This window comes from Girardinichthys multiradiatus, chromosome 20 (genome assembly GCF_021462225.1).
Source record: "Girardinichthys multiradiatus isolate DD_20200921_A chromosome 20, DD_fGirMul_XY1, whole genome shotgun sequence".
NCBI lineage: Eukaryota > Metazoa > Chordata > Actinopteri > Cyprinodontiformes > Goodeidae > Girardinichthys > Girardinichthys multiradiatus.
The window spans coordinates 19,351,807-19,495,985 of record NC_061812.1 but is presented as its reverse complement, the minus strand read 5'-3'; the positions used below and the strand labels follow the sequence as shown (position 1 = coordinate 19,495,985).

The following is a 144,179-nucleotide window of genomic DNA, read 5'->3' as shown; positions in this document are numbered from 1 at the left end:
TTTAAATTAACAACAAAATATTTTAATGTGAACTATTTTCTTTTCATCTGCTCAGAAATATGTTAAACATGTAATATTTCAGTAACAAAGTTAAAGAAGAACAACTTATTTTAAGTTCTAAAATGGGGTTAGATGTTTGCCATGATAAAAGAAAGGTGCGCAGTTTCCTAACTTTTTGGGTTCAAGGTTTCATTTTTATTTTGTTGGTCTAGAAAATGTTTTTAGTCTTTTTCGAGCAACTAAAACAAGAACTTTCTTCAGAAATCCTTACTTTATTCACCTTGGTTTATTGAATAGTTGTGCCAAAAGTCTGTTTTTGAGCAAAAAGCTTCTGGATGTTTGTGACCCTAAATACCATGATAAGGCAAAAAGCCTAATACTTTGTGTTGTATCCAACATTTCCTATTTAAGAATAGATAAATTTGTCCTTCAAATTCCAAGCCTAAACAAAATCGTAAAAATGCCCACCTGCAACATCATTTGCTTCGCTAGAGGGACAACTTTGTACCATTCTTGAACTGCTGTCATGGGGGCCACACAAAATTAATCCAAGGGCTCTGAATGGCCCCCAGCCCACACTTTAGAAACCCCTGTAATAGAGGATTGAAATGCCAAGACCTGTCAAAGAGATTCCCAAGGCATGGACTGCAGGTGGGAGTCAGCGCTTCATTACCCGATACAACTGAGGTCCCCCTTTGGTTGCAGATGTTCATGCACAAGGAGCCCCGACCAAGTAATGAGTGCAGATACTGTATATGGACACAGTTCCCCATTGGCAAAAACTCCTGTTCTGAAAATCCTTTTTGAATTAGTTCTAATTGATATTGAAATATTCTGAGAAACATGAATTTCTGTTTTCATTAGCTGTAAGCATAATCATCAAAATTAGCAGGAATATATTCTTGAGATCTATCACTCTGTGTTTGATGAATCAACAACATACCTGAGATTCTTCAGAAATAAATTATTGAAATAAATTATGTTGTTGATGCTTTTTTTTTATTCATTGAGAGTAACCAGTATACCACAGCTAGTGATTTCAGGCTCTTGAGCTGCTGTTTGTAGCTTAGAAGCTGAAAAGCTTGAGATGCATCAATCTATGATGTCCTGAGCTGATAGTAATTTTTGGGTGCCCACAGCAGCCGCTGCACACATATGTCAGTTCTATAACCGATGCTAGTGTCCCAGCAATACTCTGGAGAAAGAACCCTGCTAGGCTTGTGAAGCCAAAAGTACCTGTTTAAATGACTCTCATCGTGCCACAAGGCCTCTACGTTGTGCTTCTTATCCTCCATGATGCTCTTGTAGCAGGCCTCTGTCAGGGCCTTCACGCTTTTCCAGGAGCCTCCGAAGACAGCAGCGTGGTAGTAAAAATCCCCAGTTTTCATGAACGCCTTGGATTTTGGGTTGCGATCGTAAGTGAACAGCATCTCTGGGAGGTGATAGTAGTGGGCGTGAAGCAGAGCTACAGTATCTCCCAGAGCTTCAGGGCCAAATCTTCCAGTGAACACCTGATCAACATCAAAGCAGAAGACGTGCGTGGAGTGGAGTCGGATGTCTGACTCTATAAGGTCTGATATTGCCTTCATCCTCATCATAGAGATGTCCTGCCACCGTGTGTGTCTTTCCACTTTCATTACTGTCAGGCGCCGATCCGGGGCGAGCTTGATGTTTGGCACTTTCTCAGGAGTGTCCGTAAACACGTAGTATGACACGGGCAAACTGACCATGAAGTGGTTCTCTGATGAATTCAGGAAAGCCTCGAGGTAGGCATCCAGGTACCTTTAGAAGGGTTAGAGATTAGAATGCTGTCAGTATTTATTTTCCTGTATGAATCTAGCAAACAATGGTGGCAGGGAAACAGAGAGGTGTCCTAACATTCATGTGGAAACCAACCTGCCAATGGCAAACACAGTTAAGGCGACAGAAGAGCCTTCGTCTCTGTGTATCTGGTCATAATGACGGGGGTTAAACATTCCTTCCCAGATGATAGGAGCGTTCCAGGATGTGCAGGTCTGTACGTCACTTCGAGACCTGAAACCATGGAAGACCTTTTTGATTACTCGTATTTTAGGTTATACAAAGAAGTTTAGTACATGTTGTACATTTAATTTAAACTCCTTCAGTTACATTTCTCCTTACTTTATATATCATCTCTCTCTTTATCAGCCCGTTGCTCTGCACTATGTTTCCACAGAAGCACAGAGTCAGGCAAAAATAGACATGATATTACTCTTATCAGGAAATCAGACATTACATTGTGATGATTTTTTTGTTATAAGATTTTCCACAACTTTTGAATAAGTCCTGAATTTTTTTCCCCTATATCAAACAATATCACCTAAAGGTCTGGTGCAGATAAAATCAAACATTGAGGGATATTAAGTTTCCTTTGTTCTGTATCTAATTTGTGCAGTTTTCAACACTGTCAGGTCAGATTTTTTTCAATTACAATTCCCCCAAATATTCAATTTGATACTGTTTTCTGCACCTATGGTCTGCAGCATATGTTTTACATTGACCTTTTGATCTTTTGGAAATTGGATGAAAGAGCAAGAAAAATATGATGTCTCGTACACAAAACATGTTCCAATAAACTGTTTTTTCTAAACTTCCAACATCATGGATGTTTGGGTCATGTCGAAACATCCCACAGCACATGCATTATAGCAATTACAAGCATTCACTAAACCACTTCCTCAATTCTGACCTACTTTAAGCCACACACAACCACCTAAAACTGCACATGTATCCACTAGTATTTTGAACTCAGTTGCTGAACATGAGTGAATCTCTTTGTGGTAGGAAACTATAGGGTGCAGGTTAACAAATCACTTCAGAGATAAATGCATGCATGCAGAGCGTGAGATTTTGTTGTCTTACCAAAGATTGAGGCCTGCATCTGCGCTGTTACCAGGAGTCAGCATTTCTACACTTTCCAAAGAACACTTGTCCATCGGCAGGAGTCCTATTAAAAGCCTGACATGAAAAAAAATAAAGTCGTATAAATATTGGCTTTACTGTTTTAAATGGCTATTGGTAATTTTGGAGTAATACTACCGTTCTTATAATACTTATAGTGTTCCTGTTTCTCTTTATTACAATACCCTATTATTATTATATCAGACATTTTTGGCACCTAACTACTTCTACATACAGCTATTCAAGTATCAAAATATTCAGCTCATTCAGGACATAACAGCTATGTCTTGCGTTTTTTTACTTCAAAGGGTTTTCTCACTCACTGTTGACATTTTTATGATACTAGATATTGCTTTAAATGAGAGATGCTTGTTTGAGATGATGCATCCCATTTGATTTGATGGAGAAGGAGATCAACAATTTTCAACTGCCTCTTAACTGTCACAGTGGAGCTGCAGGGTTGAAGCCAGGGAATAGAGAATGTCTCTCTCTGTCTGTCTTCTCTGTCTCTGTCTCTCCTTCCTCTGTATGTGTATATATGTATGAATGTGCATATGTATGTGTGTATATGTATGATGTACATGTTTGCATTGATGTATGTGTGAATAAAAAAGTGGCAACATTTATTTCCATCGTCCTCTCTTACTGTAAATAAAGTAGAGCTATGAAAATCTCCATGATCGGGGACAAGGGACAGCTGTCAACCACGATTCAAACCATGAACGGTTTTCGTACAGCACCCATTTGTTCTGACCCCTTTTGGAACTCTAAGGTATGCAGAGTCAGTGGGATACATTCCAGTGTAGCTGTTTACACAGTGAACACACACGCAGACTCACGCACTTGCTGCCAGTGGAGGAGCCCATCGCTATTGCAACAGAACACTGCCTCAGCTGTGGTAGGAGAAGGCCGAAGCTGGGCCCTTCCAGGTCAAAGTGACAGATACTGTACTGAATAACACATTCATAAGGTTTTAGGCCACAATGCAGCAAAAGGAGGATTCACATTGATCCTAAATTCCTAAAGAGGTCAAACCAGCAGTGGAAATGAGGATTTATGACTCATTCTTTCAATCTAAGTGTACCAGGTGCCATTTAAAATCAGAACCATGGTTATATACTTGTAAGATATAAAAAATATAAGGTGTTTCTAGTGGGTCTGCAAGAAAACACCACAGTTTCAGTTAGTAATGTAATGTAATGTATGCATGTTTCCTTCACATGTTTCGAACACATCTTTTTTTTTTTATCCAAACAACCAGTAACTGCCTTGCTCTTCTTCATGTGCTGTACTCGGCACACTTTGCACAAAAAGTGACTATCTTATACACTGTGTCCTACATTACAAGTAGTACTTTCAAAATAAAGTTTAGAGATATTCTAAAAAAATTAAGTTACTAAGACTTACACAGAACAATACAGAGAAAGTAAGATCTATATAACTAATTGAACTAAAGCAGTCCTTAAAAGACAATTATGCTGGATTTACAAAAAAACAAAAACCTAGACGTACAAAATAAAAGCTTTCATGTCACACAACAGATCATTGCAGCACTGGGCTTTACACTACTGCTGGAACACACCCATTGTTGGAAATGGGACTAGTTTTGCCTTTAGAAAAAAAGGCTTACTGAAACTTTCAAGATAAAAGCTTACATTTTCCATAGTTACTATCTACATTTAAAGCTGATAAAATAATTATTGGGAATTTATCACAAGAAGCACGTTCTGTTGAACTAATGGAACTAATCCAGACCTGAAAGGACTACTATACTGGGCCAAACAAAGCCAATCATACTCTACAAAATAAAAGCCTTCATATTTCACACATATCATTGCAGCAATGGTCAGCACAATACTGCTGGGACTCAATGATGAAATGGGTCTACCTTATCCTTTCAAAATAAAGCTCACTGATATTTTCAAAATATAAGCCTCAACATTCTTTAGTTACTATTTGCATTTTAAGCCTATAATGGAATATAATGCATAGTTCTTACACTTAGCTCGCAATCTTACACTTTGTGTAAGATTACACAAAGTGTTCAGAAAATGTTGTCTAAATGTTGCTGATTATTTCCTAAGTTGGTTCCAAGACTAACTTAACTTAATTTCCAGATTCTTCAAGATAATCCTCGGTTCTCAAACATAAACATTGCATGGTAATGTTGCATCACTCTTTCGGTCATGATTTTCAATCATCTTTTTAATCAACTTGTTTATATTGTTCATAGCCCATTAGTCTTCCCTATTCTTTAATTCTGCTTAGTAGTTTAGTTGGATTGTTTTAGCATAGTAAAGAGTTTGTTGATTGAAATGTTTGACTTTGAGTTGACAAATTTTTTTTAATAAATTCTTGTATTTTAAGAAATTGTGTGAATTCATTTCATGTGTGTGCAGAGTTTTGCTGTTCAGTAATGTCAGAGCTAGTCTCACCCTTTTGATTTTGTTCTAATACCATCGCCTTACTGTCTGGTATTCACAGGACAACCCTTAACAGACTGAAATATTATTTGATAAAATATTAAAGTATTAATATTAAATATTAAATGATATATTCAGATTCATAGCCACAATACATTTCAACAACTGTTTGAGCAACAAGAAGTTTTTGGTAACCTAAGCCTATTAAGCTGTTTTTACATGCCAGTCTTTCTCTTTAAGCAGATCATGAATTCTGCCAATTCATTGCATTTCAGCAAATTTTCTGCACTGTACTTCTCTCTCAGGTTTCACCTGAAGAACTCAGACTGCAGCATTCATGTAGCATTTCTCAGGAAATGCAACAAGTCTAATAGGGTATACATTTCATCTATTTTAAACTCTAAAAGGGTTTATCAAATTACAAACTGTTAGTTGGTGTGTGCATAGACAGAAAATGGTGGGAGTTCTTAGTTTTAATGCATTGAATGGCTAGGGGAAAAACGATCTTAAAATTAATCCATTCTCAGCCGCTTGACTGTTGCATTTCTTGTCTTTGTGATGCAATACAATGTATATGAAAAGTGCAAAATGATGGCAAGAAAACCTATCTTCACCTTCCATAGAATAATGTCATCATGACTGTATTATCATTAGACTCCATTTAAATGCAATTTCTGACATATTAGTAAGGTGTCTTCTGACTATTTTAAGTGCAGACCTATTATTAGTACAAACCTATTATTACTTACCGCACAGATGGAGCTGTGAAGAACACGATGCACAATGCAATTGCAAAGTAAAGCAGAACTTTAAAAATGCTCTTTGTTCTCTGAATGCTCCTGCAGTGAGAAAAATAGTTCTAAATATTAACACCAAAAGTTAACAAGATAAAACAGGAAACACAAGAAATGTACAGTGGATATAGTAGCCTATAAGCCTGTGCTGAAATGCCAGGTTTTTGTGATGTCAAAAAATGAGACACTAAAAAATCACTCAGAAACTTTTTTCGCCTTTTTATGTGACAGCTCCAGTAAAATCTATATTTTTAAGAGAAAATGCAAGAAATAAAAGAGCTGCAAGAACCGGATTGCTTAAATGTGCACACTTTTAGACTAAGACATTGTGGAAAAATCTTTTGATTCAACTTTAGGATTCAGTCTTCTTTAGTAGGAGTCTATCAGCATGCCACATGTTATTTTAGGCACTAGTGGCCTTTTCTCATATTTTTGAAAGCTAGCTGACTGGAAATGACCCCCGCGTCGAGGACAAAGGGGTTCGTACATGGGTCACGCACTTTACACCTGCGCCACCGTCGTGCCCCCTCCATGCCACATAATGATTTGACAGCATTTTCACACTGCCTTGAAAAACGTCTACAAATGTATCGGACTGATGACATTTCTTGCCTACATTCTACTGGACTCGACAGCTTTTCTGTTTGATTTTGTTGTATTGTCTGGCTAGGCATTTCCAAAACTTCAGCTCCTTTCTATTGAAGTCATTCATTTGCTTATTTTGATGTGCTCTGACTCACTGTGATCCTGAAAAATAAAATCCCTCTTCAGCTCCAGCTTTCTATCAGACACCTGAAGATTTAGGGTCAGAAAGGATCAATATTAATAGCCAGTCATGATTTCATCCACCTCAACAAAAACTCTGGTTTGCTCTGAAGAAAAATAGCCCCATGCTAAAGCACCCACTGGGGTTATAGCATTCTAAAAGGTTCAAGGTGTTAAGTCAGGGTGTCAAGGTTCAGACCATGACACATTCTCCCACACGATTCAGTGAGATTTAATCCACATCTGGATTTTTTTTTTTTTTTTTTTTTGAGGAATAAGAAGATGCTTCAACCTTTCTCCTTAGTGAAGAGAATAGAGGAGACTGTTGTTACATGTAAAACACAACAAATACCAACCAGATATCCCTCCATCATCTTCAGTGTTGCTGTTGGCCTCTTGGCAGCCTTCATGAACACTTTCCATCTTGACTTTTTTATCAGTGATGAATAAACCTCTAGCTTTAATGTCTCAGTTGATCTCCTGCTATTGATAACTGTCTTTTATTGACAACATTTTGGTACTCTCCTCCTCTCTGTCACATTTGTACAATAGAATCCTGTCATGATTTGAGGGTGTTTGGGTTTTTGTTTGGGTTCTAGTTATTCTTATTTCTAGTTTATGTTTTGGACATGGTTTTGTTTATTTTCCTTGCTGTGCTTTAGTATCTTATTGTTTTCTAGTTCATGTTCTGTACGTTATGTTTTGCTGATTAGTTTGTATCCTTGAATTTCTGTTTTGCTCCAGCCACGCTTTGTTCTCTCCTGTGTTGGACCACTTGTTTGCTGAATATTGGACCATTTGCACATTGCTGGACGCTACCAGGCCTTCCAGCGTTTTCGGCCATTTTGTATCCCAGGACAGTCCGTTACTACAAATCCCAGCGGCCACGGCGGCTGATAGGATTTCATTTCTTCTCCTCGTTGGCCAACGAAAAAGAAAAATTCATGAAAGAGGTTTCTGGAATTAGAAGGCCAGAAATTTCACTTTGCCGATCCAAGATGTGAGTTTAACACGTAACAGAAGAAAAACCTCACAGAGGTTTCAAGGAGACGGATTGCCACCTTGTTTTGTTCCAGTCGATTGCTGATGGTCAGATCATATTTTTCTCTTTCGCCAAGCAGGCCAAAGGACAGAGATTGACCGCTTTCTTGGAGTTTAACTGCGGACGCGCAGCAACCCCCCCTCCCTCACTCGCCGCCCCAGACGGAAAACTTCAACAAGTAAAACCCATCCTTTATTTTATTTTTATTTCTTTATTAGGAATAGTGTGGTGGATGCTTCTACCACCACCACAAAGTGTTAGTATTGTTTCATTGATTTACATTTATTAGTTTCAGATGACACTATACATAAGTTTAAGTTATTTTATTTAGACAGATATTTTCTAATGGGTGCACACTTTAGTTAAGATTTGTCTGAATGGTTTACTTATACTTGTTTTTTTTTCTTTGAGGTTCTGCAAATGCAGACCAGCTGGAGGTGGAAGCCAGGAAGATATCATTATTCCAAAAGACTTAGGGGGGGACTTAACTTCTTAACTTGTTAAAGTGGTTAGTTATTTTGTCACTTTAGTATTCACTTATTTGTGTTAAGTTAAAGATTAATTTGTGTCATTTATGTTAGTTAATTAGTTTGTATGTATTTTTCTCATTTGTTCTTATGTTGTGCCTTCCCCATTTGAGTCTAGGTTATTCCACCCCTATTTAAGTAGTCTTTGTTTTTTGGTCTGGAGGTCAGTTTTGTTTGAGTTTTGTTGCTGTTCAGTTGACCTCAGCTGAGTTGGGCCCAAACTCATGTCATTTATTATCTGAATTATTTTTATATTGAAGTTGACCTTTTGTTAACTATTTTTGACAGTATTAAATTGAAGTTTTTCCTATTTTTGAACACCTTTTGTCCTTGCTTAAGTCTGGTCCACCACAAATAGCGTGGGCCAGGTAGAGTAGGGTTTAGTGTGATTAGATTTGCCACTTATTGTCTGATGTGCTCTGAATTGTATATGCATGCCATTGTTTTGAAACTTGCTGTTGGACTCTGAAGCCGCCGCGCTTCTCACGTTGTGTTTTTACCGTGCGAACACCTGCGTGTAGATGCGCTATGAAACTGGACTGCTATAATAACCTTATGGTGAAACTCACCATTTTCTTTGTCTCCAACTTTGTATTATCCTTTGTCCTCTGGGTTTACAACCTTGCTTGGGGGAAGTTTGTAAACTTCACTGTAACTGATAGGTGCTGGAACTAAGTCAAAAGATGTACGGTTGTACGGTGTACACACTTATCCAACTATGTTATTGCAGCTTTTCTTATTTTTTATTTATTTCTCCCTTTAACACATTTATTTGTTTTCTGGTGAATTACACAGAAAGGTGGAAATAATGGTGCAAAAAGCTCTGAAATGAGTTGTCAAATACATTTTTGACTCACAAAAAATGCATTTTAACAGATGTCAGAGACTTTTTATACCCACAGTAACACAGGAAGACATTTACCCACATTGTTTTTGGTTGCTTGTTGTCTTCACTAAAGGAAAACGATTGTGGGCTGAAAGACAACTGAAAAAGAGGAAACGGCTTTATGTGAGCTGTAATTAAGTTAACATTTTTACTTGTAATAAAACAAATGAACATCCTAAATACTAAAATACTATATTTATTTAAATTCCAATGGTAAAAGTATTCAATAAGCATTTAATGCTTTTATTAAAGACCCTTAAACCATCTGCAGCAGCTGTTTCTTAATAAAATGAAAAAAGATGAAACCCCAGTCAAAAAACTGTTATGGTGTTTTCAGGTTGTACCAAGAAAAAGCACAATGGAAGAAATCATAGGTGCAGCAGGTGTGCAAAACGTATATTTGCATCTATATATATAGTTTGGTTGGTTTCAGCTCCGTACTTTGTAAACTTAAAAAGGCAAGAATGGCAACTCGATTCAAAGAAAGACAAAACAGGCAAATATTTTTCAAAGTTCTGAGAAAACCTCTGTGAAAAAATGGAGGAGCTGTGCAGCAACAGAAAATCATAAGGACCTGCTGTGGCAGCTTATTTTCTTCTGGTTCTTTTCAGAACAGCCCACCGTTGGAATACAACACAGTCAATCAAAGCAGATCTATTCAATCATGCATTAACGCTCCAGAAACCGTGTGCAAATAATACACTGCTCAAAAAAATAAATGGAACACTTAAACAACACTCGTGGTAGCATGAGACGGACTCTACAACCCACACAAGTGGCTCAGGTAGTGCAGCTCATCCAGGATGGCACATCAATGCGAGCTGTGACAAGAAGGTTTGCTGTGTCTGTCAGCGTAGTGTCCAGAGCCTGGAGGCGCTACCAGGAGACAGGCCAGTACACCAGGAGACGTGGAGGAGGCCGTAGGAGGGCAACAACCCAGCAGCAGGACTGCTACATCCACCTTTGTGCAAGGAGGAACAGGAGGAGCACTGCCAGAGCCCTGCAAAATGACCTCCAGCAGGCCACAAATGTGCATGTGTCTGCACAAACGGTTAGAAACCGACTCCATGAGGATGGTATGAGGGCCTGACGTCCACAAATGGGGATTGTGGTCACAGACCAACACTGTGCAGGACGCTTGGCATTTGCCAGAGAACACCAGGATTGGCAAATTCACCACTGGCGCCCTGTGGTCTTCACAAATGAAAGCAGGTTCACACTGAGCACATGTGACAGATGTGACAGAGTCTGGAGACACCGTGGAGAGCGATCTGCTGCCTGCAACATCCTTCAGCATGACCGGTTTGGCAGTGGGTCAGTAATGGTGTGGGGTGGCATTTCTTTGGAGGGCCACACAGCCCTCCATGTGCTCGTCAGAGGTAGCCTGACTGCCATTAGGTACCGAGATGAGATCCTCAGACCCCTTGTGAGACCATATGCGGTTGGCCCTGGGTTCCTCCTAATGCAGGACAATCATGTGGAGTGTTTCAGCAGTTCCTGCAAGATGAAGACATTGAAGCTATGGACTGGCCCGCCCGTTCCCCAGACCTGAATCCGATTGAGCACATCTGGGACATCATGTCTCGCTCCATCCACCAACGTCACGTTGCACCACAGATTGTCCAGGAGTTGGCGGATGCTTTAGTCCAGGTCAGGGAGGAGATCCCTCCCAGGTGTTGTAGGGAGGTCATACAGGCACGTGGAGGCCACACACAATACTGAGCCTCATTTTGACTTGTTTTAAGGACATTTCATCAAAGTTGGATTAGCCTGTAGTGTGTTTTTCCCACTTTAATTTTGTGTGTGACGCCAAATCCAGGCCTCCATTGGTTAATAAATTTGATTTCCATTGACGATTTATGTGTGATTTTGTTGTCAGCACATTCAACTTTGTACAGAACAAAGTATTCAATGAGAATATTTCATTCACTCAGATCTAGGATGTGTTATTTGAGTGTTCCCTTTATTTTTTGAGCAGCGTATATCACATATAATGTGATACAAGCAGGTCTTTTTTGGTTTCTCTTTATTTTATAAATGGCATATGCAAGTGCAGATACTGAATTTACATAATTTATGCACGGCTACACAAAGAGGCAGAAAAAAGAAAAGGAAGCCTGCAATAACAAGAAGTTGTTGTTTTATCTATAAATTAGTGTCTTGCAAAAGTATAGATACCGCTTTAACTTTTTTAAAAGTTTGACCTTTGCAGTTGTAACATAACACAGATTGTTGGTGGTAGACCAACAAAAGGTGTTGTATAACTGTGAAGTAAAATGAAAAAGATACAAGCTTTAAAACATTTACTCATAAAAGCCTAAAAAGAGTGGTTTGCATTTATATTGAACTTTGTCAATACTTTGCAGCAATGCTCCAATTACATTTGCGAGTCTTTTAAGGTATATCAACCAGCTTTGCACATCTAGAGACTAAAATCTTTCCCCATTTGGAAAGTAGTTCAAGCTCAGTCAGACTGGATGGAGAGCCTCTGTGAACATCAGTTTTCAACTCTGGCCACAGTTTCTTAATTGGATTTAGGCCTGAATTTCATGTCACACAGCATGATGTTGTCTTTACCATGTTTCACCATAGGGAAACATGGTAAAGGGTGATGTGTTTTGTTAGTTTTCTGTCATACATTTTAAATACATAAGCATGAGACGATTTCAAATTTCTATTTGTAAAAAATGCTTTAAACCAAATACTTTTACACGTATAAACTGCTTTGTGATGATTTACCTCCATAATAAAATCCCAATAAATAACATTTAAGTTTAAAAGCATTTTAAATGAGGAAAAACTAAAGAGGTATGAATACTTTTGCTAGACACTGTGCATACGTTATATTTATTTTTGACAAGTTTTGAGGTGAAACTGAACGACTCTTGTAAACAACCCACACAGAAGATCGTTAAAACAGCTCTGCTATGTCTATTTACTATATGGACTGAATTCCTGATTGACAATGATAAATTTTACATTTCACACACATTTGGAAATTTGAAATAAAATACGTCTTTAGCCTACCTGGAGGAGATTTTCATCCACTCGTCAAAAAAACACTTTAAAGGGCTCGGTGCACCTTTCAGAGTGTGGAGTCGCCCTGCAGGTTCACCGTAAGGTTTCTCTTAGAAAAGGGAGTGGCCTTTACGCAAGAAATCAGCACCAAAAAAGCATGAAGGCGCATTGATTCCCACTGCTACTACTACTACTACTACTAATAATAATAATAATAATAGTAATAATATGTTGCTTGTGCGCACATTTAAACTCAAAGCTGGACTAATTATTTGTACACCTGAGGCAGAAGATATAGACGTCCTAAAGTTTGTGCACAAAACAAACAAAAGGGTGTGCGCACATTATTCTCCCTGCAGCAACGAGTCTGTGGAGAGTTTGTTTTCTGTTTATGTTCTATAACAGACTCTGTGGAGAGTTTAGAACATAAACAGAGCCTAGCAGCAGTAGCGAAATTAGAAAAAAACAAAAAAAAAATAAACCAGATCAGTTTTTACGTCATTTACTTTGTTTTTCCGAGGGAAAGCTACAAAAAATACAAAAGTACAAATTGAAATAAATAAAATAATTTGAGCCTGATGCACTTTTTGTGGACTGTGTTTAAACGTTATTTGCTATTAGGAAAACATATTGTTTATGGGTGCTTCTGCTGTATTTTGAGGCTTGTGTAATACTAGTCCTGCATTTGTCAGTTTAACTTTTTTCCCCACGTTTCTATTGGTGCAAAGGTGCTTGAGGAATGGAGTTAGATGGGCAGATTTCTGCACCATGAGTTAAGTGTGTGTCCCGTTTAGGCAAGTCCACAATGTATTCTGTTAATGGCGATAAAAACACGTATTGTATAAGTACGTGCTTAAATAGCTGTTTAAACAGGCTCAAAGGTTAATCAAAAATTAAATTGTTGGGTGCGTTTGTTTGCGCACCTCCCCGCTAATAATAGTTTTAGATTTTTTTTATTGCTTCATAATAAAACCAACCCACTCATTGTGTATTACGCAAAATAAAAATAATTTGAGGAGATTAGCAAGACTCTTAAGAATGACGATGAATCCCACAACTGTTTGGCTTGTATCCTGAGGACTTTGCATGTTCTTCCTGTGCAAACGTGAGTTCTGTCCGGGTACTCCTGCTTTCTCCCACAGTCTAAAAACATACAGTCTGGTTAACTGGACTCTGAGAGGTGGGAATACTTTTTCAAGGTACTTTATTCATTGAATAGAGAGATGGACTCACAGAGAACAGCATTCAAAGCAGAAAGAGATTATTGTTTAAGTTTTAATAAACTACAAATCATTTATTCATGTATATAGCCCTTAAAGACAGTCAACCAGACACCCAAAATGCTTTACAGGGAAAATCATTAAAAAACAGTTAAATAAAACATAAAAACAAATTCTGAGCAAGAAATTTGGAATAAAATGTCACAGAGCTACTGGGTATTAAAAGCCTTCCTGAATAAAAATTTCTTAAGTTTGGATTTAAAAAGGCCCAATTGTTGGAGGAAGCTGTAGTACCCTTTGAGAACCCATGCATGCACGTCGAGAACATGCAGAATCTATGCAGAAAGACCCAGAAATGAAAACCAAGACTTTCTTGCTGCAAGACAACAGTGCTAACGACAGCGCCACTGTGCAGCCCTACTGAAAAACTGGTTAGTTGAATTAAAATGCCAAAATTCCTGTCATAAACCTCACCAGATTTGTTACAGTCCCACTAAATTCACTGATGTCAACTGTAGCATTCTCACCAAACAAAATGTATTTGGTCTTCTTTTAAAAAAAACAAAAAAACAAAAAAAATAAGAAATCGTGGTTCAACCACTGTTTTACTGCAGAGTCACCATCAGGGAAGGAGTGCTAAATGCATCTGGTGGCTATTCACCAGGTCCCCACTTCCTCTGTTTGTTTATAATCAAGACAAATGAACCCTAACCTTTCTGACCACACACACACACACACACACACACACACACACCTGAATGTTTGTTGAACTATGTGTGACCAAGCACGTATAAATAAAGAGGGAGGAGTGTTAATGCTTTGTAGTTTTGCACTGCAGAGTGTGACCTACCCTTGCCGCAAGTATAACTGACACTATGTCGTTCCTTACATCTGAGTTGACTAAATAATACCTATCAATGTACATAATAAGCGTTATTACCACATAACCATGCCACCCCTTCTATCCAGTATGTGCCATTTTGCATGAAGGTTGTAATCTGAAATGTTGTTTTACAATTTGTACTTGTACCCAAGCTTATTTTCTTCTGGTTCTTTTCAGAACAGCCCACCGTTGGAATACAACACAGTCAATCAAAGCCGATCTATTCAATCATGCATTAATGCTCCAGAAACCGTGTGCAAATAATACACTGCTCAAAAAAATAAATGGAACACTTAAACAACACTCGTGGTAGCATGAGACGGACTCTACAACCCACACAAGTGGCTCAGGTAGTGCAGCTCATCCAGGATGGCACATCAATGCGAGCTGTGGCAAGAAGGTTTGCTGTGTCTGTCAGTATAGTGTCCAGAGCCTGGAAGCGCTACCAGGAGACAGGCCAGTACACCAGGAGACGTGGAGGAGGCCGTAAGAGGGCAACAACCCAGCAGCAGGACTGCTACATCCACCTTTCTGCAAGGAGGAACAGGAGGAGCGCTGCGAGAGCCCTGCAAAATGACCTCGAGCAGGCCACAAATGTGCATGTGTCTGCACAAACGGTTAGAAACCGACTCCATGAGGATGGTATGAGGGCCTGACGTCCACAAACGGGGATTGTGGTCACAGACCAACACTGTGCAGGACGCTTGGCATTTGCCAGAGAACACCAGGATTGGCAAATTCGTCACTGGCGCCCTGTGGTCTTCACAGATGAAAGCAGGTTCACACTGAGCACCCCTTCTATCCAGTATGTGCCATTTTGCATGAAGGTTGTAATCTGAAATGTTGTTTTACAATTTGTACTTGTACCCAAGTAGGTAGAGTTGTTCCCTTTTTTTTTCGTTGTAACACTGGGCCTGCTGCCTTATGTCCTTTAAATAAGCATTGAAAGGGGAGACTTTCTCTCCTTCTGTAATATTGAATGCTTTCCAGAAATCGGGACAGGTATAATTATGAGGGTTGCACGTATAATTTAAACTCTGGTTTGCTGCTGGAAACTGACCTGGTAAAATAAATTGATCGCGACGTGCATATCCTAGTGCTCCAAAGGAGGAGGCGCAATTTGCTTGTGAATCATTCATAGCTTTGACATATATGGTGGGGCCTTGGGAATGCACGGGCATTATGGAACACACATAACAATCAGTTTTATTTAGAGTTTTAGCTGTATCGAACACATAACGGTACCAGTAGTTTTGCAGAAATGGGTGTGTGTCATGTCCTTCCGTCAGTGGTCTGAGATGGGTCCCGTCTGATGTCCATCTCTTCTGGTTTGGTATCACCTCCTGTGGATCCTGCTTTAGACAGAGAAAGAGTCCTGCTACCAGAATTAAGCTCAGGCTTATCAGTCCTGTCCACATGTTACAGAGAGCCATTTTATAATTGGGCGCAGATCAGCTGTTTTCTTCACCGGTTTGAGACGCTGGGCCCTATGGGTCCTCAAACTCCTTTGAACCCGGACTTCCTTCTGCTACCCCGTCGGTTGATCTGGCTCCTGTAACGGCAAAACTGGCTTACAGTGGCTTTTATGGATCCAGGAAGGCCTCTCTGCTATTTTCAGAGCTGTGGGTGTTGTCAGGAGTACTTGAAACGGCCCTTTCCACCGAGGAGTGCTTCAATCTTTCCTGTGGGGTGTCTTAATCAGGACCAGGTCTCCAGGCCTCAGGTCGTTCTGTGGGATAGGAGCAGAGGTTATCGGCAGACCACTGGACATTTGTGTTTCTTTTGTCTGCAACATGTTATTCATCCACTCAGCTAATGAAGTTTCCTGTTGTGCTTTCTCTATTTCATTCATGTCAGAGGGCAGAGAAAACGGTCTGCCATGTACTATTTCTTTGAGAATACAAATTTACATCAGTGACTTGGTGTCACGTGATCTCAGGCTCAGAATATAGTGGGTGGAGTTATTCAATGATGTACAGTAGGTGGCAAATGGAGTAAGACCAGTTTGATTTGGAGTTATTCTCATCCATAATTTAACCAGGGATAGGCTTTTGGGCCATGGCCTCCCTGTTTCTTCCATTGTTTTTCTTAATCTTTAACTGAAACCCTAATGCTTTAGAACTTAGTTCTATTACACTATTTACAAAATGAGTCCCATTATCTGACCTTATAATCTGTGGGATACCATATGTGGGGAAGAAATGTGTCACTAGGTTCATCTATTGCAACTAGGCAATATTTCTTCCCCCGTGTTTGCAACAAATTAGTGTAGCATTAATGCTTTACCAGATGTGACATATTCCCCCCTTGACACGTGGGTCTTCCCAATGTGTCACTGTAGCCACTGTGTTGTATAAAGTTTTTGGGAGGATTGGTTTATCTTCTATCTGATAGATGTCATCTTTTTTCTGTGCTCCTCTCTTTAGCCAGGCCTTTATTTCTGTCTTGGGTGCTGACTGTTGGGCGTCTTTCAGCACGTCTGTGTCTATAAATAGCAGATCTGACATTTTCTCTTTAATAGGTTGAAATGAGTTAGTTCTGTCCCCGATGATGTTTTAAAACCTCTATTTTGCCAAATCTTAGCATGGTGATGTACTGATCCGAAAACGTATTGGCTGTCTGTGTATATAGTAAGTATTTGTCCCTCATGTAATTCGCATGCTCTTACTACAGCATACAGGTCCTTCTCAAAATATTAGCATATTGTGATAAAGTTCATTATTTTCCATAATGTCATGATGAAAATTTAACATTCATATATTTTAGATTCTTTGCACACTAACTGAAATATTTCAGGTCTTTTATTGTCTTAATACGGATGATTTTGGCATACAGCTCATGAAAACCCAAAATTCCTATCTCACAAAATTAGCATATCATTAAAAGAGTCTCTAAACGAGCTATGAACCTAATCATCTGAATCAACGAGTTAACTCTAAACACCTGCAAAAGATTCCTGAGGCCTTTAAAACTCCCAGCCTGGTTCATCACTCAAAACCCCAATCATGGGTAAGACTGCCAACCTGACTGCTGTCCAGAAGGCCACTATTGACACCCTCAAGCAAGAGGGTAAGACACAGAAAGACATTTCTGAACGAATAGGCTGTTCCCAGAGTGCTGTATCAAGGCACCTCAGTGGGAAGTCTGTGGGAAGGAAAAAGTGTGGCAGAAAACGCTGCACAACGAGAAGAGGTGACCGGACCCTGAGGAAGATTGTGGAGAAGGGCCGATTCCAGACCTTGGGGGACCTGCGGAAGCAGTGGACTGAGTCTGGAGTAGAAACATCCAGAGCCACCGTGCACAGGCGTGTGCAGGAAATGGGCTACAGGTGCCGCATTCCCCAGGTCAAGCCACTTTTGAACCAGAAACAGCGGCAGAAGCGCCTGACCTGGGCTACAGAGAAGCAGCACTGGACTGTTGCTCAGTGGTCCAAAGTACTTTTTTCGGATGAAAGCAAATTCTGCATGTCATTCGGAAATCAAGGTGCCAGAGTCTGGAGGAAGACTGGGGAGAAGAAAATGCCAAAATGCCAGAAGTCCAGTGTCAAGTACCCACAGTCAGTGATGATCTGGGGTGCCGTGTCAGCTGCTGGTGTTGGTCCACTGTGTTTTATCAAGGGCAGGGTCAATGCAGCTAGCTATCAGGAGATTTTGGAGCACTTCATGCTTCCATCTGCTGAAAAGCTTTATGGAGATGAAGATTTCATTTTTCAGCACCTGGCACCTGCTCACAGTGCCAAAACCACTGGTAAATGGTTTACTGACCATGGTATCACTGTGCTCAATTGGCCTGCCAACTCTCCTGACCTGAACCCCATAGAGAATCTGTGGGATATTGTGAAGAGAACGTTGAGAGACTCAAGACCCAACACTCTGGATGAGCTAAAGGCCGCTATCGAAGCATCCTGGGCCTCCATAAGACCTCAGCAGTGCCACAGGCTGATTGCCTCCATGCCACGCTGCATTGAAGCAGTCATTTCTGCCAAAGGATTCCCGACCAAGTATTGAGTGCATAACTGTACATGATTATTTGAAGGTTGACGTTTTTTGTATTAAAAACACTTTTCTTTTATTGGTCGGATGAAATATGCTAATTTTGTGAGATAGGAATTTTGGGTTTTCATGAGCTGTATGCCAAAATCATCCGTATTAAGACAATAAAAGACCTGAAATATTTCAGTTAGTGTGCAATGAATCTAAAATATATGAATGTTAAATTTTCATCATGACATTATAGAAAATAATGAACTTTATCACAATATGCTAATATTTTGAGAAGGACCTGTATAATTCTGCTGTTTGGGCTGAGCATGTATTTGGTAGAGATTCAGCTTCTATTGTCCTATCGATGGTTGTTATTGCATAACCAACTCTATTCTTTCCATATTCATCTTTAGATGCTGAGCCATCTACAAACACCGTTTGTGAGTTTGATAATGGTGTTTGGGAAATATCTTGTCTAGGTTTTGTATCTTCTTCTACCTTTGTTTTACAGGAATGTGGTTTTCCATCTTCTGCAGTAGGTATTAGATTACTTGGTTTTAAGGGGCACATCTTTTTAGAGTTATGTTTGGCTGTGATAATAATAGCGATGTCAGTGTGGTACGTCTTGCATGTAGCGTCAGGTGCTTCTCTTAATATTCCTGACTTCAACATATCTTGTATTACTGACTTAATACCTTCTTCAGCTTCTGGCTTTAAGGGGTATTGGTGGACTAATAGCCTTTTTTCAGATATCAGTTTTAACCTTGTATGGTGGGAAATCCTTTTATAAGCCCTACATCAGTTGATGATTGGGACCACAGTTCAGGTGTTGCTCTCTTTGCTCTCAGCTAAGCCTGTATTTGTCCCTCTGCCTCATCTAAATGTGTCCTTGGATGGACTTTGACTGTCCACCCTAGAGTGAGCTTCCAGATTTCTGTATTAGGATCCACTTTCGACAGTGTCAGTGCTGTTCCTGCAGAGGTTTAAAGCCTCTGTTTTTCCAAATTCTTATTATTCTTTTTTATCATATTTTATTTTATTGGGGACTTTATTTTATCTTTTTTTTTTATAAAGTAAGTCCTTATTACATTTAAAAATGAGATCACTATTTTTGGTAGTTGCTATTATTTTAAATGATGCTTGGTTTAGTTCTTATTAAAAATTAAAAATTAAAACTCACTCACTGATGAACACAAAAAATGAAGGGCATATTATATCTTATAATCTTAGTTTATCTTACCCAGTTTTATAGATACAACATACAGTTTCAGTCAGCTTTGTATTTAATTCAAGTAACTAAAGCTTGTTTCAATTAACCCAAGTTTTCTCTATTTCAGTCCAGTCCAGTAATTCTGTTAAGGTTAATTTAATCTTGTGTTAAGTTTGAGTCTAATTCAATCATTTTGAACCTGACTGGAAAAAGTCTAAACATCTGTTAAAATCTTTTTGTTTTACCATAGAGAACTGACCTAATATTATTATGGTAATGTTGAGGACTCTAATTTTTACATAACATGAAACAGACATTTATTTCACAAAAACAGAAAGTCAAACACAGACATTTGGCCACATGAAAGTTTAAATAACCTGTTTGTAAAAGAATTGTGAAAAATTGAAGACGGGTCTATGAACTTTCTTATGGTTATCAGTATTTTTAATACAAGTAGAACCTTTGCTATCTTTATATGATTTTTCGGAAAAGATTCTGGAAACCTTATTAAGATATAAATTTGGCAAAGATCATCAGAACATCAGACCTTTATTAATGCTTTTAAAGTCCCTCAAAGATGCATTACAATGAAATCAGTCATTGCCATTCACACACATTCACACACTACTTACTTATTTATCTGTCAGAGTCATTTTATTTGCAAAAATTTGAACATAATTTGACTTCTATTATTCTTAAAATGTACATCGTTTCCTCATAACCCCTTTTATTTCCACTAGGTCTGTTTTGAACGCTTCAATTCTTTTTTTTTATTCACCAAGAATCAATAAGGTGGTCTTAGTGGGGTCCACCTTAAAGGTGTTATCTGTTGGGTGTCATGTTATCATTGTCAGGTCAGTGAGGTTCATAAGTCAGTCAGAACCTTGGTCATTTGGTCTGTGCACATAATGTTTCATAGATCCAGCCTATGATTAGTCAGCAAAACGTCCACCTATAGGAGAAAAATTTATTGTTAATAAATGAGCTGCATTTCCTAGGAACACTGTCTTCCTCCTGGATGAGCATCACCTGTTGAAAAACTTTCATCATTGTTTGTTTCACATATTCAATCAGATCTTTATATTATACCAGTAGGTGAAGTTGTTAGTATCTCATGTAGACTGACATATACTGTTGCATTTGGAGAGGATCTCAGATTAAATAAACATAGTTAGAGCTTCAATCCAGGTTAATTGTGTGTCTGCAGACTTTAGCCAATTGTTCTGTTTTTTATATACATAAAGAGTAAGATTCAAAACATTTTCAAAAGGCAGATTGTGGCAGAATGTAGACAAAACTGCTTATTGATTGACAAAATAACATTCAAGCACACAATCACCATATTAAAAGGCTCTACTTCTAGAGAATCACTAAACTTCTGGGGTCCGGTTTTGGCCCGCGGACCTTGAGTTTGACACATGCAGGGCAGAGTTACAATCTTCATCTCTCAGCAGAGACAGGCTTCTGCTGTTTGCAGAAGTTTTATCTTTTTTTTTTTCAGGCAGCTGCATCTCTTTGTCAAGGTCGTTTCACAGAGCTGAAATTTAACTTCTCTCAAAGAGGAAAAATCAAGAATGCACACAATCTGAGCCAAATATGGAATTATTTCCCTGTAAAATGAATCTTTTGCATTTTATCATGGTATTGTTGGTAGTATAACACCATAGAATGATTTTTAAAGCATCTGTTTCTCACTAATGCTAAACTGGGATGGGTGGCGGTCCGACCCTCTTATTTGTTTTCAGTTAAGCTGAAAGTTTTTTTTTCCTGTGCTTTTCTTAAGGCCTCAGTATTATGGCTATGTCAGTTAAAGGCTGCTCTTGTTGTTTTGTTTTTTTTAATTCATCTTTTTGTTTTAATCTGTTTATCAACTGTGTGCACTCAGGGACTGAAAGGTCCCCTTTGAAATTATAATCTGGCAAGATTTTTTATTGTCTCTTGAATCTTTTGAATGCATAATCTCCAGTTTAAGATCCCCGTGTAGTTTTAGGGTTTCAGTGATATTTAGTTTACCCAAGAAACCATGTTTTTTATTCCATCTATGACAGATCATACCTGCTCCTTTTACATAGTTCTCCATAAACTTTACATCCCCTTCTAAGTCAATTAGTTTACTTTGTTTCTTCCCCATTATGTTTTATGTTAGTTTAATTGTAGTATGAATGTCCCAGATAAAAGGTCACTGGCATGAGACTTTAAGGAGAGGACATTAACACGGCCTTCTACTGCAACTAATTCGCAGCGGTGTTAATTTTCTGAAATGAAATCCAACCTTAATCTCCAAAGTCACCAGTACTTAGTTTTAATCTGGGCAAACGAAAACACAGGACTAGCAGAATCCTGCTGATTCTGTTAAAATGCTTAGTCCTCCATACACACACACAACAGTCACACAGTTAGTTTCAGGTACCTTGTAATTGTTTCTAAGTTAACTTGGTGTTATTTTATGAGCTCAATTTACTCCGTTCTTTTTACTTTTATAGCGCTTATTCTGTTCCCTCGCAGGGGAATAACCCTTAGTTGTTTTATTTGGCCCCCTTCTTGGCGGGGCCCAACCTTAATTTGTCACTATTCCTTTCACGGTGGAATAAAACCTTCCCAATGCAGCGTCCTTACCGGTGACACACTACCAAACGACTTTTAAGTACTTTTCTTATGAACTGTATTTTAAAACTGTCTCACCTCGGAGTTGACTTCTTGGTGACTCTCTGGACCCTGTGAGAGACACCCCGCGCCGAGGAAGGCGATAACCCACTGGCCAGGTGTGAATTCACACACACCGGGACTTTCAGCCACTCTGGCTAATGGAGGCTGTGCAGCGGTGCTTCGCTCGACATCAGGCTTCCCCCACGGATCCCAGAGTCACTGTTAAAGCAAAGAGAAATAAGGTTATTGAATTAATCCAGCTCGAATGACCAAATAATGTTAGGTATTATTTAGTCAACTCAGAGGCAAGAACGATACAGTCAGAGTTACTTGCAGCAAGGGTAGCCCACTTTGCAGTACAACTACAAAGTTTTGACACCCTATCTCTTTATTTATATACACAATTCAACAGACAGTTCAGACAGGGTGTATGTGTGTGAGACAGAAAGGAGGCTGGTTCACACAGAGATAACAATGATCTCACACACACAGGGAGGAAGGCATAGTGCAGGTGCCTTGCAACACAAAGTTTTTACATGAGTGATAACAAGTCCTCGCACCCATCCAACACTTCCCCATTCTGATGCTCGGTTTGAACTGCATCAGATCGTCTTTACCATGTCTACATGCCTAAATGCATCGAGTTGCTGCCATGTGATTGGATGATTAGAAATTTGCTTTAACGAGCAGTTGGACAGGTGTACCTAATAAAGTGGGTGTTGAGTGTACATCGACAGTGTTGAACAGGAACTCAAAGGAATGCATTTCTTTAAGCTTATATGTATATCTTGAAAATGCTTCCTCCAAGCTTACACAGCTGATGATACTCGATAAAGTATTCTTTCTTATTTAAAGGCGATCTATGTATGAAAGGTTGAACTTTATTTCTTCTCTTGTACAGCTGATCAAACTGTCCTCCTAACTCAGATGCCATATAGAAAACAACACCCTGTTTGGGACCTCAGTGTGAACATGGTCTATGTATTAACAACAACAAAGATGAGCTTCAGCATCTATGTAACTTAGTGACTCAAGGTCTCTCTTGTTCTCATGGGTTAATATTTCATGTAAATTAAAAGTAATTATATTGTGAAATGAACATCAGTACACACTGACAAAGAAAGTGGGGTGAAAGACTACTTTTGTGAGAGCCAAGCTCCAAAAGATCCACAAGAAAGGCATGAAAAAATCACCAATTTAGAAATATGAAAGATCCTGAACTCAAGTAAAAAAAAAAACAACCAATATGACAAAGACAAGTGAGCAGAAAAAAATGTAAAAATCAACAGTAAAAAACCTAGATAATATCTATACATTAAAATCTAAAAATTTGTTTTTTTCTCTCAGCTTTGCCACATTAAATTAATACATAAGGCTAAATGTGTGGAGACTACCCCCTGAACTTTGCAACCCCAGACGTCAGCGTATTTTATTGGGATTTTATGTGCTAGACCAACACAAACTGTGACATTTGAGGAAAGGGATACAGGATTTTCAGAATGTTTTGAAATGAATAATCTGAAAGGTTTTGAACCAGATTCTGCTGCAATTACAGCTGCAAGTCCTTTAAAGTATGTCTCCATCAGCTTTGCTCGTCTAGAGACAGAAATTTACAAAATAGCTCGAGCTCAGTCAGATCGGAGGGAGAATGCCTGCAAACATTAAATGTTTGGACGTTTATTGAGCCATATATATTTTTGGATCTAAACCATTTTTAGCTGTCTGTGTGTTTAGGGTCATTGTCCTGCTGGAAGGTAAACCTTCACCTCAGTCTCTTGTTCCTGCAGCGTCTAACAGGTTTTCTTCCAGGATTATACTGCATGTTGTCCCATCTGTCTTACCAACAACTTGGAGCAACTTCCCTGGCTGCATCCACTCAGGTAGAAAGCAGCGATCCTCAGTTTGTATGTTTGTCTGAATTAGGGAACTTTCAGTTTCCACAAAATGCAAATTAGCTACATGTAAAATGCTTCTTACATTTAAACTGTTCCATATTCAATTTTAAATGATACAGAATGGTACAGAAAAATCAGTCTGTAACAGGGTGTGCCAGACTTACACACGTGGACAAAATTGTTGGTACCCCTCGGTTAATGAAAGAAAAACCCACAATGGTCACAGAAATAACTTGAATCTGACAAAGGTAACAATTAATAAAAATTCTTTGAAAATGAAGGTCAGACATTGCTTTTCAAACATGCTTCAACAGAATTATTTAAAAAAAATAAACCCATGAAACAGGCCTGGACAAAAATGATGGTACCCTTAACTTAATATTTTGTATAAATACTGAGGAAGGGTGAAAAATGGACCAATGAACATAGGGACCTAATCAGAGGGGAATCATGAGCAGCTGGTGGAAGGGTGAGGCTGAAGGCAACTGAGGGAGGGTGGCTAATTAACACAGAAGAGCAGGGAGTCCAGGGAGGTAACAGAAAACATCTAAGTGAACAAAAATAACAATACACAAAAAGTCAAACTCAAAACCCCAAACGTAGGCAGATTATGACAGAGATAAAATGTGATCCCTTTTTAAAATGTATATTCCAAAATACAATCAGTTAGGATGAACATTCTTCTTGTATTTATTTCAAAGTCTACCAATCCATTTACAAAAAAGGCAAATTACAAAGAGGGACAAATTAATATCGCAACATATCTGGTAAAGGAAGAGGTACAAAATTCTGCAGTTGAAGTAGGAGAAAGGTGGACTGGGTCTTCCCAACCTACAGGACTATTACCTTGCAGCTCAGGTTAGGACCTCTTTCAATTAAACTCTACGAAAAAACGGGGGAAACAGCCGGACCAGGATTCTTTGATGTGTTTCTGTCTTTGTTCAAATGAGGTTCATACTGTAAAGTTGACTATGTAATGATATTCTACTGTCAAAACAGGGTAACAGAGACTGCATAAGAAATAGGTGGGGGAAAAAGAAGGAAATCTATTTATTTCAACTGAAAGCTGGGAAAAGATCAACAAATCACAATGGATGACCCCAAGCTCCAACACTTGGTAGGAATTCTGCTGGAAAAACATTGTTTGATTTTTTTTGAACTCCTGCTCAGAAAAAAACAAACAACCAGGCAGTGGAGATACCTGAGACTCTGTGGGACAAATAATGCATGGGGTTGTTTGGTAGTCAAACTATTTTAGGAGCAGTTGTGTGAAAATCTAAATAACATATTCACTGAGAAAATCACTTGTAAGTGTTGTTGTGACTATGAATCTGAATATATTATTTAATATTTAATATTAATACTTTAATATTTTATCAAATAATATTTCGGTCTGTTAAGGGTTGTCCTGTGAATACCAGCCCAGTAAGGCGGTGGTATCAGGACAAAATAGAAAGGTGTGAGACGAGCTCTGACATTATTGAACAGCATAAACTCTGCACATATAGAATAAATTCACACAATTTCTTAAAATACAAGAATTTATTAACAAAAATAAGTCAACTCAAAGTCAAACATATTTCAATCAACAAACTCTTTCCTATGCTAAAACAATCCAACTAAACTACCAATCAGAATTAAAGAATAGGGAAGACTAATGGGCTATGTACAATATAAACAAGTTGATTAAAGATGATTGAAAACCATGATCAAAAGAGTGATGCAACATTACCATGCAATGTTTATGTTTGAGAACCAAGGATTATCTTGAAGTTAGTCTTGGAACTAACTTAGGCAATAATCAACATACCTTAAGACAACCACAATGCAAGATCAGATAAAATATTATTTTAATAAAATAATGTTTTAAAGAATGATCTGCTGAATAAAACCAACCTTCTGGATGACCATTTCTCAACGGTGTCTCATTAGCTGCCTTTATTTATTAAAATAATATTTGAAGAAAATTATTAAGGAAATGGTAAAATATTTAAGGAAATATTTTGGAAAAGAGGCAAATTGTTCTGAAATACTTAGTTATCAAGTTTAGTAAAATAATGTTTAGGGCACTATTATTTACTGGATTGAAAACTAACAACCTTTCTGGGTAAATATTCTTTAGCAGCAAGCACGTGTTCTGAGCTGTTAGCAGTTAAAGCTAACAAAAGAAGCAGATAGCTTAGCACCAAGAATCAAACACACACCATTAAAAATATCGTCAATAAAAGGGTTAAAATGCATAAGCGCGGACGGCGCGTTACGGCCGATCTTCTGTGTTTAAAATCACCCCTTTAAATAAAGTTTGTCTTAACTTTAAAAACACACAAACACAGAGCACAAAACTGAGCACGTGTGCTGCAGATAGCCTGCTAGCACTAAGATAGCTGAGTTCAACACAAACAAAACCAAACTTCATAAAATGAAAAACGTTCAGATCATTTCATCCTAAATCTCTCTGCCCAAACCCCTAACCTCTGAACCATGCTGAGGAAAAGCTGTCCAGGGCGGCGAAGTTTGAAGAAACGTCCACAGTCAACAAACGGTTAGCTACAGCTAACCTCCTTAGCTGTGGGGAGTGGCTCGATCTGTCGGGCCACCAAACTGCACGTTACCATAATTATGGTGATGCGACTCCTGTTGTCCTTTCAGATTGGGAAACTGCTCCACTCTGCGTCGTGCTGGGAACTCTCTGTAAATCTCAGAGAGAAAAGTCAAGCCACGCTTAGACCTTAATTTACCCCTTTTTATGAATGAATACCAGATTCTTTCAACAGTAATCCATTAGTATTGAATTCAGTGCATATGATCGATGATCGTATGACATCCTTGTATCCAGCTGAAGAATTTATGTCTGTTTGCCAGCAAAGAGACATTAGCGCGCTGTCTCTCCGGCCAACTTCGCAGCGGAGTCCGGATGGAAGAGGCAGGATGTAGCAAGAGCGGTGCTTTTATTTGAACAGTGACGTCACAGGAAGTTCGTAGTTACCAGTTTCCTGGCTGTGCCGGAAGTAGGTTAATGCAATTTATTTTGAAAGTTCCAGGAAAGTCTCTACTGGCCTTTCATGTTGTAACCATGGCTGTGGTCCCAACAGTGTGAAGCCTTGTACTTAGGGGGCATTTCATGCGATAACTGGACTCTGAAGGACAAAAACCTGCTGTCAATGCTCCCGGCAGCAAGCAAAAAGGCTATCACTAGAAAGTGGCTAAAGCCCGAAGCTCCAACAGTTGTAGATTGGATTAAAATTGTACAGGACATTTACGTTATGGAGAAACTGTCATTCTCTGTGAGGTGAAAGGAAGCTTTTTTCAAGATCTGTTCAAAATGGATGGAATACGTATTCTCTATGATTTGAATATGTCGGTTATATGAAAACACTGTCATGTTCCTTTCTTCTCTCTCTTTCTTTCTCTTGATGCAAGAAGAGATGGAACAAGCCCCCTCTCCTTACCCACGTGTTATACCTGTTCTGTTTTTCTGTTAAGACCAGGATTGGCAGAAAACAAACAAAACAAACTATCTACGTTACTGCTATAAAAGATGCACAGCAATCCACATTATTTAGACAAACATTGACTGGCAGTTGTGACATTGACTGGCAGATCCAAAAGAGCGAAAGCTATAACCAAGAGAGAGAAAAGACAGATGGAGTTCATCTCTGATTACTCACTTCCTCTTTTTTTTAAAAGGCACAAATCTGTCCTTTTGTTAGTGACTGAAACGTTATCCCCATCTGTGTGTTAAACAATAAGGTGGCGAACATAAGCACCCATGAGCAACCTTTTAGGTAACCCCATGCTATTGTTTGGTTTGAACCTCAAATCTGTATTGTACTGAAAAGGTGTCAAAGAAAGATAGGAACCCAGCTTCTGTTAAAATGTAACTGACAGGTGATGGATAAAAAATTCCACTCAAATAAATAATTGATAAATAAAAATAATAAATTATGGCACTTAACTTCCTTATTTTCCCACCCAGATAAAAGTTTAAAAAGTCTTGCACAAATAGAGATTTCATAATACTTCTCACCAGTTTTCTTGCATCTGAATAAATCATGTTTAAACATAAGCTTTGTAGAGTAGCAAAAAAAATGCAATGATATGTATTTTTAGTGCATAAATTATTTACCATTGTTGCTTTTGTCATATGCTAGTTTGATGGATCAATTGAGTTGAATTATCTTTTACAAACTAAAACTGGTAGACTTACATGTGGCAACAGGAAAGGTACCTTAGGAAACTTTAGGTAGTAAACAGTGCATGACAAATGGTAGGATCTAGTGGCAGGAAATAAAAATGTGGAAATAATGGTGGCAGGAAAAATGCCGAGCAACAAAAGAGGGAGGCTAATGAACAGGGACGAGTGGGAACAGTGAGAAGTCAAGGGAAGTAGCCAAAAGATCAAAATAAATGAATGAATCAAAAACCAAATCTTCCATGAATGAACCAAAATAACAGCAACTAGACAACATAAACAGGGAAATGCAGAGAAACAAAGAACTAAAATCAACTAAAACCGGCAAATCATGAAAGCTTTACATTTTAAATTGAACTTAATAATTTGCGTTCCTTCTACTTTCTGACTACGTTTCTACTTTCTGACTATAGGCACTATATTTATTTACTTATTTTGTGAAATACACTTTCTAGTTTTTAAAAGAATAATAATAAATATTTTCAATATAAGGAAAAAATGTGATTATAGAAAAACAGCCAGAGATGCCCCACAGCAGGATAAGCATATTTTAATTCGAAGGACTTTTCTGAAAGGTTCTGATAGGTAATCAAATAACAAACATGACCCAGAGTTGTGTATTACAACGCATTGTTATTAATGTATTATTTTTTATGATATGCTAACAAAAACGTAGTAAATGAAGGCTTGAATGTCCCACAACTTTGTACACAGACATGGTCACCGACATGGTCACCTGCACACTATGTATTTATTTCTAAGTAGAGAGGCACATCAAGTTTGTTTGTGTAATTTTTAAAAAATTGAATAAGTAAATCTAATAAAGATTGAAAATAAAATGTGTTGCAGATTTCCTTAGAAGATAAATGGAACCCAAAATAAAATAATTACATTATTATTCCCATTCCTGCATCAAAGTAATTGCTCTTAACCTTTTACAGATTTTATACAAATAGTGCACAAAAATACATAAAAAGATACATTTTATGGATATAAGAGCTACAGTTAAAATACACCTGATGTCAGATAAAACAAACAAATACAATCTTTATGACATTAGAAAAAAACATATAGTTTTGGGAAACAGAGAAACCTGAAAGCTGTGTAAAGGTAGTGAGACCAGGGATGATTGTAATACTTTTTGCTTCAGCCTATTTGAGGTTGTAGTGGAAAAAAAAAAATCATATTTACCAAAGAAGGAGATCAATGCTCATCACTCAATCAGTGTTATTAATTTAGCTTATAAGGGAGACAGATTTCCAGCATCAGACGTGCTACTGAGCTGAGCCGAATCTGTTCTTACCAGAAAAAGGGAAAACACCACCTCCAGGAAGAGCAGAGGTGAGAAATTGAATTAATTCCCTCCTAAACAACTCAGCCCCTTTGTGATTAACATTTCCCCTTTAGCTTGTAAATGCAGTGGGGATGACCAGCAAGAGGGAGCAGGAAAGAAGGTGAAGGACAAAAGCATTTTAAATTTTGCTATCACAAGGTACAGTAGTCACACTTTTATACAAAATACCCACATGTATTTACCACAAATGGTACCAATTGAAACCCTGTAAGTGTATCACAGACTTTCTGAGTTAATGTCAAAGACACAGTCCTCCTTTGTTACAGCCTACCTTACTACCGGGGTAAGTTGTAACACATGCTGGGGTGAGTTGTGACAATAAGAAGACAAAAACAGTAAAAACAGAAGCCACATTGTTGAATATAATTTACAAAAAGTGTATTTGAGAAATCGAACAACCCAGAACAATAGTCCTATTTCCTTTGATTGTGGAAAGCCCCAGGCTCTTGAAAAGTTCCAGGTGTTTGAAAGTCCAGGCGCTTTTTGATGCAAATTTACCCAGGGCATTACTTTCATGGGTAAAAGGTCCTGGTCTGAGGTAGGACTTTCCAGATTTCCCTGGGATTGTTAAAAGGACGAGGTTCTGTGCAATGAGTCATGGCACCACCAGCTGCAGTAATGGTGGCAGTGAGTTTCATTTTTATACCATTAATGTTTCACACTAAGTAGTTTTAAGAGGTTTTTAAGTGAGAAAGTAGAACTCAAAATTTGATCTGTGCAGTCAGTTCACCAAGAATGAGCCTACTTTTTAATGTTCCTTCTGAGTTTCCGGAGGAGCAGAGCTCCGCTTATAGGTTGGTCTGGCTGCTAAGCTAAACCAGCCAGGATGTTGGACTAGGAGTTCCCTACCAACTGCTGCCTGATCTCAGCCCGGCAATGTGGGATTTCCCGCTACCTGTTATAGTTACATTGTTGCTGAAAGTGAAGATAAATTGTTTAGTAGGTATGTGATGAATAACTGCGTAGAATATAAAATATTTTTCACTTTCTTTACATCCTGTGATGGTTGGAGCAGGCCTAGTGCTCTAGCCCGTTGGCTTGGGCCGACATCCCTCAGGAGTGGAGTCATCTGGTGGATTAGGAAACCGTCTGCGGTAAGCAGCCACTGTTCGAGCCACCAGCAGCACCTTGGAATGGACTCTGTTTGCGTTTGGACCTTCGATGTCTCTTCCTTGGCTGGTCCAATAACCCTTGCTGCAGTTGGTGTAATCTGACTGCATCCTGCTAATGACAGACAGCTCCACTTTTCTTTCAGTGTTAAACTCAGGAAGGGAGGGGTGCGCATTTCCATGGATGTTAAGGTGTGTTCAAACGTGGTAGGTGGGCGGAGCCAGGCGGAACCAACCTCTTATAGGCTTTCTGTAGGTGTGCTGTGGGCGGTCCCCACGGTTCTGTCCTTCCAACCCATCTTAGTGGACCCTAGACCACAATCTATGGCTCACGGGCTTCAGGCATCCAGGAACCACAGGTTGATGACCACTGCTTTAAACACTGATGCCAGCTTTCTGCAGAGATTAAAGAAAATGGATTAAATACCTTAAATATTTTGGTACCTTTTAAGAGTTTCGGTCACTAGTTCACAGCTCTAAATTAGCCCCACGTCATATTTTCTTTTAACCCAGAGTTCATAAGGAGCTTCAGACATTACAGGTCCTTCTCAAAATATTAGCATATTGTGATAAAGTTCATTATTTTCCATAATGTAATGATGAAAATTTAACATTCATATATTTTAGATTCATTGCACACTAACTGAAATATTTCAGGTCTTTTATTGTCTTAATACGGATGATTTTGGCATACAGCTCATGAAAACCCAAAATTCCTATCTCACAAAATTAGCATATCATTAAAAGGGTCTCTAAACGAGCTATGAACCTAATCATCTGAATCAACGAGTTAACTCTAAACACCTGCAAAAGATTCCTGAGGCCTTTAAAACTCCAAGCCTGGTTCATCACTCAAAACCCCAATCATGGGTAAGACTGCCGACCTGACTGCTGTCCTGAAGGCCACTATTGACACCCTCAAGCAAGAGGGTAAGACACAGAAAGACATTTCTGAACGAATAGGCTGTTCCCAGAGTGCTGTATCAAGGCACCTCAGTGGGAAGTCTGTGGGAAGGAAAAAGTGTGGCAGAAAACGCTGCACAATGAGAAGAGATGACCGGACCCTGAGGAAGATTGTGGAGAAGGGCCGATTCCAGACCTTGGGGGACCTGCGGAAGCAGTGGACTGAGTCTGGAGTAGAAACATCCAGAGCCACCGTGCACAGGCGTGTGCAGGAAATGGGCTACAAGTGCCGCATTCCCCAGGTCAAGCCACTTTTGAAACAGAAACAGCGGCAGAAACGCCTGACCTGGACTAAATAGTCATTGCTGCTTCTGTAACAGACACTGGGAAGATCACTGGATCCCTGTTTCCTCAGAGCCTGCAGTGATTTGCTGTCATGAAGGGTGAGGGTCTTTGTAGGACCAACATGCAAACAGAAGCGGGGGAACCAAAAGGTGAGTTCAATGTTCAATAATAAGAACTGAACTTACAGAACGGAACTCAGGCAGGGTTACAGGTGGGAACACAAAGACATGGAGCAGGGAAGACGACAATATGAACCAATGACGAGAACTAAAAAATAGAGTATAAATATAGAGCTAAGAAGGAGAATGGACCAATGAACCTAGGGAACTAATTAGGAGGAATATGAGACAGCTGGGGACAAGGGAGCCTAAACAATACAGATGTAGAATGACTAATTAACCCCAAAGAGTAGGGAGTACAGGGAGGTAACAGAAAAACATGTCTAACTGAACAGAAAAGGTAAACAATTTAACTAAGCTAGAAGACATAAAAAAGGGGAAACCAGATCTACAAGGAAATAAAACTAAACACATCTAACTCAGGAAGAAACAAAACTAAACAGAGGGAATATAATAACCTGAATGAACAGAGAAGAACCTGGCTGTGCATAAAAAGAAAACAGAACACAAACTCAAAAACCTAACACATGTGGATCGTGACATTTGAAGTATTTCATCAGCAAAACATGGAAAATAAATATGGAGTACCAATCCTGCCATAATTAATAATACATACAGAAATAAATAAATGACTCAATAAAATAATTACTGGGCCAAAAAGTAGCTAGACACATAAATTAGTGCACCATAAAATGCAAACAAATTATAAAAAGATGAGCTTTATAAAAAAATGTATCAATTAGTCAGATATAAATATATGTTTATGTTAATCTTTAAAGTTGAACTAAACCCCAAACTTATTTTTGAAGATAAACTGTATAAATCCTATCTTTATGTCAAAGGGCAATTTCTTGCATTTTCATGTAAACTTGTTTATTTCTGCAATATTTGTCCTAAAACGGTCTTAATCTTGCCCTCTTTGGGTTGAATGGTGGCTACTGCAGTTTAATAATCCTATTGGTTTCAAACGGTACAGCTTCGTACATGTCTACGTCACAGGCCCACATTAGGGTATAAAACTCACTCAGACATACACCCTTGTAGTGAGTCAGGAGTTGGATTTGCTAGCATTGATCATAGCGTTTTATGCTTTATACCTTCGATCATATGCTTTACTTGAGATAGTATAAATCTACATATAAATGTAAACTTTCTGAAAGTTTGTTATTGCTTTCACTTTATCACTGTCCTCCACTGTCTCGGCAGTGGCAACTTCAGGCATTGCTGAGTCAGCGCCTTGAGCCAGTGGCTCAAACTGATAAGCCTCAGGCCTGCTTGGTTCCACAAAGCCTCCTTCAACCTCCAGTGACGAGGGGGCTGAAAAATCCTCCACCTCAAAAGACAAATCCATGGTGAAACTACCTGCTCACTCATCCTCCTGACCACACCCTACTTAACCTCCTCTGCTCATCCCCACACTTGGCCGTGCCCCTCAGTGTCTCTCGGCACTGCCCACTTTGGTGACATTTTTTTTAAAATTTGTCTGGGGCCGGATTTAGGCTTTTACATTAGGTTTAGTTCCACTTTAACTAATGGAGTTTAAACAAAAGTTCAGCGTGGAAAACTCACCATCACCTCCAGCTTTGTCTAATTACTCCTCCATGCGACTCTGCTCCACCAAACAGCGTCAAGTCTGTATTTCTCCCCGGCCAATCATCCTTCAAGGCTCCGCTTTAAAATATCTTCATCCATGGAAGCCTCCGTTTTGCAGCTGAATTTTGACCCTCCTCCACCCCATCTCCACCATTTGGCTTCCAAACTCTTTCCAAATCTCCTCAGGCCTCCACGCCACCACTAGGATTAGATACCAGGGGGGAAGACATCTTTAAATCTAACCCTAAGATGTTCATTCAAGCGCATATCATTCTCAGCATTCAAGTCTTCCACTGTGGTCCGAGCGCCAAAGATATAAACATTAACTAATAAACTTTTCTAATTGCATCCCTGTCTTCTCTTTGTGAGTCTTTCCAGGTTGAATTGTAATTTATCTTTTTGCTGTTACACTTATTTTTTATGTAAACCACCAAATTTCAAATCATACTTCTTTCTTGAGTTCTATATATTTGCTTTGTTTATTTAATACTGGTTAATTATTTGCTGTTTTACTTTTCCTAGCCCTTTTATTTTTTCATATTTATTACCACCCAAATATACTTAAAACATGTTGGGTTTTTTTGCTCGGAAATATAAAATGTTTCCTAAGTATTTCACTGTCCTGTTATTTCTAACTGAGAGAATCCTTCAGTTTGCTAAAGTAGTAAAACTCGCTTTCAAAATAAAAACATGCCTCTGTTACAAACTGCATTCCCAATCTAACCAGAGGAAACATATTTCAAGAACTACAATGTTAAATTTTCATCTTTAAACATTTCTAATGATATTTCTTGAAAGTATTCAGCTATACATTTTTCAGAAATAAAGCCTGGTAAATATGACCAATATTATTCATCATCTTTTTCAAGTGAATTGTCCTTCAAGACTTTTATCCTGCTTAACAAATCAGTTTATCTAAATGTCACTCTATAAGTTTAATCCGGATGAAACTTATGATGTAGTTTTACTTAATAAAGCTACAATTTTCTTTTAACAGCGTTATGATTACACTAAAAGATTAGGAGATATTGCCATATTGGTATTGCTTTAATTTAGAAATCCCACATTAGGTGTGGATAATGTTTCTTTATAAGGAGAGGAATTGGCCTGGGACATCAGACAGATCTATCTATCTATCTATCTATCTATCTATCTATCTATCTATCTATCTATCTATCTATCTATCTATCTATCTATCTATCTATCTATCTATCTATCTATGTATGTATGTATCGGACAGCGTCTGATAAAAGAACTAATAAAACTAGCAACTAATAAAAAACTGACACAATATTTTTATTGTGAAATGCTTTGACGGTTAGTTGTTTATTTACAGTATTTATCATGCTCTGACATAAATGGCAAATGTTAAGTTGATTACAAATGAACTCAAGGGTTTTACACAAAGTTAAGGCCTTAAATATATTAAAATAAAGTGTGCATTTGTAAATCACTGGAAAACTTTCACCTCAGAATGCAGCTGCAAACTGTGATGTCTCATTAACCTTGATAAAGATGGTGACAATGTTTAACTGGTCCATATAATATATGTGCATGGCAAAAGTGCAATGATCATGGATTCTTGTAGATTAGTGATCAACACTCATAATCCAACAGATACACTAATTTGTCAAGAATAATGAAGATCAAATATTTTAGGAAACACATTTTTGATCCATTTATTTAATCCAATACCTGTAATATTCTTTGTCATAATTTAGGTTCAGGAGAGAAGAGGGATTATTTGGCATTTTGGTGTAGCTAAGTTATTAACACTGCAAAACCAGTCGCTGAAAAACAAGTCCGCCGCCTGGAAATTGTAGACCTTTTGACATACTTTAACAAACTAAAACATGACCCTAATGTTAAAGATATTTATGGATACAGCCCATGCACCTAATCATAGCACATAAAACACTCATAATCTAAAACAAAAATAAATGACCAATAATTAAATGTGACTTTGGCAAAAATGACAATTTAATTGTAAATAAGATCATGAAGGATAATAATGAAGATGATCATGAAGGATGCAGTAAAGATTTCCAAAGATGATTCAGGGAAAATTATTCAAACACTGGACTGTTTTGTGAAAAAAAAAAAACTGATCAGAGAATTCCCAAATATCCCTACAGAGTCTACATTAAACCTGGGCAGCTGTTTGCATCTAATCTTCAATCAAAAAAAAAACAAAACACAGAAACCAACACTTTCCATAAGAGGAATGCATAGAAAAAGCCGTTTTATGCTAAATTAGATTAACTTTAATGGTTATTCAGAAGACGCCAAGTGTTATATGCATCTCTGATCACAGCTGCAGGGAAAAACTAAAGCTGAATACAACTAGAATTTTGGGTGCAGTATGAGTTCAGAAAACAAGTCATGGTGTCTGAGAACTTTCTCCTTTAGCATGGCTGATGCCCGGTTACAATAAATATTTGCTCTTCCCTTTTTGTCCACATTTTCCACACAAAACAGTATGTCACAGTTTGTCCAGTAATTGCCCTTTGGGAAACTATTTTTAAATATTAAATAATTTAAATCAGACTGATAAAATCCATTTAAATTGCAAATAGGAGAACAAAAGTCATGTTTCTGAACCTGAGCACAGTGTTAAAATGTGTCACATAGGTATATGCACAGGCCTTTCAGATTTAGGAGTTCAGGACAAGAAAGGTCTTTTGCCAGGAAAACCTCACGACTTGTGATCTGGGATTACCCCAGGTCCCCGTTTTTAACTTCTGCATCAAGAGAGAACAAAGGACTTTAAGAGACCATCAAAGCACAGTTTTGTTAGTGTTTTATTAATTAGATGTTATCATGTGTGCTGCCTTTAACCACTGAACACTACCGCTTCTATTGATCTGATTTGTAAATTGCATTGATGCAAATAAACAGTTTTTATTTCAGATATCAGTAAATGGAGTTTAATCAAACATCTCCATCTGATTTTGAGCTTGGCAACAAGGTGGACATCTCTGGAACCGAAGATACTGACACATTTTTAGTGAATGCATTAGTATACATTTTTAGGTTAACTTACAGACAGACAATTATGTTGACAAACCATCTCAAAGATGTGTAAATAAACCTTAAAATAAATTAACGTTTTTTTGCAGTATAATAATTAACACTGAAAGATTTAGAAAAATCCAGCCTTTAATTTTGGGACATTTATCAATCAGGGAAAAACTCCACTCCATCCATTGTCTTTGCCCGCGTATCCTTGCTGGGTCATAGGGGACGGGGGCTATTTCCAGCGGTCATTGAGTACACCCTGGACAGGTCACCAGTCCATCACAGGGCACACAGGACAAACATCCATGCACACACACACTCATATCATTAGGGAGACCCATTAACCAAACAGTCATGTTTTTGGACTGAGGAAGGAAGCTGGAGTACCCAGAGGGAACCCACGCATGTTCCAGGAGACCATACAATCTCTATGCAAAAAGAGCCCAGGCTGGAATTCGAACTTGGATCTTCTTGCTGCAAGGCAATGGCGCTTACCACTGGGCAGCCCAAGTTAAGAAATGATTGTTTTTAACAAAATCACCAGAGGCACAATCATCCCTGCAGTCAAAAACTTTGTACAACCCTTAGTCCTTTCCAATGAATATTTCACAAGGTTGGAGCATAATCCCTCCGGATCTTCCAGACTCCTGGTTCTTTTCCTATTTACTCTTATCTCTTCAACTAACCTCACAGGTTTTCTGCAGCATTTAGGTCTGAAGGTTTAAAAAGATCATGGAAGAAGGTTGATTTTGTGCCTAGTGAACAATTTCCATATTGTTTTCCCTATGTTCTGGATCATCATTAAATGACGAAAGCTTAGAGGGGAGATTTCTTTTGCTCTTCCCCTAAAATGTGGAATGACTTACCATTGCACACCAGAAAGATACCATCACAGTGTGTTTTTAATTCACTTTGTAAAACTAGTCTCCTTTGCTTTTGACATCATGTGAGATGCTGATTTAAGTTGTTTTAGTTTTTAACCGCATGGCTGATTATATGTGATTTTAAAATATATTTGTATCTCAGTTATTTTACTTGTATTCTATGTTTCAAGTCTGTGTAATGCCATTTGTAATGTTAAAATTGTTTTATGTATTGTTTACAGCTGTAGAGTTCATAAATAAAGGTGGATTGTACAGGATTTATTAGTTTATGGTCTTGTCAGTCCCATGTTGGGCCCTGTGTTCAGGATCATCGTTGAATCACGACCCAATGTTTCATTTTCTGGTAGAAAATTTCCCGGTATTTCAAAATGTCCACGAAACAACACACTCTGATAGTCCCCAGAGCCTTTGAAAGAAATACAAGCCCCAAAAATCATACATCCTCCACCATGCTTAACATGAGGTGAATTTCCAGATAATCATCCTGCGTTTCATGTCAAACCCAACTGGAGTGTTTGTTGGTGAAAGGCTTAATTTCACTCTCCTTTGACAAAAAGTCATAGTTCCAGTTAAAGTTCCAGTTGTGCTAAGCAAACTTCACATTTACTTTTGTGATAGTAGGTCAGATGAGGCTTTTTTTTTTGTCTAAGACCATATTTGTATCCAAAGAGACCAGAAAATCATGGATTACTAATAAACCTTTCTGACCAGTTTTGATCCACTTAAAAAAGTAACTTATAAATTTATAATATGTTTCAGATAAATTAATTTTAAAGATTTTTTTGTCAACAGTGAATATTTTTATTTCATACAATAGAATATTTCATACTATATGATTTTTTTAGTACTCAAATTAATTGTTGGATTTTTCTGTGAGAAATTATGCTGCGTTAATGAAATATGAATTTAATTTAAGGCATTTTACACACCATGGGTGTCAGCGAGGCTGTCTGAATCCGTAGATAATGGAAGACTATTCCTGATGATAATATATGACTTAAGGGGTGTTAATTAAATCAGTGTATAAAAGAAGACAAAGTTATATGTATAACACAAAGCTTATAAAGATTTTCTAAGTAGCTGCCTGGAGCAATACTTGTTTAAGTCCAATAAAAAAAATGAAATCTTGGGCCTTTCAATCTCAGGCCTGAAAGTGCTGAAATCATCTTTGGATGATCCCGTTAATACTTTCTCTTTAGCAAGACAGAGAAGAAGGATACACTGGTCAGATGAGCACCTCTCCCCCAAATGATTTCTGCAATCCATTTCTGAGATAAATGGTCCATCATGGCAGTAAGAGTCCATGATGGGAGGGCAGGAGATGGCTGTGGAGCTCAGATAAGGGAAATCCGAATGGGAATCGTGGGAGAATCTGTCCTGTTCGGTGGGGAATGATGGGACACAACATGTTCCAACATAGCATGTTTCGGCATGTGCTTCATGAGGTACGTCTCCTGGAGAAGATAGAAGGACAACAAATTCACACATTACAGCATCACTTAGATTTAAAAAGGAGACTCTACATTTCATTTCAACTCACTGAGGTGTATGCCCGGCCGCACATGCTGCAGCAGTAGGCCTTGGTGTTCTTGATGGCGTGTGCAGAGAGGTGGATCTGCAGCGAGGCCGAGTCTGAGTAGGCACGGAAACAGTTGGAGCATTTGAAGGGTTTGTCTTTGTTGTGCTGCCTCTGGTGAGACTTTTAAAAAGAAAGCAAATTGATTAGGTGTCAGTTTGTGTGTTAAAGGATACGCTGAAGATAGATCGGTTTTCTGAGTCAGCTGGTTCAACAAACCTACAGCAAGTCAAATAAAATGGAATCCACAACTGTGTTCATGACTTTGACCAGAGGTCAGAAACCTTTACAATCAAGAGAGACATTTTTTGCCCTCGGTCGAGCTAAATAAGTTTTGTCTAAAGCTGCAAAAGCTGCATGACTTTTGAAATTAAGATAGCTTATCAATTTTTTTAATCTATTTTTATAAATACTGACTGTTGTAGAAATGCTAACCAGATATTGCATAAAAGAATGTCAAAACTGCTAAAACTGGACTTTTTAATTACTTTCATACTCAAAACAAGTTCTTTATCATTTTTGGCCCCAGTTTTATTCATTGAGTTACTCTGAAGGGACTAAAGAGTTACATGTGGTGCCAAAGCCGCAGGTTGCAGACCCCTGACTTAAACCCTCTGTTAGCCCAGGCTTTTTATCATTAGCCTATGGGGACACAACAATTTACACAATACCCACAGTTTAACATGGTGGTGGCAGCATCGTGATCTGGGAAGACTTTTTTTCAAATGGAACTAAGGTTTTTGTTCAAAGTAGTCTTGGCAATTCAGGCATATCACCATATAGAGATACTGGCTGTAGAGATGCAATGTAGACCTTTTAAATATAAATATGACTATAAGAAGTGAAATAAAAATGAATTAAGCGTAGCCCCAAATTGACTGCATCATCTGGCGACCTGTTTGCCTGGTAGGCAAATGCAGGGGGGTCCAGCAGGGGGCCTGTGAAGTCCTTTAGATTCTTCAACACCAGATTCTCAAAGGATTTCATGAACACAGAAGTCAGGACAACAGGTCTGTAGTCATTTATCCAAGTTATGGTGCATTTCTAGAGGACTACTATAATGGTGGAGCATTTGAAGAATGACACTTGGGGTTATAATTGCCTGCTTAAGCTGACCACCGAGGCATCTCCAGCTAACTGCACCACCTTAGCCAGCATCTTCCCTCCTATCCCTAGCGCTTAGAAAGTTAACTGTGCAGAACAATATGTATTATTTGTGAACTTGAAAAAACAGGCACTATAGGGTGTGAGTGCATGTGTCAGTTTCATCAATAGAAGATGCCTCAGAACTGACCTTCAGCAAAAGAATGTGTGAGAAACTGATAAGGCGCTGCGCAACAAATGTAAAATGTATATTCCCTGGTATGTGTGTGTTCAATAAAAAAACGTGCAGAGCAGAAGTGTTCCTGACTCTCCCCAGCCGGGTGAATCAGCTTCAACCTCTAGTCCGTGTTTTGCTTTCTTAGACATTTAAGTTTAGTTTTTTCTCAAGCAGAATTAAGATGCTTTAACCAAATAAACGAACATGCAGGAGTTTAGAAGGACAACTCCGACAGAACCCAACATAACTCCAGAGAGTTGTTGAAGATCTGATTTAAAATTGTGGCCAGCGCAGGTTCATAGGCATGAGGGGGAGACATTGTCTGGTCTTGGAGCTTTCATGGTGTTCTAATAATGAAACAACGCATTTACATGTTCCTTTGAGATGTAAAATCCAAGCAGGGGGTCCGAGGAGAGAAGGTTGGTTGGTGCAGGGGCAGCTTTTGGGTCAGAGATAGATGTGGACGACTTGGTGGGAGGTGTGAACGGCTGCTTTTCAAACTTGCAGTAGAAGCTGTTAAGGTAGTCTCCTAGAAGAAGATTCTGCTCAGAGTTTGGTGGTGGTCTCCTGTAGACAGTGATGTTTTTCAGACCATTCCAAACTACTGCTGGATATTTCATTTAATACTAAGTTAAGGTGGAACTAAACCCCATGTAAAAGAATAACTTTCCCCCAGAAAAATTTTGAGGACAAGGGAAAGTGGCAGCTAGCTTAATTTGGTATATTGATACATGGAGAGTGAGCAGAGTGACGCTGGTAGTTTCGCCATGGAAAGATCTTTTTAATTGAAGGATTTTTTCAATCCCCTCATCATTGGAGGTTAACAGGCTTTACTGTGGGTTAAGATAACTGTCAAAAAAACGTATGCGTAGGTGTCTAAAATTGTAAATGTAAGTAAATAAACATGAATAAATTTAGGTTTTGTATTTGTGCCTTGTTGTCAACTTATACATACATACGACATCGGATGTTTGTGAGAATACAAGCTTCGAAGTTACGAATACAAGTAAGGTGCATACAACTTCGCAAGAATACAAGTACAAATCACAAATTTGGAAGTATGAATCTAAAACCTCTGATAAAGCTGTTACACTCCTTACCAGCTGGTGGCGGTTATGCACCTGAAAGTTGTTCGCCAACCCTTATGAAACAAGAAGAAGACGAAGCGGGTCATAGACATGTATATATTATATAGATCTTTATATATGTCTATGGGTCTTGGGCTGTTCCCCTGCAAAGATCTGTCATGTTTTTTTTTTTTTTTTTATGTTGGGTCATGTTCACTTTACACTGACGGATATCAGTAAGCCACCAAACACTGTTTTCCAACACATCGTGTTTAATTATAATCTTTTATTACAGATATAAAAGCATGGAAGCTCACTCCGCTTGAAAGGAAAAATTTGGCTTTCTGAAAAGACAAGTGCAGGCATATTATTCACGTTGTAATGTAAAATATGACTCAATACTGGATTAATGAAATATATTTCTAGGAGCTAATTGTTGATCAGCAATGTCTGTTGTTGTGTTTTTCTAAAATAATCAGCTCTAGCAGATTTATTTACTATTTACTATTATTATTATTTACTTTAAATATTCCTCTATCAAACATACTGTCCCTGTGACGTATGAGAATATATTTCCACTCTTTTAAAAAGAGAAAAAAATATTTTAGGAACATTAAAGGGGAACAAAATATTTCCGCCTGACGCTCACACACTGTAATGTGGACAGGGATTAACCAATCAGTTTATGTTTTGGGTCGTTCATTCCTCACACCATACACAACTATCCTTGTGAATTTGGAGAATTTAGGAGGGGGCAGGAAGACCTTATATTTCATCCATCTGAAATATTCTGTTCCACTCTGTAACTTTGGCAAATAAAGAGCAAATGTCTCCAATTTTATGGCACATATTGTCCGTGATGAGAGGAATAAACAAAGTGAAAAACTTACAACAATTTATTTGTTCCCATGTTATGAGGGCTGAAATATTCTGTTCCCCTCTGTAACTTAAAGAGAGGAATGAACACATTAAAACCCACAAGGACAGATTTATTTATTATTACTTTATTCCCCTTGTGCCAGGAGTGACACTGGACCCGCCTTCTCTTCTTCTTCTTGTTTAATAGAGGTTGGCAAATAACTTTCAGGTGCATATATAATATTTGTATTATATATGTGTATATACCAGCCGCCACAGAAACAGCCTGGGGGAAGAAACAGTGCGCTGTTCACTAAAACCAGCCGCCACACAGACAGTTTCCCCCAGCCTGTTTCTCTGATGAACATTCAATAGAGTACAAAACAACAGCATACAGATGTTGCAAATGCACCATTTTATTATATAGGTGTATATTGTACATTGTAAATATGTATATTCTGTAATACAAAAACAAAACCAAAGAGCAAAGTGTACCGGAGTCAAATTCCTTGTTTGTATGTACGAACTTGGCAATAAAACTATACCGCCACCAGTTGGTAAGGAGTGTAACAGATTCTTCCTTGTAAATTTATGATTTGTACTCGGAAATGAGTGATTCATACTTGTATTGTTGCAAAGTTGTAATTTTGTAACTTTTATTCATAACTTCCATACTTATATTCTCACAGATGATGTGATTTGATGTCACATGTATGTATAAGTTGAAAGAGCACAAATACAAATCTTAAATTTATTCATGTTTATTTACCTACATTTACAAATGTAGACACCTACGCATACATTTTTGGGCAGTTATCTTACCCCATACTTTATGAAGCTCAGTGGGCCTGAGCCTTATCAGTTTGAGCCGCAGGCTCAGTCACTGAGTCGGCGATGCCCGAAGCTGGTGCTGCCACGGCAGTGGAGGTGCAAATTGTCCTCCTGATTCGCTACGGGGGCGTGTCTGAGTGTGATAGTTTTATACCCGAACGTGGGGCTGTGACGTAGCCATACACCAAGCTATACATTTGCAGTTTGAAACAATAGGAAAATTCAACTGTGGGAGCCACCGTTCAACCCAAAACGGCAGCACTAAGATGGTTTTAGGACAAATATTGCCCAATTAAACACGATTAACATGCAATTTAAAAAGTAGCACAGTAAATAAAGATAGCACCCTTAAGGCCAAGTTTATCTGAAAAAAAAGTTGATGTGGGGTTTAGTTCCTCTTTAAGATGAGGGAAGGTGACAAACTCCTAGTAAAGAAGACTATGCTGATATTAGATCAAAAGATGCTTCCACAAAATATTTGTTTATGGGTATGCATACATCTGCAACCAGGCTGCCATAGCATTTTTTATTTAATTATTATTATGAGTAGTATTATGGTTAGCTTTAAGTGAATTTTTAGATACAAGTTACATGTGGGAAAAGTATTAATGGAATTCTAGATTTAGTTTTTTTTTTATTAAGTGGCACTAGTGGCCTTTATTTTGTAAGTTGACCGATGGGAAATGAGGTGAAGAGAGAGAGGGGAAGACATACAGCAAAGGTCAACGAGCTGGGACTCGGACCTGTAATGCTGTGCCGAGGACTGTAGCCTCCGGGCATAGGTTGCGTGCTTTACCCCTGCACCACCGCCACGCCTGATATTCTAGATTTTGAGTTTCACATCAGACGGTGTCCTTGGAAAAATGTTTTGACAGCTACATCACTGTTGTGCAGTTAAACTCTCAGAAGTCAAATCTTACACGAGGAAAGCGAGACTGGTGCAACTATTGTATAGCTGCACTAATATAAAGTAAGCTATTATAGTTACACGGTTGTTGGGAGGAACTTGCTGATGATCCATGCCTGTACACAACAGAGTAAGAATACTATTTCAAATGGGAGCAAAAATCACCAGGCTTATCTAAATGCTTACAGAATTTTTGTATTTCGAATTACAGTTTTGATCACAAGCAGTAATTTGTCACTGTGGTGAATTACAACTAGACTAGGCTCACGACAGCTAGCTTTTAAATACCTCTGTAGGATGCCAGTTTGTTAGGTCTCGTATTACTGCTCAGAGACATTTTGCCTGACTTCCTATTCCTCATTGGATAAAACATAGATACATTTTTACCTTATGAGCTCAAATCTGAGATGAAGACTTTGCAAACACGACTTTCGTATCAGGTGGCTATTCCGTTTTCTAAATGTAATGGTATCACACTTGGGCAACTTTGGGCTGAATTCATGTCTGACTTGCTGCCTTTTCCCCTCACGCATTTTTAAATACGTATTTCTCATTCTCCGCCATGAAATGAATATAAGCATTGGAGCTTCAAGCCCGAACATCATTGAATAAGTAAAGTTGTAATCAGCCAGTTAAAAAATGGTGTCTATTCAGTTATGACACATTTTAGCAAGAAAAACAAAGAACATTTTCTGGAAACAACTCTGCACTGCACAATTCTGTTTGCAAATGAATTTATTTGTTATTCTTAGCTATAACCTGCTCTCTTTTTGCATGTAACACAACAAATGAACCAAAGAGTTGTTTCAAAGTCATTGCTTGAATATGTTGGATCACTTGTTTGCTGAATATTGGACCATTTGCATGTTGCTGGACACTACCAGGCCATCCGGCGTTTTCGGCCATTTTGTTAGGTGAAGATTATTGAATCGGATAGCGGATTGTATCAGGCTGTTGATTTAATAAATGTCACGTAGATAAAGAGAAAGTGTTTGTGTTTATTTTGTGTAAGAGTGATTTGTCAGTCAAAATAAGGTCAAAGTTCCCCACGTTTCAGTAGAAACGGTTGATTAAACAGTGACATCTAGTAATAGTTATCAATTATTACTGAGTATTTAACGGTTGTAATTATGAAGGGCTTTAGGCTACAGTTACAGAACCAGAGGACATCTCTGGTTTCAATTCATAAATAAGGATTTTTGGTTAAGAAATAAATTTTCTCAAATTATGATTTTAAACTATAGTTCTTGATAAATATTAATTAATCATCAATCATAATCCCAACATATATGAATACAAATGAATAAAGTCCAAGTTTATAATTAACTAGAAAACTTTTGAAATTTGACATCTTAAACTCAACCTCCTTGAGGACAGGTTACAAGTTCTGTGTGAGAAATCATAACGATCCTATCAGATAAAACAAGGGCCATTTTTTAAGAAACCTCCAGCTTCATGCTCCCTGTATTTTTCCAGACCATTAACTCTGCTTGTTGGATAAGGCTCAGCTGGTTAGACAGAAGGACAGGTAGAAAACAGCTCATGCTTACCTGCAAATTAGAGAGCTGGGTAAAAGCTTTCTCACATCCTGGGTGGAGGCATTTATAAGGCCGGTCACCTGTGTGGATTCTGAAACACACAAAACACAAAAAACAAGTTGGACAAAAGGCTAAAAACAGCCTCAAATATTAAGTGATAAACAGACCCAGGAAAGGAGTTTCCTATTTTGCTTTTGAAAAATACAAAACTACAAAAAATATTATTTGTTTCCTCTAAAACAACCAAAAACTTAATCGAACCCACTGCAGAATTTAATTGAGATCATTTCTTGGCTCTTGTATGTTGCATCAACACCTGTTTACAATAAATAAGTACACCCCCACTGAAATGCTTCATTGAGACTTATGAGCTCCTTTTCCTAGTTATGATGACCAACAGACTATTTTACTGTGACTTTGTACTTTGCCCCTTGTGATTTATTTTAGAAAACTCAACACTTCACAGAAGAAGTACAATAAATACAAGAGATATATTTTAGAAGATATCAGCACAGTATGGATGATTAATATAACAACCTTAACACACTGAATTACATTACAGTACAATCTTTACAAAGTCAAAAAAGTTAATTGCAGTAAAAGATATGTACAGTTATGCTCATAAGTTTACAGAATTTCAGACTTTTAGGCAACTTATCACTTCCAAAATACATCCCATGTGCAGCTTCCGAGCTGGTGAGTGCAATACTCAATTCAGTACTTTCTGATAATTTGTTGCATGCATCCTGGCTTTAGTTTTGAGCAGCTTGTGGCTCACACATCCCTAGAACATGAGTGAGATCTGTCTTTCACTTATCCGCTCTCCTCTTTTTTAAGCAGATGCTGCAGAACCAATCGATACTGTCAGGCACAAGGACCGGACAGCAAAGTATGAAGAAAACGGCGGGATTTTACAACTTTTGGATTGTGAAATGGAATTTTAAGAAATTTTCTAGTCAGATTATAAAGGAAAACATTACTACACTTATAAAACTAAAGTAGCTTCACAGTAAGGTTGAGTTTGAACACACCTATTTATTCAGACTGCTATAGTCATGTTGCAAATGTAAATATAGTTAGTTTACCTGCGCTATTAATAAAACTAAATCATAAAGTTTTGCCTTACTGACTAAACTTTAGCTCATGCAAACTAAAAATATGATCAAACCAGGGCTGCACAATATCAGGAAAACATGAAATTGTTATACTATTACTGAATATTGCAATAACGATACTGATTAGAATTAACCCACTCTTTGGGGATTCCTCTTTCAGTCATGATACCCTGACCACTCTTTATGAGCTTGGGCATCGAGGGCAGTGGATGACCACCCAAGAGGCCAGATATATGCTATTGCCATCCAGAGCTTGCATGCATTGCACTTGAAATATAACATATTGTGCAGGTCTAGCTCCAGCTGTTGCAGATGAACTGTATCTATGCGAGAGGTCAGACCTGGTGTGCTGCTGCAGGTGGGAGAGCTGTCGGAAGCATCTTTCACAGTAGGAGCAGCGGTACGGCTTGAGGCCCAGATGTATGCGCAGATGCTGGGCCAGGTACGAGGAGTTCGCAAAGGTCTTGGTGCAGTGAGGACACTTGTGGGCTTTCGCCTCTGTGTGTGTTTTGGAGTGAATTTGCATGTCCGACTTGGAGAAGAAGGTCAGAGGACAAACTTTACACCTGGAAAAGGGAAATAGTGGACATGCATCAGGAAAGATGCATACAGAAGTAATTAAATCAATAATAAGGCCCCTTTTAGTTAATATTTTTTATTTAGGAGCGACAACAAACAAGTGGAATGAACGATATTTGAATATTTAGGGTGTGGTGATGAACTTCCAACACTAATCCAGATGGCAACTTATTTTTTTTACTATAAAAATACTTGAAGGTACTAAATTATGTAGAGGAAACTGGTTTTAAAAGTCAATAAAGGAATTAACCTGACAAACACATAGCTGCATCTCAAATCAGACTATGATATTAAAAAAAAAGGAAATAAATTCAGAAAGTGAAACTAATACTATTTAGATGCAAGAAATGCAAAGTGATACTTTTAAAGTGCCTGTGACACACTTTTCCCACAATGCAGAAATTGAAAGAAAACATCTTCATATTGAAGAAATTTGGCAGTAATTGACATTATATTAGGCTTAAAAACACGATAACAGACAATTGTGAAACAAAATAAGCATATTTCGATGATTTTGCAAGTCCAAAATAGTGCCTCCGGTCATTCATTGTGTGAGAGTCAATGATAAACAGTTCAGGTAGAAGCTAAGTTGCGTAAAAAAACAGCGTTAATGTGGTGAAACGGTCCATTGCCGGTGGTGGCAGAAATACTACGACAGCAGCCGTACTATTTTCCTGAAGGGAAGAGGATCAGAGCTGTCAGGATCAGAGCTGGAAAACTGACGAGGAACAGATGGGCTGGTCCCACCAAGCACAGCCAGTGGTGATTGGAGGACTTCTGGGCAAACTCCTTAAAACAAGAAACCTCTGAATTCACAAGAAAAATGATGTCAGAGGTCAGGTATCTCCAGATGAAGGAGAATGATGAAGCAGAGTCTATAGCCACACTGTTCAGAGCATCTGATGGGAAAAGATCGCCAAAGGTTGTTGCTGCTGATCAAGCCTCAGCAGGTAAGAACACTTGTCACAAAAGTACATTTAGATATCTGCAGTTATTGTTAATAATTAAAAATCTGAGATCATTATTTTACTAATAATAATAATATGAAGTTATTATTATTAAAATAAGATAAATAACAAGCGCATAAAATACACTTCAATAAATGTTTCTCCAAAGTTTCTAATATAAAGTTTAAAAAAATGATACACCAGGTACTGTCTTCAGATCTTGAATCATCCCTTGTGTCTGCTGCTGCTACTGCTCCATGCTGCTCACTTCGCCTCCGGTTGTCTCACTCAGCGCCGCATATATACTGTAACCCTAGATTTAGACCCTGTCCAAATACCCACACTATACCCTACGCCCCTCTAAGTGCGTACTGCATGTATGGGTTGGGAGCGGGGGGGGATACATTACAAGACCATTAAATATGATGTTACTCTGCTGGCAGATGAAAATAAATAAAAAAACATGAACAAGTTATTTGTGCATGATATTTTTGTAAATCAGAGCTTAAATTGACTGCATCAGACTGTTTTACACACTTGTCTTGACCTCAGTCTCAAACTTCTCAATAATCCCTCCAGGCTGTATGTATTAGCTTGCTGATGTTAAATAAAACTGCAAAATTAATCTTCATGAAATCTTTATTCAATACATTTTGATTGAAAATGTATTCATTGTATTTTTTCAATCTTTTTAAGTGCATCTGTGAGTTTTGTGGGACAAATATTCTGACAATCCTATTTTTAGTGATACTCTGTTGCCAGTCACTATAATACAACAGCTGCATTCAACTTTACTCTGAGCTCCTAACTATCTGAAAACCCAAAGAATCGAAGCTGCATTGTCAGCATTACATTTTCATTCTTAGTTTGAAACAAAAATGAAAAAAATAAAAGTGTGTTTTCTCACCTGTAAGTTTTTCCTTCTTTTGCAGTAATGGTGACGCAGGACTGATCAGAGGCCAGGATCGGGTATGGCACCACCAAAAGTGACGACCCGTTCTCTGCCTTGATCTTCTTGCGCCCTCGTTCCTGCTTTGGAGGAGGACCGAGGAGTCCAACAAAACCCCCGTTGGTTTTCCCTGGCTCGATCCCGTGGCTGCCAGCTAATCCTGAGATGAGGTGAGGGGTAGGGGCTCCACCTAGTCGACTGTGGCTGCTTGAGGTGGGTGTTGTGGGGGTTATGATCTCTGAAGTGCTGAGGTTCCCGGTTCTGGATGCCAATGCAACACCTGACAGGCACAACAAGGAAGATGACAACATTACTGAAATAAGATCATTATTCAAAGTTGTTATGCTGAAAGATTCTCCCTTTATTAAGGCTTACTTGTCTTAAGGTCTTTATTATTTAAGCCTACACTTTACAGTTACACACAATAACTGGGCAGAAAATTACTAAGCAAGGAGTCCAGAGCCCAAAAGAAACTTCACAAATTTTTACATTTTGTTAACACATTTATTTTATTTTGCAATCAGGTTACACCAACACAAATTTTGGACAAAGAATGAATTATACTATCAAATACTGTGGTTCAAAATTAGAAAGTCTGCAATAAAATCATAGATGTGTTTTGATTTATGAAAAGACCAGACCAGGGTCCTACATGTTTTTTATCTGAAAAGTCCATACTTTTCCAGACTCAGCTTTACAGAGTCCCTGTTCCTTTCTGTTCCAGAAAATACAAAATACTGTAGTTGACTGTAAATTAGGGCGTGCACCAATTGCAGTTTTCTGGCCGATCGCTGATTACTAATCTTTAAAAAGCCTGACCTGCCGATTCCGATTTTGGCTGATACTGATTACTTTTTTATACCTGACACTGTCAGGTGTTATTAGGTATGCCACAATACACCTTCAATGTTCCAATTTTATTTTATTTTTGTCAATCTAGAATTGCGCCGCTCAAGGTGGCAGCAGGTTGGAGTAGCTCTGTTACTTTTGATTCAGATTTATTCTTTTTTGGGAACTATTCCTCTTGTGGTGGATACAGTTGATTTTTTTTGGACGACTGTCCACTCCGGTGTCGGATGCTTGGAGGATTTTTCCTAATACTTTCTATTTTTGGACATTTGTTATGTTACATTGCCATGGCAACGGGGTCGTTTCTTACAACCGGGAGCAGCTGATTAATATCTCAAAAGCTCAAATAATACTTCAACTACAACCCCAAATCCCTGATGAGTTGAAAAGGAGACGCCGTGGATGCAGAGCAGGAGCTAAGAGAAGAGAGAGAAGGAGGAAGTTCAAACCATCTCTTCCGTCGATTATGATGGGCAATGTGAGATCGTTGGGAAACAAGTTGGATGAACTCCAAGCCCTACAAAGGACCCAGCCAGAGTACCGGGCATGCATTATTATGTGTTTTACTGAGACATGGCTGCAGGATCATATCCCTGACTCCAGCGTCTCTCTGCCGGGCTTTTTAACCATACGAGCAGACTGAGATTTAAAGAGGAGCGGCAAATGTAAAGGAGGTGGACTGGCAGTACTTGTGAACAACAGATGGTGTAATCCAGGACATGTAACTGTGAAGTGTCATCTCTGCAGTCCAGATATTAAACTGTTGGCAGTAAGTTTTCGTCCATATTATTTACCCAGAGAGTTTACCAGTGTTATTTTGGCAACAGTTTACATTCCACCTTCCGCTGTTGCCGACACTGCATGTGATGCCATCAGCTCAGTTGTTGCTAAGCTACAGACACAAAACCCCAATGCTTTTGTGGCAATTTCTGGTGATTTTAACCATGCTTCACTCTCTGCTACACTTCCAACATTTCAACAGTTTGTCAGCTGCTCTACCAGAGAAAACAAAACATTGGATTTGTTTTATGCAAATGTCAAGGACTCATACATCTCTACAGCAAGACCTCCTCTAAGCAAATCAGATCACAATCTTGTTTTCCTCAGCTCGAAATATAAGCCCCTTGTTCAGAGGCAACTTGTAATAAAGAGGACTGTGAGAAAATGGTCACAGGAAGCTGAAGAAGCTCTGCAAGGTTGCTTTGAGGCTACAGACTGGGACGCACTGTGTCAGCCACATGGAGAGGACATCAATGCCATGACTGAGTGTGTAACCGACTATATAAACTTCTGTGTAGATAACATCATCCCCACCAGAACCGTGAGATGCTTCCCCAATAACAAACCTTGGATCACCAGTGACCTGAAGGACCTGCTCAACAAGAAAAAAAGAGCCTTCAGAGAGGGAGACAGAGAATTATTGAGGATTATACAGAAGCAACTTAAAGTCAAGATAAGAGACAGCAAGGAGGTGTACAAGAAGAAGCTGGAGAGCAAGCTCCAGCAAAACAATATCAGAGATGTGTGGACAGGGATGAAGAAGATCACAGGCTTCAAGCAGAAGGATGATCAGACCGATGGAGGTCTGGACAGAGCCAATGAACTGAACACATTCTTCAATAGGTTCAGTTCAGAAACAAGCTTCGCATCCTCCTCTCCTGCTCACAGCCAAACAGACATTCCACCCTCCTTTGACCCACAGCACCCACAGCTGTCCAGTAACACCTCACATTTTTTATCTTCCACCTCAGCCCTAGACCCTTCTACATGTTTGCCATCAACCATATCAGAAGATGCTGATGCTTCCTTTGCTTCCCCCTTCCACCTGTGTGTCTCAAGAAGTCAAGTGAAGATGCAACTGGAGAGACTGAATTGGAATAAGGCTGCAGGTCCAGATCATGTCAGCCCTAGAGTCCTGAAGGGCAGAGCAGCTCTGGATTCTGCAGCACCTCTTCAACCTTAGCCTGGCCCAGAAGAAGGTTCCAGGGTTGTGGAAGACCTCCTGTCTTGTTCCGGTACCAAAGAAAACTCACCCATCAGTCCTCAATGACTATAGACCTGTTACCCTGACTTCCCACATCATGAAGGTCCTAGAGAGAGACTCCTGTTGGCCCACCTGAGTAAGCAAACAGTAAACCATCAGGATCCCCTTCAGTTTGCTTATCGCTGTGGAGTTGAAGTTGAAGATGCCATCATACACCTGCTTCAACAAACCCACTGTCATCTGGACAAAGCCAGCAGCACGTTGAGGATCATGTACTTTGATTTCTCCAGTGCATTTAATACAATCCAACCTGATTTGCTTTGTCAGAAACTCCAGAAGACTCAGGTGGAGGCCTCAACAATCCCCTGGATCAAAGACTACCTGACAAACAGACCACAGTTGGTGAGACTGAAGGGTTGTGAGTCTAACCAGGTAGTCAGCAGCACAGGAGCACCACAGGGGACTGTACTCTCACCATTCCTTTTCACTCTGTACACCTCAGACTTCCAGTACAAGACAGACTCCTGTCATCTGCAGAAATACTCGGATGATTCTGCAGTCGTGGGGTGGATCAGAGATGGACAAGAAGCTAAGTACAGGAAGGTGGTGGACCACTTTGTGGCATGGTGTGGAAACAATCACCTCATCTTGAACGTGACTAAAACAAAGGAGATGATTGTAGATTTTAAGAGAAACAGGAATAAGTCAAAAACTATTTCTATCATGGGAGAAGAAGTGGAGGTGGTGGAGGAGTATAAATACCTCGGTGTTCACCTGGACAACAGACTAGAGTGGAGATGCAATTGTGAAGCCATCTACAAGAAGGGACAGACCAGACTGTACTTCTTGAGGAAGCTTAGATCCTTTGGTGTTTGCAGCAAGATGCTGCAGATCTTCTATAAGTCTGTTGTGGAAAGTGTGATCTCTTCTACCATCATCTGCTGGGGAAGCAGCATCAGAGCCAGGGACTTAAAAAAGCTCAACAAGCTGATAAAGAAGGCTGGTTCTGTTCTGGGGACTCCTCTGGAACCTCTGGAGATCATTGTGGAAAGACAGATTCTTCATAAAATGAAGAACATTATGGAGAACCCTGAGCATCCTCTTCATGAGACTGTCCTACAACAACAGAGTGTCTTCAGTCAGAGGCTTCTTCAGATCTGCTGTAAGCCGGAGCGCTACAGGAGATCCTTCCTGCCCACAGCCATCAGCATCTACAACGGCTCTTTGAGGAAACCTTCATAATATGAGCTACAACAACATTTAATTTCCCTTTGGGATTATTAAAGTATTTTTGAATTGAATTGAATTGAATTGAAACAACACAAACCTGTTCTAACTGCACATGAGGCAGTGCTCTCAAATATAAATGAAACAGTTAGAGCATTGCAGTTCGTTTAGTCAGAGTACAGGACAGAAGGATGGGCTTGACAAAGCAAGGAAAGAAGAAAGGATACACACAAGAAGGTAAGAAATGAAGGAAAGACAACAAAGTATATGAGGAAGGATATAAGAAAAAAGCAAGGACACAAGAAGGGAGGACACATGTTTAAGACACAGAGAGCAAAAAAGGCTGGAAAAACAAAAAACTCTTATTTGCTTTTTCCATACTTCTCCAGACCTGGAAAATACTATACATATTATACAAATTCTATACATTTCTACATTTTTCCAGACTGCATAGGAACCCTGTAAGACTTAGATCAGTCAGATTAACCTGAACACGCCTGGTTTAATCTACAGTTAATTAAGAATGGATATTTATGAACGGTTCTTACAAAACAGGGATGTTTACCAAGAGATCACATGTCACCAATACTGTAAATAAAAGCAAGTCAAGAAGAACAAGAAAAATTAAATGTGGAGAGGTTATCTAATGGTAATCAACACACATCCTGTGGAAGTGAGAGACATAAAAAGTTAGTTTTTTTCTGTTTGCACCGCATACTGGGCCTTGTTTGCTCACCTGAGACATGGTTTGTTCTGGAGGGATGGTCTATGAGCTGACGTAGGTGCCAGTCCTCCCAAAGCCCCCGGGTTTTCAGAGCTGCCTTGTCATCCAAATTCAAGTTCACATCTCCCAGAATACGACCTAGTTAAGAACAAAAACATACATCTGACTATCCATACCTAAATGTGTGTGTCGGTGTGTCTTATTCTTATAATTTTGACTCATTTTAACTCCTGTCTGTGGAGGCAGCTGGAGTACCTGTGACAGAGCTCGAGGCAGGGCGGGCATGCAGGGCTATATCAGGCTGAGAGGGGCTTGGACTGTGCAGCCCTGACCCCTGCTGAGCTTTGGACATCCCATGTTGGCTGCCATCGGCCTGGCAGGAGGGAGACAGCAGAGGCTGCTGGGAGGCGGCCGAAGCAGCGGGTAGTTGTGGTGGCCGGATCTTCTCCGCCATGAGCTGCTCCTTGATTTTATTGATCAAGACTAGGTTATCCAGCTGACAGCCAGAAACCAACATTAGTGACAGGAGAACAGCCATCATCAGTTCAGTCAGTGACACTTTATGGGGCAATGGTTCCCTCTATTGGTTAATATCTGACACTGCAGCCACGGCTCGAGATGTTGAAGGAATGCCTGGTTAGTTTTATTCTTTTTGTTTGAGACCTCTTAATACAAAGAAACACCTACTTTTGAATTTGTCCATAAGAGGCACATTTTTATATACTTTTAAAGACTTTTAGAACATAGAAGAGATAAAAGTGTCTTTTATTTTTCTTGAATAAAATGAATCTAGAGAAGATCCCTTGAGGACTGGATTAAGTTTGCAACCAATGACTCTTTGAGAAATACATTTGAACTTTTATCATTCAACTTTTTCAACCAAAGTCAGGTCTGTCATTTGTGAAAGGGGAACTTTTATGTGATTATAGCACGAGCCGAATGAGATCCAATAAATTTGCTGTTTAGGTTGAGCTTCAAAATGGAAAAACAAAAAAAAACAGGATGAGGCCAAACAAATGGATTTGGGAAATTATTTTAATATGCATTCAATTAACAAAAATCAACCAAACAGAAATTTCAGACTTTTAACCTTTAAGAGGTCAGAATCTGTCTAAGGGTAGTCATTATGAACTACTTTGTTCTTACTGATGCTGATTCCAGTGCAATGACCACAAGACAGCATCAGTGAGAGAAGGGCTTAAAAAACAGAAAACATCTTCAAAGGCCACAGATCCTCCCATCCCACAAATGTGTCCTGCTAGACTTTAAAATGTAGAAGAAAGTGTCATTTAAAAAATATTCTAAATGAACCTGATAACCTCCAATGATATATGAAGATCCCACTGGAGATGTTTTCCAAGCACCACAGATCACGATCTAAAGAGCTTTTTCCTTTAGTGGAGCTTCTTGCTGGACTGATATGTCAATGCTAGAAATGCTGTTTAGGTGAGTATCCATCTTGACTGAAGGTCCTCATTTGTGTGCTGCTGACTTTTAACAAGACAACATTGCACTTTACAAAACTCTTCTGAGAAAGGCCTTCTTCCAATAGTTTCCCATCTTTAGGACCATTCTGCATGTTACCCCAATTTTAAATGCCACTAAAAGCCTTTAGGGGTGAATGGGATTGGAGGTTTCAGAAAAAACGAAATTAGTCCCAGATTGTTGATGCCCTTTATGAAGCCATCTCCACCACTTTAAGCAAGATTCACACCAGCCTATTGCAAACAGGCCACTCAAGCATACTACATTTTTGAAGTGATCAACATGAGTGGTGGGGCTACTCACTACTGAGATTTACTTTTGATCAACTGATCCTTTCTGAGTTTAAAGTTCATTTTCCACAATTTGACTACCGGTACTCTGTTTCTTCCTCCTGTTTCTTCTTTGCATTTTGAAGCACAACTTACAACGTAGTTATTATCCCCCAGCGTGGAAGGAAATACCCTTCTCCACTCTAACTTGTAATACCTGTAGCTTTTAATGATTTTAAGATTTTTATTAGAAGTATATCATGCTTTTTAAAGAGTAAAATGCTTACTAATCAATCGAGTTATTTTGTTAATTAATCTTGTGAAATTGTCTTAAGAGGATCTCAAGACCCTAAACTTGTTGATTTGTGACCCCAAATAGTCCCCTGACCAACTTTGGAAACCATGTCTGGAGAAGGCCCTTGTCGCTAGGTACAGACGACCTTTACATCACATAGGCTGAGTGGACAGTGGAGTGAATTAAACCTAAACCAGTCGAAATTGGACAAAACTGTTTGATTTTGCCACAAGCTGCCAATTAGCATAAAGATTATTGAATCCTGTGCTTTTCCAGGTCTCTCAGTTGTTTAACTCAGGGGACTCACTATCAGCTGATCTTACAGAATGATACAGCTACACCCCATGCATTCTGTATTAGTTTAGCTAAGAAATCCAAACAACTGTCTACTGTAAACATGGGGAAGTTGTGTCCTACGGATATGACATTTTCCAGTTTGAGTTGTTTTAAATTTCTAAACTCAGCTAAAACATAGGGGTGACCCATGTGAAAAGCTGTTAGCCTACTCTCACACTGAGGACTTCTTAATTTTTCTACAAACACCTTGAAATAAGAAATCTCCCTTCTACAGGTATGGGAACAACTAAAAATCTCAATGGAAAATATGCAAACTATCTCTCTAAACTAAGGAAGGTCAAATCCTTTATCACATAAAACTATTATTCACCATCATTAGAAGTGTTATCTTTACAGCGCAAGCTAGGAAGATGTGACGTGTTTTGGTCTTTCACAATGGAAAATATAATTTTTTTAACTTTGGGACTCAGAGTCATTTGTTTTAAACTAAAATCAAGCCAAACTAAGATGAGCTAGTTGGTAAAAGCCAGAGAAATGGATAGCAAGCTTCTCAATTGCTATTTGATTATATTTTGGTCAAAATTATCTGTTTATAATAATAAGCATTGCTATATCCCTATAATTATCAGACGTTAGTATCAGAAACTCTATTGTTTCTGATAAAATTTACGGTCATCATAAGTACACACAGAGCTGGACAGCATGTTTACATTTTTTTTTCACTAAACTCTCTAAAAGACTAACAAGTTTTTAACTGTGAAGAGTGAATCTCACCTGGCCAGGCATAGAAGGAGGAGGAGGCCAAAAGTAGGGATTGTTAAAACGTGGTTCAGCCATCCTAAACGAAATACACAGAGGATTATAAAAAGGGCAACATCAGATATAGTCCCTCTGTAAAGTGTTAACCAGGAAACATCATGCAAGTTTTGGAGCCACCGCTGTCAGGCAATGATTTCTAAGTGTTTGGGCTTGCTATGTGTTAAATGGTGTGTGTTTTCCGTTAGGTACGTCTTGTTTGATGACTCCTGCTTATTCGGATGTTCCTTTAACTCAGTGACCTGTATACTTCTGTGTGGCTCTGTTGTTAATGTGGTTAAAAACCGTGTCAGTAGCCCTCCACGCATGCAATAGCTGACTGAAGCAATAATCGGTCTTGTGATAGCATATTTTCAAAGATGTCATGCATAATTGGTCCTGTTTGACCCAACGCTGCATCCTCGAATTTCTTTTAGCCTGACATGTTAAACTGCTAGCAGGGGGGGGGGGTGTTTGTGAGCCAGCAGGGTGAGTTAATTCTGCAGGATTTGTAGCTCTAAATTAAATTTGCAGCTTTTTCTAAGGATTCTCAACCACAAATGTGCAGGATGAGCCTGCAGCCTTCGAGATAGGTCCCATGTGATTTCAACAGTTGGTCGAGGAACAGTTATCAGAAACAAACACAGCAAATAGTGACTTAGATCCTAATCTGTTTCTTTCTGTCTCCTCCTCGACACAAGGGGCCCCGACTGGTTAAGAGTGAGGAGAACACACAGGAAAGATTTGTGGAGGATTTTCTAAGAAGGCAGCGAACCCAACAGAAGTCTCCAGAGTGAGAAGCTGCAGGAACTTGTAAACAAGGAAAATCTTCAGCGAGGAAGAAATTAATACCATGCAACATTTATTTGTACCGTAAGTGAAAACCCTATTGTCTCTCATTTCAAACTGTGATGGAAACAGCGAGAAATACCTATAATTTAACTCTATTTTGATTAAGAAGCACAATGCTTGATAAGGCTTCTGTTAGACTAATCAAGTTTAACCAGACGGCAGAAAGTTTTCTGATTTGAAGGCAGAACGAGACACTTACTGTTAAAGTTGTACTCTGAAGGCCTTTCTTTCCATAACTTCTCTTTTCCGCCCCTCTCGAAGTTCTTTTTAAAACATTTTGCCTTGCACGCTTTGGCACACAGCACCATTCCTAACTCTGTTTGGCTAAGCAGAACCATAACACAGTCCACATCTGCAGGCCAAGAGAAACAAAACCGATACATCTAGAGGTACGAGCGTACAATGCACCTCCCGAAACATTTGCTATAACGACGGAGGCTTTCTGCCTCAGGGGAGCTTTTCTGCTTTTATACATATTTGTGTTGCTTTTTGAACTAGCATGTGATCGCAATGAGGCTTTTAGTAAGAGACAAAAAAGAACCTTTTCTGTTTATTGTATGTAATTATAGGTTACAGGGCTGTCCTCAGTAAATTTTTTGTGTGGCTTTGTTTTGCATCAAGTGTTTTTAATTCTGAAACTGAGCTTCACATGATATACATATTTTTCATGCTTTATGTTCAGTTTATCAGAAATGTAATCTCTTAACCAATGTGTCATACTGTGTAGAAATGTCAAAAGAACAGGATGCAATCCAAGCTATCTAATAATATGATCTTTGCTGCTTTTTGTGTTTAAAGATTACTGATGGTTTTACGTGGTTTTTCATTAAGCTACAACACAGAAGCCTCCACAACCCACATTAATTTGTTGAATGGGTTAATAATCGCAAATAATCTTTTTTTTTCTCAGAAATTGCTAGATTACATTAGCCTATTTACCAATTGACTATCCGAACATAATAGACACTATATTGCACATCTATTAGGTGAAATAATTGTTCTATGGTACTAAAACTCAGCTTTACTACATTAAATATGAGTGTCAACTGTACTTTTTTAGTCTCTATGGGTAAAAATAAATCTGCATCTTATTTTAATGAGCAAAATGTGCAAACATATTAATTATATATAGATAATATCAATTAACCAGAGTTGAATACATATGAGGAACATGCCATATATATAAAAAACCTTCCTAATACAGTAATGTTTGTGTATTGTTATGGAAAAAGCAAAAAGTGTATAGCATGTAGTGGATAGATATCATCTATACAACCCTGTCAAAATGCCACTTTTTGTGATGTAAATACATGAATCCAGGAAAAATAATTTCCCAACCTTTAAAACGACTTACAGTATATCCTGCACAATTTAATTCACAAGCAAACAAGCACATCGGTTGGAGGGAATAACGTAAACAATTTAAAAGCAACAATAACCTGGTTTGCATAAAGTCCCCACTCTTAAACTAATACTTCATTGAAGCACTTTTTGATGTAATTCCAGTGTTCAGACTACCTTGGTTCACACCTGCCTTAAATTATAGAATATGATTAACCACCAATAAAGTTCAGGTGTTCTAGTAGGCTGTCCTTGACATTTGCTCATCTGCATAGTTTACCTGATGCATTTTCAGGGAGGCTACCAAAATGATCTCATTGTACAAAGGTATCAGTCAGGGAAAGGGTACAAGAAAAATCCACCTAATTTGGTCTAAATTATATAACACAGTCATAAAGGCAGTCATGATTAATGGGAGAAAATATGGACCAATAGTCACATTACACAAGCTGGACATTTCTCCATAACCGATAAAAATCACAGAACACTGAAAAAATAGAAAGTGGTCAATGACGCTGCCAAGTAACACTGAAGGCGACCCAGTACTATCTGGTAATGCTAGTTGTGTCCTATGTGACAACAATCTCCTGTACTCTTCATATGTCTGGACTAAGGCATAGGGTTGAAAACAGAAGCATCTTCTTTCAAAAACAAACATCGAGGCCTGGCCAAATTTCCCCAAATCTACAGGGGGAATGTGTTGTGGCCTGCTGAAACCAAACTGAAACCTTTGGCCGCAGTTCATAAAGGTTTGTTTGGCCCAAAAACAAGAACGCCATACCCAAAGTGAAACATGGTGGTGGCAACATCATGCTGTAGGGCTACTTTTACTCAGATGAAATTAAGAGTTTCGGGCAGTTTGGTCACCCAAACCCTGAAGATAAAGATGGATTTTATTTTTCAGCATCATTGTGAGTCTAATCATGTGACAAACATCTCTGAAAGAATGACTTCACCAGAAGAACATTCAAGATTTTTTAATTGGCTTTGCGAATTCAGAGATTAATCTGTCAGCTAAACAGGGTTGTAAGACAACAGTTGCCTTCAACATCAGATTGATCTGAAGAACTTCTGCAAGGCAAAGGGGGCATTTATTACCAGGTCAGGATGTAATTGTAGGTCTACCCGTTTTATTTTATCCATTACTTCTAACGCTTTCTTTTTCAGTTGGACTGGACTATGCTGCAGTAAGGTGGAGAAAGTTACAAATGTACTTATAATAGCCTCTAAAGCCTGGTATGTTAGCAGGAGGGGGTTTAATCCTCTGCAGCTGCTCTACCCTATTGCATCTTCTGCAGATTAAAAAAAAAACTAAAGATTCTTACACCAGCTTTTTAAGGCAAGGTCTACAGTGGAAAAAATGGGGATAAAAATAGTTAAGAGCAACTTAAACCAGTTATTACCTGCTTGAAAAGAAACAGAACCAAGTTGATGCTCAGATTTAGATTTTGTTCTGGTTTAAATCAGCTCTAACTGTGAGTTTTCGGCCCCTACAGAGGAGCAATCCTGCAGCGCCTCGGTTTATCCGCCGCCTCTCCCACATTCTCAGACAGTTTATTAAAAAAATCAGACAAAAGGAAAACAAAAATGGCAGCCCTGTCTTATTTTTATAACCAGCGGACGCCATATTCTGCAGAAAGGACTATTACAAGCAGACGACCCTCTGGGTGTCATTAAAGGCCACCGCGACGCGAATGTATGCGGCAAATTTGCATAAAGCGTAGGGATGATTGTTTACTTTGATTTGCAGGTTTGAATAGCCCGGCTCGGTGAGAAAAAAAAAACAACACACACACTGACACTTCCTACAGCAATCAGCGTGGCTTTTACACAGCGCCGAGCTGAGCCATAAATCCTTTGATTAGGAAAGATTTTATTTGCACGACAGCTTAACACATCGTTTATTAACATTTAAGCAACGCAAATGCTCCTTTTATTATTCCTAAGTTGTGCATGACTTTTAAGAGAAACGGCGATGCAGAGAAGCGGCTTTGAGCGAGAGGAAAACAGCAAAAAGAGGCGGATAATTTGCACGGAGAGCCCAACATACCTGCGCCAGTGAGAGGAGAAGAAACTGAATATTTTATCGGAGCAGGACTCCCCTTTTTCTGCCCGCTTTCAGCCAGACTTCAAACCTTCCGGGTCGCCTGCTGTTCACTTCTGGGTGCTACAGGCGAGAGCAAAGAGGGGGGAAAACCCCGTTAAGACTGATTTTTAACCCATTTTCTGGCTCATGTTTTCACCCGATCTGTCTCCGTGCAGATGCTGCAGATGTGCGCGTTTGCCCCGCGTCGCTAATAAAAACGAGCGCATGAATAAGAGGGAGCTCGTTTTTAACAAGACCGTCCTGTAGGTGACTGCTGTGGAAATAATGGATAGTAACATGAATGTGACTCACATTTTTCTCAGCCCATGTTAAATATAAACCATGTAAATACTCGTTGCAGACATATTATGTAGAGTGGGGAATAAAAAGTGTTGCATCTATCATATTTTTCGGGTGCTTTGTGATAGCTGCGTGTCTTGTTGGAGATAATGTGCATTAAATATGAAGTGTAATCCACTGAGCCGCAGCAGCATGACAGGCTGCTAATATGCTCTGTGCTTAGCTCAGCAGGAGAGGGCACTGCTGCCACACAGAACCACAGCTGGTGGTCCATATGACCCCATCATTGTAGCTGGAAGCATGAAGGATATTCACATATGGGGTTATTGTTTTGGCTTTCAGATTATTTTATTACAGAGCTCTTATTGAGTTTTAGCTGTTGTAGAAAAGTGTTAATTACACTGGAGCTTTGTTTTGGTTTGGGATGATTAATTGTAATATTGTAAATACTGTGAAATACTTTGGTGACTTTTTATAAAGAAATAAGGGGTGCACCGATTGCAGCTTTCTGGTTGATCGCCAATCTTTTAAAAGCTAGACTTGCTGAATCCAATTTTAGTCAATATGATTTTTTTGTAAGTGAAACTGTCAGGTGTTAAAAGGTCACAATGCACTTTCAATGTTCTAGTCTAATTTGATTGAAAAACGCTGAACAATACCCATTAAATAATACAAACTTGTTTTAACTGCACATGAGGTGGTGCTTCCAAACACATGAAAAATTTAGAGCATAGCAGTTCCTTTAGTCTTTCATTTTTCACATTTTAAAAATGTCAAAAACTTGCACAAGAGGTTAGACAAGTAGAAGAGATCGGTGGATAAGATCGGTTTCACGTGTAAGTATCGGCCGATCACTTGAAATTAAGGAAATTGATCGATTGGTGCATAATTTGGAAAACATTAGTAAAAAAAAAAACCTTTAAACCCTTCTAAAAGATATTAAAACCATAACAGCGTTTTTTTTTTTTTTTTTTCTTTTATTGTGTTTTTCCTATAATTTCAGTGTTTTGTGCAATGCCTTTATGTTTTCTATAATATGCCCTTTCAAAAGTGTTCATATCCATCTTTTGCCATTTTGTTTTGTTACAACTACAAAAAAAATCTTCTGTAACAGCCACAAACATCAATATATTGTATTGGGATTTTATGTGATTGAACTACAAAAAAATAGCAATTATATGTAAGCCAAAATTTAATCATACCCTATGGACATTAAAATATATATATATTTATTTAAACAAGACGTTTGTGACAGAAAATGAGACATGGATCTCTTAAAAGATATTAAAACAGTCAGTCATTTTCTACCGCTTATTCCATAGTGGGTCGCGGGGGAGCTGGTGCCTATCTCCAGCAGTCTATGGGCAAGAGGCAGGGTACACCCTGGACAGGTCGCCAGTCCATTGCAGGGCAACACACAAACAACCATGCACACACTCATTCATACACCTAAGGGCAATTTAGAGAGACTAATTAACCTAACAGGCATGTTTTTGGACTGTGGGAGGAAGCCAGAGTACCCGGTGAGAATCCACGCATGCACGGTGAGAACATGCAAACTCCATGCAGAAAGACCCCTGGCTGGGAATTGAACCCAGGACCTTCTTGCTGCAAGGCAACAGTGCTACCAACTGCACCACCGTGCAGCCCAATATTAAAACAATGAGTATCAATTTTGAAAAAAATAATCAGTTTTTTAAACATCTGTATTTCTTTATATTTTATGTAAGAATTACATATTAAATATGATTCACAACCTCTTCAATAATTAATGAAAAAATTTATTGACATTGCAGCAATCAAACTATTCTTATATTTATACTTATTTCTGTCAAATAGTAACTTTACATTAGTTGTTGACTAAAATAAAAAGCGGGGTTCCACAAGGTTCCATCTTTTGGCCCCTCCTATTCAATATCTGCATGCTTCTCCTAGCGCAGATCATAACAAACAACAAGATAAGTTACCATAACTAGCTTCAGTTATTACAGCTAAAAACTACTGATCACACCCGAAATCTGGGTGTGGTGATGGACTCAGACCTGGCACATAAAGACAATCACCGTGTCAGCATTCTTTCACCTGAAGGACATTTCCAGGATTAAAGGACTAATGTCCCAGAAATAACTTGAAAAACTAATCCATGTTTTATAATCAGTCAAACTGATTACTGCATCAGTGTCTTCACAGGTCTGTCTAAACGGTCAATCAGACAGCTGCACCTGATCCAGAACGCTGCTGCCCGTGTCTTCACTAGAACTAAGAAAGTGGAGCACATCACCAGTTCTAAAGTTCCTACACTGGCTCCCAGTATCTCAGAGAATATAGTTTAAAATACTTCTGTTGGTTTATAAGCCACTGAATAGCTTGGCACCAAAGAACATTAAAGATTTATTGTCGTATCAACCTTCCAGACCACTCAGGTCTTCTGGTTTAAGTCTGCTCTGCATCCCCAGAATCAGAACCAAAAATGGAGAAGAAGCATTCAGTTCTTATGATCCACTAATCTGGAACAAACTCCCAGAAAACTGCAAAAATGCCGAATCCCTTTTAAATCAAGGTTAAAATGTTCTATTTAAACTATTAACTGAAACATCATTCCAGCTTTACTTTATTAAGCCACTGCAAAGTATTTTTGTTTCTTTCTTACGTTTCTGCATGTAAAGCACTCTGAATTGTCTCGTTGCTGAAATGTGCTATACAAATAAACTTGGCTTGCCTACTTGCCTTATAATCACTGAGTAGCTCTTTTGCATGTTTCCACTGGCTATTGTAATGGTTCATCTTTGGTGATGAGCTCCAAGTATTTGAGGGTGGAAGGCCTCCTTGGCATGACCCTAATCTTTAGCTCCCGCCACAGATTCACTATCAGATTCGGGTCAGGACTCTGGCTGGGCCTCAAAATATATTACTTTCAGTGGGCAGAAACATTCTGATAAAATCTAAAGATTACTTTAAACCTACATCTGCTAGTGGCATTAATAATTTAACTGTATTTGTAAAATGAAAGGAAATTATGCATGGTCAGCATTTTCTTTAGAAAATAGATCTGAAAAGTGTGAAATGCATTTGTAATCAGCCTGCCTGAGTTAATACTTAAACCACCCTTTGCTGCATTTATAGTCACAGATCTTTAGGTGTATGTCTCTTACCAGATTTATCCAGAGACAAAATGTTTTGCCCACAGCATGATGCAGCCACCACCATGGTCTACTGTGGAGGATGGTAGTAATAGGAGCCCTATTTATTGTGAGATTAAATTATCCACAGGTGAACTCTGTTTACTGATTACGTCACTTTAAAAGGTGCTTTGTTCCACTGCATTTTATTTAGGGGAATCAGAGTAAAAGGGTCTGAATACAAATGTACAGCAAGTGTTTCAGATTTTAATTTGTAAAGACTATTTTAAAACCATGTATGATTCATGTTCCACTTCATAATCACTTTGTTTTGGCCAATCACACAATCTCAAGAAAATACTTTGAGATTTGTGGTTGAAGTGAGATAATATCGAAACGTTGAAAGGCCATGAATAATTTTTTCTTTGTTTTTACGTGTCCTGTCCGGCAGAGTAGCACTCACAATTGTTGTCTGAGTGCCAAGAAGAGGCCGAACAGATTTACTACAGCTAACGCTATAATTGATATTCAGACCCATTCGATAAATTTAAATATTGTTGAAAAGTTCATTTATTTCAATAATTTAGCTCATCAGGTGAAACACATTATATAGATTAACTGCACTCAAACTGATGTTATAAAGCCTTTATTTCTATTAATTATATATATATATATGGATTTTCTGCTTGCAGCCTAACAAAAACACAACATTTAAGTTTCTCCATAAGCCTTAGACAACCAAAGGCATTCCCTTCCTTTATTAAAACAACACTTTCACGCTGCAAATTTGCTATTTATTTGCTTTTCTGTAAATTTATGGAGTGACTAATTGTTGCCGGTGCATTTATTTTTCTTTTCGTTTTTCAACTCAAAAAGAGTCTCAGCTAAAAGAAAAGCTCCATGAAGCTGGGAACATACCAGGTCTGAGGTTTTCAATTCAGCAGCTGAGTTAAAAGACCTTGAATCATCCTGTATGTTTCCTGTGATCAGAGCAGTGGCAATATGGTTCAACAGGTCGACTGATTACATCCTTTTCCGTAGATGGGAAGTCACTAAATGTAATCACGTTAACTGTATTTTTAAATTTCAGCCAGATTTAACATTTTTCTCTAGGGAAATAATCCATATAATTACTTGTTTAAATATAGAAGGTAATGGAGTAATGGGTGTTGCTACACAGCAGTGAGCAAATCAGAAACAAGAGCCTCACAGACATGCTGCTGTGCTCCTTGGTAACACCATTTTCTGACAATCCTTTATTATTTCACTCCTGATGTTACTTCTCCCAACCACATAACCCAAAATGGCAACTTTAATCTCATGTCAGTTTTGCATTTCTATGTAAATTAGGATGTAAATGTACACCTCAATGCATCTGCTGAGCACTGACAGTAACAGATACAACACCTTGAAATATTATAGGTTCCACTGGCATGATTTTAATTAGGATTTTCTCTGTGACAGACCAACACAAAGCCAAAAACAAAACTCAAGCTCAGTCAGATTGGATAATGAGCTTCTGCATGCATAGATATTTACAGGGGTTGGACAATGAAACTGAAACACCTGTCATTTTAGTGTGGGAGGTTTCATGGCTAAATTGGACCAGCCTGGTTGCCAGTCTTCATTGATTGCACATTGCACCAGTAAGAGCAGAGTGTGAAGGTTCAATTAGCAGGGTAAGAGCACAGCTTTGCTCAAAATATTGAAATGCACACAACATTATGGGTGACATACCAGAGTTCAAAAGAGGACAAATTGTTGGTGCACGTCTTGCTGGCGCATCTGTGACCAAGACAGCAAGTCTTTGTGATGTATCAAGAGCCACGGTATCCAGGGTAATGTCAGCATACCACCAAGAAGGACGAACCACATCCAACAGGATTAACTGTGGACGCAAGAGGAAGCTGTCTGAAAGAGATGTTCGGGTGCTGACCCGGTTTGTATCCAAAAAACATAAAACCACGGCTGCCCAAATCACGGCAGAATTAAATGTGCACCTCAACTCTCTTGTTTCCACCAGAACTGTCCAGCAGGAGCTCCACAGGGTCAATATACACGGCCGGGCTGCTATAGCCAAACCTTTGGTCACTCATGCCAATGCCAAACGTCGGTTTCAATGGTGCAAGGAGCGCAAATCTTGGGCTGTGGACAAAGCGAAACATGTATTGTTCTCTGATGAGTCCACCTTTACTGTTTTCCCCACATCCAGGAGAGTTACGGTGTGGAGAAGCCCCAAAGAAGCGTACCACCCGGACTGTTGCATGCCCAGAGTGAAGCATGGGGGTGGATCAGTGATGGTTTGGGCTGCCATATCATGGTATTCCCTTGGCCCAATACTTGTGCTAGATGGGCGCGTCACTGCCAAGGACTACCGAACCATTCTTGAGGACCATGTGCATCCAATGGTTCAAACATTGTATCCTGAAGGCGGTGCCGTGTATCAGGATGACAATGCACCAATACACACAGCAAGACTGGTGAAAGATTGGTTTGATGAACATGAAAGTGAAGTTAAACATCTCCCATGGCCTGCACAGTCACCAAATAAAATATTATTGAGCCACTTTGGGGTGTTTTGGAGGAGCGAGTCAGGAAACGTTTTCCTCCACCAGTATCACGTAGTGACCTGGCCACTATCCTGCAAGAAAAATGGCTTAAAATCCCTCTGACCACTGTGGAGGAGTTGTATATGTCATTCCCAAGACAAATTGACGCCGTATTGGCCGCAAAAGGAGGCCCTACACCATACTAATAAATTATTGTGGTCTAAAACCAGGTGTTTCAGTTTCATTGTCCAACCCCTGTATGTCTTATCACAGGCTGTCAGTCAGTTTTAGGTTTGAACTTTGACTGGGCCATTCTAACACATGAAAATGCTCTGATCTAAACCATTCCACTGAACGCCTGGCTTTATGTTTATGGTCATTGTCATGCTGGAAGGTCTCAACTCTTTTTGCAGAAATGAACGGGTTTTCTTCCATGATTGCCCTGCGTTTAGGTCCACCTATTTTGCCATCAGTTCTGACCAGCTTCCCAGTCCCTGTTGAAGAAAAGCAACCCCACAGCATGACGTGTGACCACCAAGTTTTATGGTTGGCATGGTGTATTTAGAGGTTTAGTTTAACTTTATGCCATATGCCAAAAAGTGTCAGTATTCCACATATTTCCTGTGTTCCCTTCACCTTGCCTGGAAATGTGAACATTGGTAGTATCAAGTCAAGTCACCAGTGGCTGAAAGAGATAGGCCTCTGTGATACTTCTGAAACCCACTGGTTGCACTGGATTTTATTCAGGGGTATCAGAGTAAAGGGGTGAAAACCCATGCCTCCGGAAATACATTGAAATTAGTGATCATAACATACAATATGAAAAGTATTATTAAAAATTTAGCAATCCAGTAAAAATCTGAGAGATACGCTGTGAGATAAAAGGTGTGAACTAAGTCAACAGATTGCATCAAAACCTCTCTAACTAGATCAGATGACGTTGTACAAGCTGTACTGCAATTTATTTTTCACATTAATTAAATATAAAATAAATTCTTGTTTAAAAATTGTTTGCTTATTCATGAATTGAAATTTAAAACAACTTGGGATGGATTGTTCATCTCAAGGAAAAATATTCAGGATTTCAAATAAAAACTCTTTTGTCCTTCAGCTTACTGAGCCTGGACCTCCTCAGGCTGACCTTATGGCACAAGTTATTTAAGTTTAATAGCTGTTCTGGCTCATTTGTGAATTCAAAATAAGATTTCAACTTGTCTTTAAATCTGTAAAATGAATGTTGTATAAACTTTAGTTGATCAAAAAGGGCCCAATCCGCTTGTAACAAACAACCAATACAGGATACCTTTGCCTTACAAAGTAATTTTTAATTCATGCTTAGGAGCAGATTGCAACACAGCATTAAAATGCACCATTTGACCCAGCTTTATATAACCTCCTGAATGGTGTGTATCCAGCTTTTCAATCTGAACAAACTGGGTGAAGCAGAGTTGTTTGTATGCCTTCCATCCAACTTGCCCTTTGTCCACATCAGCGGGTTTCTCTTTAAAAACAGACACATAGACAAACATATTGCATCTGTTTGCAGGATGGTTAGTTAGTTGTTCCAATGGTTCTGTTGACTGCATAAACACAGCCACACCCTCCAGAAACAAACATGCTCTGTCACCTCCACAGGCCAGGTGCAGGAAGGGCTGGGAGGCGTTGGGGGGGGAGGAGGGAAGGCTTGTTATCCCTGTGAGGGTGGAGCAAAAGGGGGAGGTAAGGAAAGCGGATGAAGCATTTGAAGCTCATATTGACATGCTGCTCTGCAGGCTCGTGTGAGAACAGGTACGAACTAATAAACTCCATGGCGGCCGTTTTCTTCTGTAGAGATTTATTTGTTTTAGTAAAATAATTTTCAATCGCAGAGATACTTTCCCTCCAGTTTGAACCAGTCTGACTATACAGGTTTGTGGTTTGTTGGTGTATTTATCTTCAGATACCCTTCAGTCTCTGCATGGTCTATCTGAATTATTTTATATTATTCTTGCTGACTCAGGGACACAGCTGATCTTGTCCCTGAGCGTCTCTGTCTGATCCAGGGTTCATTACCGGTCTACGCAATCCAAAAAGGATCCAAAACTCTTGAACATTCACTAATAGTATATTTGTCTTCTGTAGATGGTTTATTTCTAGCAGAACTGACATTCCTGAACTCCTCTTCCCTGAGGCAAAACGAAAAACCTGTTAGTCCATGTTTGTTGTGTCCTTGCAGCCATGGATGGTGTGTTGGAAGGAGCATTGGTGTTGTCTGCGTGCAAGCTGGTCTGCAGTCTCTTCTTCCTGCCATCTCTGGATGCGTCCCACAGTCCTGTCAGCTTCTGCTGCTGCTGCCTCTTGATCTTTACAGACTTCCTGGTCTCAGGTAAGGACATGATCAGGTGTGCCTCTCATTATGCTTATATAATTCAGCACTCCTGGCTCCTTGCCCATTGGGCAAGCTGGCACCCCCAGTTAAAAAATGTAACACTATTTTAGATTTCCAGTACTGATACCCTGTAGGTCAGTGGTTTTATCTCTCATTTTTCTAAAGTGATTCCAGCAGAAACTAGATGTGGTTACAGGTGCAGCTCATTTGTTTCTGACCCCACCCAAATGTGGTGCAGGGGTTCATGATCAGACATTAAACCTGTGTGAAGCTTTTAAACAGTTCTCTAAGTTACTGTTGATTCTGGTGACTTAAAGCCTTCGGTGAGTTTAAGAAAATGCTCCTTCCTTTTATTTATGTATCACCAATTAACAACAATGATGATCTAAAGGCACTTAACAAGACAAACCCAAATCATATCCAGCTGTATATAATCTAATTCCAGTCTAAATAAATTCAGATGAATCCAATTCATTTTAATCCAGCTGTTTAATCAAGTATTAACTCCTTACATAATGGAGTTTCGGATTAAAAATCACTGAAAAAAGCCTGAGCTGTGATATTTGGGCTGCGATCGCAGCTGCATTTGCTTAGGCTCTGTCTGTTTGTGTAGCTAAAGTTGTGATCTACAAATAAGATCAAATTACTGAGTCATATTAAGTCAGTTATGTAAGCTATCTACATGTGAAATGTAATTAATGCAACAAAGAACTTTATTAATTTAAGTAATGTACTTTTTAACATTATTTAACTGGAATCTGGGCAACATTTTAACCATATAAATGTGTAAACTAACAAATATATTTCAAAAGCATGTTTCTTATTGTTGTCATTTAAAATGTTAAAAGTCTATGTCAACGGTTTGCTTTCTTTACACTTCAGTGTCAGAGTTTTCAGTCCACAAATTAAAAAAGCAACATCTAGAGAAGATTAACGGTATCTGAAAGCCATTTGTTTATCTGTCAAATTACGCATTCATTGGTATTTCTCATAGATTCTCTCAATGAAATGGGAACAAGTTGTGTCTATGTCAGAGGCTGCAGTTAACAAAGTCCCAGAAGATTAAAAAAAATTAGATCTTTGATGAGTTGAATGTAGATTCTCAGTCATCCAGGACATGACAGTCCTAAATGCTTAAGTAGAAGGAAACTGGACTTCTTCTCTTATTTCTTGAAGACGTTTCACCTCTGATCCAACAGACTTTTTCAGTTCTTCAGAGCTGAATAGAAATACATGTCAAACTTAACTGTTAAATAATAAAAAGCAGATATCTTCCTTCTACTTCACAGTTCTGCAATACTTTGTGTTTGTCCATTGCATAAAATCCCAACATCTTACCAAGGGGGATTTGTTTCTGTGGTCTGGAAGGAGGTGGATAAACATGATGAGCATATTTAACGATGAAGGTGTTTTCAACAAAGAAGCTTGATCAAATGGGTCCGAGGAAGTACAGTCATGTTAGCCCAGGGAAATGTGATTTAAATTCTGAACTCCTTACCTTGAAGTACTATCTAAGTACATGTCTTGAATTCAGATATGCATTGCACACGTGCCACATCTCTCTGTCTACATCGCCTCCACCGATAAGATTCTTGGCCAGAAAAGCAGGCGCATCTTATCTGAATGTCCCTGTCTATCCAGGGTCAGTGGTGCAACACAGGCAGCTTGAATCCTCACTGATAATCACATTTTCTCTGCTTGAATTTGGTTCTTCCAGCCACTTAAGATGTGACTTTAGAGTTCTGATTTGTGAAAGTGAAGCTCTCTGCAGCTTTTATCAGTAATAGTGCTCTTACTAAACATGCACTACAAGCTTGTCAAGGTTCAACCACTTAGGTTGACCTAACACAACCTTTCCGAAGCTTTCTCAATGAAGACAGGTGTGCACAAAGGTGATGTGGTCTCCCGCACTCCTCTTCAGTTGGCCCCATCATTTGAACAGTATTCAAAGGCATTTAAATCGCGAGACCCTTCAGATTGAATAGGTTTGGGAGTATAAATATCTCCACTCACTGGTGGCAGAGAAGAAGATTTATAGGTTCCACTGCCGAATTGAATATGAGGTGTCGGCGTTCATGTCCCACCAGCAGTGCGTGTGGAAGAAGCTCAATTTCTCTTTAGGGACCAAGATGAGCCTCTTTTTTTCCTCCATCAGATCGTTGGAGTACACGCAAATGATGAAATCACAAACTACATCAACTGAGATAGAGGTTTCAATAGCTGGCATACTGCTTGAGGCATTTGAAGGGTGATGGTGTGAAACATTCGACACCAAGCAGTGTCATGGTCTGAGGTTGTTTCGGACCAAAACGCAGACAAGAACTGGGCAGCATGTTCAGAGAAGGCTAGTTTTAATAAGGCTTGAAATCGGCACTTACAATTCCGCTGGGAGGAAATACTCCGTAGCACCAAAACAGGAGAACATGAGGAACATGACGGGCCATAACACGAGGAAACAGCGGGAAACAAAGGAAACAGACCAACTAATATACATAGGAAAAGGAGTGTGGAACAACAAGCAGGAAATCAATGGAACAGGAGACAGGTGTGACATGGCTAGCAGGGAGGCTGAAGGACAGGTGAAACTAATTACAAAACTAAACCATGGGAGAAGGGACTGAATAACAAACTCAGAAAAACAGATCTAAGAAAACTGTAACAACCTGGAAAATAAGAACTAACAAAGTAACCTGAAGACATAGAGGAAGACCTAACTGAAAAGTAAACAAATCCCAACAAATACTGACTGAACTAAGTGGGAGGGAAGCAGAGAAAGCGATGAAGAATAAATGCAAACCAAAACGTAAACAATAAGTGGAACTAGGTATAATGGCAAACAATAACTAAAAGCTAACCTATCAGAAGGAACTAAAACAATAGAGACTAACACGGGCAACTAAACTAGGGATAAGGCTGGGAAGAACTACAAATATAAAGGGAAACAAACACTGACTAAATAATAACTGAAGGGGAGACAAGAGGAGGAACAGGTAAAAGAAACTAATAAACCAGAAGAGCGCAGCAAGAACAAATAACCTAACAATAAACAAGCACAGAAACACTAAGCAAGAAAGTAAACTAGAAAACTCAAAGAAGCAAAGAGAACTGAAATAATAGTAATAATCAAAGGAGAAAACCATTCTAAGTAATAAATAAATGAGAAAGCAACCACCAAGGGAACTATGGGCTTGAGGAGAAAGAACTACTAAAACTAGGAGGCAGGAGAGAGAACAAAACCATCAGGGAACAGAAGGAATAAACAAACATAACTACTAAACCCAAAGGAATAGAAACATCTAGCTGAAAAGTAAACAGACACAAAATCACAACAAAGTCCAAAATGGCAGATCCTGACAAGCAGTTTGTGGCTGATGTCATGCTTGCGCACAACACCTCAGTTTTTGCTGGCGGTGATGCCAAGGCTATAGATGTCGTGTTTGACATTGTCCGCTCCTCCAAGGCTTGCAACATTATGAACAGACAGTTCTTGATGCTGCCTGTAGACATTAAGGAAGTGCTCACAACAAATGGTTTGATAGGCACTGCTGATCTTGATGGTGTGCAGATTGAGCAATTGTGGGTGTTTTAATATCTCACTGCAGGCAGAGAAGATGTAACTGCAGATTTACGCTGATGAACTGAATCTGGGGTGTTAGGAAGAAGCCAAATACCCACAGTATCTCACAAATGTGAGTACACCCCCATGTGAAAATGTCCTTGAATGTCTCTAAGAAGACATGAATCAACCTTTTCAAACACGGTGTCTCAGTCGAATTTTTGAAGCCTCCCTGCATGAGCGAAGAGCAAACTACACCATCTGAGGACGATGCCAGCAGCCTCCATCTCTTGAAGAAGGATGCAGGATGAACGTTGATCAACCAGCGACCTGCGCACTAGATTATCTATCCTGATGCACCACGAGAAAAATGTATAGAGCAGAATAAAGACAATGTGACGTTTTAATGTCTTGAAAGCAAAGCCTCAAATGACATAACGTCCCCGTTTAAAAATTACGTTGTGCATATGAGGAAACAGGGACAAATGTAAGTGTGATTAAGTTTAATCACACATCAAACAGAAAATACAATACATTTACAGTTCACATTATTACAAAGGCAAGTTTATTTATTAGTAAAGGGTAAATCAAAATGCTTTACATGAAGAACAAATACTGAATTCCCCCAAGAAATGGTGTTTAAAGCCTTTAATAGAGGATCCAGTTTCCTCCTAAATAAATATCGCAGTGTACAAATAGACATTCATTAATCCCAGATAAATTAGCACATCAGTGCAACATTAATAGATAGTAATCAGCTGATCAAATAAGTTAGAGATAATATTTGAGCACCAATCAGCCCAAACTTCTCACAACTAATATCTGCCAACTTTTCTCTACTTTTTGACAAACTCACTGATATGAAGTGTTTCTACTACAGTTAAGGCAATTATCACTAATACTAACTTCACAGAACCACACTTTGCAAAAATCCAACCCATCTAATTTGCCCGGGCACCTGGGATCCTGCTGAATCTTTGTCTTGTGTTCCCACAGCTTTCCTGAGTTTCCTCTACACCTTGAAGTTCTGGTTGACTGAGCTGAACCCACCAGGTGACATCATTGCCCTGCGTTTGCTGCTCTTCCTCAGCCACACCTATGGAGCCGTGCTGGTGCTAACTACGTTTCTGATCGCCATGGAGACCCTGATCAGAGTGCTTTGGCCTCATGTTGCTGGTGTTCCCAGGACGGTGGACTATGATGGGGAGGAGGAAGAGGACGGTGGCGTCTTGGATAAAGGCGAAAGTTTGCCACAGGTGGTCAGTTTCTTCTGTTGCCTGTCGGTGTGGATTGCCGTGGCCTTCAGTGTCAGGTGGCATTGGAAGTTGGAGGAAGGGTGGGCTGCCGCTTGTTTGGACATAACCAACTCTCTTGTCAGATGTCTACCTAACTTCTTCAGTCCCATGCACAGTCTCACCAATCCCTACTGGAGCGTGGCCTTCCTCATCCTGCTCGGGTTCCTGCTGACAGCCAACAAAGGCCTGCAGAGAAGAAACCAGACCTCTGCAGAGCCAAATAGAACACCGAAGTATAGGGAAGGATTGTTGCAGGCCTTGGATGGAGCTGCACCTGCAGCCTTCAAGCCTGTGAATCCAGAGATGATTATGTCACAGTGTGTTTACAGAGACTTTGTCCTCATCTCCCATGACTGTTTGCCTGAAAAGACGGGAAGACAGGAACTCAGGAAACATGTTTCCCCGCTTTTTAGGATTGAGCAACGCTCAGATTCAAATCGAACAAGCCTGAGCGGGTGTCGACTGTGGGGTTTTCCAAGCCTGGAGGAGAATGCAGTAATAGGGTTTGTAAGCGTGCTTTCCATTTTCACGCTGCCCTTCTACGTCAGCGTGAATATTCTTCTGATCAGGACCATAGATGTTCTGCTGCAGTGGTGCATCAAGTCTTTACTTTCATCTGCAGCCAACAGCAGAGACACTCCAGCCTCTCACAGAGATACACAGGTTTAAAAAACAAAGCGAGACAGATGAGTGTTTGCAACAGAACCATGAAGAATGGTACCAGTGTGCAAATGGCTGTTTTACCTGTTAACAATGCTTTGACAGGAGAGTAAACACACCCTCCCAGGCAGCTATTCACGTGTTGGAAATAATATTTGGAAAGTGCTGGAAAGTGCTGAGCTGGCAGGTCAGGGCGTGCTTGCAGAGAGAATACACCCACACCTGGCACTTCTTTAACTGCTCAGAGCATCAGTTTCCTCAGACTTTACACAAAACTGCATCTAATGTGAGATTGATCCAGGGGCAAACAGTGTCTTGAAAAGGTGTAACATTATGTCCGTTGATGCCGCCTGACGTAAAGATGCATGTAATAAACACCAAGTGATTTAAGGGAAAACGGATAGTTTTTCTTGCTACTGCGGAGTTATGCAGATTCAAATTATTTACATTTCTACATACAATTCCTCACAAGAGTATTCATACTTCTGACTTGATACTTCGTGCACATTCTGTTTTTTGCACAAGCACAAATGCATTTTTCACTCGACCATCATTCCCTACAGACATGACCCCTATACAACAAGAGCAATAAGCAGACGCCGCACCCTCAGTCAAATATTTTGTGCAACTTTCGATAAAGTTAGAAAAATATCATGTGGTGAGCTACAGGGCAGATTAAAAGTATGATAGCTAAGCATTTATTAAATCTAAGCAATCGCAGATGCTGCTATTTATTTCCATCATACAGGGCATACAGTTAAAAACCAAATATCAACAGACACTGTTAAAAAAGACTCATAATCCTTTCTTCTTACTATCTGACATAAAATCAGACTAAACTTTTCCCTTTTTTAAATTAATTAGTATAGCTAAAATTGTTTCTACCTGGATGACAGATTGGGTTAATGCGAGGTTGGAAGTAAGGATCTGCTGTCATTACTACGGCTTAGGGTTTGAAAATGGAAAAAGTGGTTTTTAAGGTTGCTCTTAATGATCTAGAGAGGGGATCATTTGTCTGTTAATGTTGTAATTGAGAGATGTTTTGTTCTGCTATTTATGATGGTGTATAATTGTTCTTTTCTTTTGTTACATGTTTTGTTCTGAATGACATGTAACTGTGGTGCTGCCAGTCTTGGCCAGGCCTCTCTTTTACAACAGATCCTTAATCTCAGTGGGATTTTCCTGGTGAAAATAAGGGTAATAATAAAGTTACCAGAATACTGGTTTAATTCATAATTCTTTGGGAATTTAGGAAATCCCAGGTGAAGATGTCATGGCTTTGTAAGCTTCTGATAGGTTGATTCACAACATTTGAATTATATGGAGGCACACCTCCGGTGTATTTTGAAGAAACACGTCAAGCAAACAGACTCCTTGTTGTGTGACCTAATAGAAATTCAGAAGAAATCAGGGACAATGTCAGAAGGAGGATTGCCGACCTCAACAGGTTTGGTCTGAATTTCTGAATGTGGCGGGTTTATCTGTTCAAACAAGTATAAGAATCAGAATCAGAATCAGAAAAGCTTTATTGCCAAGTACGTTTTTGGACATACAAGGAATTTGTTTTGGCGTAGTCAGTGCAATACAATACAAATTAAAAAGTATAAACATATCTACAATATAATATAAATATATGTGCACAGTTTTAAGTGAGTGAGAGTAAGTATAGAGCAGTATAAGATGCAAGAGCAATACAACAGTGCAGGTGATCATTGTGCAAGTAAAGCAGGAGTCCAAGCTGAGCGTTAATGTAACGCATAGAGTTACAGGTTACAGGTGTCCTGTCAGCAAAAAAAAGTGGGGGGGGGGGAGAAAGGGAGAGTGTCAGTGTGGTTTCCGGGCTTTGTTAACCAGGCTGGTGGCAGATGGGAAAAAACTGTTCTTGTGGCTTGAGGTTTTGGTCCGGATGGACCGCAGCCTCCTGCCAGAGGGGAGAGTCTCAAAGAGTCTGTGACCGGGGTGGGAGGGATCAGCCAGAATCTTCCCTGCCCGCTTCAGGGTCCTGGAGGTGTACAGTTCCTGGAGCGACAGTAGACTGCAGCCAATCACCTTCTCAGCAGACCGAATGACACGCTGCAGCCTGCCCTTATCCTTGGCTGTAGCAGCGGCGTACCAGATGGTGATGGAGGAGCTGAGGATGGACTCAATGATGGCTGTGTAGAAGTGCACCATCATAGTCTTTGGCAGGTTGAATTTCTTCAGCTGCCGCAGGAAGAACATCCTCTGCTGGGCTTTCTTGATGAGGGAGCTGATGTTTGGCTCCCACTTCAGATCCTGGGAGATGATGGTTCCCAGGAAGCGGAAAGATTCCACAGTGTCAATTGTGGAGTCACAGAGGGTGATGGGGGCAGGTGGGGCTGGGTTCTGCCTGAAGTCCACAACCATCTCCACTGTCTTTAGAGCGTTGAGCTCAAGGTTGTTCTGGCTGCACCAGTCCAACAGATGGTCCACCTCCCATCTGTACGCGGACTCGTCACCATCAGAGATGAGTCCGATCAGGGTGGTGTCGTCCACAAACTTCAGAAGCTTGACAGACTGGTGACTGGAGGTGCAGCTGTTGGTGTACAGGGAGAAGAGCAGAGGAGAGAGAACACAGCCTTGGGGGGAACCAGTGCTGATGGTCAGGGAGTCAGAGACGTGCTTCCCCAGCCTCACGCGCTGCTTCCTGTCAGACAGGAAGTCAGTGATCCACCTGCAGGTGGAGTCGGGCACACTCAGCTGGGAGAGCTTCTCCTGTAGCAGAACTGGGACGATGGTGTTGAAGGCAGAGCTAAAATCCACAAACAGGATCCTGGCATAGGTTCCTGTGGAGTCCGGGTGCCGGAGGATGAAGTGAAGGGCTAGGTTGACTGCATCATCTACAGACCTGTTGGCTCTGTAGGCAAACTGCAGGGGGTCCAGGAGGGGGTCGGTGATGTCTTTTAGGTGTGAGAGCACAAGGCGCTCAAAGGACTTCATCACCACAGAGGTCAGGGCGACGGGTCTGAAGTCATTAAGCCCTGTGGTCCTTGGCTTCTTGGGAACAGGGACGATGGTGGAGGACTTGAAGCAGGCTGGCACATGACATGTCTCCAGTGAGGTGTTAAAAATGTCTGTGAAGACTGGAGACAGCTGATCAGCACAGTGCTTCAGGCTGGCTGGTGAGACAGAATCTGGACCAGCAGCTTTCCGGGGGTCTGTCTCCTGAAGAGTTTGTTTACGTCCCTCTCCTGGATGGAAAGAGCCGTCCTCGGCGTGGGTAGGGGGCTGGTGGGGGGGAACTTCAGGGTGGGGGTTGGAGGTGCCAAGGCCCCTCTTGAGGTTGGGGAGGTGGGGGTGATGGATTGTGGCTGCAGCTGTTGGGGGGTGTCGTGGGGGATGGTTGCAGGACTGTCCCTTTCTCTTTCAAAGCGGCAGTAGAACTCGTTCAGGTCGTTGGCGAGGCGTCGGTCGTTGATGGAATGGGGGGCTTTCGGCTTGTAGTTGGTGATTTGCTTGAGCCCTTTCCAGACAGACGCAGAGTCGTTGGCTGAGAACTGGTTTTAGAGCTTCTCAGAGTACAGTCGTTTGGCCTCTTTCACTGCCTTGCCAAACTTGTACTTAGCCTCTCTGTATATGTCTTTGTCCTCACTCCTGAAGGCCTCTTCCTTATCCAGTCTTAACCTTCTGAGTTTAGCTGTGAACCAGGGTTTGTCGTTGTTGTAACTCACCCTGGTGCATGATGGTACACAGCTGTCCTCACAGAAGCTGATGTAGGAAGTCACAGCCTCTGTGTACTCGTCCAGACTGTTGGTAGTAGTCCTGAACACATCCCAGTCTGTACAGTCTAAACACGCCTGGAGATTCTCCACAGCCTCACTGCTCCACTTCCTTGTCGTCCTCACAACAGGTTTGCAGAGCTTAAGTTTCTGCCTGTATGTAGGAATCAGGTGGACCATGATGTGGTCGGATTGGCCCAGTGCAACACGTGGGAAGGCGTGATAAGCGTCTCTGATGGTGGTGTAACAGTGATCCAGAATGTTGTCCTCTCTGGTCGGACATTTTATAAACTGTCTATATTTGGGGAGTTCGTGGGTCAGATTACCTTTGTTAAAGTCGCCAACGACGATTACTAAGGAGTCCGGGTTGGTCCGCTCCACACTCAGTATCTGGTCGGCGAGCATGCGCTGTGCGACCTGCACGTTAGCTTGCGGCGGGATGTAAACACCGACCAGGATGAACGAAGCGAACTCACGGGGGGAATAGAAAGGCTTACAGTTTATGATGAAGGATTCCAGGTCTGGAGAACAGTGCTGCTGAATCACTGTCACGTCGTTGCACCAACCACTGTTGAGGTAGAAACAGATTCCTCCACCTTTCGCTTTGCCGGAGAGTTCCGTGTCTTTGTCAAGCAATATGTGAAAGCCAAGCCATCACAGAGTCACAGGTTCTGCATCCCCATGAAGATGTGATTTGGTATGAAATGTTGAGGAAAATTACTTTGCTGCCTAAAAACAAACATAAAGGCCAAACTGATGGCTGTCAGAGATCAGGACTTTATAATAGCGTTCTTTGGGCAGATGAGTTGGAAACATAATACAACATTCCAGTAAAACCTCAAACTAACTGTGAAGCATGGAGGTGTAAGTGTCATGGTATGGGGATGCTTTGCTTCAGCAGGACTTGGTGTGCTCAATATCACCATCATTTCTGATGTGTATCAATGGATGCTGGAATAAAATCTGTGACTTTCTAAAAACAAATGCTGAAGCAGAAATGGACCCTGCAAAGCCTGATCTGACAATGACCCGAAACACATCAGCAAATCAGCCAAAGGACTGGGTGAGAATTGAAAAATAGAAAGTCCTGGGCTGAGTCAAACCCGAGATCTTGATTTTATTGAGATGCTGTGGGGGAACTTGAACATGCAAGAGACATCTGTCATCTGAACGTGAGGAGTGGAGCTGACCTTCCTCTCACTGATGTCTGATAGATGGCAACAAGAAGCGTCTGACTGAAGGTATTCAGCTTCAGTGGGTAACAATACCTGTAAGGGGTATTTTCATTAGTTATTTTTTGATGATATCCTGCGTTTAGTGAGTAAAACAAGGTTTATTTTGTAGTTTAACATTCATTTAATGACTTTCCTGTTCAGACATAAAATAACAATAATTGAATATCTCATAGGGTGTCTTACTTTTTTCTGTATTTCACTCTTTCTGACTTGTTTTTTTTTTCTGGATGTCTGTTACCAAAGTACAACATAAAACCAAAAAAGACCAAGAAGAACAACTTGATCCCTCAAAAATGGTGCTAGCTTCACTGTGGATTAGTTAAACAAACAAGATATCCGTGTCTACAAACGTCAGCAGGTTTTTCCTGGCTAGACAGGGTGGTATCTGTTGCTTAGTTCAATATTCTGTTTACCAACATTAACCTTTCTGCAACCTATGATCTAACTGAAAAGGTTAACCTTAGTCAATCTCTTTTGATTTAAATGTCTGTCCACAGGTCAGGGACATTGCTGCTCTGAGGTTTACAGCCTTATTTTCAAGGAACAAGTCCTGATCCTGCTTTTACCCATATTACATCTCTGACATGTCTGTGCAACACTCTTCACCTAAATACTACGGCAACATGTATTTGTTATTTAAAATGTTGGAAATGAATAAAAAAATAGACATAATCTTATGATTTTTCTATAAGTAAATTCAATTTCCATTTCTTTACATGAAAACACAGAGCTTAGAGTAATGTACATGCTTGCAAAGCTGAAGCAAAAATGGGTTTCTTGTTTTACTTCTTCGAGTCCCTTTTGTGCTTTAATACAATATTTCCCAATATTGGTCATCAAGGCATATTGTCCTGCATGTTTTCTGACATTTTCTCCTTTAGCACACTTTATTCAAAGGAATACATTATCTCAATGGGTTGTCATCTGGTTCTGCAGCAGTGTAACTGCTGACTCAGCCTTGTACACCAGATGAATTAAAGCAGGGAAACATGTAAAACCTGCAGGGTGGTGAGCTCTGAGGACAGGAACTAGGAAACACTGAGGCAGCAGTTTTACTGTTCCTTTATATTCAATTAACAGAAATGTCTTGACACAAAAGGTTATGCTTTCCTTTTAACATTAAAACGGCATCGCAGTCTGTTATTTTACCCTGGATTTAGCTTCTAGGACTAGGTGTGTCCAATCTGAGCTTCCAGGAACTCTGCAGGCAATCCCCGAAATCTTTTTAAGGATTAAGGACACAACTGAACACCAGATGGCGCCCTATTACAGAAAAGCTCCTGAAGCTCCTGTTATGTTGGCTGTTTGATGTCTAACAGGAGAGGAATGAGAAGAATTAAGGATTGTGAGTCCTCTCATTTTATTTGAAAGGGAGGAAGACTTTAATGCCAATAGCTTCTTCAAGTCATCAGAAGTTCAGTTTAGGCCTTTTACACTCCCATTTTTGTCCAGGAGCATAAAATGAAAAATAACGATAATTTGGCTGTAAGGCGGTTCAGCTGCTGGCAATGTTGCCTCACAGCAAGGTCATGGGGTTGAATCCTGGCCAAGTCCTTTTTCTTTGGAGTTTCTCCCCATCTCTATTTTCCCAGGGTACTCCAGCTTCCTCCTACAATTCTAATATGTGCACAATGTCATGAAAGGTCATATACCCCTTAAGGGATTTCTTTTCTTTATTTTGACATAGTTAAATTTATCAGATCATCAAATTCCTTGTAATATCAGATAACGAGAACCTGAGTAAATAAGAAAAATCAGTTTTCTAATTATCCATTCATCCATCCATTGTCTGTACCTGCTTATCCTTGCAGGGTTGTGGTGCTTTCCTCTGGCGACCATTGGATGAGTGGCAGGGTACAGCCTGGACAGATTGCAATTTGAAATAATTATTTTATTTATTAAGAGAATTGTTATTTCATTAATGTTAATCATTCAAAGAATAATTTTTTCACATCATCTCCCTCCAGAAACATTTTCCAGCTCATTCTGGGGGATCCTAAGACGCTCCCAGGCCAGATGGGATATAAAGTCCCTGCAGTGAGTGCTTCCCCTGGGTCTCCTGCCAATTCGACGTGCCCTGGAAACCCCCAAAGGGAGGTGTTAAGGGGGCATCAGCATCAGATGCTCAAACCACCCTAACTGAATCCTTTCGATGCAGAGGACCAGTGGCTCTACCTCGAGCCCTTCTCCTAATCTCTAAGATTGACTCCAGCCACCCTATGGAGGAAGCTCGTTTTGGCCGCTTGTATCCGAGATCTCGTTCTTTCTTCTTTTGGTCATGATCTTATGACCATATGTGAGGATTGGATTGTAGATGGACAGGAATATTGAGAGCTTTGCTTTTTTGCTCAGCTTTTTCTTCACTACAGCAGACCGGAGCAGCGCCTGCATTACTGCAGACAAAACCCCAGTCTGTCCGTTTCTTCTTCCATGCAACCACCACTCAAGAACAAGACAAGATACTTAAACTCCTCCACTTGAGGCAGACTGTCCTTTTTCTGGTGGAGAAGCAGATGAATATGGGGAAAAAAAAGACATTTTGACAGACAACAGTATGTTTTAGCATGAACTTGGCGATGCTGAAAAAGCTATAATCTGAAAATTATAGCTGATCATGAACTGAAGGACGACCTTTCAGGTCCTGTGTCGGATGTTAGGTCAATGTTTCTGTAAGAAATTGCTTGTCCTCATATTTCAGGCTTGATTTAGATATTGTTTGTCCACTTAATTACTTAAATTGATGTGTTGTTTCTGCAGTGAGATGTTTTTCTTTTTTTTTACCTTTTATCTTAATTTTTACAGCTTAGACCTTCAGTCCCATCAGACCAAGCACTGTAAATAATCCCACAACATTCAGTAACAGATGATTCTGTTCATGCCAACTGCATTAAAGCTGAACTTCTAATTGTGAAGAAGAATTAAAATGGATGCTTCATTTCTGCTTTCCACCCCCCCATCACTTACAAGATTAGAAAACTCACACTCCAGCCTCAGGAGGGCCGCGGTAGACTGGAATCAGATCTCTCCAAGGAGAGTTCAGTGACTCTTTAATGGACATTTTCCCCTCTGGAATAACGTGTCTATTACAGGAGAGGCATCCTGTCTGATACAAATCACAGCAATGAGCAGATAGAGAAAGGCTGCATGCTGAATAAATGGCACGTTGTTTCAAACTGTGTGCTCTTTGTTGTGGAGCAGCTGTAATCATGATGCAACAAAACTCAGTTGCTTTCAAGTGTGAAGTAATGAAGCAAAATGGCATGGCTGTCCACATTTGAAAAGTACTCTGACACGGAGCGTAACTTGGGAATTGTTTGTCATTTATTTTTGAAATTTCAAGCCATTTATTTTTTGTAGTTACACAACTGTGCACTTGGATGCATCTCAGATGGAATACGAAGGGGGGACTTGTTGGCGGCTGTGGCTCACTTGCAGCGAGAAAAACACTGAACTCCAGGAGATGTCTCTTTCATTCATCATGTCACACCCCCCGAACCTCACACGGTTGCCAAAAATACAAGGAAGAACGATGAAAAACATGGCACAGCTTCTCGCCTCCCAGCTGGAGGTTTGGCACGTCTCCACTAAGATATGTGCCTTGAAGCTCTGACAGGAAGGGATCAAGTGTTAACAAGCTGAGGCAGAGCATTCCTGTGTTTCAATGAGGACTCATCTGCTAATCATGTGTTTCATTTTTGGGTCTCCATTTTCAAAAATGTGTTTCAGATTTCATAGTAATAGGAAAGAAAGTCCTCTATAAACTAACATTGCTGCATCAAAACAAGGCCTATATATATATATATATATACATATATAAACTTATCTCACTTAGGACTCACAATTTCAATTGACATTTTTTATCCATTAAAACTGATATACTATGATGGTTTAATGTTATGTTGAACTGTATTTTAGGTGCTAAAATAACATTGCTATGACATTACTATTAAAACTTATGGGAAGAAACTTGTGCCATCAGAAACTGAATTTGAATTGCTCAGACTGAATCTGTATTTGTGTAATTTGAAATTAAATGCAATGGTTGGAAAATTAATTCCACTAAACTGAAACTGAATTTTATGGTTTGAAACTGAATTCATTTGTTTTTAAAATGTATTTCGTTGTATTAAAAATTCAGTTTGACCTCTTTCACTTTCAGGTCTGTAATTCAATTTCAGTTCCAAAATTCAGTTGTTTTTTTTTTGTGTGTGTCCTTCAGGATAGCCACAGATTAATCAAACACAGATTCATCGATTTAAGTTTCACATCAGGTTAAACTTCCTTTACGGCATGTTGAGGTGGAGCAGTGTAGCATACATGAGCTTGGAGGATGTCAATCATCAAGTCAAATGAGCATCTATAAGCAGCGTCATGTAAAGAAATGATGGTCAAACAGTAACACTTATGCTACCTGTAGCTATTAGCTAAACATCCACATTAGCATAGTGTGCCGCCGGTGTTACGTCGGTCTGCGTTTCTCTTGCCCTTACCTCAGCGTAACTTCTGTTGCCTAGCAACCGTGTTGTGAAGCGCAGAGTTGTGAAGCCGAACAAATGGAGCCTGAAGGTTAATAAAGCTGTCTCTACTGTAAATAACTATAACGGTTTTTATTTACCCTTTTACATATTGCTGATGGCTTATAATGCTGTTTTGTTTTAAAATGTTATTGTTTTATGATTTGTTCATTATTTAGCCATTTAAAATGTTGAAAATATTTTTTGTGTTCATAGATATTAAAATCTAACACTAGATATAAAATACATTGATGACAAATACCATTTGTTTAATTTATTTGTAAAGCTTTCAACAACTTAAACACTAACATATTAACTTTAAGAACAAAGTTTAAATCAGTTTATTTGCAGAGCATAATAGTAATTATTATAGTAAATAAACCAAAAACATTAATATTAGATTTCATCTGACTGAATTATATCTGTTTAACTTCCACCCATTGGGGAAACCCAGCGGGAGTTTAAAAACAATGTGCCGGGAGTCAGCTGTTCTCTCGGGGTTTAGCGCATCCTCAACCACCCGTTGAGCTGACAGCTGGCGAGGCGAGCGGCTGCTGGGTCAGCGGAGCAATTAAGCGATATCTTGATAAACTGATCAGATATTTTACGTTTACATTCTCGTCTAAAAACATTGGAAAAGTTCAGTTGTTTCACAGAATGCGCAATATAATTTTATTCACAGCTTTTCTGTCCTCCGGCCTTTGCTACTTCCGTTTGAACAATCTACTTCGACCCGCAATGAATCATGGGATAGGGTGGGACACGGAGGATACACTGGACCCATCCTTCAAATCTGGGGATAAGGACGCATTTGTTGGAACCTTGGAGATTGGACAGCATTCGTCGCTCGGCCTACAAATGCGCCCCTCAAAGCATGCAGATGCAGTCCTAAATTTGGACACAGCAATAGTGAATGACTTCCGTGAATCAGTAAATCTGTGTTTGGTTAATCTGTGGCTTCAAGAACCCGGATGTGTGACACATAAAAATTAATTTTGGAACTGAAATTGAATTTCAGACCTGAAAGTGAAAGTAATCAAACTGAATTTTCAAAACAAAGCAAAGCAATTTTCAAAGCAAACAAATTCAGTTTTAAACCATTATATTCAGTTTCAGTTTAGTGAAATTCATTTTCAAACTGTCAGGAATAACCTGTATTAACATGCTCATAGCTGTTTTTCCCATTTATACTATAGTGAAATAAAATACAAGTTCTAATGTTTCCCTTTTGTTACAATAGGATAAGAATGCTCATAAACATACAGTACAAGGAGAAATGACCCAAGGTTTGTCATAAATGACCTGAAGCTGGGGCACTGGGGTTGATAGTGGAGCAGCTGGTATAACTGGGTTGATTAGAAAGCTACAGCACACTTAGATTAAGGATGAATACCCACTACTACACAATCTACCAGATAGACACCACAATGGTGACAGTCTACAGATCATCACTGAGGGAGGGAACATCCATTGCATTGGAGTACCTGATATAAAACTATATGTGACTTTCTATCAAGGCTCTTCGCCATCCTTACACATACGGCGACGGTCCGAGACGGGAGCCTCAGCGCTGATCTCTGTAATCATTCCTCTGCCTTAATTTAGATTAAAGGAGCTAAAAGTTAGAAACTGTTTGAGAGTCGTTCCTTTAAGAGTCAGTGTTAGATAAAGTGTGTGATCGCTTCTGGGGTTCAAGTACCAGAGGGTCTCCGAGGCGTCTGACCTCCAACAGGGTGCGGTAGCTCGGACAAAACCAATGCATTTAATTTCAAATTACACAAATACAAATTCAGTCAGAGCAATTCAAATTCAATTTCTGATGGCACAAGTCTCTTCCCATAAAAACTATTCCTAATATGAAATATTCATGTTCAATGTTTAAGTCACCGTTTAAAACCAGACTATATTTTAGCAACAGACATGGCAACTCTCATTTCATTGCTTGTTGCAAACATGTTTTAAAATTAAAAAGCTTGTGGTGGTGCTTGTATTGTAGCCCTGGCAGTAAAGCCATGATGCTGTTGGCTCGTAATGCCCGGTGGTTAAACTACTACAAATAAAAAATGACCAAAAATCCAAATCTTTGTGCTGTGACTTCATAGAAAAGAAAATCTGAACGTTTAGTGCATCTAAAAGAAGAAACTGCTACAGAATTGTTAACTTGTTTTTAACTGCCTGGTTGTGAGATTTATACACACACTCACCATATTTATCCTGAGGCGAGTTATCAGAGCTGCCATCCCAAGACAGGAATGCAACTTTGCTGCTTCCCATTCCAGAGAAAAGCACTGCCCTGCAGCACGAATATTAATTCTTTGAAATATTTCAAGACACTCAAGTTTTTACAGCAGTTTATTATACATTAAAACATTCACCACAATCCTCCAGAAGCAAAAGCACACTGGAGTGTTTTTACACAATGATAGGTGTGCAGAGGCCATCACCTACAGACACAATTGTCATTAAATCCAATATAAAGTGTCATAGTTATAAGCAGAATATACACATATTTTTTTATCAGATTCAACAGTAACCCAACACATCCTCATTATTTGTAATACTCCCACTGAAAGCAGTACAGCAAACTGGAGTCAAATTCCCTTTAAACCTGCATGTTGAGATCCACGTTGAAGGACATTTGTTTTCTAGACTGTCTGGATCTTTATCCTAAAACCTTACAAAATAAATCCAAATGCAGTCCTTTCTGGGTGATGAGCAGATCCAGGTGTTGCTCTGCAAAATGACTCAGAACCTCTGAATTGTAACAGGCTCCTGCAGATCTGTGCATGTTAAAACAGCCACTGATTCGCAGTTTGGATTGGATTCTACAGCACATACTGGAGTCATTTCCTATCAAATTGAGGGTACTGCCCCAATTTTCACTTAATAAACTGACAAAGACGACACATGCACAAATGCAAAACAAAAAACAAAAATACAGTAGCAAAGGAAGGCTGCTACATTCGTTTCATTATTTGTGTCAACTAAATTCGACCTCATCTCAAAGTTTTGTGCAATTATTAACAATTTTGGCCATGGCATGGGTGTTGAGCTTCATTACCGACAACTGAAGTTGGATTTGAGTCTCCAGCCGAGCCAGGTGGCACAAAAAGATCTCAGCTCCTTCCAACATGACAACAAACACACTCCTCTCAGTTATCTGGCTTTGCTGAGAAACTCTTGCAGCAGAACCTCTGTGACCAATGATGGAAAAGACAAAAAAAAAAAAGAAACAAAAAGCACCTGAGGCATGTGGGACAGAAACGGACACCGCCGAGCCTCAGAGGAATCACCTGTGATTTTTATCATCATGCAACACCCGCACACAATTCACCCCCTCATTGCCTCTTCTCTAAACATTTAGCAATTTTATTTAACAAATGAGGGGAACTAGAATAAGAACACGTCTCTGCGGCACTCTCCTCTGACAACAAGATTCAATATTTACTTAATATTATATTCATATTAAGACAAGATGAGGAAAGCAACACGTGGACACCATAATGGACGGTCTTAGGAAAGGAACTTAAATATGTACCAGCTCCACTGGAGACAGATTTCCACATTTATACCATATATATATAAGCTTGAAGGTCCTTGCTCCACCAATAGCAGCATATTCCTAGACAATGGCCTGCCCCTTTAAAATACCTACTGAGCACAGTGCCTTACAAAAGTATTCACACCCCTGAAACATTCCACCTTTAATAGTTACAGCCAGTTTTATGGGGATATTATGTGAAAATGAGAGAAAGTGGTGAATATTGGTGAAGTGAAAGATGAACAATACAAGGATTTTTGAGAAGTGCAGCAGGCATTTGTTTTCAGCTCTCTTTACTCTGACACCTACAAATAAAACCAGTGCCACCATTTGCCTTAAGAAGTTACAGACACTCAAAGGCATGACAAGGAGAGCAATAATCAGAAGCAAAGAGGCCCATGGTAACTCTGGAGGGGCTGCCAAGATGCATAGCTCAGGTGGAAAAATTTGTGGACAGGACGACTATTAGTTGTGTGCTTTACAAATGCTGCTTTAATGGAAGAGTGGCAAGAAGAGAGCCGTTGTAGAAGTCCTACCAAGCAACCGTTTGACCAACATGCAAAACACCAACCAAGGATATCACTGAAAAAGCACCATCTCCCCCAACAAACAGTAGTGGCAGCATCATGCTGTGCTTTTCTTCGACAGAGAAGCTGGTCAACATTGACGGGAAGACAACTGGAGCTAAATACGGGGCAATCCTGGAGGAAAACCTGTTACAGCCTGCGACAGTTTAGACTGGGGCGGAGCTTCACTTTCCAGTGCAAACTCTAAACACTCTAAACATGCAGCCAGAGCCGCAAAAGTACGGTTTGGATCAAAACGTATACCTGCGGTAGAACGGCCCAGTCAAAGTTCCGACCAAAATCTATTGGAGAATCTATGTTAAGACTAGAAAAGAAATGTTCATAGAAGGTCCATCCAATCTGACTGAGCTTTGACTGAGCCTAGGCAAGTAAGCTGACTCAGGGGGGTTGCTCTAAAAATGCATGCCACACTTCTCAGATTGTTATTTGTAAAGCATTTTAGTAACTATAATTCATTTTCCTTCCCTTCAAAATAAAGTCATACTTACCTTGGGTTAATCGGTCACAAAAAATAAATAAAATACATTGAACGTCTGGTTGTAATGGGACAAAGTGTGAAATAATTCAAGACGTGTGAATATTTTCTCAAGGCACCGCATGAAGTGCTCATTCACTCAGTGAAGTGTTTTAGAAATAAAGTGGACAGATCACACACACATACACACACACAGGTTTTCTTCACAATGACGGACTGTACATTAAGTGAACAGAGGAAGAAACTTAATGGTCCTAAACAAATATTGATGTTTTCCTTTCAAGTCAACGTATTAACTTATAGAAATAATGAAGAAACTGTAACAACCCTAAGAAACCAGCAGACTTGACATGAGTGAAAAACTTCCTGAAACAAAATAGAGGGAAAGAAACCCAAACAGGAGTTCTGTCAATCACTCATCTTCTCGGTTATACCGCTGGTTTAGCCGCCTGTGCAACAAGTCACTGTCGTTCCCTGTGTACTTGTCTGGAAACAAAGAGACAACATTGAGCCTGACAGCCATGACTTTATGGTAAGAGCGAGCAGCCTGGGAATGTACAAGGTGGGCCCCAGACAGTTCCGCCGAGAGAAATGTTCTTCGTCTTTCGCTCTCGAACCCCAGGAGAGCCCAGGTTTCTCCAATTAATGTCATCTTTGTTCCTAAAAAGATGCTAAATGAGGTCCAAGTGCAAACAATAACTTTAAGGTTCTTAAAAAATAAAAATTTCTGAGAGTAACACTAAGAATGATTCTTGACAGAACTAAAGAAAATAATACACCCCATTAAACATTTTTTAAAGTGTGAATTTTGTCACCTATGATTTATTCCTCTGTTTGGTCAGCTGCAACCACCGCGAGTTGCTCTTAAAGCCGCACAGTGTTGATCCGCAGCGGCTGCACGTTCTTGCCGTTGGCGTGGCTCTGGCCGGGGCTGAAATAAGGGAAGACCTTGGAGGTGAATTTCTCTCGGTACGTATAGAGCCAGGACATGTCATCTGCGTTGTAGAAGATGAGCAGGCCTTTCGGGTAATCCAGGAACACCCCCACCTTCTCCAGCTTGCTCTTGACATTGAGGCGCGTCCAGGGCTCGGTGCAGGCGCTGTACTGGTTACCATCGTGCATGACGATGCAGTAGAAGCCACGACTCGGCTGGATCTGGATGCTGCCTTTGCGGCTTACCGCCTCATTGGCCACGCCGATCATCCACTGCGTCTTCTCTGACACCATCACCTCCCAGTAGTGAACGCCTGACACAAAGCCCTCGGCTCCCAGGACGGACACCTCCACGTCGAAGCGCCGAGGGGAGTCCTGCAGAGGTTGCGGGTGGAGATTCCCGTAGGCTACAATGGTGCAGTCATCTGAGAGGATCAGTCTTTGGTGGGCTGTGATGGGGTCAAGGGTCAAGGCTGCTGGCACTGTTGGTGAGAGAGATAAAAGAGACTGTTGCAGCTTAAAAGGTTATATATCAGATTTCAAGGCCACAAAAACCTACAAATCTTGAAAGTGGGAAATATAACTTTCAATCAGCTCTTCCATTGATTTTTAAAGTAGGTTAATTATTTTAAAATGCAGCTTTCTAAAACAAAACTCTTTGAGTAACCACTAACATATTTAAATGAGGTTTCTGTAACGGCACCATGAATGGTGATCACATAAGGTGGTTTTCTAGTCATAAAAACAAAAAATTTATAATCACTTAAACTGATTTCAAATGGATGTGTAGCCACTAATTGGCAACACAGAAACAACATAAGTAAGCTGTACGCAAATAAACTGGTAGGGAGAAAAGAGCTCTTTTCACCCACCAAACATGTCCCGTTTAGAACAGATAGCTCTAGCAGGGAGTAAACAGCCAGACCAGTGTAGGGGCTGTTCATGAGCATAAAGTTTATCAGGTAAGAAAATGCTTACATTTACGATAATTAGATGCATCAGCATAGTTTTTTTTCTCCTTCTCTGAGTGTAATAAATAACATTTGGCAGCAAATTCCATCAAACTTACATTTAACTACATTATGGGGGTGTAGCTAAATATTCATGAGTAAAAGATGGACTGATTATGTGGAGAAATGTGAAACTTGTATTCTGGTGACGTGGCTGTATGGAGGAGTGGGATTGCCGAGAAACAATGCTGATCAGAACAAGGCCAGAAATAAAGTTTACCTGAAAGCTGCCAGAATTTCAATGTTTCAAATTACAACTCAGTTTTTAAATACTTGGGAAGTGTGCTGGTTTGTTAAGTCTCCAAGCTACCGCACTCACAGTTCTCCCAACTTCCTTTTCTTCACTGGATAAATCTCCATATAAATCTTCACTTTATGAACAAAAATTAAAGTTGAAGACTTTGCCATCATGACCTTTGTCTCAGGTGACCATTGTCCTAAGCACTGATGCCTGAGTTTGGTGTACCAGATGTAACTCATCCTTCATTCTTCACCAAGTCTTGGCTGTGTCCTCGGCGTTTCTGTGTTCTGTTTATATATTTCGGCCATGGATTTTAACACAATTCTAATGTTGTGTTAACATTAACTTTCTGACTTGGATAATGCACCGAAACTATATGAAGTCATTCTAATGTGATATGAACAGATTCATGGTGAGCCAATTGGTAAATATACTCAAGCTGTTAAGAAACTTTACAAAATAGGTGTGGTGACACAGTCACGAATGAAAAACAGAAAATATTGTTTCACCACAACTGCACCATGTATTTGTTTTTGTCTTCAACAAAACTAGTCTTCAAAGTAAAGTGTCTTGCAGGAGAGCTCATTTTCAGCAACATCAACCACGCCAGGAGTGTAAACAATACAGAGACAGTAATTATGGAGATGGGAGGAGCAGTTTCATATCACAGCTCTGTAGGACGTCTAAAACTCTGTGCAGTTAAGTGTTGTAGGGAGGGTTTCTACCCAGTGGAGCTTCTTGCAAGCCTGACTTCCCAGATGTAGAACAACTTGGGGCTCTACCAGGGGTATAATAATACATCAAGCTTATAAAAAGATTATATACAACATCAAGTTTAGTAAAGCTTTCACAAATCAAAAAATGTGGTCTAAAAACTCTGTAATAAGTATAGACCAGTCCAGTTAAGAGTAGGCTAGTCTGAATATTGAGTATAATAAAGAAATAGTGAGCGCTTTCACTACAAAGACCCTCGATGCAGATCATCTGAGACACAGACACAAATGAAGAGGACATATCTCACCCCTTGACCACACAAAGATACTATTTACCTGGGGATTATTTCATATTTTAAATTCTCAATTTAGGTAAAGCCAAAGCTAAGGGATGAGGACACAACTCAATTCAGGGAAAGTTAGGACAGATGGCTCATGCACGAAGTAGGGCTTCGTGATTTTAGGACATCTTGTGTTGGCTATAATAATTAAAAATATTGAGATGACTCAGTTGTGGTATGTGCAATACACGTATTTTCTTCTTTCTTTTCCTTCTCATCTGTGCCTCCATGTGACCTTTAGCATTTTGGGCTGTCATTTATGCCTGGTGTGAGCATCTGCTTCCATGAGACTCTGCCCAACTGGCTACATTTTACATTAGTATGCAAAATGCTAATGTAACACTTGGAATATTTTAGCCACGTATTGATGTCTTAACAATCCTTAGCAATGCACACACACTTGTATTGTGATATATAGGTCCTTCTCAAAATATTAGCATATTGTGATAAAGTTCATTATTTTTCATAATGTCATGATGAAAATGTAACATTCATATATTTTAGATTCATTGCACACTAACTGAAATATTTCAGGTCTTTTATTGTCTTAATACGGATGATTTTGGCATACAGCTCATGAAAACCCAAAATTCCTATCTCACAAAATTAGCATATCATTAAAAGGGTCTCTAAACGAGCTATGAACCTAATCATCTGAATCAACGAGTTAACTCTAAACACCTGCAAAAGATTCCTGAGGCCTTTAAAACTCCCAGCCTGGTTCATCACTCAAAACCCCAATCATGGGTAAGACTGCCGACCTGACTGCTGTCCAGAAGGCCACTATTGACACCCTCAAGCAAGAGGGTAAGACACAGAAAGAAATTTCTGAACGAATAGGCTGTTCCCAGAGTGCTGTATCAAGGCACCTCAGTGGGAAGTCTGTGGGAAGGAAAAAGTGTGGCAGAAAACGCTATACAACGAGAAGAGGTGACCGGACCCTGAGGAAGATTGTGGAGAAGGGCCGATTCCAGACCTTGGGGGACCTGCGGAAGCAGTGGACTGAGTCTGGAGTAGAAACATCCAGAGCCACCGTGCACAGGCGTGTGCAGGAAATGGGCTACAGGTGCCGCATTCCCCAGACCTGGGCTACAGAGAAGCAGCACTGGACTGTTGCTCAGTGGTCCAAAGTACTTTGTACGGATGAAAGCAAATTCTGCATGTCATCAAGGTGCCAGAGTCTGGAGGAAGACTGGGGAGAAGGAAATGCCAAAATGCCAGAAGTCCAGTGTCAAGTACCCACAGTCAGTGATGGTCTGGGGTGCCGTGTCAGCTGCTGGTGTTGGTCCACTGTGTTTTATCAAGGGCAGGATCAATGCAGCTAGCTATCAGGAGATTTTGGAGCACTTCATGCTTCCATCTGCTGAAAAGCTTTATGGAGATGAAGATTTCATTTTTCAGCACGACCTGGCACCTGCTCACAGTGCCAAAACCACTGGTAAATGGTTTACTGACCATGGTATCACTGTGCTCAATTGGCCTGCCAACTCTCCTGACCTGAACCCCATAGAGAATCTGTGGGATATTGTGAAGAGAACGTTGAGAGACTCAAGACCCAACACTCTGGATGAGCTAAAGGCCGCTATCGAAGCATCCTGGGCCTCCATAAGACCTCAGCAGTGCCACAGGCTGATTGCCTCCATGCCACGCCGCATTGAAGCAGTCATTTCTGCCAAAGGATTCCCGACCAAGTATTGAGTGCATAACTGTACATGATTATTTGAAGGTTGACGTTTTTTGTATTAAAAACACTTTTCTTTTATTGGTCGGATGAAATATGCTAATTTTGTGAGATAGGAATTTTGGGTTTTCATGAGCTGTATGCCAAAATCATCCGTATTAAGACAATAAAAGACCTGAAATATTTCAGTTAGTGTGCAATGAATCTAAAATATATGAATGTTACATTTTCATCATGACATTATGGAAAATAATGAACTTTATCACAATATGCTAATATTTTGAGAAGGACCTGTACTGTATTCTGCAGCCCTAGCAGGTAGTTAACAGCCAGGTACATGTGGTTTATGTTTATATAATGTTTATAAGGTAGGGAAATGTTTTCTGTTATCAATGATAAGCAGCAGCATTGCTTCTTTTGTCTGTGTTTGAGCCAAATGAAGGAGAGAATATTTGACTACAGATTTAAGAGATTGAAGAATCTCTTTAGTCTAGATCTATCCAGTTCATGTTTTACCAGTCTTGGTATTTTAGATTTAGCTCCAAAGCAGATGCTAACAATTAACATTGCTAACAAATAATAACTGACACAGGGAGGCATTCGATCTCTATTGACTGGACATGCAGATGAGACAAAACTAGTTCAGGCCAAACCTGAATAATAAGTTGTTTTTTAAGTGTTAATGCCACTCTCGATTAAAAGCACCGTATCACCCATACCAAAATCTACAGCTGCTTGCGTATTGAAATCATTTAGTCTCAGGGAAGGTGACATTTTTTCAAACTGTTCTGCATTTACATCAGCAAGGTTAGATGGAGGTGAATTTCGTGGCAAACTGCCAGCGGACAGGACAGCTTGTTCACTGGTCAATGACAACTCAAGTGTTTGTTACAATGAAGTCATTAAAGATTCATACCCCGAGTGCCTGTTTGGGTAAAATGAAGAAGCACAACATATGAGGGGTTAAAAAACAGATCAGGGTCCGTTAGTTGTTCCTCCTTTCCCAACTGTGAATTACAGGTTTGAGGGATAATGGGAGGAATGTCTTTGTTGCCTCTCTGGCAACTGCTGCTGATGGATCGCAACAGAAAAATTGATTAAGAGAGCGGAAAAAAGATAAAATAATTCATTGAATTATCTGTTGTGAGTGAGAGATGGCTGGAAGAAGCCCTGCTCCACTTAGGACCTTCAAACACTGAAATACATCGCCACCATTTCTCACCTGAGACGAAGCCCCATGGCTGTGCTAACCACCATTCGATTTTATCAAAGCACTCAGGTCCTTTTGGATGAAAGTACAGAGGCCTGGCACATCTTGACTTTACAATTTTATTTCACTCTGCTTTGCAAATGTATTTAAAGCCTCTCTTGCTGCAGCTCTCCCTGTAGCTTTTCAATTAGAAATGGGTCTGGGCTCAGGTTGAGGCGTCAAGAGCGCTGATCTGCTGCTGAAGCCCTTCAATTTTCCATTCGAATCTACGTTTTAACTTGTTTTCGGCTGAAAGGCCTGCAAGCTTTATCTGCAGCCTCCAATCAGACAAGCTTCAAAATACAGCCCCAAGCTGCATGCTATCCATTATCTTATTACCATAACATCTGCACAGTGTTGTTTTTCTGCTCCAGATAGTTCATAGACTTACAACCTGAAAAATTAAACATGGTTGCATCAGACAATACCAATTGTTTCCAAGTCATTATTGTAGACTATATACATTTTTGCAAATTTCACCTATGTTTAAAAGTTGGGGGTTTTAGCTGAAAGTCTCTGTATCCCAGAAATATAAGAGAAAAATTAAAAATGCAGAAGATTCAGGGAAAAAATATTTCCACCTCATTTTCTATTTATTTTTATGCATCCACAACAATCCTGGGAGTCCTCTTGTACAGGTTTCCCTCTATACCAGTCTAACAACAACAAAATAAAAGGTAGTTTTCCTCAGAAAACGAGAGAAATTTTCCTCTTGCTTCCTCAAGGATGATTAAATCAAACAGCTGGCTCATGATTTATTAACAACCAGCATCTTATTTGCTTGATCTCAAAGCATTTCCAACAAATTGGGAGCGGCAACATGCAGGCAACCCCAGTAAAGCTGCTTTAGCTTTAAAACAAACACAGCTGAACATGTAAATCACAGCTTTACTTACTGGTGTTCCTGATCAGGAAGATGAAAAATTCTCAATCTTTAGCCTATCTTTAACTGTAGCCTGGTGGGAATGGTATCGATCTGTTGGTCTAAGCAGCAAACATTTCTCAACTAGACAACCTTCCAGTCTGTTTAAGTCATGCTAGCTTACCTGGTGAAATGTCCTGGAAGAGTGACTTCCATATTGTGTACTGTAAGGGCCCCATGTACTTGGAAGTTGGGAAGTCCTCATATGTCAGATTGGTCTCATGTATCTTCCCTTTAACCCTGAAAAACAGATCAATAACAGTCTGAACTGATGTCTTCATTTGTAACTCAATATCGACTCTTCATATGCAGCTCTGACTTTCAATGCTTGATGAAATTCTTTTTATTTATGCATTTAAAAATTTTCCATCAGCTGGTGAGCTTCATCATTAATCATGAGCTGCATGGATGAAACTGGCAGAATGGGTGTGGTGTAGGGCTTTGCTCCAAACCTTTACAGGTCTAGATATAAACCTCCATGGGAAGGACAGTAAGCACATGCAGACACTTCTATTCACGCGTAACACATCGTAGTCTGAGAAATGGCCTGTAAATAATTAATAATACCACTCACTCAGGCTTCTCCCTGGCCAAAACCTGCATCTTAAGCTGCAGCCATCCTGCTCTGCATTAACCATCCTGCTAGAGCTGGTGTTGTCTTATTGAGTGAGAGAAATAAAAAAAGTCTAAGCTTTAAAAAAAGAACCACAACACCAGCAATAGTCTCACAGAGTAACTCCTAAACTGGTTATAATAAGCAGATCTGGAGAATTAAAGCCAATTTTATCAGAGCATTAAAAACAACATGAGTTATGGTCATCAGAACAGTTTTTTTAAACAGCACTACTGTAACCAGAGAGTAATGCATTCCCCAACCTCAGTGTAATCATGCTAAAACTAGGTGCTCCTATGATATTTCAATTTCAAAGTTTTCAAAGTTCCACACTTTTTCACTTGTAGACAAACTTACATCAGTTCAAATGTATAATACTTAGAAAAACTGGAATGGACTAAGCTGGGCTGAATCCACATCCCTGAAAATCACACTTTGAGACCAGTAATGCATTTATTTCTCTAAACTAAGAAAACAAAAGACATTCAAATGTTTTGACCGAGTTCTAAACCAAAGCCAGACGAAGAACTGGTTTTAAAACACAGAAATAACAATGATCTTAAGAAAAAATAAACGAAAACCCTCTTTTTATTTTAAAATAAGCATGTAACTCAAAATCTAAAATAATGAAGTTCTGATGTGTTAAACTAAAGGTAACAATCTAAATATAAATGTTAATAAAAAAAACATTTAGTTTTCAGAAACTCGGTTTCTTTATGTTTTACATAATGAAATAAGACAAAGTTTGGAAGTTCTAACTTTTTTTCCACACTTATATACTTCTCAAGACTGCGTAGGAACTCTTATAAAAGTTCTGGGTCCTGTAACCCATTTCCTATCTGTGCAAAGATGTTTCCCCAACAAGACATGAATAACTGAGGTCCCAACATTATTTTTCTGTGACATGAAGGGCCAGTAAAGCCCACACACCATTTATGCTCTCAGCTTGGAGCTTCAGTTAATCAAAGGAGCTCGGCTGGATCTCAAACAGAACCACATGAAGCGGATATGCAGTCAAATATGCCATCATTTTCCATCTCAGCAATGCAGATGGAAGTGCTGCACAGTAGCTGCTTATCTTATGCTTTCCTAACCATGATCTACCTCTAGGATCCTAAACTAAAGGATTTGGGTGAAAACTCAGCTTTACATACATCACAACAATACAAATGTTTGAGGAATCTCAGGCAGATACTACGACGGATTGACTGGTGCAACTTATTTTTCAATTCTAATTCAGACCTGGAAAACACTTTAATCTAAATCCATACTTTCCTGAATTTTTGCAGACTCTGTAGGAACTCTGGTAAAACAAAGCCATGCCCACAGCATCAGAGCTGATTTGCCAGATTGAGTTTACTGTAAAAAATATACTGTTCTTTTAAGTTAAATAATTGTTTGGGTTCCTCTTTTAATCCAACATGTTTGCACATTAACAGCTCCTCTGACAGACGTGTAGTTTCAGACACATAATTCAAAGTTGTTCCTCCCGTTAATTCATTTCATGGTTTGTATTTTCAATACCATTGTATACTGGAAAATTGTTATGTTTTTGTATAAAGAAAAAAGTTACCACAGGTTTACACATCAACACATTTTAGCAATGTTCTAGAATAAATGGAGAAGAGCCATTTATTAACCTCTTGACTATTTTTGCTACATAAAAAGAGCTGAACTGCAAAGTTAAACCTGCTTGACTACAAAGAGTTCATCTAGTTTTAATTAATCACGCTCAATAATACAAGTCTGATATTATTACATTTTTATGACGACATGTATTAAGTTTAAGAAACTTTGCCTTTTTATGTAATTTTTTTGCTCTTACAATTTGTTTTGCTTTTTTCTGCCTTGAGACATTAAACTGTTCAAATAATCCTCATCATCCACCTCCTGATTAGACATTACAGCTGATTTAATTCAGCCCCAAAGCTCCATCTGTTCAGGGATTAGCTGGTGCTCAAATCTCTACTTTCTCCAACTGGTCAGCAGGTTTTGCACAACGCTGTCCCCACATTTAACACGTTTCATTTCAGCAAATTCAATACCAAATATTCTCTGAAATCCAAATCTTTCTTTAGAGTACACTTATTCGCGACCACATCTGAGAGCAAGCAGGTCACACACACACACACACACCTCTCGGACGTGATGGCCACGCCCTCCAGGAAGTCGTGTCGGCCCGTCTCGTTAAGGCGCTCCTGCAGGATCTGGATGCCGTCCTTGACGTCGCGCAGCTGCTGGCTGTAGCACTGGATCTTGTGCTCAATGTCGGACAGCTTGCGGGCCGTGTCCATCTCCAGCTCTTCCAGCATGCTCTTCTGGCGCTCTCGGAGGAAGCGGTGAAGCCGCTCGAAAGCATCCCCAATGGTTGCACGAAGACTCTTGGCTGAGGACTGAAAAGAACCAAAAGATTACCTGGTCAGAAAAACTGAAACCATGCAAGGTGGAGCTGGATAAATGCAGTTCAAAATGCTTGAATGCAAACTTTATGATTGTAGTTAGTGAATGTGTTGAGAGATTAGGTAACAATGGCTGAACTCTAATTATACAAGAATCAATAAATCAAGGGTTTGCACAGCACTCTAAACTGTGTTATTATTACATAAACAGTAATTAATTTTATCAGCATGTAGATGTATTGATTTTAAGAGGCTCTTGGGAGCAACATGTGTACACAACCATCTAACCTGAAAATAAGGAGTATTTCAGACTATTGTACAGCAGCAGGGAAAGAGTACAACCAGAAACAACTTTAAAAAAGTGTGGGAGGACCAGTGGGCAGATAGAGGAGCTAAATCCATTAAAGATCTCAGCGGTTTAAAGTAAAACTGAAGAATCCAAACAGGCGAAGAGTAGAAATTATAGCTTAAGATATGCATCAAAAGGATTGATCACAGCATTTGCACTGAGAATTAACAAGACAGAACAAAAGGCCTGTTGAAAAACGGTTGAAGCTTGTGTTTTATGCATGCAGGCACATCTCAATAAATTAGAATAGAATAACACTCGTATATTATATAGATTGCATTACTGTAGGGGTTTCTTAAACCAAATTCCACCTCTACTTTTACCAAAACAAACAGCATTCTGTAAACTTCATTTTAGTTTCTCACACCAACCAAAATGTGATCCTTTCAAACTGCAGACTTGTTCCTGCTGGTTAGGGCAGACAGGTAATCTCTCACTTCCTGCGGGAGCTCGTTATAACAGCAATCCCCAGCTAGCTAAAGATTCCCTACCTAGTTAGGAGTTTAAGTGATGGTGTAGAGATAGGGGAGGATGGCTGCAGTGGAGCAGCTATCAGTCACACTGACATGTTTGTTGTTTGGCCCAGCAGGCCGTGATGGCACCGAGTGGGTGTCTGCAGCCTTCAGAGACGTCAGGCTGGACATTTTTCATGGCTACATGTCATCAAGTGAACCCCTGCTGAGGACATAGACAATCTGAGATCCTTTACAGCGCATGAGAAACAAAACGTTTTAAATGAAAAAAGAACCATTTGCAGCTAAAACCCTCAACATGACAGCGTATATAAGATTTGCAATGCTTCTGGCCCGAAAATGACACCAAATGTGAAATGGCATCACCTCACCTCCGACCGCACAAAATGAAGAGTAAAACCTGGGAGTCATTTCATTGCCAGCAGCCTAAATGCATCAAAGATCAATGCCGTCAGAGTGTGGCTCACTTCCAGGAACACCACTCACTGCAGATGGATGTAAATCTATTGAGATCAGCTCATTTCCAATGAGCTAAAAGACCTACGTCAGGCAGTTGGAGAAAATCGATAAAACGGACAAGTCCTGCAAGACCTGCCAGGGCAGAGGGTGGAAAAGAAGGCGAGCGATGCCAAAACGTCATGCAGAGACTTCAACAATTAGGGAAATAAAAACTCCTTTTTGGAAATCAGAAATAAGACCGACAGTTACACCTCCAGGAAATCCAACCTTTGGTCTGTTGTAGAGAGTGCATAAGTGTGTGTGTGTGTATGTGTGTGAGCAAATGTTTATGGCTCACTTATTAACACAAGCTCCCCAGATTAAAAAGCTACTCAAACCAGGTTATGTTGGAAATCACCTGACAACCCAGAAGTTTGGAAGTGAGATAATCAGTAACCAAACACAGAATCAGAATCAGCTTTATTGCCAGGTTTGTACAGGGGTTGGACAATGAAACTGAAACACCTGTCATTTTAGTGTGGGAGGTTTCATGGCTAAATTGGACCCGTCTGGTAGCCAGTCTTCATTGATTGCACATTGCACCAGTAGGTCAGAGTGTGAAGGTTCAATTAGCAGGGTAAGAGCACAGTTTCGCTCAAAATATTGAAATGCACACAACATTATGGATGACATACCAGAGTTCAAAAGAGGACAAATTGTTGGTGCATGTCTTGCTGGCGCATCTGTGACCAAGACAGTAAGTCTTTGTGATGTATCAAGAGCCACGGTATCCAGGGTAATGTCAGCATACCACCAAGAAGGATGAACCACATTCAACAGGATTAACTGTGGACGCAAGAAGAAGCTGTCTGAAAGGGATGTTCGGGTGCTAACCCGGATTGTATCCAAAAAACATAAAACCACGGCTGCCCAAATCACGGCAGAATTAAATGTGCACCTCAACTCTCTTGTTTCCACCAGAATTGTCCGTCGGGAGCTCCACAGGGTCAATATACACGGCCGGGATGCTATAGCCAAACCTTTGGTCACTCATGCCAATGCCAAACGTCGGTTTCAATGGTGCAAGGAGCGCAAATCTTGGGCCGTGGACAATGTGAAACATGTATTGTTCTCTGATGAGTCCACCTTTACTGTTTTCCCCACATCCGAGAGAGTTACGGTGTGGAGAAGCCCCAAAGAAGCGTACCACCCAGACTGTTGCATGCCCAGAGTGAAGCTTGGAGGTGGATAAGTGATGGTTTGGGCTGCCATATCATGGCATTCCCTTGGCCCAATACTTGTGCTAGATGGGTGAGTCACTGCCAAGGACTACCGAACCATTCTTGAGGACAATGTGCATCCAATGGTTCAAACATTGTATCCTGAAGGCGGTGCCGTGTATCAGGATGACAATGCACCAATACACAGCAAGACTGGTGAAAGATTGGTTTGATGAACATGAAAGTGAAGTTGAACATCTCCCATGGCCTGCACAGTCACCAGATTTAAATATTATTGAGCCACTTTGGGGTGTTTTGGAGGAGCGAGTCAGGAAACGTTTTCTTCCACCAGTATCACATAGTGACCTGGCCACTATCCTGCAAGAAGAATGGCTTAAAATCCCTCTGACCACTGTGCAGGACTTGTATATGTCATTCCCAAGATGAATTGACGCTGTATTGGCCGCAAAAGGAGGCCCTACACCATACTAATAAATTATTGTGGTCTAAAACCAGGTGTTTCAGTTTCATTGTCCAACCTCTGTACATACAACAAACAAGGAATTTGACTCTGGTACACTTTGCTCTCTGGGTTTCTTTTTTGTTTTTTTGTGTTATAAGATATATTCTGCATATATCCTTATGTCCTTAAATACATATATACACAATATACACGTATACAAAGGTGGATTTGCCACTTCAGTGTGAGGTTGTTTGGTGCTCTATTAAATGTTCATCAGAGAAACAGCCTGGGGGAAGAAACTGTCTCTGTGGCGGCTGGTTTTTGTAAACACCACACCTACTTACAAAATGTTCAGTTTCCTACATAATAGATTTCTAGCTGGATTTAGATGTTTCACAGTTACTTTGGGATGCTTAATGATAAAGCCCAAATAACTTCTCTGCTATTTTATATATATATATATATATATATATATATATATTAGTAGAATTAAAATGGATGCGATTGGGAACGACAGCAACTCTGTAGATCATGTAAAATTGTAGAGCTAGGTCAGCAGACGCTGAGGTGCAGTCTGCATGGAGATCATCACCATTCTCCAGAGTCGATACCTATAGACCTCAAAAACATGATGTGGGCTTCAGATTAGCTCAAGAACAAAGCATAAAGAGCTTCAAGGACCGACTCTGAGGCAACAGTTTTTGAGATAACCTTTTCAGGTCCAACATGTATGCATCAGTCCATAAAGCCGAGATCTATAAAGCAAGGTCTGGCTGAGTGAGTTAGGTGTGGAGAAACTTGACGAGTCTGCAGAATCAGTCCTGATCTCAACTTTATCGAAGACATTCAGGATAAATTAGAATTGAGACTGATTTTTTCATCCAACATCACTGTCTGACCTTACAAATGGCTCCTGGAAGAATGGCCACACATTCCCATCAACATTCCTAAACCTTGTGGACAGCCTTTAAAAAAGAAGCAAAGCTTATATAGCCCCAAAGGGCAGGAAACTGCCTTATTAAAAGGTATTAAAGAACTTTGGCAATAAAACGTTTTTCTAAATTGTCTTCTCTAAAGTTTAAAGGAACTATCCCTAATCCTGCACAAATTCGAACCATGAGTGAGAAGAACAGTTTAGTTTGAGGTATAAAACTGCTTTTCCCCATGAAAAACCCTCCTCTCCTTCCTCGTCTCCTCCCAGTCGACATGCACGAGACTAAACACGCGCCTCAAGCTCGTGCACGGTCCTCTGGAGGAAACATGGCTTCATCGAGGGACTTCTCTTCATTTTCTTTTCCTCTTCATCCGTTTTTCTCCGTTTAGGCTGTTTAGCTCTGTATGCGGTGGCAGGCAGTGGAGGTATCGCTACCTTCCCTTGTGCTTTGGCAGCCATGCTGTTCTGTTTACATACCCTGTCGAGCACGCGCTAGAGGAGCTGCTGCTTAGCAAAGGCTCCGCCCCTCGTTGTGCCAGACGCACAGCTACCAGACACACAGCTACGGGACCAAAAAAATCAAATATTCAAAGCAATGCAACAAGGTCAATCTGATCAGTCACTGAATAAAATCTCTTCCTTCAGTGAGTGTTGGACATCAAAACCAATTTTATTTTTTTATGAACAAAACCTAAATCCCTGACAATTAAAAAAAAACATGTTTTATAATCTTATAAAAATAGATTCTAACAGAACAGCTGCAGAATATATTGTGAATGTGTTGCTGTCACAGGATTATTGTGCACAATATCAGTATCACGAAGAAACACCTGGAAAGCAATAAATGTTATCTAATTTCATAAATGCAATCCATATGTGCTCGGTATACCGGCAATATGTTTTATAACGGCTGAAACATCCCAATATTCTGGTAAAGTCATTAAGAAACTGTATTGCCATGACACTTTTTATTGCCTTTCAGGAGCTGCAGCTGTTTTTTTTAGTAAACCTACGATGCTGTGACAGAAATAATGCATTTCATTTCTTCCATGATCTGGACAGACTGCTCACCATCTAGAGCCTATGTTTGCAAATAATCCTAAAGCAGAAAGGCAAACAGTCTAGATTTATCTATGTGTGCATTTATCGCCAGTCATGCTGTTGTTGCCGTGTTCAACAACTCTCTCACATACTGAATTTTTTCCTGTTATTATGCAGTCATATAACAGAGTTCGAACAACGAAAGTACAAAAAACTGAACTAATGTAGCCTGACTTCATGCAAACAAGATTTTTTTTGTCAAATTGTAAACTTAATCTAAAAGTCTACTGAGTTTGGATTTATTCTGCTGTGCAAAGTTATGTCCTCTTGCAGAGGGATCGATTGTCCTGGTCTGAACCGGCAGCTAGAGATAGACTTGGCAGTGTCCTCTAATAGAGGCAACAGAGCAGGGAGCCTCCCTTTGTCACCAACACTCAATGTTTTATTAGTGTGTAAGAGAGTTTGGAGCCTCCATATATGATAAGAAAATGTGTTTAGCAGAAAAAGAAGGCTTTTTTTATTTCAGTCTGTCAAAAGTGTTGCAACCTTGTTGAAAACTAAAGGGTGCACTTCAGTGTTGCAGTCTCATCAATGCCTAATAAAGCCAGAGCCACGACCGCTGCACTCATCCGACTTGGGAATAAATTACTCAAAACTCACTGCACTGAATCACTAGTTAGCAGCTTTTTAACTAAATTGGCCATTTTTTGGCATCAACCAGTCATGCATCAAAACTAAAACCTCCCACTTTATTTGGTCTGTAAACAAACAGCCTATAACAAAAATCAGATAACAGTTTGAAGTAGAGATATGCCGATTGGTTTTTTTGGCAAATTTCCAGTCTAAGATTCCCAAAAAGCTGCCAACATTTCCAAATCCAGCATTCTTCATGGCAGATAGAGGGTGAAAGCTCAAAAAATAGAAACAGAACACCTTTTACTGTACTCTGATGAGCCTTACACCATCTGATTAAACGGTCCAACTCTCTTGCAGCCTGAATGACCGGCAGACAAGTCTCACCGTGTCGCTGGAAATAGTTTCTTTTTAAATACACTCCTAAAAATCTGTTTCCTAAGACTTCATTTTAAAACAACTCATGGATACAGAAAACTTTGAGTTTTCTTTACCCAGTAAGAGCACCCACACCGAATATTGTTGTTTTTGGTGCGTCCTGGTAGCTATTGGTATGATGCAGTCAGGTTTTTGAGTTTCGAATTTGTTCAGTCACTGACTGGTTTCTCTGTGTGCTCTGGTTAGGGGGGATATGTGCTTTGATGTATGAACTAAGATGATCTTCAATTTCTGTTTGATTCAGCAATACCGCCTCACTCAAGGATCTTTCAAGGTCAATGTTTTTTATATTCACCTGTGGAATTACTCATGTATCATGGGCCTTAGAAAGAAAACTGGAAAAAGCAGGTCAGACCTCACAGAAAAGCAAACATCAATAGCGGCAACTAAAGCCTGATCAGTGAATCTCTAAATAGCGCAAACATTTTTACTTAAAAAAAAAAAAAAAAAAAGCATTTTAATTATTTACCAATTACTAAATCACCATCAGCCTTTGGTCCTCATAAAGCCAATAAATAGGTTATTTACAGATGTAGCTTCTCTGAAGCTTTAGGTAACAGCAGAGTAATTTGGGGCTGCTGAGTTTGAACCTTACAGAGAGTGACATGGGACAAAGCGTCTCTACGGAGGTTTAAGAAACAGGCCAGTATGAAATATTGTATTTGTTTTTTGTTTTTTTTTTAAAAAGGGGAATGGTTACATTACCTTGGTCTCTGTGAGTTGTCTCTGCAGGAGCTGCAGGGCCTCGCTGTGTCCCTTCTCGCTGTCCTGCAGGGAAGCCAGCTGCTCCTTCATCTCTCTCTGTAGCACAAACAAGGCAAAAATCAGCCGCCGATAGCGTAGCAGAAATATGTCAGAGCAACAGATCTAAACTTTGTTACCAAATACATCTAAACGTCTTTCCTGTCAATTTAAAAAAATCCAACTTTCACTTTGCGCCTTTGGTATATAGAAACATTTCAGCTACTTTGAAATAAAAGTAGTAAGACATGTTCTCCCAACTCCAAATCCTTCTGTATTAAGATGAAATTAAAATACTTGTGTAACAGCTCCGTTTGATCGGATATGAGGCTGCAAAGATTTAATCCTCAGCTCCAAAACAAACAAGCCAGATGGAGAGCGAGATATGAAAGAGAATATAAAATCTCTGGAGATTTCGGGCTGTGTCACAGAAAACTGGGTCTCATCCCAAGTCAGACACCAGCAGGCAAAAGCTTTACTGAACACCACCTCCATGTCTGCCTGAGGCAGGAGGCAGGTGCAGAGATTAAAGCTAGTAACAAGGAGACTAAACCACACCATGTTTATGGACTGAGGCGTGCATGCACTGTCATCCATAAACAATTGCTACAAAACACATTCTGCTAATAAAGAAATATGAAGGCAGCCTCAAAAATCACAAAAGAATCTATTTGGCAGGCAAGCATTCATAAGAGCTGCTTTATAATCAAATATATTGAGCAGAATTATAGAGAAAATATCGATCAGGTCCTAAGTTGTTAATACGATGAATAGAAGTATTGTGAAACCCCTACTGGGAAATATCAAACAAATGAAGAAATGAACAAAACAGGCTGTTTAAAAAACTGCAGTGCATGAACATTTTTTCACCACATATTTGGGTTTTATGAAATAAGTCCAAGGCTTTTAGTATGACAAAGCTTTTATAATTAGTAGACAGAAGAAAAATCAACAAACCAGGTGTAGAAACATTCAAAAAGAAAAAACAGCTTCGATGTTTGATCCAAAGATCTGCACATTCATTAGAAACTGACCTCTGTTGATCTTTTCAGTTGATTTTGTTCAGTCGCACACATCTGTATGCTGATTGGTCGCTTGCCCATAGGCCAATTGGCACATGCCAATGTGGCAGTGGTGGAAGCTAGAATTGAACCTCAAACTTTGTGGCTTAATGGGAGGAGTAGTCATCGTGCAGTCAGAGTCATACTATACGTGGTAAGCTATGAGCAGCATGTCCATCATGCAGCCTGACTGCAGGGTGGCTACCTGAGCCTGCAGCTATGAAACCATCAGGATCTCATACCAGCCCATGCCTGTTAGGCATTCATTTAAGGGTTAATAAGGCATTAATTTAAGGGTTAATAAAGCATTTTCAATGTTAATTTGCAAAAACAGGAAGATATATTTTTCCCATACTGTTCTGATAAGTTTAAAATGGGACTTTATTTGGTTCTGCGTGGGCACTGGGTGTAATTGTACGGCCTGGAGTAGAAGAACAGGATTGTTTTTGGCGTCATTCTTGCAACAACCTCCACTGGTCCTGCCTTACAAAGCTAGGGACAACAATGAGGTTCATAGGGTGAAATAAGATTAGACCCACGAGTCACTTCTTCTGAACAGAAGCACAAAAACAAAAAGATAAAAGATCGACTACAGAGTATCAAGTGTAGCACTCAACTATTGCAATAGACTGAAATAAATGGAAGAGATCTTTGATGGAAGAATTTAAATTCAGCATGGACTCTTCAGGGATAAAAAAAAAAAAACCATGAGGTTCAATCAAAATGAGATACTATGTACAATGTATTTGCTGCAAAATTTAAAAGGTGCAAACATATGTTTGTGGAAGCGAAGCAAAGTTCCTCTCAAAGACAGAAACAAAAAAAATGATTGTTGGTGCAGAAAGGAGGGAGCGTGACTCTCCATGTTAATGATAGGATTGCAGCAGACTCAGTGGGCTCTTCGACTCATCGCTGCGCATTTGTCTGCAGCGGGTCGTCGGCTGCTCCCACATTGAGGTCGAGCGACTGTCAGACTGGCAGAGAAAATGTGCTCCTCCACTCCTGATGGCTGACTGACTGATTGACTGACTGTGTGACTGACTGACTGATTGTGTGACTGACTGGGTCAAGGAATGGCAACTTCAACCAGCACTGAGGTCACACAGATCTATCAACAAGAACCCATCAGCAGAATGCTTTTTACCCACTTCCTAGTTTTAAATACGTAGTTTGAACATTTCTCCCTACTATGCTCTTGCTAATGAAGAGCACTTAAAAATTTACTTAAATGTTTCCATTTAAGTGGATTTAAACAGGCAAAGGGAGGCTTTTTAAAAAGAGTAAGAATCAACCTTGGTAGTACCATTATCCTCTTTAAGGTCCTAAACCTTCTCTATAACATGCAATTTCATAATCCAGTAATCTTCCTTGAAGCTAATGCACCCTTCATATGGAGAATTTACCGGAATGACATTTCTAGCAATGGAAAAAGCTGAAGCTTTAGTCAGCATACACTGAAAAAGGTCCTGAAAATGCACACAAGGATGGGATGTATGGCCTGGAAAGGTGCTGATAAGGAAACAATTAGTATATATTATGACAATATAAAACCTAAAAACACAGGTAGGTAAATGCAGTTATACGCACTGGAAACAGAGTGTTTGTGTGTGTGTGTTTTGTGTGGCGACACCTCTCCCTCCTGTCCATCCAATCTGATCAACACGAGTCTGACATGACATTTCCCCAGGACTTCAAGCTGCAGGAAATGGGGGTCACGTCTGAAGGATTATAAATCTAAAACTCATTTCATCCTGCTGTCATTTCCTTCTTCCTCTCAGCCTCCTGTTATGTCAACTGCTCTTAGGTGGATATGCATACAGAACATGACAAAAACAGCATTTTTTCCCAGGTTCCTTAATAAAACGGCACAAGGCTTAGGAACCACACACTGTCTTTACAGCCCTGACTTTTATTATATCCACCAGCTTTACTGCCAGACTCCACTAAATAAAACTACATGTGCCACAGCCTGCATCATTAAAAGCAAACAAGACAAATGAAACCTTGAACAGAGAGCAACTTAATCCTCTAATGTGGGACCTTTCATATCGTTCATTGGTAGATATCCAGAGCAATATCCAGCAGAGGTCACAGTAACTGTCCAAGGACAATTTGACAACATGCGGATGTATTTTTGTTGCAGATTCAGAGGTAAATGGGTAAAGATGGGGTTTCAGAAACTGCTCATCTACTGGGATCCTCGTGCAAAACCCAACATGGGTTTACAGAGAATCGTTTCAAAAAGAGAAAATATCTGATGTGTGCAGTTTTACAGACAATAATGCCTTTTCGAAGTCAAAAGACAATAGGTACAACCAGGTGCGTAGTTAGACCTGGGCTTCCGGGGCGGAAGCCCCAGATGTTTTCTGAATAGCCCCGGACTTCTTGATAGAAGAAATTTTTTCAATTGTGTTCCATATAATCACCTCCCACTCCACCTAACCTGACAATGAGTTAAAAGGAGACAAAAAAATAGCTATTTGTGCACTCGCAGCACCACAAATGCGCAACTACGCGCACAGCCAGAGACGGACTCCATTCTGAAGAAGTCCAGAACAGCAGTTTACTCCAGGTCAACCTGCCTCCTTCATTACCTGAAAAGTTACACTGAGCGCCTTAAGCAGGGCTAATTTCAGAACAACTGCGGAGCCAACCGGAGAGAGGGAGCCTGGTGCGTGTGTTCAGGAACAGGTGGACGCAGAGCGGTATAACCCAAGAGAAGATGGCGGTAACACCTGAATGCTGACTCGGAATGGGCTAATTGTCAGTTAAAGCTAATCACTGATTCACCCAGCAAGACATGAGGTGGAGGTTCACTCTAATGAGCATCTTCAGGGTCATGATGAGGAACTTTCACCTGATCATTTAATAACATTAAATGATCTGTCTGTGATAGAAACAGTAGCAACCTTCTCTGTGAGCTTCTAGCCGGATTTGAATCATAATGTGAAAATATCTGGTCCTTTACTTCAGTCAAAATAAATGCATTTAATTCTAACGTAGCTGAACACATTAAAATGTCCTTTAGATCATTACATTGCATCTCATTGCTACAGCCAGTCTTATACAGAGGTTGGACAATGAAACTGAAACACCTGGTTTTAGACCACAATAATTTATTAGTATGGTGTAGGGCCTCCTTTTGCGGCCAATACAGCATCAATTCGTCTTTGACATATACAAGTCCTGCACAGTGGTCAGAGGGATTTTAAGCCATTCTTCTTGCAGGATAGTGGCCAGGTCACTATGTGATACTGGTGGAAGAAAACGTTTCCTGACTCGCTCCTCCAAAACACCCCAAAGTGGCTCAATAATATTTAAATCTGGTGACTGTGCAGGCCATGGGAGATGTTCAACTTCACTTTCATGTTCATCAAACCAATCTTTCACCAGTCTTGCTGTGTGTATTGGTGCATTGCCATCCTGATACACGGCACCACCTTCAGAATACAATGTTTGAACCATTGGATGCACATGGTCCTCAAGAATGGTTCGGTAGTCCTTGGCAGTGACGCGCCCATCTAGCACAAGTATTGGGCCAAGGGAATGCCATGATATGGCAGCCCAAACCATCACTGATCCACCCCCATGCTTCACTCTGGGCATGCAACAGTCTGGGTGGTACGCTTCTTTGGGGCTTCTCCACACCGTAACTCTCCCGGATGTGGGGAAAACAGTAAAGGTGGACTCATCAGAGAACAATACATGTTTCACATTGTCCACAGCCCAAGATTTGTGCTCCTTGCACCATTGAAACAGACGTTTGGCAGTGGCACGAGTGACCAAAGGTTTGGCTATAGCAGCCCGGCCGTGTATATTGACCCTGTGGAGCTCCTGATGGACAGTTCTGGTGGAAACAGGAGAGTTGAGGTACACATTTAATTCTGCCGTGATTTGGTGGTTTTATGTTTTTTGGATACAATCTGGGTTAACACCCGAACATCCCTTTCAGACAGCTTCCTCTTGCGTCCACAGTTAATCCTGTTGGATGTGGTTTGTCCTTCTTGGTGGTATGCTGACATTACCCTGGATACCGTGGCTCTTGATACATCACAAAGACTTGCTGTCTTGGTCACAGCTGAGCCAGCAAGACATGCACCAACAATTTGTCCTCTTTTGAACTCTCGTATGTCACCCATAATGTTGTGTGCATTTCAATATTTTGATCAAAACTGTGCTCTTACCCTGCTAATTGAACCTTCACACTCTGCTCTTACTGGTGCAATGTGCAATCAATGAAGACTGGCTACCAGGCTGGTCCAATTTAGCCATGAAACCTCCCACACTAAAATGACAGGTGTTTCAGTTTCATTGTCCAACCCCTGTAGTTCAACATGTAGACAGAAAAATGTGTTGCTCAATAAACCAGGAAAATCTCCTGGTTCCAGTAAGACGTAGTAGAAAGTGCAAAAGTAAGCCTCCCTCTTCTCTTTCATATCTTCTGTGCTGATTCTAAACATACAGCTCTGGGTTTAAAGATGCAGTATAATTAAGAAATAAATCATAGCAATAAATAACAGGTGGACCATTAATTAGTTAACTATCCTATTTTTCTGAATTACACATGTAATATTATGTAAACTAAATTAAACAAGGATACAGTTTTACTGATGGTGAGACATACATACCATATGTATTCAGTTCTTAATACCTGTAATATTAGTACTGATAAGGTCCAGGATGAGGCTCTATGCTATATTTTAAACACAACTTAACACCCTTTACCTCTCAAAGGGTTTAATAGTAAGAACTGCACTAATGTCTCACATGCAGAACAAAAGACTGGGTTGTAAAACGTTTCATTTATAATTTTTGGCAGGCCACATTTCTTCAGCAGTGGAATGAAGGGCTGAAAAGATGGCGATAAAAGAGAACAGGTTCATAAAAGAAGGAACAATCTTAATAAAATGTTTCAAAAGCTCTTGGTATAATAAAATAAATGTGTTTGAGGATTTTACCATTTGACTAGGATTCAGGAAAGTCAACTTTATACCACTTTCCTTTTTTGAAATATAAGAATAAAGACTATGGAGCCTCAGGAGTGGAACACTTTGATGAGAATATAACTGGTAAAAAGAGGCCTAAAGTTAAAGAGATCTGCAGCTGTGTGATATCATTGTGTCCATATGGATCACAATGTGTGAAGAATGTTTCAGACATCTTTGTTTAATCAATGCCACGAAGAATTAAGGCAGTTTAAAAGGCAAAAAGTGGTCCAACTTGAAACTACCAAGGTATACCTAATAAAATGGACAGTGGGTGTTTGTGTCCATTCAAGATACTGAAACTGATTCTGGATTTCACAAAAAGTAACCAGTTTGGTTGTAAAAAGATTACAAACAGAACAAAAAACGAGTTTTAACGGATCTGTGGGTGCAGACTATTTAGTCGTAGGAATAATAAGAAATCAGTAAGATATTAAATAAAATCCCAACAATTGTGTCATTAAAGAGTAAACTCCATACATCAGAACAAGAAAATGAAATTTGGCAAAGGTAAAACATCAGTAAAACAGGTTCAAGAAGAAGACAGACAAAAAAGTTTAATCTATCTAGCGTAGTTTTGATCAACCTGTTCAAATATCCACGCATTTGGTTTGTTGTTTTGGTTCTGTTTGCTTTCACCTTGTGCAAGTACTCTAGTGACAGATCAAATAGCAGCAGTCGGATCAGATGAAAGATGAAGTAGGCATAAGAATAAGGGAGTTGCCAGAAACCGCATCCTTCTGGTCTGCTGTGTGCAATCATTTTAGATTTTATTTGACGTATGGTGATGGTGGTATGTAACGGGTGCATTATCTGCATTATTACATAAAAGAGATATTAGCCCAGACTATGCAAAACAAAGTTAAGGTAGATAAGAAGTTTTATGCTTCACAGCTTTTTTGGCCCTTCTCCCCAGTTTGGAGAATGAGTTGCAGATGAGTTTTAAATGTCCAAATTGCACCAAAATTTGGCTGCGCTGGTTTCTGGAAAATGATTTTGCAAGGAATTTTTTAAGGCTGCAGATAGAGTACGTGGTCAAAGAAAAGCCCTGACACAATTTATTCGACCGAAGGAGTAACAGGAAGCTGATGTGCTTAGGCTAATTTGGCCCATAAACCTAAAAAACATGATTGAACCCTTCCATCTCAACTTCCCTGCAGCATCCATAAGAAAAGGTTAGAAAAAGAGCCAAAAAGCAGGGCAACAAAAAAAAAATGCAGTGCCAAGCTCCAAGCTCTTGTGTTTCTGGTGTATATGAATAGGTTCAAGCTGTGCTTTACATTCCAGAGCGTTGCTTCTTGTAGCATCAGCAGAGCCTGCAGTTTCTCCGGGGGGACCATTGTGTCTGCGCAGCCTGAGCTCAGCCATCACAGCAGGCCGGGGACAGCTGAGCTGACCCAGCAGGCCGGGCTCAGAAGTCTGGAGGAAAGGTACACTATTCCTCTTTAATGTCTGTCCCCACAAAAATACATGCAGACAGGTAGCAGGGCAGATTGTACAGGGATGAAGACGGCTAGAACCTGAGTTAAAGGACGCCAAGTGGAGATATTTAGGAAAAATGCAATGAATAAAAAAGTATAACTCTAGTTACATGTGTGCTTTCTGAAAGGCAATTCATGGTTTTACAGTATGATAAACTACAGATTATAAAAAAGTAATTTGTGCTAGTGTGAGGGCTATGAAGACGAGGATTGTAAAAACCCAACATGAATGCAACAAGACAAGACTAACCGCCTCACTAAACATAAAACAAAGAAGTCAGGGAATGTCACCGTAAGAACAAACACCTACTTCAAAAGACCCTTAAGGGTCCCCAAAGTTTAGACAAATGTTCAGGTACAAGAAGCACCTTTATTAAAAGTGGTATCTCAGGCCTGTAATGAAATTCTTAGGTTGAATTTAATATCTGTAACACCATTACAATATTTTTTAATACCAACACAATTTTGAGCTGCAACTGTAGTGGTAACTTTTCGGGCCTTAGGTGTAACTATAAAGTAAAGGATTACTTTCATTTTCTTACTTAGGCTTACATTTAAATGAAGTACCTACTATTTAAGTTACAGGATACATAGTTACCTTTTTGCCTGGTATTGGTTCAGAGGGAGTTAAAGCTTCTTGATATGGCAAGAAAGACCTACAGTTTCGGGATGTTAAGAAGCTCCCCTTTGTCTTGCCACATGCAGAGGATTTTGGGATATTTAAATCAGTAAACATGTTCTGCAAGAGCGCTCCTCTCCCCTCAATTTAGTTGTTTGAGTGGGGTTTAGTTGCCGTTTCCAGGCACCACAACGCTGAAGTGGGGCATAGAGTTGCATGTTTTCTCACATTGCTGATAGGCTTGCTCACGGACATTGGTCATTTTTCACTTTGTCGTCTGGATTCTTGATAGGCGACTACCTGACTATATGGGAACAGACAGCATTCACCCCTGTCTAGCTGATATTTATTGCCATTTTGCAGACATGGCAATAAGCCTCTTGAATGTTACCAATTACTGGTGTTAGCTAGTCTTTGAATCTGGCGTCCTCTAATCAGATGTTCGAATAATTTCCCCATGACGCTTCGACAGCAATCGGCCGTAAGTGAAGTTAGAGCATAGACTGAGGCGCAAATAGTTTTATTGCGAACACATGTTGACTTGTGTCATGATGTTATCCCTCAGGTCCTACTGGCACATTAAGTTTATATAATATAGGCTAGATAAATTCACTACAATTTTAGGAGATAGGGCTGTACTTAACACAAATGGGGAAAAAAAAAATTAACACCTTGTCAGGTGGCGTTTATTACTTTTTAATGACCCTAATTTTTGCTAATCTGACCAACCAACTTCAACTTTAAGCACTGCGATAGCTCCTCAATTGTGGGCACTTCTTTTTAGCAAAACAAAAACAATACTGAACAATCAAAACAGTATTTTAAATGTCCTCTATAATTTTTCATTAATCGAACTACTGTGAATCCCTTTACCACAAAAACAAAAGAGTAACCGAAATCCGAAACAAAGATTTACAATATCATTCATTAAGTCTGAAGCTGTAGTGCTGAAGACTAGTAACATTTAGTAAGAGCTTGTCTACGATAAATCAGACGTTTAGTGAATCCAGGCAAAAATCAAATACAAATAAAACGTGCAGAATTTGTCATAAATATAATATTTCAAGATAGGTTTCATGTTTTGATACACTGCAGAACAATGATTATCTGTAAACTTGACAATAATAAGATGAAAGGTCACACAGTGCTGCATCCATAAGCAACTTGATTACAGTTTCCGACTGTTTATAAAAAGGGATACTCACACTGGCAGCATGTGATAGGAGTCAGAAAATAGGTCCCTTTATTTCTAGTCAAACGACCCACACCAGCGGGTCTGGCCTGTGGTAGACACTGCATGGCATGACTCCCAGGTGACTGTTCAATTCAGAAGCATCAGTTTTTCTTGTAAAACTATTAACTGGTGAAGTCAATTCATTTGTTCTGTCTTGGGCGCTGGAGCACAACATGTTCGAATGAAATCCATAAACCGACACAGATAAATACATCTAGAAACAATGGCATGCAAAATGGCACGCATTATTTTACTGAACTATCTGCAGAAATTAAAAGAACTACAAAAATTTAACAGTGGGTCTTTGAGATAAGCATTTTCACAGTTTTCTAAATAGCAAAGAAATATTGAAATAATTACAGATGCAGCCTTTTAAGGCTAGGCTTAAAACTTTCCTTTTTTATAAAACTTATTGTTAGAGTGGCTTAGGCTATCTTCCTTATTTTTTACCTGCGCCTTTCTCCTTCTCTGTTGGTTGGAGTAAGGGGGAGTCAGGTTTAGCCTAAACCGGCTCAGTTATGGTTGAGGTTCAAACACACCCTCGATTTCTGCTACCTGTATGACCCCTTCTTTTTTCCAATGGTTATAATCAGTCAGACAGAGAGAGGTATCCCGATCCTTGTGGTTTTTAGTATAATAATGGCCATCAGTGGGCTCTAGATGGACAAACTTTATCAGTTTATTATTTTACTTAGTACCCCTACACGTGGCCCGTTCTGGGGTGGCCGGGCTGTGGCACTCGGTGGTTTGGTCTGGCCTCCCAGGCAGTCCCATGCCGTTCTGGACCCTTTGTGGGGTGCCTTGAGACAACATTGTTGTAAATAAGCGCCATATAAATAAACTGAAACTATCTCTGTAGTTATACTGCTATAGGCTTAGACTGCTGGAGGACATGACCACTTTCACCCGCTTCGCTACATTCTCACACTACTCTCCAATTTTGCATTATTTGCTGTTATTTCAGCTTTTAACTTTGTTCTCTCGCTTTTCTCTTCCTAGAAGCTACACCTGGCCTGGCTCTGTGTCTACCTGTGACACCTTTCTGGAGAGGGGCATCGGCCAAGCTTCTGCTGGCAACAACTTAATGCTCACCTTCTACAGATGATCCACTTGGCCCTGTCTTTCAGTGTTTAACCCTTTCTCTCTCCTAGATATAGCAATTGACTGAGCTTTTACTGTAACTAATTATACGTGCGCTCAGACTCTATCCTTGAAAACTGGCTCAAAGTCTGTTCTTTCTTTCTAGATGAAATGACTAAAGGAGCTACATCCACTAATATTTACTTTTCCTTCCCATAGAAAGTACTCCTGGATCAGTGCTTCTTTGTTCTCTGTGTCTCTGCTCTGTTCTCTCAAACCCCCAGTAGGTCGTGGCAGATGGCCGCTCACACTGAGCCTGGTTCTGCTGGAGGTTTCTTCCTGTTAAAAGGGAGTTTTTCCTCTCCACTGTCGCTAAATGCATGCTCAGTATGAGGGATTGCCGCAAAGTCAACGCCAGTGACTGTCCACTGTCTCTACATGCTCATCCAAGAGGAGTGAATGCTGCAAGTCACTGACTTGATGCAATCTGCTGGGTTTCCTTAGACAGAAAAACATTTTATCCAATTTGAATAAATAACTGAATCTGACAGCACTGTTCAATGGTTAGGATTAATTGGAATGTATGTTCCTGACGTTTGTTAAATGCCTTGAGACGACATGTTGTGAATTGTCGCTATATAAATAAACTGAATTAAAATTTAACCACAATCAGCCATAATGGTACACGTACTACTAGATGGAGCAGTTAGCACTGCTGATGAAGAGCCTAAGGAAAAATAAACAAACATTTAAATTGTAATTGGCTCCGTCATCATACAGTCCTGTAGGATTGTGGCACCATGGTGTATGTGGTGTTCATTCAGCCTGGAAAACTTCCCAGACACCAGCCAGATGAAACCTGATGGTTTGTGGAAGCATGACCATTTTCACAGAGATCACATCAAACCCAGAAGTGACCAAATGATCTGCTGCTAATGTGCTTTTGTTGGACTCTCTAGGACACCTCCAAAGGTTTTTGCCTATGTCCTGAATGATCAGACCTCCACTGGAGATGAAAGTGAAAGCTACTCAACAATATTTAGATGACAATAATGTTAGAGCAAATTGCCGGAAAACCTAATCAAATAAAAAGGTAGTTAATTAAAAAGGTTTGTTTTCCCTAGAGGAAAGTTTAGAGCAGGACAAAATTAAAGAGAGAAGTCTAAGTGAAAAGATCAGGTTACAGATTATAAATCTGATCACTAATGACCTGCTCACCTAGTGCTATATTACCCTTGAGAACATTTGGAAAAAGCTGTGAGTTAAGAGGAGGAGCTAATGTTGGCGGCCTTCTCACGTCCTCTGGATTTGGGACACGTCATGTAAATGATAAATGCTCAGAGGCTGCTACTCCTCTTCTTGAAGGGAGTAAGGACACACTGTATGAAAATGTTTTATCCCGACCACGAGCAGCTAAAATAAAAACTGCAAGTCAGTCGAGCTATATTTATTATACCTGAACTGCTGACCAAAGTCTACAGAGTGTGCACAACAAGTTGAAGCAGGTATAGGACATTGCAGTGCAGCAAAGCAGGTTGATGTGTGATCTTAGACCAGTCAGTGTTATGTTGGATAATTAACACAAAGGAGAAGTTATTAAATAGGAACAAGAGGACTGTTGGTGCTGGGGTGGAAATCTGAGATGTTTCCTGATAAGAGTGAGCCTGCTGCTTGCCCCCCACTCACTGTGCTTCACCTTCAGCCTCAAGCTTTTTACAGCTCACCCTCTGCTGCCTGCTGAGCCGTTTCTACATCGGTATTCAAGAAGTTCCCGAGATGTCTTTTTTAAATTTTTTTACAGCTGAAGTAGAACATCTGACAGGTGGACATTTCAATTTGTTACAAACTCATTATAAATATTCAGAAATATTCTGAGTGTAGCAACCAGTTTCAGCCCATTTCTGAAAAACTATGAGTCAACCCTGTCAGAAAAGAAGGGCTAATCTTGGAGAGGGTTATACATCACCTGAACAGGCGACTCACAAAAGCAAAAAGCATCTTCCTCTAAGGACCGGAATAAAGTATATTACCCAAAGGTATTATACAAAAGGTTCACACATCTGTTACACACTCTTGTAGTCCAAATAGCTGCAACAATTATGTGATTTTACTATAAGCCAAGAGCAGCACATAATTAGTATGTTCAAGTAGCTTAAATATTATAATCTAAAACTATACAAACCATATAATTATAAAAAAGAACAGCATTGGCAAATTGTTGGTAATATAAAATAAAAATGCAGATTTAGTTTTGTCAGAAGCGAAGGCAAGGCAGGTTTTTTTTTAAAGCACCAATTATACACAGGGTAAATCATAATATACAGAAGGTTAAAAGACCAGAGATAAGACACATTAAAAAGAAAGACTTTAAATACACAAAACAATGAATTACATCAGAAATGAAACAAAAGAATAGTTAAACAGAGTTAAGCAAATAATGAACTGAGAGAGCAACATTTGACCTTTATGGGTCTGCTGCTGAATAACATTTTTGAGACCAAAAAGAAATGGCCTGGTGTCTTTTCTGCACTAAGCTGGGGGGAATTTTAACCCATTCACTCATGAATATTTTGGACAAACTGACTCATTGACTGTGGTGAAATATGAGAGATATGTTGTAATACTCCATAATCTGAGCTAGGCAGAATCGTGTTGAGGATGAATAAAATGGGCTGAGAATGGAGCCTTGAGGAACCCCAGATGTGAATTTGCTATCTTGGATTTATAACTAAATTAAAACCTTTAAAATGCAGTCTCAGTGTCTGTCTAAAAAGCACTAAAATGATTTAGTTTTAATAAAACTTTGAATTTTATTCATAAACTGATATTTTAATAACCTTTGCTAAAAATGTTCAGGTTAGTTACTGGCCTGTAGTTATTCTTGTTAAATAGGCTCAAGGTTCTAGCTGGCATTTCTGGCTCTGTGTTGGATTGGTTCTCCTCTCATCTGTCTGCATCAGGTCAGACAAGTTTACTTTGGACTCTGTTCCTCTGACTTGTGGGGTCCCAAAAAGATCAGTTCTGGGCCCTTTAATATTTACATTTTATATCCTTCCATTAGCTGGCATCATTTGGACATTTTCTCACATTTCTTCTAACATCTTTGCAGATGACATCCAGCTGTATGTTTCTTTTAAACCTCACCAACTGGATAGGCTGTCCACCCTCATTCAATGTTTGTCTTGGGTCAGCGACTGGCTCGCTAACAATTATCTGGTCTTAAATACTGATAAGACAGTAACCCTGATAATTGCTCCTAGCCATCTTCATGCTAAAATCAATCATACAGTTGCTTCTTTTTGCCCAGCAAGCAAACACAGTAAGAAACCTAGGAGTTACATTTGACACTTCTTTAGGCTTTGACACACACATCCAATCTATTTCTCACTCTCACAAAAATATGTACCAATTTATCTATAAAACGACTGTGAATCAAAGTTTTGACATAATGACAAAAACGCAGTATTTTCCTTTTCAGAAAGATTCAGTGCTTAGGCTACCATTAAATAATAAAAACACCTGCCATTACTGATTCACACCTTACGTAAGCTAACAGAAGATCCAAGTCCAAGAGCTTTAGTAGAAAGCCTGAGGGGCGCCCTAAAAATCAATTTCAACATGTCGAACATTAGCAGATCCACCTTAACTAGCCCCAACATTGCAAACTGCACATGGGTCACAGCACAGTAGGGGGACCCAGGGTTTCTGAATGGATGTGTGCATGTTCACCTAAACTGGTTGGAGCTGGAAACAGAGGATTAATTATGAAGAAAAAGGAAGCTGGAAGCCGACCGCATGCTTAAGCTTCTCAATATTAATGCGACACCATTAAAAGCACAAATGGATTTCACATTGTGTGTTAGTAAGCCGCATGTGCCTCCTATCAATGAGAAATTAAAGTTTAAAGCCTTAAAGGAAACAATCATGACTGTTTTCATGCGTGTGTTAACCTCAACATGCTACAGTCCAGAAAACAGGGTTTAAGTGAGTATTTAATGTGTAATGAGTTTAATGTAGTATTTTAGAACCAGGAGAGTTAAGATCTTATGGTTGACAAATCATTTCAGGCAATCTACATTACCACTTTAGTGGTTTGGCAAGATTGAAGCACTTTGAGCCCATGTTTATTATGGATGAATGGTAAGAGAACCTTTTGCTGCTTAAAAAGGTAGAGACCTGTGAAAAACTATACAGATTTCTTTTTGCTTTCTTGTCTGACTAAAATTTTTTGCAGATCATCAAACAACTGTTAATATCAGACAAAAAGAACCAGAGAAACTGCAAAAAAGCCGTTTTCAAAGGATGTGTGTGTGAGGGAGCGAGAGAGAGAGAGTTACTTTTCACTGAGGTTTTTTTTTTTTTTTTACCTAAAAAAACAAAGCAAAAAAATCATTTGAAAACTGCTTTTGGTATACTTTTTCACAGAGGTGTATATGATCAAGGACAATAATTCCTTTGACTCTCAGTTTCTGGGCAGGAACAAATTTAGAATAAGATGTCCCTGTTCTGGTCTACATTTGCATCATTCTGCAGAGATTTTTCTCATGGAGAGAAAGTCAAACAACCATAACTCAGAGGAGAATCCTTCACTTTCCGCAAAATGTGGACTTTTTCTTTTCTTCCATTTTCTCAAGGGATTGGCTGGTTGAGAGGCAGAGCTTTCTTTTCTGGAAACGTAACCCACCGCAGGTAAGGTTTCCAGCATAAATTACTGTGGCGAGTGATTCATGAAAGTCGTAACCAGCACTGAGATACTGAAATACTTCGTTGAACTCCAAATTAACAAGCAATACCACCAAGTATGTTTTTCCATACTATAACTTACAAAACAAAATTACAAATTATAGCCATATAAACATCCATTGTCTATACCTGCTGCTTCTATACCTGCTCCCCATACTGGGTTGCAGGGGAGCTGGTGCCTATCTCCAGCAGGGGTACACCCTGGACAGGTTGCCAGTCCATTGCAGGGCAACATACAGAACAAACAACCATGACCCATTAGCCTAACAGTCATGTTTTTGGACTGTGGGAGGAAGCCGGAGTACCCGGAGAGAACTCCTGCAGGATGCATGGAAAACATGCAAACTCCATGTAGAAAGACCCCCACGCGGGAATTTACACCATACAGCCCGCCATATAAACATCAATAATGATCGTAATATTAACATTTTGGATTCCCGACTTGAATCTAGTGGAGGGAGCTAAAGATTAAGGTTATGGTAAGGAGGTCTTTCCAACCTCAAATACTTGGAGCTCACTACCAAAGATAAATCGTCACCTTACCAGTGGAAACCTGAAAAAGCAGTTCAGCAATAACAGAAATTGTTTGATTGGTGTAATGTAAAACATTTTTAGGGTATAAATAATAATCAAAGTTTTTAAATAAAATGCAAATAAAACAGCTATGTTTTTAATCTGGTACTCCTTTTACATAGTTTTATTGTCTTTTGAGAGACAATAAAACTTGGAATCTGTGTGATTCGATTGAAATGACTTTGTAAAGCACACTGAGGGGACTCGTTAATTGGTGCTATATAAATAAACTGAATTGAATTGCACTGAGATGCCAGTCTCAAAACAAACTTGTTGGTTTAAAGAAATATGTATTGCAGTCATATTAATACATTTCCTGCTAGATGAGTAAAATATAGAAAATTACTTGAAATCATCAATCATTAAAGAGGAAAAAGTTGATAGCTTCTGAGTTTTCAAGGTGTAGAGAATATGTATGATATCAGGGTTTCTGCCACCTGAACTAAATTAAAGACTCTCGACCTTAAGAAGATTATGACTGAAATTTAAATCCTAAACAAATAAAAAAGCAAAAAACAAAACAACAATCTTTGAATTTGCCTCATAATGGTAAATTGTAACTTGGTTGAATTAAGCTGTGGTATGTGACCTGAGTGCTTTTACACCTACACATTACTTAACTTCTTAACGTGCAGCGCTGAGCTGCAAATAAAAGACAGTAACAACATTTAATCTGACAATGAATGAGCTGACAGATGTAAGGGCAAGTAAATGTATCTTAAGACTATAACAGGTAAAGGTGTACAGATTTAAAGTGTCCAACATTAATGATTACATTTAAATGTGTTTGGTCTGTTCAGACCCTGCAGAAACTCTGAGTTCCTCCAACAGTTAAAAGATCAACAGATGACCCTAGTAGAGCCCAAAGAAACAATGGCAACCATGAAAACAGACAACTGGATGGCTCTTTGTTTTTGCAACAATCTATTATCCTGGATGCGGGGCAATCGCAACTCATGAACAACCGATCCCTTTTGCTGCTGCAGAGTGATGTCAGACTTTTGTCACCATCAGTGAAAACTTGACATCTTCATCATTAACCCCTTTTAATTGCAAGCAACTTCACTGCTTTCACCATCAGGAAAAGGCTTCTCAGGATTAGTCAAGACTCTTTATACTGTCAATGTGTTAATGTAAAGCCATGTAACGTGTGTCAGAGGGAAAAAATCCCCATGTGTAAAAACATGATGTCAACCAGAGCCCAAACAGCACAGATAACTGGTTAATTTGCCTTTATTTCATCTTAGCAGCATGGTCACAGTTGGAAACCGTTGTGTTGTATCTGGTGTGTTGCTCACTGCAGGCTACGGCCCGTCACCAGCTTCATCTGACCAAATAAAGGGTGTTTCTATTTCACACAGTCCTCTGACTTCACATAAATATTTACAAAGTACGCCTCTTGCGTCACATCTGTGACAGAACAGACTGAGCCAGTTCTGCTGTATGCATATTAATTGTAGTTTTCAGTCAGCTCTGCAGGTTAGCAAATCCCAGATAATTTCCAATAACACATACATGTTCTTATTGTTCTAGATGTAATCCCAGCAAACAGTAATTAGCAGTTTCAGTCCACACAGATCTTCAGGCGCAAAGTAAAAAGGTTTCATATAAACCTTCAGGAGCAGATTTTTCTCAAACTCAACAATATTTTATAGCATTTATTGCTTATAAAAAGTCATGACCTTGAAAATAATTTAACTCTGTTTTTTGGCCAACTGTCTCCGAATGCATATAGCCAGAACCTCCAACACAAATAAAGCTAACCTCATTATCCAATAGGTTACTTCAAAGCAGTTGTTACATTAAGTGCTGCTGCTGTACAGCACATTAGACAATGATTGCATTTACAGATTTTTGTTGATGCTCTCATGGAGCAAACAGTGGAAAAATAGCCTGCAAACATCATTCAGTCCTGATTTACTTTATTTTACTTATGTTTTAGTCTGTACTCCGTTTTATTGTATGGTAAAATTGTGACTTTGGTCAACTTTTGTTGTTTTTAAATGTGCTATATCAATAAATCTGACAATGATAGATTACAATTCTTATAACTTTATCTCCCCCGTAACGATAAAGATTTTACAACTGTCCATATATATCAAGTTTAATCTAACCAGCACCGACAAGGAAAGTGAAATAATTATGCAGCCTTTTGAACTTCTGCTCATCTGTCTCTCTTTAGTTAGACATCAATCTTAAACATAGTGAGAAAACATTTAGAAGTGGGAAAAACCACGGCATTGTCACCCAAATCAAATCTTACCTTCTATTCTGCACTTCAACCAAGTCATAGGATGTACTGGTTTTATTTGAAAAATAAAAAGCTTTTGTTTTTGGTTAAAAAAAAAACTACCAAACAAGTTGCCATTTCAGTAAATTGAGTTCAATTTCTACCTTTGTAAAACTAACTAGATGCTACGTTTTTCTCACTAGCACAGCAGGAAATTACAATCTCAAAAAAGAAAGATGTAAGAAAAGAAATGTTTCTGAAATAAATTCTGTTTAGCCTTTAAAAAAAAAAACAAAGTAAGATAACGTATAACTTTTATAAACACTCGTCTGACTTTAGGTATAGATCAGTTTTATATGAAATAGGTGATATAATTACATGTAACTTACTAAAACTGTCATACCAAAAAAGTAAATCCTGGATTACAAATTGGGAGTGGAAAGCGACTATTCAACACAGACCACGAATAATACGAATCATCAAGAACTGCTACAAATTTAGGATTCGTGAGAATTCTTGGCATTTGTTTTCTGGTCCAATCTGTGACACAGTAAGATTCGGTTACAATCCAGGTCTGAGTTCAGGTCTAGTTTTTGCACCCATCAACCATGTCCAAGATTTGTTTTAGGCTTTTAACTGGTAAAAATCTCAAGGATTCATAACTTTCTCCCAGTGACCCATTAGGTCAGAGACATGCATCTGACTGATTGGGAGCTTAATACAAGGACTCCTATCAGCAGCTACTCTAATTAAATCAACTTCAGCAACACGAACACTGGGAAGTACAAGAGATTACAGCCCGTCCTGTCCAGCCTAGCCCAGACCTCCTGAGAACAATGGCCCATAATCTGTCTTAATTCCCCAGCTAATCAACCCCGGGCTCACAGTCTCCTGAGGGAGGGAGCATCAGCTCACATCCACCGCAACATAAAAAAAAGAAAAACAAACTACAGAGGTTACGTTTCAACCTCACCTGCTTTACATAAAGAGCATGGATCACCATTTAATTTAATAAAATCCACATTACAACATTACAGGACAGCACTTCTTTCATTCCTAAGCATAACCAGTAGATCTCAAACCTGAGCAATTACTGCCAATAACCAATGTTTCCTGGAAGCCTATGTAGCACACAAAACCTGACATTATACAGCAATGTAGTCCACTGAGTTACAATGACTCATCAGGACAAATGCTGCAGCAAAGTAAGCTGTGTAATGCTTTAACAGTGTGATAGGTCAAAGCCTTTATTAGGCAATGTGAGAGGAGGCAGGGGAAAGTCAGATGACTTAAAATGACAGGACTTACATCTTGTGCATGACATTTTATCTTATTTTTTTACAAAACATTCAACCTTAAGACAACAGCACCCGAGTCAGGCCTAGAGATACACAATAAACTGAACTGCAAAAAAAACGTTTTGCGAAGCACTGCGAGGATGCAGTATTTGGTATGCTGCTACATTTGCAATGGATTTACACATTGCAACATGCTAATAATACCGTTTAGTGATGCAACTATCAAAGAACCTGCAGCTCATTTTTACCCTCTTTCTTGCTTTGGTCCTGAGAGCGAAATAAAACATCAGAATTTATCAGAATCAAGACAGTAGATGGAAATCGGAATCATCCAGATACAGCCTGGTCGGTGCATTTCTAATTTATTTGGACATTTGGATAGATTATCCCTACTTTTGATACCCAACGTTATATAAATGATCATATCTAAAATGCTTAAGCTCAAGGAGAGGGATAGACACCTTGTGACAGTAAAAAAAGAAACAAGACAATGAGTTTTTCCAAACATCTTATTGCAACGTCAAACAAAACTATCACATTTTCTAACAGTCTATCTAGTAGGTTTGTGGGATACAAAAAACAACATAGTTTGAGAAAAGTTTTTTATGGGTCAAAAACAAGGACTCTGGTATTAACATTTTCTTTGAGAGAAACCACCACCTTCAGACATACCAGTCCTGCCGCAGCTGTCCAACCTTCCCAGTTTGCTTTTAGGCACCTAGTAACACTGTAAGCCTTGTAACAGTTCAAACCAATAGCTAAAGATCATTCTCTCCTTTAATTTTGCAGTAAATATTATTAAGGCATTAAGAAAAACCCAATCTTTACCCAATTTGCAGAATGCCACCCTGCCATCCAAAGATCTTGACGTGATATTGGCCGAAACACCGTTTTTCAAAAACGCATTTCTTTGTGACATTTTTTACGTTTTTCTTGGACATCATGGTTTAACAGATGGGTCTAAAACACCCCAGGAGATGCTCAGTTGGGCTAGAATCAGGTGACTGCGCATTTCTAATCACAAGTATAGGGATTTGTGTTTTTCTGTAGCTTTCACTTGCCACTTTCCCAGCCTGCATTTAAATTTTCATTTGACATGAAACACGAGACGAGTTGCAATATCCATTCCTCTTCACAGAATGAGCACATGAATATTTCTAACCCACAACAGATGTGCAGACATCTGATGCCCTTAAGTGAAGTGTGAGCCACGTAATGACCAAGTGCTCCATGTGACGGATGTGGCATCAGCTCAGTCTTTCCTCCTATGGCTGCAGCTGTTTATCTGTTAATCTATCAACAGAGTGCTCTGAAGTAAACATGCCATCTGGTTCTCTCCTTCATCAAGCATCATCAGTAACAGGTCCAGTACGAGCTGCAGCTTCTTCCTGGAAGGGAATATTATGCCAGGAGTCTTCTAATGAAATGTGACTGATCTGACTTTCCCAATGGCTTCGTGTTGTGCATGAAAGAAGCCTCTCTGACATGCCACGCTGATAAACTGCCAAGCTGAAAAACCCCATTTGTTTTGGGTTTTGGTTGGGGATTAAGAGGGTGGGAATTGAGGACTGCCTTTAAAGATAACATGTATGTATCCATAGACTTTTAAAAAGTGGCTATTTCACAGCAAGTGACAGAGAGCAAAGGATCTGCCAAAGGAAAGAGGAGCAGACTAAAGAGAGCCACGGGGGGAAATGGCAGCCATGGGTGCCCTTGAAATTGCCTGACTCATTACTGCAGCAGCAGCAGCACTGCCGTGCATGGTGATGGCAGAGAGAGCCAACGGTCAGATGCTGAAAAGCCGGAGAGTGAAAGACAGCATGGCTCTTCCCCAGCCACCAGAACACTTCAGAGGCTGCAAGGCTCAGACTCCATTTTCAAATCATCAACAAAAGAGGCAAGAAAGGCAAATATGAAAAAATGCTTTAGCATTTTGAACATAAACCTCCTGCTTGTTGTCTGATAAAAATAAAACTAGTTATATGACTGGCACTGATGGAGAATGGAACATTGACTGACATGTTTGCTGTAGTATGCGCTAAAAATCAGCACTACTGCACAGTTTCTATGTATTCCTAAGCACCTATAGTATGGTCTAAAAGTCAAATCCACAAATATGCATGGATAACAGCAAGCTGCAGCCCATTTCCCCTGTTATCTGCTCCTTCACTGATGTTAGGTAGAGCGGAAACATATCCCGAGGGCGAGCCAACAGCAGGAAGAGCTCGTCCAGCCCTGCAACACGGAGGATGCACACAAGTCATTGGCAGTCCCCGTCATTCCAGTTAAAGCTCAGTGGATGCTGTGGCTTCCATTATATCCTCTGCAGGATCTCACTGTCGACTTCAGGCCACAGATGTTTGGTAAAAAAAAGTGACTCGCCTAGTCCAAACCCAGTTACCTGGCCACTTTCCATGTTACAATTATAAAAAACAACCTACAGCTAGGAGTAGTTTCATGCAGTAATACAGTTATCCGCAAATACAGCGACTTCCTCCTCTGTGCTCCAAGCACAAAACTGCATCTGGTTTTGGTAAATGAAGAAACATCTGATGCAACAGACCTCATAGAGCTAATAAACCCTTGGATCTATTTTTAACAAACATCCTTTAGGTGTTACACAGCATTTCTGTAAGGTTAAAATCTTTTTGCTTGAGAAATTATCTAACTAATAAAAACCTGCTTTGTTCCCCGGTGTGATTATATTAAAAATTCATTCATATTTAATCTGTTCTGGGTGTACTTTAAGTTAAAAATCTAGTAGAGGCCTTTTTAAAATGTCCTAAAATTAAAAGCAGTACATAGACATAATATCTAACAACTCTAATGATGCTGCATCTTATAATTTATAATTTGAAGAACATTTCATGATATAAAATATGGACGATAAAATCCATAATTGCTTCATTCTACAATTTTATGGTACTAATAAATAAAAAAGGGTTATGTAGGGTTTGTGATGTATCAACTATGAGAAAAAAATTTATTTTCATGAAGTTCCTTAAAATTCCCCAAATTTACATAAAGAAGAGACAAAAACCTCACACAACTCTGTGTTATAGAAGGTTATTATTTTATGAAGACTTAAAGATATCAACAAAAAGATGCAGGACACGCAACGGAAGAACGTGCAGAAGCAGAGCTGACAGGTTATAGTAGAGAGCCTTTGTGATCCACAAATATCACCATTATGGTTATGGTGGAAATCCAACACTTTCTTTCCCTTTGCGTGTGCTCCGGCACAACGCTGCATTGGTTCTTAATAAAGGCAGAAAAGCTTATAATGCACTGTGTCACAGGGCCAATTTTTACCCTTTTGTCTATTTTTAATAACAGACAAATTATTTCATATCATTTCATGTGAAAAATCAATTATGGCATGTAAAAAAATAAAATTTGCTTCAACAATTCTTCTCATTTGTAAGCCAACAATCTGTAATTTGTAAAATTATACACAGTAAAAAGACAAACAATTCTAGTAATAAGCAACATAAGCTTATCATTTGAAAATGATTTAATATTAGCAAAAAACGGAGTCTACCCCACCCTAGTTAAAAGTGCACTTTTGTTTTTGGGACTCTATATTCAAATAATATTCCGTGCAATCCCACATGATTGCCAGATTAGATCCTATTCCAATCAGAATGCATTAGCTCCAAGTGAAATCTCTGCACCCTGATCCATACAGCAGACTCGCAGACAAATCCTCTTCGATCCTACTGTAATATAATTCATGTGCAAGCAAGCAATTATGTGCTGGGGGCCTGTTTGCCAGGTGTGTACACATCACCATGCAACAATAGTGGGTTACATGAGAAGGTGGGTTAAAGCGTTAAAGTGTAGGCACTTACGTGGAGGAAAAGAACGCAAATCAGCAGGATGTAAAGCTCTCAACATGACAAGGCTTAAGGCCTGAGGTCAACGTAGTGACATGGTAGGCTTAGGAGATTACATCCTGAGACACACACACTCCCTAAAAGCACGTGTTGTTTGTCAGCTCGTCAACACAGAGTAGTGGCAGAGAAGGCCTGACGTAACAGATGGGTGACATAACTGAAGCCCTATGATAATCAGTATTTTACCAATTTTAATAAAGAAGAAGGTTCTCAGTAACAATGTACAGGGGTTGGACAATGAAACTGAAACACCTGTCATTTTAGTGTGGGAGGTTTCATGGCTAAATTGGACCAGCCTGGTAGCCAGTCTTCATTGATTGCACATTGTACCAGTAAGAGCAGAGTGTGAAGGTTCAATTAGCAGGGTAAGAGCACAGTTTTGCTCAAAATATTGAAATGCACACAACATTATGGGTGACAGACCAGAGTTCCAAAGAGGACAAATTGTTGGTGCACGTCTTGCTGGTGCATCTGTGACCAAGACAGCAAGTCTTTGTGATGTATCAAGAGCCACGGTATCCAGGGTAATGTCAGCATACCACCAAGAAGGACGAACCACATCCAACTGGATTAACTGTGGACGCAAGAGGAAGCTGTCTGAAAGGGATGTTCGGGTGCTAACCCGGATTGTATCCAAAAAACATAAAACCACGGCTGCCCAAATCACGGCAGAATTAAATGTGCACCTCAACTTTCCTATTTCCACCAGAACTGTCCGTCGGGAGCTCCACAGGGTCAATATACACGGCCGGGCTGCTATAGCCAAACCTTTGGCCACTCATGCCATGTATCAGGATGACAATGCACCAATACACACAGCAAGACTGGTGAAAAATTGGTTTGATGAACATGAAAGTGAAGTTGAACATCTCCCATGGTCTGCACAGTCACCAGATCTAAATATTATTGAGCCACTTTGGGGTGTTTTGGAGGAGCGAGTCAGGAAACGTTTTCCTCCACCAGTAACACGTAGTGACCTGGCCAATATCCTGCAAGAAGAATGGCTTAATATCCTTCTGACCACTGTGCAGGACTTGTATATGTCATTCCTAAGACGAATTGACGCTGTATTGGCCGCAAAAGGAGGCCCTACACCATACTAATAAATTATTGTGGTCTAAAACCAGGTGTTTCAGTTTCATTGTCCAACCCCTGTATATCATATCCATTTGGCATGCACACACACACATTTTGCATTTAAAATGAAAAAAAACTTTCTTTGTCTGTAAACATGCTCTATCCAGAACTCCTCAAGTGGCTGTTTTAGCATCGCCTGGTTCAAATTCTGTAAAAGATTTCCTATTAACCAATTTTTGCTATCCGATTATTAAACAGATTAGCCCTACTCTGTATTGCTGTTAAGTCAACTGGAAAAGGCTGAAATTTTCACATGTTGATGTTAGAACTTTTATTTCAGCTGCAAAGGCATCCTTTGGTACAAATGTTCAAAAGTACGCTTAAGGAATGCTGTTATTGCATTTTAGGCATTAAAATGTTTATTTTCTTATTAAAAAAATTATTGTTTATTCACATTTTTTCATGCATTTCTATTACTCATAAAATAAGCTAATAAATAAAATAGTTCTATAAAAATAAAAGAAAAGAAAATCACAAAAAAGTGCCAATTTATTTATCCGATTACTTGATTGATCATCAGAATACCCGATTACTAAAATAATCGTTAGCTGTAGCCCTACCAAAAAGGCAGCAGCACAGTTACAATTCTAAAAAACAGTAAAGAAATGTAATTTAAATTCAAAACACTAGTCATATAACCAGATTTGTTGCATAGTTTATAAATAACACACTGCAGAACATCCATTGATGGGACATTGTGTCATCAATCTTATGTTGTTAAAAAAGAAAAGACAGCTATGATGGGGTGATGCCTAAAATTATTTTGTAAACAAATAAATACCAATGACTGGGGATGACACACAGGGACATCCTCTTACCTGTAGCATAAAGTATACAGTGATGAGTAGGGAGGCCAGAGTTAGTAATGGGTCTCAGTGATTCATAGTGATACACACTATCGAGCATCCGGAGACAATGAACAGGAGGATTCATTTAGATCACCATAGTCAATTATAGGTAAAATAAAGTTGTTTCCACTAATTTCTGTTTTAAAAGGAAAAGAAAACCAAGACTAGTTTGTGCAATAAAATTCTAAATGAGGGTCCCAGTTTTTTGAAATTATACTAAATATGTTCCTTAAAAGACTATGGGTGGTCAATTAAAAATTCTAGATATTTTAAAGTATATACAGACTCAATTTGTTGACCATGTTTTGTTAAAGGTTTTTTACAAAGTGCTCATCTTGCAGACCTTGAAGTGGTGAAAAACATACATTTTGTTTTATCAGCATTTAGGACAAGCTCCAAATTACAAAGTTGTTCTTGTTTTCTATAAAAAGGCAGATTGAAGCTATTGGAAGGCCTCAGCTGGAGTGGCTGCTGTGCAGAATAGGCCAGTGTCATCTGCAAAGAAATGAAAAGCTGAATTTGGAATATCCTGTGAGAATATTTATGTAAATGGTGAATAATAATGGGCCAAGTACAGAACCTTGAAGAACACCCTTTTTGACTTGTAAAAACTTCAGAGGGAGAACCTGAGAAGTTTAGGTTCTGCTGGTTTCCAAAACAACAAACTGCTCGCTGAGAAAACCCAATATATGAAAAACATGATTAAAATATTATGATCAACAGTGTCAAATGCCTTCAAAAAAAAAGAAACACTGATTGCTGTCGAGAGCTTAAATTACAACATTGATGACCGTTGCAGTTGTAACAGTACTGCAATTTCTGCAACAACTTGATTGAAATGGTGACAAAAAAAAGAATTCATGGTGATGTGAGAAATTATTTTACCTGTTCACTGACCAATGATTTAAGTAGATTTACCAGAATAGAGAGTTTAGGCAGTGTTCTGCATCTGTATAATGAGCCTGCTTCGAGAAAGACATCTATTCTAAGAGTTTCATCATAGTATGCTTTCTGTTTATCACCTTTCACAATAACAGACAATAATATTTCCTTGTTAGCTGTACAATAAGGAATAACTTACACCACACCACCTTTGCACAGCTGATTCAACTTGATATTTACACAGGATGAGTTAACTAAGAGCTGTTTACATATCTTATAATGCAGACTGGTTGTTTAACATTTCTTCATAACAAACGACAAAACTAAATGTAATGTTTCTTTATTAGGGATAAGTATGCTTTTCTTCCTTTGATCAGATGAGATTTTAGTTTGTTGGTAGCAACAGGTTATAGGTTTGCCTTCATTTTTGAACACTTCAAAATGAACATAGTGAATGGGATTTTAAACTGAAACAGCCTCAACACAGCAGCTCTTATTTTAACCATCTAAGACTTTATTTTCCATATGTTCTTCCAGGGAATTACTTTCAATCTGGGAAAAACATGACTAGCTGAAATATTATAGGTACTCTGATGGAAATAAAATGCAACACCTAGGTCTGCTTTGATTCGTTTCTTGCTGATTTGTTTGCTTGTTGTAAACGGCTGAGTAGGGATGCGTGCTCAGAGCTGCCAGATTCCCTGTATGACATTTTCCAACTCTGTTCTGAAGGCTGAGTTTAATGTTTGACTCAGCAAGCAGCTATAGCTTGTTGTGCTCACTGTAGAATGATTATTACTGTAAAGAATCCAATTTAAACAAAAATTTATTTTGTGCACCACAGTATTTTTGTCAATGTAGCCACACATCCCCCTGAGCTCTCTAGCCCCCTGTGGATGCAAAGGTGAATTACTGATCCTGTAAGTTTCCCAGTAATAGGTGATACCAGTATCAAGGTCTACCAGGATTTTAAATAGTTCTGGTTTAAGGCTGCAAGACATTTTCCATCATATAGTTCTCCTGGTTTAAAGTACTTTTAATTAGATGAAAGAGCCTGAGTGACTTAGGTTTTTTCCAGCTGGATGGAGCATAGAGTAACAGTGCCGTCACTCCCCTACCAGTTACTGTGCGCTGCCTGTCAGCTGGCTGAAAAGAGGGCTCCTACATGTTTCCCTTGCTAACAAGAGAAAGAAAATATTTGTGGCACAAAAAAACGCTGGCAGGAGCACTTCGCATCAACATGACTATACCAGCTAACTAACACATTAAATTTAAAATAAACACATTTCATAGAGTATGAAAACTGTAAATCAATATGCTGCATTACTGTAGCAGCAGTTGGAGCAACAAGCTTTTCTGTTCTTAAAAACAATCACATTTTTAGTGCAAATATTGATACTGTATTGTGTCATTATGCTGTGAGATACTCAAACTCATGGCTGTTTTTAAGCTCCCGTGTTTGTTTAGGCCATCTTTAAAAAGGGGCTCAGGTATGAAAGTGAGTGCTTTATGCTCGACACCCCGTATACATATTTGAAGAAAAGAATTAGCTCTTGAGTTGTCTTGCTGTCCGAGTTGACAAAGACAGCCAATCAGGCTAGCCTACACCACTCCCTTATACAAGCACTGAAGAAGCGTCCGCCAGTTTTAAAACTGTTTTTGCGGTATACCAAACATCCCTCCTCACAAACAGTGACGGATCGCAAATGGTATGTGGGAGCTGTGACCAACACCGTCCAATGATGCTTCAGTGGGTATAAGCACTGATTGTGTAATTTCCAATCAGTGCTTAACTAAAAGGACTACTTCACAGCTTTTAGGGACTCCAGACAGCAAACGTAAAGTCATAGTTCCAGCTGCAAAATACTCAGATGTTAAAAATTAACTGGATAACGCCATGTTGAACAGAGATTTATGAAACCTGTTTGTGGAAAAAGGGGAATTTTCCATGTTTGTTGGCATTAAGACCACATAATAGATGTGTGACATTGTGAAATCTTCTGCCATATTTTGTACAAGGAGGCACATTAGAGCTGTCAAATTGATACCTCCATCAGTAGCTGCATAATGTTCCCAATGCTACTCGGGCTGCTGCCACTAACAGCAGGCAGCAGCAGACAGTGATCGACTATGAATCACCTCTGAAGCAATAGGGGAACATATAAACTGGTGGCAGAAAACACATAATATGTAATGAAGGGAGATGATGAACAACACTTAATGGATACACTGCTGGAAAAATGAACAGTGAAATTGTTTTTGTGCGACCTGGGTGTGTTCTCTTTGGTTCATTCTCCCCAGGACAAAACAACAACTACCCTGAAATGATTTGAGAAGTTAACATATGAGTTTTTTTCAGAAAACATCTCAAATATTCAAAAGATGAGCCACATCCCCCAAACAAAGGCAAATTCAGAAAACATAGGGAGGAGAGGGAGACAGCCAAACTAGTCTCGAATACCAAACAGTTCAACAAAAAGGGTCAAAGTTCTGGCTCTCTTCCTATCAAATCCCATGTTGATCATCAGTGAACTTTCCCACACTGCAGAAACTCTTACGGTTTATGCCATAACAGGCCATCAAGCTGCCTTGGCATGTGACCCTGTGGCCACATTATTGCTGCAAAGAGATCTGATTGCTGTCGCTCTTTAACACATACTCATCATATTGTTTTGGCATTTAGCTAAGCACTGTGAAGCCTCATGTTAAGTGAAGTTTGAGCCTGGAGGCAGAGCTCACACACATCAGTTTCTATTTGACACAAAGCTCCTGTCTGTTTACTGGAAACAGAAAATAAAGAAATGTGGAAGAAAACAACACACCCACTATGAGCTGCCTCCATCACATGTTTATGTGTCGAGTAAGAATTGGACGTTGCATAACAAAACGTCCAAAGAGGCGAGTGTATGCCAAGCTTATCAAGGGTCAGGGCGGTTTCTGATGGGGCCTGTGCGTTCATACTCTCTTTCAGCATTGTGGATCTGGGTAAGCATCCAAGGCCCTTGCCAGAATATAAAATGCCAAATCACCACCTTGAAAAGAAGTCCAAGCAGCGGGAGGAGCTGGAGTCCAAGAATAGAGCAGCATGTTGTGCTGGGCCTAATTACTTCTGTTCAAGGATTTCACAGTTTCGACTTTTCTAAAGCCTGCCTTACAGAGCCTGATAGGAAACTAAAGATGACAGCACTGACATTCACAGTACTCACTTATATTCATGCAAAAGGGAACAGCTGTAGCTCTGTTCTACCCACCAAATTTACAATGCTTACAGGTTATGTTTCTGACTTACCAAGATGTTTGTAAGTTGAGTGTCTAAAACCTTTAGTTAACCCTCAAAATGTGCAAATTGATCATGACACAAGTATACATTGTATGTTTTAAAGTGAATTGGGACTTCACAGATGTTAGTCTGAATAAAAGTTGTATGAATTAATCTGTACATAAAGAAAGAAAGCAAGGGGATGGGAAAAAGGTGCAGATAACTGTATCTCATACAGTGCTGCACAAAAAAGTATGTTCTGGATGTTGGCTGCTTTTTAATCATTTTCACCTCAGAACCTGACCATTTCTGAAAGTTCTGCTAACTTTGATCAAAGTCTGGTTAAATCTAAGCCCCACAAGGTCTACAGAAAGTAGCTTAAGTAACTTATTAACTTTCAGTTCATATTTTTCTTCAAAACTTAAGTTAAATAAAACTGGTAACAGAAGGTGGTGTTTTTTGGCTCTGGCTTGCGAGTCCATTGATTTTCCATATAGGTTATTGAACTTTAGCGCTTTCTTATTGTAGGCAAAACAATATTTTTGGAGCTCTTGCTTAAAAGCAGGAATCAATAGATAAAAACTAAGTCTCAGGTAGAAAGAGCTGGTAGGCTCTCTTTTATCCAATGTTGTGATTTTATTTTTGTAGCAAACAAGCCAGCTTCAGGAGCCAACATTTAAGACAACTTTTAGGCTTAGCATGGAAAATCCAGATGTATTAAAGCGTTTTATGTCCTTTGATTTGAGAAGAATTTATGCGTCAGGTCTTCATTGGATTTCTTTTGTGTATTTCTTAAAATACGTTAACTTTTAGATTTCCTCTGCTGTAGGTTGTTTTAGAATCATTTGTACCATTAATGTGCATAAAGTTAGAGAAAAATCAGCCAAAGTCAAAAGACAAACTTTTAAAACAGTTTGAATTCGTATTGGGAACCATAGATCAAGACCACTTTACAAGATTACAGAACAGTGTGTCTCTGCAAAAGAAATGTTAAGTAAAAAAAAAATCTGCTGGTGATTAGTTGGACGATTTTCAGCTATGTTGGTTCTGACCGAAGCTTTTCCAATCAGTAAATGCATAACAACATTGCTCTTATTCACTGGTTCTCAGAAACCAGTGTCTTTTATGTTTTAGATCCGTCTCGGCTCCAGCACACCTGATTTAAATGATTGCATTCCTTCCACAGCATGTCATCAAGTTCTGCAAAAGGATGTTAATCACCCATTCATTTAACTAAAGGTGTGCGGCAGCTGGGAAACACCTAAACATAACACATGCACACATGCAGGACAGTGAGCCCGGAGGACCAGGGTTAAGACACAATGATCTAAATCAATAGCGGTAACAACGCTCTTCTTTGTAGATGGTGTGACTGAGGCAAGAAGACTCAAAAAGTGTAAAGAGTTTAAAAACGTAGGAAAAGGAAACTACTTTCTACAGAAATATGTCAACCTTTCATCAAGGGTGCCACTTAAACACAGAGAGACATCAGCAGATAACAGGATTGCTGCAATTACTGCAAATTCCTCATACCCCTCTTGGGGGATCACAGGCCAGCTGGGAAATGTAATGCCCCCTCTGAGCTTGACTGAGCGTAGTAGACCTCTAAATGACATGACGGCTGTTATTCAGCAATCCTGTTCCCTCATCGGATAGAGTTCATAATTCAGTCACACAGTCTGCTCTCTGATTCAGAGCGCCAGAGCAGAACGAACCTCTCCATGTCCAGAATGTATTTTTAGATGATTCAAAGAGGGCTGCATCATGAATAGTCAAAGGCTGCAGCAATCTCCGAGATGCAGTCTGTGCACCGATGAAGTAACAATGTTGGTCATGTGGTTTTGACCTGACTGGCCAGTATACATTTATTACGGGTTTTCTGTAATAAACAAAGAGCCAAAATACATAAAAGGCTTAAATATATGCATAAATCCTCAGCAATATTTGGTCAAATGATCATTAGCAATTAGGGGTGCACCGGTTGCAGTTTCCTGGCCGACCACCAATTACCAATCTTAAAAACGCCTGCCCTGCAGATTCTGATTTTGGCCGATACCGATTTTTTATAACTGACAATGAGAGGCGTCATAAGGTCACAATACACCTTCAATGTTCCAGTCTTATGTTGTCAACAGTTGTGAACCACACATATGCAGACATGACCTGGTGGGCAGGTCTGTCAGTCAGCCCTCTCTCAAGGCAGAGCAAAACGGGACAATTGATGATTTCCAGACCCTTGCAGAGGTGGATAAGGTTTGTTTCACATGCAAGTATATGCCGATTACCGATCACCCAAAATTAAGGAAATCGGGGCTGATCAACCAGTGCACCCGTATTAACAATATGTGCTTCTTTTTGTAATTATTAAGATGCATGTGGCATAATTCTGGCTGGATATCGGAGCATTAACTTCATTTCAATGGGTTGGTTTCTTAGCCTTGATTCTGCTTTTAGCCTTAATCCACAAGTTTCAGAAGGGGCTGCAGTCAAGGTTTTCCAGAAGCATAAGGAGTTCAAGTAGATCATTCTTTGATCTAGTTAGATGGTTGAACATATTTGGTGTTCCAACAGCAAAGATACGCACAGATAAGAAACACAAATCAAAATGAGTTTTGCAACAGATAAATCAAGACCCAAGCTAAACCCCATTTAGAATTTGTGGAATATGCTAAAAGCTTGGTCCATCCCCGTAAACTAGTGCTGAAACAATTGTTTGAATTATTTGTCAACTAATTTAGTAACTAATAATTCTTAACTGGAGTATATAGACTAAAACATGCAATTTGCTGAATGAAGAACTCAGAGCAGTAATTAGGTCAAAAATTGTACAAAGTGGCATAGCTTTAGCTTCACCTGGTTCAAATTCTGTATAAAATCTATTAAAACACCTTTTGCTTATTATTAGAAAAAAATAGTCTACACATTAATTGATTTGTAAAATAATCATTAGTTGCAGCCCTACTGTAAACCAATCAATTTAATAAATTCCACACCTTCTGATTCTGACAAGAGTGGTTAAATACCCGGGCTGAATTATACCAGAACCTTGAATTCATTGCCAACAGCTGAGTTCTAGGTACAACTTGCCAATAGAAATTCAACCAAATAGTACCGCTTATGTATATAAATGAGCCAATCTGTGTATTTTTTAACCCTGTGTAAATGGGAGGAAATTCACAATAAATCCAAACTCGTGCATAAAGTCCTATATTTTCTTTTTTTTTTATTCACTGAAGTTTTTTGTTGGTAGCACTGTTGCCTTGCAGCAGGAAGGTCCTGGGTTCGAATCTTGGCCTGGGGTCTTTCTGCATGGAGTCTGCATGTCCTTCCCTGTGCATCCTCCAAAAGTCCACAAATATGACTGTTAGATTAATTGTTTTTGTTTAATTGTTAGATTAATTGTTTAATTGTTTTGTTAATTGATTGTTTTCAACGAGCATCCTGACAGCCAGAGAAGCCAGCTACTCTGCTGAGTAACAAAATAAGCATATTCACAACCTGCATCTTTTCTTCATATATAAAAATGGGCTGCACGCACATACATACTGCTACTTTATCCTCATTTTAATTTCATTTGAAGTTTATACATTTATAGTTAATGTCCGTAGGTATGAATGGGTGTGTGCATGGTTGTTTGTCCTGCATGTCTCTGTGTTGTCCTGTGATGGACGGGCGACCTGTCCAGGGTGTACCCTTCTTGTCACCCCATGACTGCTGGAGATAGGCACCAGCCCCCCCGCGATCCTGCAAGGATAAGCGGGTATAGACGATGGATGTTTGTTGCATGATCACGCCATCGGGAAAAAAAAGAAAAAAAACGTTCAAAGTCCAAAACTAATGAGATTCACAACCATGATGAGTGTATGTAAACTTCTGACCGGATCGCTACATAGGTAATATTAGGCATGAAAACTGGGAAGTATTAGAGGGGACAAAGCTGGAATGTGATTTCTATGCATACTGAAGCAACAAAGGAACTGGATTAGGAGCTTTGTTTCACAGTTATTGGATGTTGGCTCAGTGGGAAAGGAATTATTCAAACATGGAGGAAAAGGAAAAACACTGAACCATTCTTGTTCACGTGGAAAACTCGAACCAGCATACAAAGATATGAAACATTTTGAGCTTTTTAGGAGGAGTTTGTGTCCTTGCAACCACTGATCCTAGATGTGAAAGGTAATAAATTATCAAGGGGCCAATGCATGTCACTCCTTTCACTTCACGAGCACTCTAAATCTGCCAGCACATTCAAATTTCATGTGCTATTCAGTCGAGATCTCTGAACTGAGACAAACAAAATTTCTTTAAAATTTTAAACACTACTGGGGAATGGATGTGGCAGGAAATGTTGGGGAAAAAGAAAGAAGAGCTGACGTGGATCAAAGGTACTCTGGCACTTCTGAACCTTGAACACTTCCTGTTTCAAATATGACAACACACCAGTGGTAATATATTGTGTAATTATATTGTAATCTTCAGATTTGATTTTATCTGTGATTATTTATGTTTACTTGATTAAAATTAAATTTTTCTGCAGAAATATTTTCTATAGGTACCAAAGATTAAAACAGGCAAAACTTAAAGTTCACTTTTAGTGAGAATTTCATGCCAGATCATTAACACTTGCTATTAGAGCAGAGGTGATGCACCGCTCAGGATTACAACCCGATTATTTCACAGTGGTTACCACTTTAAATCCATACAAATCAACTTTGATGAGATTGTTTACTCTTTGCTCCTCCAGAGACTGAAAAACCGAAGTCCCTGTTTCACTTCAGTGATTTGATTAATATTTACGCCAAGGTTAGCAGATTTTATTTAAATGTATTTTCATGTAAACACAAGAAAACGCTGATTTTCAACATGAGCGGATGAGTTTAAACGTTGTGTTTGCAAACAAAAATACCAACTCCTGTTGTATAATCTGAAGTTAACAGGAAATGTGGACTGTGGAGGAGTTTAAACTCGGAGATGACGGAAACTGAAACGCTGAGAACTAAAGTTTTAACTTTAAACACACCAGGCAGCTCCCGGGGGCTGAAATGGTAAAAGTATCTGAAAACAAAACAAAGTAATCTTTATAAATAAGCTGCTAGAGTGTTTTTTGCTACAACTGACCTGAATCTCCTCGTACGCCTCGTCAATGGTGGTCACCTGGTGCTGCTCGTGCAGGGCTGGCTCGTCACAGAAGAAGCACACCAGGCTTTTGTCTGTCAGGCAGAAGAGCTTGACCTTCTCGTGATCCTTGCAGGGATAGGAGCTTCTCTGCGCGTTCAGGATGGCGTCGAGCGGAAAAGCCGAATAGCGCTCCACAATGTTGGACAGCTTGAGGCTCGGCGACAGGAGCGGATCGGCGAAGGTCCTCCGGCACTCAGGGCAGTCCCGCGTCCCGTGCGGCTCCTGTCTGCTCCAGTGCTCTGTGATGCACTTCCTGCAGAAATAGTGCTCGCAGCCGAAGCTGACGGGGTCCTGGTAGATGCTGAGGCAGATGGAACAGAGGAGCTCGTCCTTTAGACAGCAAGCCATTTGCAAAGGCAGACGCTGTGCGGCATCTAAAAGGACAAAGTTCTGTAGCGGAGCGCACTAGTTTAACCAGTAAGCAGATGGTTCACGGCCATGCGAGTGCAGACTGAGAAGATCTTCAGGAGTGTTCAAAATGAGTGTTTATGACACCGCCTGAGAAAGGAAAAGAGAAAATACGATGCATTAAATCTTTAATCTGAGACCAGATTAATCTTGTTTAAAAAAAAAAAAAAAAGAAAAGTATTAATATTAAAAAGTAACACATCAACTAAATGGAGTTTGATAAGAACTCATTAAATATTAAGTATTTTTATGAGCTTCACAGGGGCTGCTACAGATCTGAGAATACTTGTATTATACATTTATCACAAGAGCCATTAAACCAACAGCTACTTATAATCTTAACTATTATGATAAAAGACAAAAAATAAAAAGCTTCCTACTTCTAAAAGCCAAGTATCACATTTTGTTTACAGTCCCTCTTGATATGATGCCTAACAGAACATCCCCTGGACTTTTCCATATTTTGTCACATTAAAACCACAAACATCAGTAGGTGTAGTTGTGACATGATTTATGAATGGATGAAGAGCATCAGTGCACATTATTTTTCCAAGTAAACCATTCCACTGTAGCTAAGCATGTATGTTTGAAGTAGTCATCCTGCTGGTAGGGGACCATCCCACTCACAGTCTTTTCCAGGGCTTCGTCCAGGATAGTCTTGTATTTAGCTCCATCCATTTCATCATCATCTCAGACAAGAGAAGCACATGTCTGATTTGTTCCCAGATCTATATGATGTAGTGTTTTCTACCACATTTCTGGAGGATTCAAAAAACACAGAGGTCGCTCCAATTAACATTTAGGCGATTTATGGAGCCAGTTGGTTGCCCTGCATTTTATTTAAGGCGGTCAGAGTAAAGGGGGCTGAATACTAACACACACTTGACATATTTTAATAAGAAAGAAGTGAATTGTCTCCTCTGGCAGACAACTTATTTATACAATGTATAGCATCTAAGTGTTCAGCGCTGATAAAATAAAACCCGCAGTAAACTTTCACATTGACAGCTTCGCCCTTACCTGCGTCGACACCTGAAATGGTCGAAGCTTTTAAGGAAATAAATTTTCACTTTGCCAAACCACTTCCTCGATTTAGTCATTTCCCTTCTCGTTTAGCTTTAACACCAACAATAACCTGCCAGGCGACCAACAGGCAAACACCTGCAGCCCTGTCCTCTGTTGCAGTCGACCTCCCTTCCCGGTGTTAAGGAGCTTTCATTTTAAATGCCCCTTATCAAAGAGTTTTCAACAGCCTGGAACACGCTCTTTCATTTTGTTCCATCAATTAAAAAACTACCCCGAGTGAGACATATACTAAAGTGACACATGCATTATTTACTTAACCAGCTCGATTCGATACCTAGCTGGATCTGGAAACACAACAGACAAGGCAAAAAAAAAAAAAAAGCTTCAACAGGAGGATGAAGTACACAATAAAAGGAGCAGCATTAATTAATTAAACCTGTTTATTAATAATATATAACCTTCCTTAAACAAAGATGGTGTACATTCAACTTTATATGACATTTTCAGGAACAAAAATGAAGAAAAGCGGAGGAAACAAGCTTTAACCTACCGACCTCTCTGCGGCGACATCAGCGGTTTCAACGCGAGTGTCTTTTCAGGAAGAAGATCTACACACAGCGGCAACAGACGATACCAACTGGGTCAAATATAGAGGGGTGTTCAGAGGGAATTTACATATCATGTTTCCAATATGAACACTGTCCACACTGTAACACACAGTAATAAAACAACGTAATATTTTCAAATAACCAGAGTCTTTTTAAATCAATCGATATAATTTAGGGTCTGGGGTAGAGTGGTTTGAATCTAACTGTTGACTCCCCCATTTCTAAAAATGGAGTGACCCACACATCCTCTCTCCTGTTCTCAAGCTGTTACCAGTTTCCATTTATTACAAGAAAAAAGCAAATACTCAAAGAAAAACGTATTTCATTTAATAGACAGTTTGAATGATATTTCAGTTTTGGAGTCGACACAAATAAAGAGATTGTCACGGCTCGGTAATAATGTTTTCATGAATCGAATGAGAGAGACCCGGTCAATGGCTGCAGTGCTCGAGTTCCACCAGCAGGTGTCAGCAGTGTCTTATCGAGCCCCCCTCCAAACAAAGTATATTTGTAGTACTTTTAAAGGAAACTTTTGGGAAATACCTAAATGTCACAAATACTAGATACATTCTTCATTCATTCACGTTCTACACCGCTTATTCCATAGTGGGTCACGGAGGAGCTGGTGCCCATCTCCAGCAGTCTACGGGCGAGAGGCAGGGTACACCTTGGACAGGTCACCAATCCATCGCAGGGCAATAAACAGTTCAATTCATAATAAATTAATATAATTTATAATCATTTCCAATTCACTATAAACTGCTTTCATGAAACAATGTAAATTGTCGGCATGGCTTATTAAATAGACTATAACATTTGATTGGTTAACTTGCACTGCACTGTAATTGCAAAATAAACATCTTTCCTATAACAGTTAAATGTGAGAATCATGTATAAATTAACTATTTAAATATTTATAAAAAACAATTACAGCTACATTTATTTATTTGAAGTTTGTATTATGATTTTGATGTAAATTATCAAATCTAAGACTAAGAGCTTCCAAACCCAAGGTTCACACTGTTAAGAAGTGGACTGAGGAATCAAAGCAGATGCTACAGGCCTGCTTTGAATGCACAGACTGGACTGTTTTTGAAACTTCAGCCACTGACCTAAACCAACTAACTGATGTGGTGACATCATACATCAGTTTCTGTGAGGACATGTGTGTGCAGACCAAGACCTTCTGCACCTTTGGGAACAATAAGCCATTGTTTACTCCACACCTCAGGAATCTGCGCA

The 144,179-nt window shown here is 39.5% G+C and overlaps 4 protein-coding genes across 12 annotated transcripts in view; 1 reads left to right on the top strand and 3 right to left on the bottom strand.

Moving 5' to 3' along the window:
* The window catches only part of LOC124857033 (alpha-1,3-galactosyltransferase 2-like), a 15,290-nt gene extending 2,746 nt beyond the window's left edge, over window positions 1-12,544 (bottom strand). Inside the window, exons 1-6 of the mRNA XM_047348083.1 lie at window positions 12,387-12,544; window positions 9,400-9,458; window positions 6,095-6,184; window positions 2,884-2,979; window positions 1,897-2,034; window positions 1-1,782 (exon numbers count right to left, since the gene is read on the bottom strand). The exon at window positions 1-1,782 is cut by the window's left edge and continues 2,746 nt beyond it. Coding sequence (XP_047204039.1) covers window positions 1,098-1,782; window positions 1,897-2,034; window positions 2,884-2,979; window positions 6,095-6,184; window positions 9,400-9,401 — 1,011 coding nt within the window. The 5' untranslated portion in view covers window positions 9,402-9,458; window positions 12,387-12,544 and the 3' untranslated portion in view covers window positions 1-1,097. The remainder of the gene's footprint in view (window positions 1,783-1,896; window positions 2,035-2,883; window positions 2,980-6,094; window positions 6,185-9,399; window positions 9,459-12,386) is intronic.
* A 22,589-nt stretch (window positions 12,545-35,133) lies between these two features.
* znf362a (zinc finger protein 362a) lies at window positions 35,134-84,916 on the bottom strand. 5 transcript variants are annotated; one of them, XR_007035435.1, is made up of 11 exons: window positions 84,854-84,916; window positions 82,238-84,048; window positions 57,324-57,387; window positions 54,459-54,699; window positions 54,216-54,341; window positions 49,378-49,699; window positions 47,286-47,510; window positions 45,842-45,920; window positions 39,272-39,430; window positions 38,952-39,185; window positions 35,134-37,344 (listed from the first exon to the last, which is right to left on the bottom strand). XR_007035435.1 is itself a non-coding variant. In XM_047347772.1 (10 exons), the coding sequence occupies exons 2-10, from the start codon at window positions 82,372-82,374 to the stop codon at window positions 39,066-39,068; spliced, it is 1,473 nt and encodes a 490-aa protein (XP_047203728.1). In that variant the 5' UTR covers window positions 82,375-84,048; window positions 84,854-84,916; the 3' UTR covers window positions 35,134-39,065. The 5 variants fall into 5 exon arrangements, 4 of the variants coding, with proteins under 4 accessions (XP_047203728.1, XP_047203729.1, XP_047203731.1 ...); XM_047347772.1 differs by having other exon boundaries at window positions 35,134-39,185; XM_047347773.1 differs by lacking the exon at window positions 84,854-84,916 and having other exon boundaries at window positions 35,134-39,185; window positions 82,238-84,380.
* On the top strand, window positions 57,883-76,693 carry LOC124856856. Of its 4 annotated transcripts, none has more exons than XM_047347779.1 (3): window positions 57,883-58,217; window positions 69,807-69,956; window positions 74,512-76,693. In XM_047347779.1, exons 2-3 carry the CDS (start codon window positions 69,809-69,811, stop codon window positions 75,477-75,479), a joined length of 1,116 nt encoding a protein of 371 aa, XP_047203735.1. In that variant the 5' UTR covers window positions 57,883-58,217; window positions 69,807-69,808; the 3' UTR covers window positions 75,480-76,693. The 4 variants fall into 4 exon arrangements, with proteins under 4 accessions (XP_047203735.1, XP_047203734.1, XP_047203733.1 ...); XM_047347778.1 differs by lacking the exon at window positions 57,883-58,217 and adding an exon at window positions 68,918-69,379; XM_047347777.1 differs by lacking the exon at window positions 57,883-58,217 and adding an exon at window positions 68,918-69,499.
* Window positions 84,917-87,290: 2,374 nt separating the features above from the next.
* trim62.1 (tripartite motif containing 62, tandem duplicate 1) lies at window positions 87,291-142,977 on the bottom strand. 2 transcript variants are annotated; one of them, XM_047348319.1, is made up of 6 exons: window positions 142,884-142,977; window positions 140,836-141,393; window positions 106,356-106,451; window positions 99,399-99,655; window positions 96,774-96,889; window positions 87,291-90,974 (listed from the first exon to the last, which is right to left on the bottom strand). In XM_047348319.1, exons 2-6 carry the CDS (start codon window positions 141,241-141,243, stop codon window positions 90,424-90,426), a joined length of 1,428 nt encoding a protein of 475 aa, XP_047204275.1. In that variant the 5' UTR covers window positions 141,244-141,393; window positions 142,884-142,977; the 3' UTR covers window positions 87,291-90,423. The 2 variants fall into 2 exon arrangements, with proteins under 2 accessions (XP_047204275.1, XP_047204273.1); XM_047348317.1 differs by having other exon boundaries at window positions 142,880-142,923.
* Window positions 142,978-144,179: the final 1,202 nt, after the last annotated feature.

What these genes read in the sequence shown, in the direction of transcription:
- LOC124856856 (XM_047347779.1), top strand. Translation starts at nt 69,809, where the DNA reads ATGGATGGTGTGTTGGAAGGAGCATTGGTGTTGTCTGCGTGCAAGCTG. An exon ending in TACAGACTTCCTGGTCTCAG is followed by an intron (nt 69,957 to 74,511) that starts GTAAGGACATGA and finishes GTGTTCCCACAG; the next exon opens with CTTTCCTGAGTTTCCTCTAC.
- znf362a (XM_047347772.1), bottom strand. Translation starts at nt 82,374, where the DNA reads ATGATTAACATTAATGAAATAACAATTCTCTTAATAAATAAAATAATT. An exon ending in AACCCTGCAAGGATAAGCAG is followed by an intron (nt 57,388 to 82,237) that starts GTACAGACAATG and finishes TATTTCGTTTAG; the next exon opens with GATGGCTGAACCACGTTTTA. An exon ending in GCGGCCGGGCATACACCTCA is followed by an intron (nt 39,186 to 39,271) that starts GTGAGTTGAAAT and finishes TATCTTCTCCAG; the next exon opens with GAGACGTACCTCATGAAGCA.
- trim62.1 (XM_047348319.1), bottom strand. Translation starts at nt 141,243, where the DNA reads ATGGCTTGCTGTCTAAAGGACGAGCTCCTCTGTTCCATCTGCCTCAGC. An exon ending in GTGGCCATCACGTCCGAGAG is followed by an intron (nt 96,890 to 99,398) that starts GTGTGTGTGTGT and finishes TCTGTTTTTCAG; the next exon opens with GGTTAAAGGGAAGATACATG. An exon ending in CTTCCAGGACATTTCACCAG is followed by an intron (nt 90,975 to 96,773) that starts GTAAGCTAGCAT and finishes TCTCACCAACAG; the next exon opens with TGCCAGCAGCCTTGACCCTT.